We start from the raw sequence: 144,179 nt of genomic DNA on the forward strand, positions 1-144,179 counted from the left end.
TTGAGCAACAAATAAATGAATGAAAAATAAATATTCAGAGAGACATAAGACTCCCAGTTCACTCATTTGCATAATCGTTAACATTGTTCATCTCATGTGTTTTTGATGTACAATATGCAAATTGTGATCTAAAAGATTAAGCACATCCCAGATGCTGAGAAGCTTTGATGATTTTGTTTTTCCTAAAGGATGATGCCTTTTTTTCTTTTATTGTCATATTAATTCCTGGGATAGCTTTTATGTTCGCTTTAACAGAAAAGGATTTAAAAAAACCATTAGAAGGCAGACCGTGTTCTTACGTTCACATTTTTCTTATTTGAGGGATTAATATTCAATTAAATGGACACCGCTTAGGCTTTATTAGAAATCCAGTCGCATTTATCATCATCAATATCATCGTCTCTTCTGAAGATATCTAAGTTAAGGATCGTCTTAACGTCAGACAATTAGCTACAAGTAAATCAATTCCATGTTGAAAGCACAGAAGGTAATAAATAATCTTCGATTTCAGCTTCTCTGTGTCGCGAGCGACGTGTGGAGGTTTGTCTCTCACAAGATGCCACTGGTTGTTTTCTTAAACGGACGTCAGTCATCTCTCGCTGTCTCTTCTGGTTTCCTGCAGCTTCGATGATTAAAACAACTTTGACTCAGATCAAAGAGACAAATGTGAGAACATTTATTTTTCTAAACAACTGTCGTGAATTTTGAACCAACTAAGAAATCCAATAAAAAAAAACTGAATGAAGCAAAATAACTGATTGTTGTAAATTCCTGACAGGAAAGGGCATGAGAAAATGAAAGACACTGTCTTGTAGCCAAGAGTTCTGTTCAAGCACATGTATTTCATGGATAGATACAACTGACTGGTACTCTGGGAAAATTCCTTCGGGGAATTGTGTTTTTAGTCACCACATGGCAGACATGTTGGAATATTTACGACGTGCGGTGAGGTCTATGGTTGGTGAGGCACTGACTCCTTTAGTGTCATATTTACAAGTATATAAACCCACGGGGGGAAACTTATTCAATAGACTACTGGTTATTTCATATTTGAGCACCATGCTTCACAAAGACATACACACGCATGCACACACACACACACACACACGGTCTTACTGATGTCCTCACCCCTATGCCAGTATAGCATAAATCTGTCATCTTTGACAATGTTATATGACTAAGATGGTTTTTAAAAATATGATTTAATTAATGAAGTCTATGTTGAATTGTTGTGATATTTAGTGGGATGTTAGTCTAGATCCTCTAGATCTATGGCAGTCATTGATTGTGGGTGAATATTGATTTATAGCTTCATAAACCTGTCATCTTTGACATACGAGTCATTGCTGAAATGTTTTAATTATCAATTTATTACAAATTCTATAATCAAAATCTTTAACCTGCCATATTTCATTATCTGAGATCTTTCAATTGGCTTAAAAAGTGAATCTAAATTCATTTAAAACAATCAATATACAGTATATCAATCAAAAATTAAAGAACTGATACAGTACATCATTTTAAAAAAAGGATTATCAAACGTGGATTTAAACAGCATAGAATATGACCGTGATACTAAAGGATTACAAGGAAGACGCAGCTGATGCTGATTCAATTAAATGAATTGTGATGGATTGCACATTGAGAGCACATTGAGAGGTGAGGCTCTGCCTCACCTAACTCACCTGACCAAACTTCCCTGACCATTTATTTGAAACAGTTTCCGTTTTTTGTCAAGGTGAACGACCTCCACCACTGCATATGTATTTCTGGAATCCAGGGAGGCCGTGACCTCGAAACAACACGAGGGATACCACAAACATTTGGTTTCGGGTCACATTGACCCAGAAACAAAAGATGGCCTAAACAGGTAGGTGATCTCACCTGCTAGACTCCTAGGCCTGTCGCACCTTAACCCATTGTTCTAGCCGGGGACCACCAGTCACAGATGTTCGGACCCTTAACTATGAACACCCCCTGGTGGCGGGGCAGCGAACATGGTCGTCTCCCAGTCACTCCGCCTTAGGTGTTGCTCGCTCCCCAAAACCTTGTCTGGCCTCCTCAGCCCAAAGCCAGAAGCTCCTTGGTGGCTTTGTGTAACTTAACCTTAACCCCCAGCCCGAGTACTCTAACTAGATAAGTTGTTGAGCCTCCCATAAAGCCCCATGTGCCCACCTCCACTGGAAAGAGTTTCTGTGCATTCCACCACAAGGTCCTGGTATTTTGCCTTCTTTCAATTCCTCATGTTGAGGCTTCAACACAAGAGGTACGTTACAGACGGAGACACATGAGCTCCAGTCGCTACTTTAACTCTATATATAGTCATTTTGTCTATAACTCTAAAAAAGAACAGATTTCTCTGAAAATAATCCAAACCTTCAGACGACCTGAGGGTGACCTCAAACAGGTATTTTTTAACTGATGGCCCCCCCTGGTCGTTTCAACCTAACCGAGTTATAGTTTACAGGTTGTTATGTCTGTCTGGCATGTGCACTTCCGTCTTGACTCACCAGGACTTGTCCGAGATTGACATCTTTATCCTGAAAAACAACAAACTGAAGTTCCTTTTCCTTCAGAATTTAGAATGAGGTGGTAAAACGGACAAGATGGTAACGGGAAATTGCTATTAAAAGTGATTTTAAATCATCATTAAATCATTAAATTAAAAAGTAAAATAGGTAAATATTTAAATAAAGTCAGCCGTACTCTCTAGATAAGAAAAGAATGCGACAATGCAGGAATAAAAATGATTTTATTAACAAGAGCAAACAACTTATAGACAAAGCACGATTTGTATTTAACAGTTAAGTATAAAATTAACAATGTATACTATGTAATGAAAAAAACAATTAGAAACATAAATTAAATTGAAAGGAGTTAAAAGGTGTTAGTCACACACTGTCATGAGGTATGTTGATGTTGCCGACATAATTTGATGTAATGTTAGTCATTCATTGTAAGTGGAAGCAAAGGTTTTCAGGAACAAGCGCAACATCACCCGCGGTTACAAGAGTCGGCCTCGCTTTCCTGGACGTGTCTCGAGAAGCTCTTAATATAAGATGCCGGGACCAGTTAGAAACACTGCTTTCTTCCCACGTCCAACTGTCCTCACAAGAGCATGACGTCTACAGAAGCTGTTCATACAATTATTTTTTGCAACTTTTCTGATGAAGCTTCATGAAACTGTGTCTTTCCTTCAGGTCAGTAGGTGGCGCCGCAGTTTAAAAAGGATCTGAGGTTTAAATATATGTTCAAAGCGGTAGATTACGGAGAAGAGAGAGTGACTATGAAAAGAAGTATAATGCTTCATGAAGCTTCGCTTACACATCACTAGCTAAACCTATTAGCTAGCTACAAGTTTTGGTAGTGTCTCATGTTTTGGTTTGTCTTACAATTACTTAATAATGAAGACAAGACGTAGTATTGGACCAGATATGTGGTACATTTATGTAACAATAACCTGTTATTAAATATCCTAGATCTCCAATTCAAAACATTTTGAAATATCATGGAGGAATAACTTCTTGTCATAGTTACACCGACCAGTGAATCTCAGGGCTGAACATAACCACCGCGCTAATGCCTACGGACGAACGAGAAGAAGAAGATACACCTTTACGACTTTCCTTGCTTGGAAGGACTTCTCTTTGAACAACATCGTAGTTAAATAAGTACTTATCAAAAATGGAATACACAACCTTTAGCGTTAAAAGAAGCCTCCCTCAACTGCGCAACATCAAGCGTTAAAACTACACACTTGTTCTTAATTTATTAAATATTAAGGCTAATTATTTCTAACTTTTAATTGAAAAAACTTTGAATGTTTTATATAAAAGATAAGAATGTATTCATCTAAAAAATACACATTTTCATCGACCAAAATAAGGCTTGATTGCGAGCAGGTCAGACACCATTGGTTTGCTCGAAGGTATTGAAGTGTGTCGTGTTGTACGACGGGAGAAACGGCAGGAATCGAAGCCACCGGAATCTTCTCAAAATCCAGCCGCAGTAGGGAATGTCGTAGCACGACACGTCGCAAGTCTTTCCGCTGGCTTCCTGCGCCTGTTCCTGCCAGTTCTTCAGCCCTCGCTCCTTGTCCGTGCCTTGACGTACAAATCCAGGGTTAGCCGAGAGAACGGAGGGTTTTTGTCGAGTGCGTTTGTTATTACCTGGAATGGTGTTGTCCAGGATGAAGCCGAAGAAGCCTCCGATGAACATGTGCGTGGTGAAGAGCACGACGATGATCTGATCCAGCTCTTTGACCCCTTTGGAGAGAAGGCGTGAGAGTGAATTGAGTGTTCTGTAAACTGAAGTTTATGCTTTCTTGTTGTTTTTTTTCTTTTAGGGGATTCTTTGGAAGATATATTACTCACTAAAGTACATTATAAATCAGTGGTGGGATATGTCATTTCCTCTCTCTTTGCGCTTGATGATCTACTGACTCTTTCAAGAAACATCTAAAGACATTTTTATTTGTTCAGGCTTTTCCTTGATATTCTGGAACTCCTGTTGTGTTATCAGTGTTATCTTGAACTTTAAAGTATATACTTTATTGAATATTGTTTTGTTTGTTTAAGCGCTTTGTGACCCTGGTCTGGAAAAGCGCTATACAAAAAAAAAATGATTCCTTACTCCATATGAAAAAATGAAAAGTATAAAATCAGGCCGAGCTTAATATAAAATTGACATTTAATTGAACCTATTTTTAATTCATCTGATATAAAAGTACCCAGATTTTTTCATTTATTTAATCTTTTATCTTCTTTGAGCGGCAATATATACACAAATGACATAATTGCTGAAAACAAAGACTTGTATAGATTCATATTTAGAGAACAATAATGAATAATTTAAATAAATCATTAATCCAATAAAATGATTAGTTTCTGCCTGATCTTGGATCTGATAAGGGGCCACTAAAAAACAGTTTCCCCCGGCCCACACTTTGCCTAAGTATGATATAAAGACTTGCGTATTTAGGGATTCTTGGGAGGTGAAAATTTAAACAAATAATATTGTTATGTAAGTGATGGTAATAGATAAGATAAGATATCTTCAGAAACAGCAGCAAATCAAAGAGAAAAGTAATACAAATATAAATGTAGCACTGAGCCACCAATACATACCAAAATAATAGAAATAAATGCTATTTGTGAGACACTGCTTGTGAAAGGTTACCTAGTTGTTTTCGATTGGGCGACTAATTAAGCGTATAGAGTCCTGTAAAGTTCACTAGGCCACATTATTGTTGTCCCTTTAATTCCTCTTACCTCTTGAGTCTAATTTTACCGATCAAAGCTGGTCTTTCATTTGGCCCCACCATACTGACGGCTCAGAAGCCAACGCGGCGGCTAATGCCCGGGCGTTTAATGTCGGAGCGAAAAAAACTAAGATTGATTGAGTTGTATCCAATTAAATGCAAAGGGTCACTATAAACACACTTGTACAGAAGGGCCACGAACACACCGGGCTGAGGACGCGGCAGTCAAAAGTTCAAGTCCCCCACTGTGTTGATTCTAAGTCCCATCGGCAGCACATCTAAAGACGTCTGGATGAGCGGCCGCGGGTTTACCGAGACAGGCCTCCTCTTGTGTGGCCTTATCAAGCGAGTGTGCAGCTGAGGTGAAGAAAAAAAACTCAAGTGCTTTATCTGAGATGCGCAGATTACAGCTGATGACATGGTGGGGGAAAAGCCAAGAGGATTGAGAGCTAAGCAGCCTAGAACCAAGAAAACCAGACAAGCCCTCATGCCCACTCTTGAACTTTGGATTAGCACTTTCCTGGGAGACACTTGCATCACATGACTCATGGGATCAGGGTCTACAGAAAGGAGTCGTTTAATCTTCAGGATTTGCTCTTTTGATGCCACTCGGGGGGGCTGTGGCCAATCACTCTGTCAATCAAATAAGCGTTAAATCAGAGTTTCTTTTGTAGACCTTTGCGCTTAACGTCCTCGATAGATTTGGCCTTCCTTCGGAAGGAAGGTCGACCACAACACTAAACAAACTACCTTAATTGTCTCAAGTTCCTCTTTGTGTGTGATTCAATGATTTGTTGTGATTTTTACTCATCATTCATAAACTAAATAAATTGATACGTCATCACTTTGCTCAAATCTTGCCACTGGCACACGATGTAAACCCCTCTTCGTCTGCCTCAGTTAGCTTGACATAAGAAAAAAAAAACACTTTTCACTACAAACTACAGAAAAACGCTTTTCGGTTCGTAACGTTTATGTGTATTTTAAGGGGATTCAATTCACATGTTTCTGAGAATTGATTTGATGAATGTGTCGGCGCCGCTGTATTTTGTATTTATTGAATATAAGTTTTCAAGATGAATATTATAAAGTAAATTCATATTTATTTCCTTCTTTCTGTTTTCATTCAAGGCTTTAAACTCAAATTGTTTTGCCATCTGGACCAGTAGGATTTGAGAGCACCTTGACATCAGGAGCTTATGCTGGCAGATATCTGACTATGTTTTCCAAGGTAATCTGTGTGTGGTGCAGTGAAAACTTGAAAACATCCGGTCAGATGTCCTGAGGACTCGACCTCAACGACATTACCGGTTAACCGGTAGTGGCCTGGGTTCTAGGAGTGTGAAGAAGACCTGACAGAGGTGGATTTACACTCAGAGTTGAGCAAGAATATGGCGTTAAACTGTTGAAACAAGTGACTACAGCCCTGGGTAGTTTAGCTCACTCTGGGAGTTCTTTAAACACTAATCTCTGTGCATCAAGTCCCATCACCTGAACTCTTCTCACCGCCCTTGTTCTCCACCATTGTTTTTCAGGCCCCTCCTGATCTCTGGATCTGGATCTCCTTCAACTTTCCTCGACAGTGCCACCAGATCCAGGATCGACTCCATGGCCCTGTCAAGATTCTGCCCTGCCTTACACCGTTCTTCTCCCCATTTTCTACTATCTCCTTTTTCTAAACCCTCTCTCCCGGCCGGTCACAGCAGAAAGTAAGTAAGTAAGTGATAGTTATTTGTAAAGATCTTTCTAGACCAGGGTCACAAAGCGCTTCAACAATCAAAAGAAATACACGTTTAAAAATACATACAAATTTAAAAACTCCAAAAGGTCAAGACAAGGTAGAGACAAACAAAGCAGAAAATGAGGATAAGGCCTGCACAACAGGTCTTAAGATGTCTTTTGAAGGACTATCACACACATCAAACACAGTCGCCACCGAGTCTACAAGTATTTACCGTTTGCCACTGTCGGTACATGAAAGTAGAAAGTTGCTCAATGATCTCCCTGGAACCTGTTTTTCACTTCTTTTTATAGTGTTATTTCAACTCCCCGAGATTATGATTTGACACTGGAAAATAAATTCAATTCAATGGTTGTATGTGTTTGTGAGCCCAGCTACAAACAGACTACCATCCTGTTCAGGGTGTCCCCCGCCTCTCGCCCGAAGAAACTAGGATAGGCTACAACCCCCCCCCTTCCTACGAGTGTTTGCCACTCTGTGTCAGCAACTTGCATACGATGGCCCTGCTTAGATCTTTTGTTGAAAAGTTGTGTGGTGTCGGGTTTGAAATACACTTCGCTGGCTGTCCGAACACAATAAATCTTTGTTTACTGCTTGAAGTACTTATTGTAGGCGGAGGTTTATATTTCAATCAGCTTGACAGTTTCACAATGTGTGTGAGATTGAGTAGCACACACGAAGAGGATAGCACCAAAAGGCTTTCCCACCTTCAGTCGACGATACCCTGAAGGTGGCTTGACAGTTTATAAATGTGTTCAAGAAGAGCGAGTGCTTGTGGATCTGGTTACCTGTGTCGATGATGCCAGGGTTGGAATGAAACCATGTCGGTAAAACAAGACCGCTGAACGTGGAGAAGCCCAGGATGAGCAGGTTCCGTGAGGAGTTCAGGTCCACGTACTGCACACAGACACAGAGAGATTTAAACCACAAAACCAGTATTCAAGACAATCATTTTACTTTTAATGTTTTTATTCTCGCCACTGTTGCTAATCGTGATTCACCAGGACCTGTCCTTTTTCCCTCTCATTTGTCTTGACAAACTTTGTCATCATTTTACACGTTAAATAAAAATAAATTGAATGTTAGTGTTAACACAGGAACTCGTATTTGAAATTCAACCAACCAACATCAACTTAAAAAGTCCTCCGTAGTAGTACTTTGTACAATTGAATCGCAGTCACATATTTGCTGACCAAAGATTTAGATGATTCATTCAAAGACAGACTCGATATTTAAGACAATTAATATGAAAAAACAAAGCAGTGTTAATATCATGTACAAATTCCATGAGTGTTTTTTTTTTGTATTTCGGAGTTCTCTTAACCATTGTATTGTTTCTGGGTCAAGAAGACCCAAAGGTCCAAATTTATTTTCACATCGACCCTGAGATAACACAAGGTTTAATAAGGTTTATCTGCAAAGAAGCATACAAACAGTGCGTCTGGTGCTATTACATTCATAAGCGCAATTTTTTTTTTTTAAGTCCCAAAATGCTTTGCCTCATACCGTCAGTGATACCTTGAAGGTACTGTAGGTGAGACCCATTGCAACACCAGAGATCAAAGATGTCCAGTCCCTTCGGGGGCCTCACTAGTACTGACAGACCATCCAGAATTTGAAGTGGATTGAGGTCTGGTTGACACAGCGGCTCTGAGATTGCCTTGGGGACTTCTCGCATTAGGAAAACTGTTACGTTCAGCAATAGAATTCAGGTTTTGAGTCAGAGGAAGGAAACAAATTTGCTTAAATAACTCGGCAATGGTAACATGAAGTTAAGCTACTTATCTTCTTCAGCTCCAGGTGGATTTAGTTTGAAAGCACATTATAATTGCAGCCGAGAAAAACCCTCCATCCAATTTACCAGATCATTTCATTTGTGGCTAGTCTTTAAACGTGCGCTTTCCTTAGAGTGAGATAGTATCTGGAATGTGTCACGAGGTTTGGCGCCATAACTATTGACTTACTGCCTAAGACTGTGGCATTTAAGGGACGGCCATAAAAAGTAGCAGGTGCTTTGCCTGGAGTGCTTTCCTACCTGGAGGTTCGATATTCCTACAGCTGCGATCATTCCAAACATCACCAGGAACATGCCACCAATGACCGGGTCCGGAATGGTGATGAAGACGGCTCCGAACTTGCCGAAGATTCCCAGGATGATCATCAGGATTCCCGTTGCTTGGATGACCAGCCGACTACCGACCTGTTAGGAGCGACACTGAGGTCAGTCTAGAGAATAAAGATGGCAGCAACAACTGTGTACAAAATAAAAGATAACATGTGCTCGTCACAGTAAGAGAAAGATTAAAGATGCATTTTATATATTATATGTTATATATATATATATATATTAATCATTTTGAATCTAACAATATATAAATATTGTGACCCTGGTCTCGAAAAGCGCTATATAAATAAATATTACTTACTTACTTACTTACTATATATATATATATATATTTATGTAGATGTTGTGGTCTAGTGAATATATTTAAGTAATAATAAAATAAAAACCATAAGAATAGATAACAATGACATGGAAAATGTGACAGTAAACAACAAAATGCATTTGAAATGTAACAGAAGAACAGTCTTAAGCAGAAATTAAATATATGAGCTCACATCACTCATTTGTGAAGTCATTTAGCAAACTAACAAATCACATGTTGTTCCTCTCAAATCAGAATCTATATGTGTAACCAACTTAAAATGTTAGGGAAACACCTTTATAGTGAACCAGTAAAACGCGTGGTTAAAAAATGGCCTCCCCTTCCCTGGACCATAAAGTCAGGTCAGACGAATAAACCCTGAAGCTTGTTAACCTGAAAACCCTGCCTGTCGAGTTAAAGGTTAAACAAATATCCTGGTTTGACTGGTGTAGTAAACTGTGTCCCTGGAAAGCTTCAAGGATCTACTTAATCAGCAACTACATTTCTATCCACGAAATTGAGTCTCTTTATTTGTCCATAACATTTGAAACGTCTATGCCGAAATAAAAACAAACAATTTAAATCACAATCTTATCTGGACACTCACATCATGGGGGTAGCAAATTGTTCTGGTTGCACATGAACTTTTCAAGAGTTTGATTTATTAGGGGCGCTAAGAAAATATTCTGGGGTCACAGGACGTGCAGTCGGATCTGATTGGAATGTTGATAAAAGTAAAGGTTGTTTAACAACAACAGGAGCCAATAAATCATGTAACATGACCGTCGTATAACTTTGACATACATTTAGATTTTTCATTTTAAACTCATCTCATCTTCTATCCGTCCAGGTTCTTCTACTTTCTTTCGCTTCAACTACATCATCTAGGCGTTCCCAGACCAGCTGACCTGCATGTCCTGGGTCTTCCCTGTGGTCTCCTACCGGTTGGACATGCCCTGAACATCCCGGAGCCACCTCAACTGACTCCTCTCGATGCTGAGAAGCAGTAGCTCTACTCTGAGCCTCTCCCGGATGACCTTGCTTCAAACCATGTGTCTCAAAAGAGAGCCGAGTCACCCTATTTTAGCCGCTATCTTGATCTTTCGGTCACTATCCAACTTTTGGGACCATGGGTGAGGGTAGGTATACACAGAGCTTTGTCTTTTGGCTCAGCTCTCTCGCTGCTTCGTCAACATAACCGCCCCAATCCGCCTGTTGATCTCACGCTCCATTCTTCCCTCACTCATGAACAATACCCCAAGATACCTGAACTCCACTCGAGACAGGATCTTTTCCACCAACCCGTAGACACCATGGACTTTCATTTTTTTTAGTTTTTATTATAATTTTCATGAGAAAACATGTTTATTCGTTCATAGGTTTCACCTTTGAGTCGAGCGTTACCTTAGTGATGCCAAGGGCAGCGATGTTTTGGCTGTAGGACGTCGTACCGTTGCCCGTTCCCCACAGGCCGGCCAAGATACAGCCGATGCCCTCCACGGCGATGCCTCGGTTGATGGCATGAGTCGGCGGCGGAGGAGCGCCAGCGAGACGGGCACAGGCGTAGTAGTCTCCGATGGATTCCATCGTGGACGCCAGCACGCCGGCCATCATGCCCAGCACGGATGACACACTGACCGTGGGTAAACCCCATTGTCCTGTCGTGTAAGTAAGTAAGTAATTAGTATTTATAGAGCGCTTTACCAGACCAGGGTCACAAACGTTTAAACAATCAAAACAATATTCAATAAAGTATATATTTTAAACGTCAACATAACACTGAGAACAACACAGGAGTATATTTTTAGAAATCTTTTTTTTCTTTCATCAATGTATTAATGTTCAGCAGCAAAATTGCCAAATGCATGAATTAAAAAACATGCAACCAATCTGGCAAAAAGTGCACATGCAAAAAATTGTTCGATGAACATCTGGTGCAGGTTCCATTCCGAGAAAATGTGAGGCTTTTATTGTTTTTTGACAATGTTGTTCAATTGTACCAAAGCACATTCCTAGTTGGCGGAATCCAACAAAGGCAACATGCCATGTTCCCTCACATCATCCCTTCATGGTGTTTTAATCACTGCCTGTGTATACTTGAGTGTTGAAAAGTTAGTTACTTGTCGATTCGACAATATCATCAAAGGGAAGTTGAGCAACCTTTGTTTAGATAGTCACCTACCTGTCGGCGTGTTGCTACAACATTCTCCGACACATAGTTATTATGTTTTGAGATAAACAAGTACACACCCACGCACACACAGAACATTAGCGATGGATAACACAGACCTGGGTACGGAATATGGAACCATGGCGAGTTGGAGACGGCGTCCAGGTTAATATCGGTTCTTGCGGAGAAGCCGTACTGGTCGGATTTGGATGGCAGAACATCGAAGACCGTCAGGAGGAAGCAGACCAGCCAGCTCAAGCACATCCCGAAGAGAGCCTAGATGTTTTCGTGAAGGAGATGAACAACAACAAAAAGAACACATTGATTTGTCAACACAAAGCTTTAAATCCAACTTAAAACGGATCTAAATGTGAATGGAAAGGGTTGGTTTCAAAACTTGTTACTGCTGGTCTTTATATGTGTTCATGTTTTAGATTCTACAGTCTTAGTCAATCACCTACAGTTTGTGGTTCTGCCCCCAGTGCCAAATTCTGGAGGCCCTGTAAACTACTATCGAAAACATCTGTAGTAAAAAATTCCCAAATAGTTCAAATAATTATTCTGCTAAAGACCCTAAAGATCGTAATCATTAATCATCAAATCAAATCTTTCTTTGATGATTCCACGGAAAACATTCTCCGCTAAAAAAGTCAATCCATCTATTAACTTTATCTCAACTAAATTCTCTGAAGTCAGAGGTTTGATTGACAGGTAAAGATAACGGAGAATTACTACTTGATGTGGCGGACTGCCAACAGAACGAGATCTCCTACTTTTAAGTTTTGTCGTCCAGAACATTTTATGTGAATTACTTTTATGGCTTGGGTCCAACTCATTGAAGAGCGATGGTAAAGGTTGGGTGCCGTGGAGATTGGGCAAGGCGTGGAACCTAGAGTGGACTTTGGGACATGACGTGCCATCTCAAACTGTCAGAAGAATTCAACATCTATGGAAAGGGTCGGTTGGCCTCCAAGAGATCCTGAACCACCGTTTGACGGCTCATGAGGGTGAAGTGAACCCAAAACCTTGGACGGTGGTGATGAGGCTCTTTTGACCAAAGAGATCTTTGAAAGTGGAAGAGTTCCCGTCCAAGCCCCGATGATATGCCCTATACTTCTCTGTGGTGGTGCCCTTGTAGATGACATCGTGCAACAACTACATTCACTAGAGTTGCTGCTGGCCTGACGGACTGCATTGGTGGTACAAGGGTAGAACTCAACGTGTGTTTCAACTACAGGAGATCAACGCTTCTTAGCCTCTCCGGTAAGGTCTGTTCAGGGAGAACTGTAGAGGAGGATTCGGCCAATACTCCAACCTCAGATCTAGAAGGACAGTGTGGCTTTCATCCCGACAGTGGAAAAGTCAATCTTTATTCACAGCGGGATTTTTAAGGGTCATGGCTCAATCCATGGACTTGAAGAATGTATCCAGGTCGGTAGGATACCTTTGAGTCTCTGGTTGGCCGCTTTATAAATTTGAGTATATTTATTATAAATAAATGTCACCGTATTTTCTCTTCAAGCTCAAAACAACCGGTTTGTTGCTACTTTAAGTACATGTTTTATCTGATTCTGTGGAAATGCAGTACTTACCGAGAACAGTTTGAAGAGCGGGTACTGGAAAATCTTCCACTTCTTATCCTTGTAAGCGATCATTGGAACATCCACTTTGCTGAGATACTGCGAAAACAGCAGGATCAGACAGACCGTGCTGTGGGAAAGCAGAAGACGGTACAAAAAGGTGTCACTCACTTCCATGTGAGACCTGGAGCTCGTCCAACAGTCATTAGTGAAATTGATTTCGAACGAAGCTCACTCTCAGTTATCGCAGAAGAACAAGTTGCAGCGCGTCCACGTCTTCACTCAGACTTCCCGATGCGATATGTGAAGATTACTTTGTAACGAAACCAGAGTGTGTGTGTGAAATATTTATTCACTCTGTGCCAAGAAAATGTTCGACAAAAAACAAAATAAATATTTTGGCCGAACCCACGTGTTTCAAATGGAATTTTGTTGCAGTTTGAAGTCTTAACATTGAGATACATTTGTTTATTTAAGTGTTTGCTTAAATCAACAGATGCTGGTGTCGGTTAAGATGATTGGCATATATAGCTGTTAAAAGAAACCGTTGGTCTCAGTGTACTTAATGCTGTTGGATAAATACACTGGAGGTCTTGTTTGAACTTTTTTTACCATTCCAATGTATGAAGTGAACACATTTGACGCAAGATATCTTTACTTAAATTAGAAGCCTGACTCAAAAACGGCTCAATGAACACTGAATATTTAACAATCTTAAATTGTGTGTATCAATAAGAAAAAAACTTGGTTATGATTAAAGTCATGATTATGAAGGTTCCTTTTTTAGTTTTTGGAAACATTTTTTCTTACATATCTGAATTGTTTTTGTGTAGTTTATTTCATAATAATAATAATATTAGTATGACAGACTAGAAGGTAACGAGGGAGCTGTGACAGATTTTGTTGTCTTTTTGCATCTTCTTTCTTTTAAACTTTGGTTTTTCATTTTTTGGATAAACTTCACAAGGGGTGAGATCAGTCATTTTTCTCCTAAAAGAAGACATATCGTCTAAAGACAATAACTTAATATCCCGCTGAACTGTGCGTTTCTTTATAGGGAAATATAAAGTATTTGCAGATAGTGATGTGTTGACGAAGCTTCATGAAACAGTGTCATTATCTTCAGAGTCCACTAGATGGTAGTGATGTGTTGATGAAGCTTCATGAAACAGTGTCATTATCTTCAGAGTCCACTAGATGGTAGTGATGTGTTGATGAAGCTTCATGAAACAGTGTCATTATCTTCAGAGTCCACTAGATGGTAGTGATGTGTTGACGAAGCTTCATGAAAAAGTGTCATTATCTTCAGAGTCCACTAGATGGTAGTGATGTGTTGATGAAGCTTCATGAAACAGTGTCATTATCTTCAGAGTCCACTAGATGGTAGTGATGTGTTGATGAAGCTTCATGAAACAGTGTCATTATCTTCAGAGTCCACTAGATGGTAGTGATGTGTTGATGAAGCTTCATGAAACAGTGGCATTATCTTCAGAGTCCACTAGATGGTAGTGATGTGTTGATGAAGCTTCATGAAACAGTGTCATTATCTTCAGAGTCCACTAGATGGTAGAAATGTGTTGATGAAGCTTCATGAAACAGTGTCATTATCTTCAGAGTCCCCTAGATGGTAGTGATGTGTGGATGAAGCTTCATGAAACAGTGTCATTATCTTCAGAGTCCACTAGATGGTAGTGATGTGTTGATGAAGCTTCATGAAACAGTGTCATTATCTTCAGAGTCCACTAGATGGTAGTGATGTGTCGATGAAGCTTCTTGAAACAGTGTCATTATCTTCAGAGTCCCCTAGATGGTAGTGATGTGTCGATGAAGCTTCATGAAACAGTGTCATTATCTTCAGAGTCCACTAGATGGTAGTGATGTGTTGATGAAGCTTCATGAAACAGTGTCATTATCTTCAGAGTCCACTAGATGGTAGTGATGTGTTGATGAAGCTTCATGAAACAGTGTCACATTCTTTAGATCAGGTGGTTTCAAAATGATGTGAGGTTTCAATAGAATAGATGTTCAAAGCAAAAGACTAAAGAGCAGAGAGAGACATCTAGTGGACTCTGAAAATAAAGACACAAGTTTCATGAAGCTTCATCAGCTCCACTGGTGGACAATTATCTACAGTGTTACCAAGGTTTTGCATTTTCACCAGTATTAGGTAAAGAAAGATAAAACTTCTGGTCACAAAACTACTGGAACAGGGATGTGATGAATGGATGATGTTTGATAGGAGGCCCTTTTTCCAAAAGTTTAGATATAAAAGTCATAAAATTCCTCAAAGTGTCCGCCCAAATCACATCCTACGATTAGTGTTGTTTATCGACCGCTCCTTCATGACTTTCAAATCCAGTCTGTCCAGTATGAGGTGTTTTATTCAGTATGTCGAGTGGTTTACCACGTTTTGTTTTTTTGCTACATCCAGCACTGAGGTGAATTCCGCCACCTTCTGGAAGGACTGCAATATCGCAAGAAATTAGACATATTTTAAACATAAAAGAAAGCAGATTTGTACGGACCAGTTTCACCGAATCGTCTTTTAACATGATTGTTGTCCATGGTTTAAATCTCACCAATCTTTACTGTCTGTTAAAAGGCCAACGTTCGTATCATCCCATGACTGACATGAAAGAGAATTGGGTCGCAGCAGAGTTCATGCAGCCGGGCGGCGGCTGAAAACAGCCGGGCGCACCGGCGCTAAGGCGGGTGTGATTGATCACCCTTCTGTCTATGGTTGGGATGGCGGGATGCGCTGAACCTTTTAAAACCCGCAAGGATCACTCTGTGTAATGTCTTTAGTCAGTATTATCTGGAGACGGCGGGGGCTAATGACAAGCTCAATTTGATCGAACAGAGCCAGATAAAAGGTCACGGCGGGGGCAGTATTAGCACAGGTTATGGAGTTCATCGGTACGTGTTACCTGGTTTGCATACGGTTGTGTACTGGTATTTTTAAACCTTTGTTGCCAGGAATGGATGGCACTAAATATCACTATTTTTATTTTCAAATTCTTGGTAAAGGAGGTCAGAGGTATGTCTGTGTGAAAGCAAAAACTCTGATTGTATTTACTTAAATTATAAGGTAAATAAAGAGAAATTTAATTTGGTAGAGTTCTCCAGTAGTATTTTCATTCAAAAGCATTTTAAAAGGTTTCGTCATTTACTAGCAGCTGCTGCTGTTACAAACTGTTTCACCAGATCTCAAAGAAAAACTTTGTGAGTGTTTCAGCGCTTGTTTCTCAATGCTTTTAACATGTCAGAAACATTATATCGACAGGAAAAAACTCTTGTTTTTCTTAGAAAGGTCGACAGACGTCAGACGGTAGATCCACTGGGACACGACATGGTCGACTCACGTCAATTAAGAAAACATTAACTCGGGGAAAAAACTGAAACTCAGCGTTCGTTTTAAAGCATCGATCGACTTTGAACATACTTTGTACTCGGACAGATTGTATGGAAGGAAAAAAGAAAATATATCTCGAGAGATTTATTTTTTCTTTTGTAAATAAGACAAAAAACTAAATATTTTTGTTAATATGTTATACATCTTCACACTAATTGCAAAAACAATTTGCTTTTGGTCTGAAAGTTCAAAAGTATTTTTTCTAGTCAGGGTTTCGTGACGCTTCATGAAGCAGTGCTCGTCTTTTTTAGACTCCACTAAATAGTATTCTCTGATCTTTTGCTGTTAAAAAACGCTTCATAAACTTGAATAACTAGTAAATAACAGAACGGAAAAATTGATTTTAACTTAAACCTACTGCATTAAGATGACATTAAAGATTTAAAAACCACAGTAAGAATGTTATATATCCCTTTAACAGACTTGCATGGACTTAAACGGTGCTGGCGTCGTTTTTAGGGGGTTGGCGGGAGATTCCGTAAATTATAAGGAAAATGCTCAAGGCTAAAAAAAGTAGTAGGAATTGCGACTTTGTAAAGGTTGTAACTATTCTATTGAAACCTCACAGCTTTTATTCACCTGAGGGCGCCACTTATTGACTGTATCATGAAGCTTCATTATCTTGTCACTTGTATCCTCATGTGTGTTTAAAGTCATCGGATTCATTCAGATGTGTTGGAGGTAGACCTAAGATCGGTCAGCGATGCTACGCTAGTTAGTTTTCATATACAGTTGATATAAATATAGATTTAACTCACAGGGCCGCGATCCCCCAGTGGCCTCCAGACTTCTTGCCGGCCTCGATGAACAAGGATAAGCCGATCAGGTTGATGGTCGGTGCGATGGCCAGAGGTCCGATGTATCTCAGCACAAATCCCACCAGTCCAGAAAACCCCAGAACAAGCTGGAGCAGCGACGACACCATGATGGCGCCCTGGATCTGAAGGAGAAAAAAACAAATGATTATTATGAATATTTATATTTAGCATCTTAACAAATTCACTCATGTTTAATTCTTTTATTTTCTTTTTTAATAACATTTAGAATAACTGACATTTAAACTCACTTTTTAAATTAAATATTTCTTCAACCTATTGTTTATCTCTTGACTTTCAAAAGTTGTCTTACTCTTGATTTCACTGTTGGTCTAGAATCTTTTTTTGAACGGAACCTTAAAATGAAATATTATTATATTTCATTTTCTACCACTTTATCCCTTGTGGGGGTCGCGGGGAGACTGGAGCTTATCCCAGTTTCATTGGGCGAGGGGCAGGGGACACCCTGGACAGGACGCCAGTCTGTCTCAGGACACACAAAGACAGACAACCATTCACACACACACTCATACCTACGGACAATTTCCCTCAAGTTCTCAATCAACCTCTGTATGTTTTTGGACTGTGGGAGGAAACCGGAGTGTCCGGAGTAAACCTACACAACACGGGGAGAAACATACTAACTACACACCTTCTTGCTGTGAGAGGACCGCGCTAACCGTGCACCCAATATCATAATAATATTTGTTTTTTCCCAAAAAATATATGATTTCGATCAATTCCTCGAGTCACCTTTACGTTCAGTTGTTCCTATTTTTTTTCGTCTTCAAAGTCTTCACTACTTCAGAGTAGGATTCATATATATTAGCATAATACCGCTAATAGCATGAACAATAAGTAAGTAAGTAAGTAATTGTTATTTGTATAGCGCTTTTCCAGACCAGGGTCACAAAGCGCTTAAACAATCAAAACAATATTCAATAGTATATAGAACCTGCAATAGAACCGACTCAAGTCCAGCTTCACAGTTTCATTGACGAACACAAACATTCAAGAGTCATGTCGTCCATTTGTAACGTCTCTCCCAGACCTCCCTGCTCCATGAAAGATCCCACCTGCTCTGCCAGGAGCGATTGTTTTCTCTACACGAAACCTGATTTAAAAGTGGAAAAAAAACTGAAAACCTGTTCAGCACATTTCTCACCGAAACTGCCTTCCTTTATTATGTTAATTCTTTGATCGTCCTCAAATGCAAATAGTGAACTCCGAGGGTTTCGTGAACTTAATTATTCCACGAAGATGTATCGCCGTGAATCCTCAGAAGAAACTCGTTGTGCAAGGGTTTGATATACGACTTTCAATTCTCTCGCAGATTCTTGGCTTCGTCTTCCACGGGCGACACGTGAAGCGATCGCACCTCACTTGTGTTGTACTGTATCGGGTTTTCCTGCCAAACATCCACGCCCGCTTGTATTCCTGCCGCTCGCAGCGAATACCTGGAAATGGCGGATACATTACAACCGGTCTCGGGTCTGATCCAAGATTAACGATGAGAATATTAATATCTAGTGGACTCTGAAGATAATGACACTGTTTCATGAAGCTTCATCAACACATCACTACCATCTAGTGGACTCTGAAGATAATGACACTGTTTCATGAAGCTTCATCAACACATCACTACCATCTAGTGGACTCTGAAGATGATGACACTGTTTCATGAAGCTTCATCAACACATCACTACCATCTAGTGGACTCTGAAGATAATGACACTGTTTCATGAAGCTTCATCAACACATCACTACCATCTAGTGGATTCTGAAGATAATGACACTGTTTCATGAAGCGTCATCAACACATCACTACCATCTAGTGGACTCTGAAGATAATGACACTGTTTCATGAAGCTTCATCGACACATCACTACCATCTAGTGGACTCTGAAGATAATGACACTGTTTCATGAAGCGTCATCAACACATCACTACCATCTAGTGGACTCTGAAGATAATGACACTGTTTCATGAAGCTTCATCAACACATCACTACCATCTAGTGGACTCTGATGATAATGACACTGTTTCATGAAGCTTCATCGACACATCACTACCATCTAGTGGACTCTGATAATAATGACACTGTTTCATGAAGCTTCATCAACACATCACTACCATCTAGTGGACTCTGAAGATGATGACACTGTTTCATAAAGCTTCATCAACACATCACTACCATCTAGTGGACTCTGAAGATAATGACACTGTTTCATGAAGCTTCATCAACACATCACTACCATCTAGTGGACTCTGAAGATAATGACACTGTTTCATGAATCTTCATCAACACATCATTACCATCTAGTGGACTCTGATGATAATGACACTGTTTCATGAAGCTTCATCAACACATCACTAGCATCTAGTGGACTCTGAAGATAATGACACTGTTTCATGAAGCTTCATCAACACATCACTACCATCTAGTGGACTCTGAAGATAATGACACTGTTTCATGAATCTTCATCAACACATCACTACCATCTAGTGGACTCTGAAGATAATGACACTGTTTCATGAAGCTTCATCAACACATCACTACCATCTAGTGGACTCTGAAGATAATGACACTGTTTCATGAATCTTCATCAACACATCACTACCATCTAGTGGACTCTGAAGATAATGACACTGTTTCATGAAGCTTCATCAACACATCACTACCATCTAGTGGACTCTGAAGATAATGACACTGTTTCATGAATCTTCATCAACACATCACTACCATCTAGTGGACTCTGATGATAATGACACTGTTTCATGAAGCTTCATCAACACATCACTACCATCTAGTGGACTTTGAAGATAATGACACTGTTTCATGAAGCTTCATCAACACATCACTACCATCTAGTGGACTCTGAAGATAATGACACTTTTTCATGAAGCTTCATCGACACATCACTACCATCTAGTGGACGCTGAAGATGATGACACTGTTTCATGAAGCTTCATCAACACATCACTACCATCTAGTGGACTCTGAAGATAATGACACTGTTTCATGAAGCTTCATCAACACATCACTACCATCTAGTGGACTCTGAAGATAATGACACTGTTTCATGAAGCTTCATCAACACATCACTACCATCTAGTGGACTCTGAAGATAATGACACTGTTTCATGAAGCTTCATCAACACTTCACTAACTGTAAATATAACTTTATAAGGTTATTTTCATTCTTTTTTTGAATAAACTTATTTAACTTCAAAATAATTGAATTCATATTCCATCTGTTATTTTGACAAAATAAGTGTTTTATACATGTATAATAAAATGTTGGTTTATTAGGTTTATACTCTGCTGATCTTTAATTCCTTTTTCACTAGTGTTGTTTTTCTATCATCTTGTGAAGTTTATATGAAAAAAGTATGAAAATAAAGTTTAAAAAAAGGGGAAAGATAACCCAAAAGTCTGTAACATCAGCTTCTATTCTAGCCATGAGGCTTCATGAAGCTTCAACACTAGCTTTATGTGCGCGATTGCATATAAACCACTGAATCAAGTTTTTGCCTCAATAGCGCAAATATGTCCATTTTCTTCGACCTATTCCAATGAATATTTAAAACTAAATTAGACAATGAAACTTCTTCTTTTAGCCCAGACAATCTTCGGCGTAGTTTTTCGGAATCCGTCGCGTACATGAAACTAAATTACATTTCATTCATCAGACACACTATCAGAACTATCATGCCACGATAGTTATGATAGTCGCTCGTGACGTCAACATTGTCGTCAAAGTTTTCTTTCAACTTATTCCCATCGTTTCGCAGCTTCAAACCGATTCCTACCAAGTTTCGAGGAAATAACTTTCGATTCACGATTATTTCATAAGGAACCTGACTTGACGTTGAAATGCGAGGCTAGTTAGCCACGAAGCTAACATCGTGAAAGTTTCTCAATCTTGGTGATTCTCTGTCGTACGATTTTTTTGAAACATACTACTAAAGATACTAGATCCCTTCATTCATCTTCATTTGTTCATACTTCTCTCATCCGCGGCATCCAGGCGTCGTCGTTGTCCTCCAGGTGCATGAAGCTGCTCTCGTTGTGCAGCTGGACGGGCAGCATCGTGGGGCCCTCAGGGGCCGAGCACTGCCACTTCGGAAGCGCCAGGATCGCTAGCGTCGGCGTGAGGAAGCTGAAGGTCCCGCCCTGGAGGATCGGTAATCTGTGAGACGACAGAGTGGAGGCGTTTGAGAAACGACCGAGGTGAGAGATTTCGGTTCTTCGGGGACAGGCAAAGGTAGTTCAACCGTCAGAAGACGCCGTTTTCGTTGCTCAAGGGTAGAATGACCATCTTATGGTGAGTTAAGATGGTGAGTGACTAACATTTAATCACCTGGATTTAAGTTAACTTTGTTGTAACTTGTGGAATAAAAATACTTTTAAAAAATACGTTTATCTTTCATTAAGGAGTAAAATTCTCACTTTCGCTTTAGTTAAATTGTAAAAAAAAAATCAATAAAGTACTACCTAACTACCTATATACCTATTATTAATAGTGTATTTATCATTATTTGAGTAGAATTTTAAAACTTTTTTTAAAATAAAAAGTTACATTTTACTATCCAGCATTACATGCAAAGCTGGTTGTTTTACGATGATGTGTCGATGAAGCTTCACAAAGCCTTGTTGTCATGTTTGTCCACTAGATGGCACAAGAGCGCCACCAACTGAGCCCTAAAACAAATATGTCAATGCTTGACACATCAATATGTATTTTTTAAAGGATTTTAATGAGATTAATCAACAGTGGATTCAGCGACACAAGCCTTCATGGGGTCCTGTGGTGTGTTTGTGTTGAATTACTTTTTTAATTCGATGTCTAGGTTGACAGAAGTACTTAAACTTGTTGTTTTTTTTCTCAAATAAATTGTTTGGAGGCATGAAAAATGTGTAATGAAAGCAAAGACTGAAAGAACTGACAGATTCCGACCAATTAAATAAATAATAACACAAAAAGACACAAAAAACAATGTGCAAAGTTAAAAAAAATATGAACTTTCAAGGGCCTTCTTTGCTTTTCTGTATTTCTTATAACATCATAACAAATCTCATGTCTGACTTTGACGAAAATTGGTTTATATGATGGTGAAAAATATCTCAAGCCTGTAAAATCTTTCAAAAAAATATACATATATATATATATTTGAAAGTTTCACTCTAAGGGGCCCCATAGATGGTGAAGGGGCCCCGAGGGGTCTTTTAATCCGCAAATACCTTTGGTTGACTCTTCTTGGATAAATGTTTGAAATTCAAAGTAGACAAAGTGTTAAAATCGTTTCTTAAACTAAGAGCGCCACCTACTGAGTATTGAAAAAAATATGTCAAAGCTTCATGAAGCTTCGTCAACACCGTCTTCTATGACTTCTATTCAAACAAAGCTTCTTTCAAAAATGGCTATGGTTGAAATAAAGAATAATCAAAACCATCTTCCAAAGGTGAGCCTGAACCAATTCACTTGGAAGACAAAATGTTCTGATCCTGCTGAAGCTGTTGCTAAACATGCCATCCTGGGGGTAAATATAAATCAAATGACATGTTATTATTCGTCAAGTACGCCCACGAGACGAGTGAGCTCTAAGTTACATCTGTTTTAAAGTTGAAATCACTGTAGGCTTTTGGTGAGATAAGCCTTTCGTTTTTTTTCGAGCCCCTCTGCTGTGAAACCAACGACGGGCTTCGGTCCGGAGGGCAGACAATCTCTGTATGTTTAAAAACAATCTTAAAACCTTTCTTTTGGATGAAGCCTATAATTAGGACTGACTCCAGCTCTGCCTGAATCTGCCCTCTTTGTTTTTCTTAAGCTGCTTTAGGCTTAGATTGCTGGAGGGGTTTTAGACCCCGAGCTTTGATCCAGGACCTCCACCACGACAATGATCCAGACTTCTCTCCAGCACCTCCATGGACTCCTCTCTCCTCTTTTCTCTCACTGTATCCTCCCTCACTCTTCTCTTTATCCATCTGTCTTCCCCCCCATCCTTCCTCCAGCCGGTCACAGCAGGAGGCCGTCAGCAATGAGTCTGGTTCTGCTCCAGGTTTCTTCTAAAAGGAAGTTTTTCCTCACCATCACCACGATGTGTTTTACTCAATATTGAGTTGCTGGATCTGTTTTTCCTTTTCTTCACTTTAGTCTTACTATTGTATCATCTTGTTATTTCTCTTTATTACTCATTGTTCTTGTTATTATTTTATTTTGATTTATTTTTTATGAAAAATTGCTGTATTTTCTGTGGCTATTGGAAAAAAAACAATTTCAATCAATACAGTTTTACCTTACCTTACCTTACTTCAACTGTAAAGTGTATTGACTTTGTTATGATAAGAAACTTGAAATTAAATTGAATTAAATTGAGATGTATACGTAATCTATGGAATCTATATCAATTACTTCTGAGAACATCAATGTATGGGACAACCCAGCAGCTGGAAGGAAAGACTCAAACCATTAAAAAACTCTCAATAAAATGTATTATTGGATGTAAACTGGGAACTTTCATTTCAGTTGCAATTAATGACTCCTTTAAGAAACAACTTAAATCGTTTTTATTTGTTCAAGATTTTCCTGGATTTTCTGGAACTCCTGTTGTGTTATCAGTTTTATCTTGATCTTTAAAGTATATACTTTATTGAATATTGTTTTGATTGTTTAAGCGCTTTGTGACCCTGGTCTGGAAAAGCGCTCTATAAATAAAAATGACTTACTTACTTACTTACTTAATGCATCTGGTTATGTGCGTATAAGGTAACGTCATGAAGTTGTGAAGTTATGAAATTTAATTTTTTTTTTTGAAGACATCGCGAGAAAAGAAAAACTCATTTAAATCTTCCTTCCTGACTCGTCTCAGCTCAGCGATGGTTTCTGCCAGAGGAACTCACGAGGATTCTCAGAGCTGAGCTGGACCTCGGGCAAATTCAGAAGCTCTGCCTGAACACGACGCTCGCAACCGTGAGTGAGTGTCAGCGTCGTGTCTGACGGATCCGACACCGTCTAAGTCGCTAATTTAACTTGTTCGACAGGAAAAGTCAAATATTGCGGCTAAATGTCAAAGAAAAGGGAAAGTTAGGGAAGTCGTCTTTGCTTTGAGAGCTTTGATCCTTCTATACGTGTATGCACGTGTATTCATATACACTGTATGGATTTTATTAGTGTTTTCATGTCATCTTCTGCCAGAATGTGTTGCAATAAATTACAGTGTTTAAGCAACGCAATGTTTTCTCTCCCCAATAAATCATCAGCCACAGGTTTATACAACTATGACTGTTCCATGATTTACTTCCTTATTTCAACTGAAAATGATATGTGTTTTCTTGCTTTTAAACTAAATTAGTCACGGTAGATATACTGTACATCTTTCTAATGACCACAGTAAAGTGTTGGCGACACACCTGGTTAAATCTAAGATTGTGTATTTGTGCGGTTGCGTGAGCAGCAGATCCGTAGAAGAGTATTATTATTAAACAGCCACAAATGGTTTGAATACTGAAGGATTTACGACTTTTCTGTATTTTCCTTAACATCAAAGGACGTGTGATTAGCCTCGTTGGTAACTTTTAAAATACCAGGTTGGTTTCAATGTAAATAAGTTTATTAATGTTAATGTCAATTAAACCCAGATTAATGATAATAAATTATTATTCATTTAAATGTATAGAAGTCATTGCATCAGAGACTCAACCTGTACGACAACCCAAAAAGATTATTTTCAAAAACTGCAACACAAACAATAAGAGTGTACTTTGTACCTCACGTGAAACATTCATATGAACAAAAACACCAATGAAATGCGTCCAGGCTACACTTTTTAAAACTTACGGGTAATCAATCAATTTTTCTACTTTTGATCAGCTATTTATTCGGTGATCCATGTTGTTCTCTACAGTCACGTCAATGTAGTCAAACATGTTTTAGCCAATCAGCGGGTGTCGTCACATGTCAACCAGGAATTCCATTCCTGGTGACGAATAAATTGTTTTTGTGTAGAAATGTTCAAGGGTAAAAAAAGAGACCTCCAATAGTTTAGTAAAATTCATTCATTCATAATAAAACCTTTATAAAGATGTTTGATTTTTTTTAAATAGTATCGCCGACCAAAATGGTATTTACTTACAGTCCTTCTTGCTAGCGTTAGCAAGTGAGACAATCCAATCCCAGCGAATATACCTGTTACAATAGTCTTAGTACTGGTCGTTTAGCACCACATGCTAACGCTAACACCGACGACAATCCCAGTAGACGTGAACCTACACAAGTTGATGAAGCATTGTCTTATTTTCTGGGTCCACTAGATGTCACTCTCTGTGCTTTGATGTTTTACTTTGAACTTCACTTTACTGAGGTCTCAAGTTGAGACATGTTTCATGAAGCTTCACCGCTCTAGGTGTTACCTCGACTCAACCGCTAGGCATTCGATACCGAGCCAGGAAATCAATTGTTTAATTTATGTTCTATTGATTAAAACTGTCTAAATCATGTTTCATTTTGGATTTTCTCCAAAGTCATATAAGCATGTGTCTTTCCACATGTCAAGACGCTAAGTTTACAAAAATAAGTCGAGGAAATAAGTAAATCCAAAGTGTCTATGGGATCATCTCGTTGCAGGTGAGATGTATTTACGTATTTTGAATTTTGTGTCTTATCATTTTTGTTGTTTTTCTCCAAAGGCTGGTCCCTCAAAATATAGCCCACAAAAAAAAGGTATTTGGTAGAAAAAAGGTGGGTGACCCCAGCTTTAGACCACCACTCCAAGAAGGTGTCAAGGAGTAAAACCACCACCAATGGCGTCCTCAACCGAAAGATTGGATAAAACCCCAGCTGACTGGACCTGAAGACACTTGAGGTGAAACTTCTTCCTAGAACTCTACACGGTCCAGTTGACTCGCTTTAGAACCTCTTGGTAGTGATGAAGCTTCATGAAGCACTGACATTAAGTCCACTAGATGGTGATTTCTGCACTATTCTCCTTTGTTTGGAACTGTTCTAATGAAAAACAGCATTTTCTAAACTGATGGCGCCACCTACTGACCTTCGCTCACAGATTGCATCATGGGTCTTTAAATACAATTAAATAAATCTGAAGTCCTCAAATCTTCTCAGATATAGTTAGAAACAATGTTGATATAGGTTCTTCCCAGGCATCGAAGTTCCCTTAAATATATTTTCACTGGTGAACATCTTCTGCAAGAATCGTAATGATGATCAAAGTTTGGGTTGACGTACGAGAAGATAAAATGCAGACTCTTGTGTACGAATGAAGACAGGTGTGATTTGTACCTGGTTCCAACAGCAGTCTGCAGGAGCGTACATATCCCCGACACGAAGAACATGGTGGAGATGAGCTGACTTTTGGCGGCGTTGTTGTTCTCGATACAAAGAGGCTCGGCCAGGATCAGAGGCACCGCGATGATGCCGCCGAACGCGAGGATGTAGTGCTGTTCACAGGAGAGAAGACACTCGTGAAGCATCCATCAAACAGGATTGTGCCGTGGATCACAGTCCAGGTTCTCATAAAAAATATTGTGTATTTCTGTGAATATCTGGAGACTGGTGAATAAATGGAGGCTTGATGGATCTACTGACTCTTTCAAGAAACATCTTTGTTCAGGCTTTTCCTTGATTTTCTGGAACTCCTGTTGTGTTCTCAGTGTTATCTTGACCTTTAAAGTATATACTTTATTGAATATTGTTTTGATTGTTTAAGCGCTTTGTGACCCTGGTCTGGAAAAGCGCTATATAAATATAAATTACTTACTTACTTACTTACATACTGAGTAAGGACTTTTTCCCCAAATTTTGGCAAATTCTGTTAATTAATAAAAACAGAAATGGGGGGAAAGAACACCCCAATAAAAATTGAAATACCTTAAATTTTAATGAAGTTAATACCACAAGTTTAACATAAAGATGATTTCCTAAGTTTTAACCTCAGCCAGTTGTATATTTAAGATTATCATTGCAAACGTATAACAAGATTTGAATGGTTTGGTATGTAAAGTTTCTTAGATACATCCAATTCAAATCAATCATATACTTTTATATTTTCTGAGGGAAAAGTGTGATAAATACGTTCATAATAAATAATAATAATAATAATCCAGCACCTGTCTCATCATCGCAGTGGGTGGTATGTTAATGCATGTGACCTCATACACAAGGCTGTACGCAATAAATAACAAGAGCCACTTCCATTTAAGGACCGTTCCCAGCTCTTGCCAAGCATTTCGGATAGTATATATATTTTTAGGTCAACAGGTCGATGAATCTTCAAAAGGACACGTGAAAGTCTGGCTTCCATCACACGAGGTGAGTTTTATTCAAGCAATGTGTGCCGCGATACTTTCTGTCGCTGCTTCTTTGAAGGTATTTTCGTCTACGTCTGAGCTTTTTAGCTTTTATTTCATCCCGAACAGTAGTGATGTGTTGAGTAGACATTAGAACCCGCTGGATGGAACTCTCCGCTCTGGAATGTATTGCTTTAAACAGACGTTTTTAGTGAAAAACTATCATTATTTTTAAACTTGGGGCGCCCCCTACTGAGCTCTTGAGAATAACACAGCATCATGAAGCTTCATTAACACAACAAACCTACAAATAAAATAAAAAGTTTTAGAGCAAACAGCTTGAATAATAGTGAATGTTTATCTCCAGTCAAATTTGAAAGAAAGAAAGAAAGAAAGAAAGAAAGAAAGAAAGAAAGAAAGAAAGAAAGAAAAAGTATTATTATTATTGTTGTTAACATAAATCTATATATTATTTATATTAATCCATCCATCCATCAATCCAACTATCCATCCATCCATCCATCCATCCATCCATCTAATATAAATATAAATATAAATATAAATATAAATATAAATATAAATATAAATATAAATATAAATATAAATATAAATATAAATATAAATATAAATATAAATATAAATATAAATATAAATATAAATATAAATATTATACTAGTATTATTAGTGTCATTAGTATTATTATTGTTGTTACCATAAATCTATATATCTATATATTATTTAAATGAATCCATCCATCCATCCATCTAATATAAATATAAATATTATTATTAGTATTAATTGTATTATTAGTGTCATTAGTATTATTATTGGTATATTTGTATTGTTATAATTATAAATATTATTATTTTTAATACTGATATTAGTGTTTTTGTACACTTTGAATCGTTCATTTTTATTTAATTATTCTTCATTAATTATTCTTATACAGCACCTTTTAGGTTTTAAATTGAGGAAATTAGCCAGAGTGACAAGAGGGTGAAAGGAAAACGTGTTCAAAAATGCTTCCTTTTGCATCTGAGTAAATAAACTTGATTTACCTGGAAGCCCAGCAGAATGCAGAGGTACCAGGGCGGCTTGTCATTGAGTGCATAAACCAAATCATCTTTTACGTCTGCCCTCTCCTCCAGGGGCTCCGTGGGCTGTTCTCCGGTTTCCTCTGTCAGCGTTGGCTGTTCATCACAGTCCTTGTCCTGAAAAAAAACAGCACATAGCGATGAATCATCGCGAAGGAAGCATCATCGACTTTAAAGAAAGAACAACATTTTGTCGACTCTGATAACACAACAGCCGGCAGACGGACCTGAACACGAACACCAGAGCATAGACGCTGAGAAATTGATGTTCTTTAACTTGAGGAATGAAACTGTTGTTTTCATCTCCCTTCATTTTTAGCGTTTAACAGTTCCGTTGGGAGTTGTTAAATGCCAGGAATAGAGTTATATGCACTTTGGTTTATGGTAGTGTTCTGTCGGTGTAAGTTAAGGGTAGGTCAGGGGCTCGGTGTGACGAACATGCAAATGCACACCTGTCCCATTCTATTAAAACGCCATGGGTCAAATGCCTCCTTTTGAATTGGAGATCAAACTTAAATGTGGGTTTATTTGACGCAAACTTTTCATTTGCACTATTCCGCCTCTTTCGAGACACAACGCTCGGTGTACGGATGGTTCTCTGCAACAGGTAGGATTCGAAACACCTTTGGGCAGGAGATTTCGCAAGATGTTCTGAGATCAGTCAACACATATAAAGTCGAACATGTTATTTAGTGACTGTGATGAGCACAGGAACCAGCAACTAATGCTCATTCCGGTCCAGATCAGAGAGGTTGTTTCTTCCAAACGATGCCTCCTTAAGTTCCACTCTAGTTGGCCAAAAGAGCGGTGAAGATATATTTACCTGGAGCAGCACTTTCCAATACTATGGTACTGATACTTCAGAAAGCTTTGGTACCTCTGAACTGCTTTTTGGCGCATTGGTAAGTAAGTAAGTAAGTAATTTATATTTATAGATCGCTTTTCCAGACCAGGGTCACAAAGCGATTAAACAATCAAAACAATACTCAATTAAATATATACTTAAAAGATCAAGACAACACAGAGAAATAAACAGGAGTTCCAGAAAATCAAGGAAAATCCTGCACAAATAAAAGTGTCTTAAGATGTTTCTTGAAGGAGTCAGTAGATCATCAAACACAGATGTTTCTTGAAGGAGTCAGTAGATCATCAAACACAGATGTTTCTTGAAGGAGTCAGTAGATCATCAAACACAGATGTGTCTTGAAGGAGTCAGTAGATCATCAAACACAGATGTTTCTTGAAGGAGTCAGTAGATCATCAAACACAGATGTTTCTTGAAGGAGTCAGTAGATCATCAAACACAGATGTTTCTTGAAGGAGTCAGTAGATCATCAAACACAGATGTTTCTTGAAGGAGTCAGTAGATCATCAAACACAGATGTTTCTTGAAGGAGTCAGTAGATCATCAAACACAGATGTTTCTTGAAGGAGTCAGTAGATCATCAAACACAGATGTTTCTTGAAGGAGTCAGTAGATCATCAAACACAGATGTTTCTTGAAGGAGTCAGTAGATCATCAAACACAGATGTTTCTTGAAGGAGTCAGTAGATCATCAAACACAGATGTGTCTTGAAGGAGTCAGTAGATCATCAAACACAGATGTTTCTTGAAGGAGTCAGTAGATCATCAAACACAGATGGTTCCAAAGCTTAGGAGCAACAGTCTGGAAGGATTTCTCTCCTCTGGTCCGGAAGTTCAGGAACCATCAGTAGATTCTGATCCACAGACCTCAGAGCCCGAGCTGGGGTGTAAGTCTGGATCAGATCACTGATGGACGGTCTGACCATGAATAGATCTGAAAGTAAGAACCAGAATTTTAAAATGATCCTGAAAGAAACTGGCAGCCAGTGAAGAGTTTGAAGGAGAAATGTGAGTTCTTCTACTAGAGCGGCTCAGAATTCTGGCTGCAGAGTTTAGTATGAACTGCAGGCGAGACACATCCTTCTGGTTTAGACAAGTTGCGAACAAAAATTAAGCAGCAGCCCTCAAACCTTGAGATGGTGGGACATTACCCTCCGTACTAGAGCATGAACTTAATGTTGGGCTGGGTCCAACTATATCTAGTCGGTACTTCTCAGTCTTGCATGGCAACTCAAAACCCTTCTCAGCCAGGGAGGTACAATTCAATTACCTTATAGCCAGTCTTGGTATATGGGGATTAGATTGCCAAACCTTCCGCCCTTGGCTGCAACCCAATCTCCTGTACACCCAACCGTTATAATCCCAGTTGCTGATGGTGGTCAGACATCCAGGCAGAGCCACATCCTTTTCTGAGTCTGAGCCCGACCAGGCTGCAGGGACAGAAGCCAAGTCGCCAGGTGATTGCCTTCTGCCCCCAACTCCCCAACTCAGGGCCTTCAGGTGTCTCCAGAAAAAAAGATTTATTTCTCAGGTCACGAGGTTGAACATTGTTCTGTTTTTGGAACGCACATGTGCAAGCGAGGAAGCACATTCTCACATTCCGATTGCTTCTACTAAATCGAAGAGATGAAAAGATAAGCCCTTCTAACTCTGCCTTACAGTCAACTTCCAGATATCAATCAAATCCTCACATTCAGGTCGAACTTTATAAAAATAATCTAATTTTCCTCTTGGTTCAAGTCATTTTTCAACCTGTCATCCGACTTCACTTCACATCAATCCAAGATCAGCAAACGTTAAGTCTCTTTTGATTTGCCAAGAGTGTGTACTTTGAGTATGTTGATGTCCTAAAGTAACAAAACAAATAAAATAGCAATATCATGGGATGGTATGATGGAAGAATTCCTGAAGTAGGCCTAACACCTCACAACGGAGCTGTAGAGCATTGATCTGGAAGGTTAAGTCCGGCATGTTTTTGGGAACACAGATGTTTGCCCGGAAGATTTTGGTGGTCTTCTAGCATTTAACTTTCCTAGCATGTTAGCCTCAATGACTGTTCTTTGAGGAGCAATACTTGTGCAGGCATCTCTGAGGGCCTGCATGGCACATGTTCCACTTTAAATATAGTCACAAAAATGGCTTCCTGGTGCAAAAACTTGTGTTTTTTAACCAAAGTGAGCCCATGAATAAAATCCTTTTTTGTTGGATTCACGTGACTGGAATCCGATGAGTCGAGCATGAGATCCACAATCAAGTCCTCTAATACTTATCCAGGCGGCACTGGTACCAATTCGTTTTCAGCAGTAGGAAGAAAAATTATTTTAATGTTGTCAAGGGTAGCAGTGAATTACCAAATTTTAGTTCAAACCCCTTTATTAAAAAAAAAAAAAAACCTGTCCACCCAACATTTCTACCGTTTACTGCCGAGTTCAGACGACATTTTTGTGCGATCGGATTCAAAAATAAATGTTTTCCGAGACTTTGGTTGGGGGGTCGAGGCAGTGCATTAGAAAAACAGAAAAATGCAAAGAGGTCAACTCCCTCTTGAGAAGGGCCTCCTGGGAAAGATCAGTTACCTGCTGGTTTTACAAACACATGTGAATTATGTCTTTCTTTATGGTATGGGTTTGAGGAACTGTCAAGGCTGTCGCGTTACAGCTTCAGCAATGAAGTGTTGTCACATTAGCCTAAAATTCAAAGGAGCAGCTTTGGTTGAAAAATGCTCTTTTGTCACTTTAATGAAGGTCAGATTCTGTTGTAATGGAGGAACTCTTTAACACATTAACACCCATGGACGTCCACGGGGTCGTATGCTCCAGGCGAGCAGAAGTCACTTCTCTGCTAACTCACTAAACGTCTAGGAAATCCTCTTGCAAAGAAATAAGACCCTTGACCGATCTCTCCAGAGGATGAGTATTTGAGTATTTGAGGTGAAAGAAGGGATTTGTGGTATGTAGCGAGGTGTCCGCAAGATGATGGATGACCCGTAATGTTTCTACATTGGGAAAAAGTGTTTTTAGACAAATGTATATCACAGTTCAGACAAATCACTGAACTTACTGGAAAGTCAAATAAAGGTAAGATGTATAAACAACTTACTCCTCCTTATATAAATTCCTCCACTGTCTTTTTCATAAATCCCTAGTTCCATCAAACAATGGATAGTTTGCATCCATTCATGGATTCATGCAGTAGGTCTGAGACCACCCAACGTCCTGTAGGGAGCGTGAAACACGGCTGTTTATCAAACTTTATAGGATTATTGCCTGACAGAAGCGTTCCCGTGCTGAGGTTCTCCCATCGTTCTTGAAACAATACTGAAATCGTTTGTCATTGTCGTGATGCCATGAAGTTTATACTTAAAACACATTCTACGCCTTCACAGATGGTCTCAAAATACAAAAGTAAAATATAAAATATTCTGTCTCCTAAAATGTAAAATAGTCCAGTCAAAGCTCTTTTGACCAATCACAGCCTGGTTCAACGTGCAGGTGAATTCTAACCAACGTGTTCTCAGTAAGGTGGTTAGAGGGGGAGATTTAAACGACAATAGATGAATTGAATAGATTGTTGAATTGCTGGGATCTATTTTTCCTTAATCAACTGTAGTCTTATTTCAACTGTATAGTGTCTTGAGATAACTTTGTTATGATAAGACACTTTAAATAAAATTGAATTGAATTGAATTGAATAGATGAGAGTTGTTGCGACTAAAAACTACAAATTTAAAAAGTAGTCTAAAGGGATTAGCTTTATCCAAGGCTACCAAAGGTATACACGATTATATTAAGAAGCATTGTTGTTTTGGAATGTTTTATAGATTCTTTTGATGGGGGGGTATTAAGCAGCGGATAAAATCCTCGACTATGGGCATAAAAAAAGTTACACAAAGGATGAGACATAATAAAACAAGCACAATTAAGTGTGAAGAAAAAAACACAAGGATCGAGGAAATAAAAGGGGTTCAATCTGCCTGAGAACGAAGATGGTCTCTATGTATGACGTTGACACCGAAAAATTGATGTATAAATGTATAAATGTGTGAACCTTTTGCTGGACAATACAAGTAAACAAATCTTCATTTTGTACATATGTTTGTTTGAAGTATTTTTTTTTTCCTCACAGTTTAAACCCAAGAAAGCTTCACTTTTATTTCTAATCTGAAAAATGTGTTGGTCCTTTGAAGAGGACACATGATAAGTGTGTGTCCTTCAGTGCTTATGTTTCCTGGAAGACTTTTTTCTTGCACTGATCAAATAGTTGCTTCTGGTTCCGTGTCAGGCACAGATTTTGACCGAATCTTCCTCTGACGGAATTCTAACAAAAATGATCCGGAAAAATCTTTCGATTATTCCCAAGTTATGATGCATTCCTCGTTGCTCGTGATGATCACAGAACTTTAATCACGCAAAACCGACCCAAAAAAAACATGACATCATTTTAGTGAACTGTGCCTCCATGAAATAACCTCACTTAAGAAGCATCTCAATTCATTGACTGCGCCTCACGCACAGCCCTGAATACTTGCAATGCATAGATATGTTCCTCCATCTAGTGGTTGGACGTTTAAACTGCCGAGGTAAAGAAAAAACACCTGTTGAGTCACACAATTGTGCAAACAAAGAAAACAAGAAGAAAGTAAAATCATATATGTAATGTGTTTTGTCTTGTTTCTTTTCTTTTTCACAATTGTTTGATTTATATATTTAGTATAGGGATAAAAATACATATAGATAGAGATGTTCAGTGTCAAAAGCCATCTTTTTAATGTAACTGCAGATTATCCTTTTAAATAAATAAACTGAAACTGAAACTGAAAACAACTGTCATTGATACTCAGGTTATCAGTGATAATTATGAATCTATCAATTTACTCATCATAGCTTGCACTTACTTCATTCCTCTGCCGAGACTCACGTTTCCTCTCGTCCGAGGAGTCGAATCTCAGAACCTAACCTTCTGGCCGGTCCTCACACCAGGTGGTCTTAGAACAGTTTCCAGAACATGTCCAGGTGACCAGAGGGAGGAAGTTGCCGACTTGTTGCTACAGTCATTGTAGATCACCAGGTCAGGTTTAGGTGGTACTAAATTCTGAGCATCCCACTAAACCCCCGCTTTGCATGAACCGCCCCCCCCCCCACACACACACACACACACACACACACACACAGGATCCGACCCCCTGTGGAGTGTTGTTCTTTCCCATTGTGGGATCTACAACTTTTGTTGTAACCACTGGGTCAGGGTGCCTGAAGACGGCCTTCAAGGTGGTGCTACTTTTGGCCTTCTCTAGTGAGCAATGAACAACACTTCGATGCTGTCTTTTTTTCTTACAAGTCGCTATATTTATGTACACACTCCTCCTGGGATGGTGGGTGGGTCGCGTGGGGGTCCTGTGTTCTGCAAATTCTTGGTCTGTTACTTCAACTTTGTCAGAGCGTATCTTCTGTTTGTGACAGCAAGGTTTGTGTATGGATGCTGTGGGGACGTGGACAACCTCCCAGAGTCAGATCGTCTAGTAGGTCCAGCTGGAAATAAGATAATCCAGACATCCTCACCCTCTGGCATGAACCAGTAGAAGAGCCACTGTAATGGCACTAAAACTTGGGTTACCTGTTACTCTTTGAGGAGGGGCTCTCCTAACACTTGTTGCATTTGGTCGGGGGAATTTAGAAGTGAAGCCCATACTCATGGAACCTGGGTTATACGCAGGTAACCCCTTCCTCATACTTTAATCTATTTGAAAAAACTCATGGCCTGGCGGATTAATCGTGGCCACCAAGTCATGTACCTTGGCCCGCCGGAAGGTTGGCTTAAAATCAAAGCAGTGTTCATGTTGATTTCATGACCTATGAAGTGGTCAGTGTTTAAGTCATGGCAACCTTTGTACAGAGACTTAAAAAGACAGTGTCGCAGTCAGATTTATACTTTCTTTTGAAGACGGTTCGGTACGACATTTAGGTCCGTCCGCGGCATTAACTGCTTAAAGCTTTTGGACCCTTTCATGATTTTATGGTTTATGATTTGACACCCTTGTATTAAACGTTCATTTATTTATTTATTTTTTCGTTAAGCCGATCAAGAAGTACCTCGTAATGGCTCAGTGGCAGAAAACTCAAACAAACGGGTCCTTTTGTGTCTCTAAGCTCTACAAAACCATAATCCCCTGTAAAGAAAATAAATATATTTACACAAACCCCCCCCCAACCTTTTTTGCACTACGGACCAATTAAATGTGGGCGTTAAAATGACAGAATTGTCTTTGGATAACAACTGTAAAATAATATATATCATTTATACAATAGAGTTTGTGTTTCACTAGCTTTCACTAGTTTAAGGGTTAAACTATTTTAGTAAACTTGGCGTGCCAAGACTCTCAGGCTTATGTTACTTCAGAGAAAATATGATCTTTTAAAATAAATAAACACATTTACAAGCAGTAAAACTTAAAAACACAGATATTGTATAAATTATTTTTTCTTTCAGTGCAGCTGGTAACTCCTGCCTCATGGACCGGCTAGGGTTAGGGTTAGGGCAAAAGTTATGGTTAGGGTTTAGGGTTAGGGTTAGGGTTAGGGTTAAGGCCTGATGGACCGGCTAGGGTAAGGGTTAGGGCTAGGGCTAGGGCTAGGGCTAGGGCTAGGGCTAGGGCTAGGGCTAGGGCTAGGGCTAGGGCTAGGGCTAGGGCTAGGGCTAGGGCTAGGGTTAGGGTTTAAGGTTAGGGTTTAAGGTTAGGGTTAGGGCTAGGGTTAGGGTTAAGGCCTCATGGACCGGCTAGGGTAAGGGTTAGGGCTAGGGCTAGGGCTAGGGCTAGGGCTAGGGCTAGGGCTAGGGCTAGGGCTAGGGCTAGGGCTAGGGCTAGGGCTAGGGCTAGGGCTAGGGCTAGGGCTAGGGCTAGGGCTAGGGTTAGTGTTAGGGTTGTTTTTTTTAATAATTCAACACATATCTATAAGATGAAATTACTGAGACACATGTATGTTCACTGAAGTCGTAATTCCAGTGACCCGAACGCTCACGTTGATGACGGCAGAATTATAGCCTCTATTACAGTTGTTTATCCAGCGACAACCAGCCAAGACAACTGCCATTTCCTAGCATAAGATATCTTGCGGTGAATCATGGATAACACTCCAGCAACACTCACATGATCCTCCGGAAAACTCTTAGTAAACCAAAGGTGGCGCCGAACAACCCTCGGGTCGACGAGAGAGTGAAAATGTTGAACCTGAGAGCGAGCGACACGTCGGAGCGTTCGAGACAATGAATGCAGACGCGCCAGAGTGTGGTGGATCAACTCTAAAGCTTGATAATAGCGTTAGCTAGCATGCAGCATCATGTGCTGGGATGCGTGCTTCCCGCGTCACGCCTGTGATGCTAGCAGATTAGAAGGCCGTGAAATGGTCGATTACACACTTCACTTCGCTGGCTGGTCCAGAACCTTCTTCTGTTGTCTTGAGTTTGATCACAAACGAAAATCTCAAGTCATCCTTAAACCCGTGTTTTTTTGGCGTTTTTTTCTCCAGATTATACAAAGGAAGCTACAAAGTTAAACTGTAAGTGGATACGTAACTCTTGGTACTGGTTAACTACCGAGACCAAAACATTAATCTCTAAGGTTCAGTCTGGGTTAATCATCACTAAAAATCTACACTGAGGTCCAAAATAAATATCATTTTAAAGTTGATTTGGTGTCAATTCTTTCGTAGAATTTTTTTATTTTCCTTATAAACACATTTTCTAGAAAATGAAGTGAATCAATTTGATTTTTTTTATTAAACAAGCCTCCCATTAAATTTGATATTAACTTTAAAAGTGGTGCCAAGACACATTTTGAATAAACTTTATTCGTCCTGTTAGTACGTACAACCGAACAACGTCAGTTACAACATATTCAATCTCTGTTTTTAATTCCAATTTATACATTTTTCAACTGATAATATTCCTATTAGTATTTCAACAAGAGCTGATTTCTTTATTTCACCGTAATAAGCAAAAGAGGAGGAAGTGACTTTTATATAAAGCCGGCCTTTGTTAGAGGAAGACACCTGAGAAGTAAAGTGGCCGGAATCACCTGAACTAGAAAGGAGACGAAGATGGTGAAATTCAACCTCTGAGGAGGAAAAGACAATTTAATTCATCTAAAAGTATTTATAATCGCTTGGATTGAAGATGATACAAGTGTCGCATTGAGAGCAAACGAATCAGGAAGATTTGGACTTTAATAAAAACATGCCTTTAAAAGATGGTTTTACGGTGATTAGATTATCATCTTCTTTCCTTCAAAAATAAGTTTGTAGAAGTTGTGAAACAAACTTACGAGAGGCTCACGTGGGAACAGTCGGAAGCTTCAGCTGTGTCCACTTGTTCACCACATGATGCAGAACCTTTTTAAACCTCAGATACCAACGTCTTGAACATTTTCCATCATCTGACTTCTGATCACAGAAGAGTCAAAACTCATTCATGACAAAAAATAAAAGTACATGAAACTCTGATCCTTTCACACAAAAAAGTGACTTTTATTCATACATTTGGACACAAACGTGTCGATCAAACTCACCCCGAAAACAGGATTGTCGGTCCCTTGCTCCTTCATCCCCAGCTCTATCTTCTCCTCCATGGTGAGCTGCATCGTGGGGCAGGTAGAAGCGTCAGGAAACGAGAGCTGTTGAGTTATTTTGTAATCCCCTCACCGCCTCGAACTTACTCTGAAGTGTTGCCGAGCCAACGTGGGGCTGTATTTACTCCGACCCGCGGTCATGTGCCTGCCGACGAGGCGAGGGGAGGCGAGGCACGTTTGTCACATGGAGCCCTTGATTTCGCAATTAACGCACTCGTCGGCGACCAATATTTCACACTGTAGACAATGAGACGATTTATACTGTTGGCGGATCAGCTGCTGCGTTGGCAAACAAATCATGTTTAAGAGTAAAAAAAATAAAGTCAGTTGGTATTGAGGTCATTTATTTATAATTAAGATTCGGTTTAAGACGATAAAATACTGATGTAACGTGATGTTTTCATCACATCTGTTGATGATAATGAATGTATTTTACTCTGTTCGAGTCATATCTTCTTATCGTCCATTCTGAAGAGACAATAGAAACACATAACAAAATGTATCTAAATTTAAATGAATATATTTGAGCCATTGTGGCCTCAGTCTGTTATAGAGAGACCGTGTCATTGGTCGATTAAACTTCTTCAAGCTTTTTATGGGATGCCCAGAACAGGTTTGAGTGTATTTACAAATGCAAATGATTCTGCATTGAAAGACTTTGTGACGGCCCCGGGGCCACATTCAGCCCTTCTATTGTATTTATATGGCCCTCATGATATTATGATCATGTAGAAATTTAAACGAATTCATATTTTCTTTTTGTATTCATTCAACGTATAATCCAACTAAAAAAATAAAAGTTTTAACAGTTTTTTTTCCTTCTTTTTTATTTGACTTTTTGAGTATTTTTTTTTTTTCCCCCGAAATAATTTCGGAAGTATATAAAGAAATGTTTACAAAGAAAACATGCCTCTTAACATATTTGATGTAGTTTGTTTATCCTTTTTTTTAAGGTTTTGTTCTTCTTTCTATTGGCTTGACGGCCCCTCACGGTGTAAAATGTGGCCCCTGAGGTCGAAGGTTGTTGCAGGCAGGGGACACCCTGGAGGGTCAGCTGTGCTTTTCAAAATAAAAACATATTTTTGCATTATTATTGCTATCGTTCATAATAGAACGAGGCAATATTGTTTTTTAAATAACAATGTGTGTTGATATTTATCCTATGATTGTTTAATAAAAAAAATACTTTAATCTTTCAAATAAAGTGAAAATAAAAATACTTTATTATTCCTAAAATCCAAAAGCAAATAAAAGTACATATCAAAACTTCCCTGTTATTACCTTGTCCTCAATTCAACATATTTTTTACTTGGTAAGTAAGTAAGTAAGTATTTGTAAAGATCCTTCTAGACCAGGGTCACAAAGAACTTTAACAATCAAAAACAATACACAGTTAAAATATATACTTTAAAAGATCAACATAAGACAAACACAAGAGTCTCAGAGAATCAAGGAAAAGCTCAAATAAAAGTGTCTTTAGATGTTTCTTGAAGGAGTCAGAAGATCATCAAACACAGATGTTTCTTGAAGGAGTCAGTAGATCATCAAACACAGATGTTTCTTGAAGGAGTCAGTAGATCATCAAACACAGATGTTTCTTGAAGGAGTCAGTAGATCATCAAACACAGATGTTTCTTGAAGGAGTCAGTAGATCATCAAACACAGATGTTTCTTGGAGGAGTCAGTAGATCATCAAACACACAGATGTTTCTTGAAGGAGTCAGTAGATCATCAAACACAGAGATGTTTCTTGAAGGAGTCAGTAGATCATCAAACACAGATGTTTCTTGAAGGAGTCAGTAGATCATCAAACACAGATGTTTCTTGAAGGAGTCAGTAGATCATCAAACACAGATGTTTCTTGAAGGAGTCAGTAGATCATCAAACACAGATGTTTCTTGAAGGAGTCAGTAGATCATCAAACACAGATGTTTCTTGAAGGAGTTAGTAGATCATCAAACACAGATGGTTCTTGAAGGAGTCAGTAGATCATCAAACACAGATGTTTCTTGAAGAAGTCAGTAGATCATCAAACAAAGATGTTTCTTGAAGGAGTCAGTAGATCATCAAACAAAGATGTTTCTTGAAGGAGTCAGTAGATCATCAAACACAGATGTTTCTTGAAGGAGTCAGTAGATCATCAAACACAGATGTTTCTTGAAGGAGTCAGTAGATCATCAAACACAGATGTTTCTTGAAGGAGTTAGTAGATCATCAAACACAGATGGTTCTTGAAGGAGTCAGTAGATCATCAAACACAGATGTTTCTTGAAGGAGTCATTAGATCATCAAACACAGATGTTTCTTGAAGAAGTCAGTAGATCATCAAACACAGATGTTTCTTGAAGGAGTAAGTAGATCATCAAACACAGATGTTTCTTGAAGGAGTCAGTAGATCATCAAACACAGATGTTTCTTGAAGGAGTCAGTAGATCATCAAACACACAGATGTTTCTTGAAGGAGTCAGTAGATTATCAAACACAGATGTTTCTTGAAGGAGTCAGTAGCTCATCAAACACAGATGTTTCTTGAAGGAGTCAGTAGATCATCAAACACAGATGTTTCTTGAAGGAGTCAGTAGCTCATCAAACACAGATGTTTGTTGAAGGAGTCAGTAGATCATCAAACACAGATGTTTCTTGAAGGAGTCAGTAGATCATCAAACACAGATGTTTCTTGAACGAGTCAGTAGATCATCAAACACAGAGATGTTTCTTGAAGGAGTCAGTAGATCATCAAACACAGATGTTTCTTGAAGGAGTCAGTAGATCATCAAACACAGATGTTTCTTGAAGGAGTCAGTAGATCATCAAACACAGATGTTTCTTGAAGGAGTCAGTAGATCATCAAACACAGAGATGTTTCTTGAAGGAGTCAGTAGCTTATCAAACACAGATGTTTCTTGAAGGAGTCAGTAGATCATCAAACACAGATGTTTCTTGAAGGAGTCAGTAGATCATCAAACACAGATGTTTCTTGAAGGAGTCAGTAGATCATCAAACACAGATGTTTCTTGAAGGAGTCAGTAGATCATTAAACACAGAGATGTTTCTTGAAGGAGTCAGTAGATCATCAAACACAGATGTTTCTTGAAGGAGTCAGTAGATCATCAAACACAGATGTTTCTTGAAGGAGGCAGTAGATCATCAAACACAGATGTTTCTTGAAGGAGTCAGTAGATCATCAAACACAGATGGTTCTTGAAGGAGTCAGTAGATCATCAAACACAGATGTTTCTTGAAGGAGTCAGTAGATCATCAAACACAGATGTTTCTTGAAGGAGTCAGTAGATCATCAAACACAGATGTTTCTTGAAGGAGTCAGTAGATCATCAAACACAGATGTTTCTTGAAGGAGTCACTAGATCATCAAACACAGATGTTTCTTGAAGGAGTCAGTAGATCATCAAACACAGATGTTTCTTGAAGGAGTCAGTAGATCATCAAACACAGATGGTTCTTGAAGGAGTCAGTAGATCATCAAACACAGATGTTTCTTGAAGGAGTTAGTAGATCATCAAACACAGATGGTTCTTGAAGGAGTCAGTAGATCATCAAACACAGATTTTTCTTGAAGAAGTCAGTAGATCATCAAACACAGATGTTTCTTGAAGGAGTAAGTAGATCATCAAACACAGATGTTTCTTGAAGGAGTCAGTAGATCATCAAACACAGATGTTTCTTGAAGGAGTCAGTAGATCATCAAACACACAGATGTTTCTTGAAGGAGTCAGTAGATTATCAAACACAGATGTTTCTTGAAGGAGTCAGTAGCTCATCAAACACAGATGTTTCTTGAAGGAGTCAGTAGATCATCAAACACAGATGTTTCTTGAAGGAGTCAGTAGATCATCAAACACAGATGTTTCTTGAAGGAGTCAGTAGATCATCAAACACAGATGTTTCTTGAAGGAGCCAGTAGATCATCAAACACAGAGATGTTTCTTGAAGGAGTCAGTAGATCATCAAACACAGATGTTTCTTGAAGGAGTCAGTAGCTTATCAAACAGATGTTTCTTGAAGGAGTCAGTAGATCATCAAACACAGATGTTTCTTGAAGGAGTCAGTAGATCATCAAACACAGATGTTTCTTGAAGGAGTCAGTAGATCATCAAACACAGATGTTTCTTGAAGGAGTCAGTAGATCATCAAACACAGATGTTTCTTGAAGGAGTCAGTAGATCATCAAACACAGATGGTTCTTGAAGGAGTCAGTAAAACAAACACCATAACATGTTTTTCTTTCTTTTTATTTTACTATAATGTAAGTTTTTTCCTCGGAAGAAAATGAAGTAGATTTCAGACTTTTTAAAGCAGCTCTAAATGCGATTTTTAGTGGAGCGACACCAGTGGACTAAAGTGTTTAGCTCGACGGGAGACTACATTTCCCATGAGCACTCACTAAACTTGGCAAAAGTGTCCATGTCCCAGTTTGTATCAGTTGATGAATGTTGTGTTTACAGACTTTATTGATGAATGAAGGATGAAACTGATGAGGTAATGAATCATTGTAATGAAATATGATATGACGGCTTTGAAAATAACATCACTTTAACTTTGTTTTTGTTTGTAAATAACATAACTTTAACTTTGTTTTTGTTTGTAAATAACATAACTTTAACTTTGTTTTTGTTTGTAAATAACATAACTTTAACTTTGTTTTTGTTTGTAAATAACATCACTTTAACTTTGTTTTTGTTTGTAAATAACATCACTTTAACTTTGTTTTTGTTTGTAAATAACATAACTTTAACTTTGTTTTTGTTTGTAAATAACATAACTTTAATTTTGTTTTTGTTTGTAAATAACATCACTTTAACTTTGTTTTTGTTTGTAAATAACATCACTTTAACTTTGTTTTTGTTTGTAAATAACATAACTTTAACTTTGCTTTTGTTTGTAAATAACATAACTTTGTTTTTGTTTGTAAATAACATCACTTTAACTTTGTTTTTGTTTGTAAATAACATCACTTTAACTTTGTTTTTGTTTGTAAATAACATCACTTTAACTTTGTTTTTGTTTGTTAATAACATAACTTTAACTTTGCTTTTGTTTGTAAATAACATAACTTTGTTTTTGTTTGTAAATAACATAACTTTAACTTTGTTTTTGTTTGTAAATAACATAACTTTAACTTTGTTTTTGTTTGTAAATAACATAACTTTAACTTTGTTTTTGTACAGTAATTCACATCAACCAGTAGATATGTATCATGTTCAAACCATCAAGAACTTTTACAGTGAAAATAAAAATCACACAAAACACCTCAAGTCACAGTATACGAGTCATTCAACTAGTTTTAAGTTGATGTGTCATCACTAGTTATTTTAGTACAAAAATATTAAGGTACACAAAACTACCCAGAGCTGCTTTAACAGGTTATTTATCGTATTTTTGTATTTAAAAAAAAAATCTTACTTATTTAGCTGTATCGTTACACGTTAAGGCAAAATGACATGATTTCTCTCTCCATCATGATGTTCCCTCTAAACGTGTTATTGTCTTAATTACAATAATAACAATAATCATCTCTACCTATTTATCTCTATATATTGATCTATATTAGATCATTTATGTGACCTGGACTCAAACCCTTTAAAACATCTCAGTGTCCTCAGATGCTCCAGATCAGTTGAGTGGTTAACAATATTTTCTCCACTTAACACCCAACAACGCTCCAACATCTTGAAGGTCTCACAGATTCTGTCGGCGCCGGAAAGGTTTGGCCCTCGTCGAGCACGCTCTCCGTCAGGTGGTCTCGGTCGGTGGGAAGTGAGAAGGTTTCACACTCGACGTCTCACCCTCGCGATGGGAAAAAAGGAGAAATCGGAGCGTCACATACTACATGTGATGTGATTCCTCTTTGCAACTAGAACAAGAAATCAATTAGAACAGTGTCATGAGAGCCGACGTGTCGGAAATACTTGAGCAGTCGACGCTTTTCCGAAAGTGGGACAATGTTGATTTAACCGGAACCAATGTGGATCCGTTGTTGAAATAACTTGAGACGAATGTATGAAACACGAGCGTCAACGAGAACATGAAGGATTTATTCAAGATAGTTACAAGTTTTTCTTCTTCTGAGTGAAGACTCCACAGGTCGCCATTGAATCCGGCTTCGGGTCGCGTCAACGTGTCCAGCTGTGGCCGAGAGAAGCGTCTGAAGAGATTTGACATGGACGTCCTGAAGGTGAAAAGAGCGTTTGTGACGTCCGGACAATACGCAGGCGATGAATTCAAAGCGGGAGAAAACACTTTTCCACCGAACCTCCTCACCTCGGTGAGCTGTGACTCGATCCATAAACAATCCAACACATCTGTCACACAGGCCTGCTCTCTGTGCACATAAATAGTCCTTTTGTTACCTTTGAACTCTTTACTGTCCTGGTCCAACGTGTGCGACCGTACAACTCTATATTATTAGTATTTGTTTCAATGAAATGTTGGAGATTCAAGTACTGTATATTATTTAATACTGTACGGTGATACAAATGTTGTCTACTACTCCGATGATTTAGTACTTCCTGTGAAAGTCAAATATAGTTTTGTGTTACTTATTATAAGAATGTGTTGATGTTGCTTTTGTTAAACAAACAAAGGACTTCCTTCTTGAAACAAAGACTCAACGTCTCTGGTTTGACACGGAGGTTAGTGTTGAGTTTAATGCTTGTGTTTGTGTTATAGGTACTGTATATTGTTAGTATTAGTGTTAGTTACTGTATATTGTTAGTGTTAGTGTTAGGTACTGTATATTGTTAGTATTAGTGTTAGGTACTGTATATTGTTAGTATTAGTGTTAGGTACTGTATATTGTTAGTATTAGTGTTAGGTACTGTATAGTGTTAGTATTAGTGTTAGGTACTGTATATTGTTAGTATTAGTGTTAGGTACTGTATATTGTTAGTGTTTGTGTTAGGTACTGTATATTGTTAGTATTAGTGTTAGGTACTGTATATTGTTAGTATTAGTGTTAGGTACTGTATATTGTTAGTGTTTGTGTTAGGTACTGTATATTGTTAGTATTAGTGTTAGGTACTGTATATTGTTAGTATTAGTGTTAGGTACTGTATATTGTTAGTATTAGTGTTAGGTACTGTATATTGTTAGTATTAGTGTTAGGTACTGTATATTGTTAGTATTAGTGTTAGGTACTGTATATTGTTAGTATTAGTGTTAGGTACTGTATATTGTTAGTATTAGTGTTAGGTACTGTATATTGTTAGTATTAGTGTTAGGTACTGTATATTGTTAGTATTAGTGTTAGGTACTGTATATTGTTAGTGTTTGTGTTAGGTACTGTATATTGTTAGTATTAGTGTTAGGTACTGTATATTGTTAGTATTAGTGTTAGGTACTGTATATTGTTAGTATTAGTGTTAGGTACTGTATATTGTTAGTATTAGTGTTAGGTACTGTATATTGTTAGTATTAGTGTTAGGTACTGTATAGTGTTAGCGTTTTTGTTAGTTACTGTGTGTCATGATGCGGAAGGAAAGCCAAGAGCAGAAAGTGTCTGTTTGTCAAACTTGACAGTTTTATTTATAGGAGAAGGCAAAGGGATCGTCAGAAGCAGTCCTGAGCTGTGTCTCAAACCTCATACTTCTCTTAGTATACTAGAAGTTAGTATCATCAGGATAGTGTACGTACTAACTAGTAACTAATCCTCCACAGATAGTATGTCTCAAACATACTTCTCTTAGTATACTAGAAGTTAGTATCATCAGGATAGTGTACGTACTAACTAGTAACTAATCCTCCACAGATAGTATGTCTCAAACATACTTCTCTTAGTATACTAGAAGTTAGTATCATCAGGATAGTGTACGTACTAACTAGTAACTAATCCTCCACAGATAGTATGTCTCAAACCTCATACTTCTCTTAGTATACTAGAAGTTAGTATCATCAGGATAGTGTACGTACTAACTAGTAACTAATCCTCCACAGATAGTATGTCTCAAACATACTTCTCTTAGTATACTAGAAGTTAGTATCATCAGGATAGTGTACGTACTAACTAGTAACTAATCCTCCACAGATAGTATGTCTCAAACCTCATACTTCTCTTAGTATACTAGAAGTTAGTATCATCAGGATAGTGTACGTACTAACTAGTAACTAATCCTCCACAGATAGTATGTCTCAAACCTCATACTTCTCTTAGTATACTAGAAGTTAGTATCATCAGGATAGTGTACGTACTAACTAGTAACTAATCCTCCACAGATAGTATGTCTCAAACATACTTCTCTTAGTATACTAGAAGTTAGTATCATCAGGATAGTGTACGTACTAACTAGTAACTAATCCTCCACAGATAGTATGTCTCAAACATACTTCTCTTAGTATACTAGAAGTTAGTATCATCAGGATAGTGTACGTACTAACTAGTAACTAATCCTCCACAGATAGTATGTCTCAAACCTCATACTTCTCTTAGTATACTAGAAGTTAGTATCATCAGGATAGTGTACGTACTAACTAGTAACTAATCCTCCACAGATAGTATGTCTCAAACATACTTCTCTTAGTATACTAGAAGTTAGTATCATCAGGATAGTGTACGTACTAACTAGTAACTAATCCTCCACAGATAGTATGTCTCAAACCTCATACTTCTCTTAGTATACTAGAAGTTAGTATCATCAGGATAGTGTACGTACTAACTAGTAACTAATCCTCCACAGATAGTATGTCTCAAACCTCATACTTCTCTTAGTATACTAGAAGTTAGTATCATCAGGATAGTGTACGTACTAACTAGTAACTAATACTCCACAGATAGTATGTCTCAAACCTCATACTTCTCTTAGTATACTAGAAGTTAGTATCATCAGGATAGTGTACGTACTAACTAGTAACTAATCCTCCACAGATAGTATGTCTCAAACCTCATACTTCTCTTAGTATACTAGAAGTTAGTATCATCAGGATAGTGTACGTACTAACTAGTCACTAATCCTCCACAGATAGTATGTCTCAAACCTCATACTTCTCTTAGTATACTAGAAGTTAGTATCATCAGGATAGTGTACGTACTAACTAGTAACTAATCCTCCACAGATAGTATGTCTCAAATCACATACTTCTCTTAGTATACTAGAAGTTAGTATCATCAGGATAGTGTACGTACTAACTAGGAACTAATCCTCCACAGATAGTATGTCTCAAATTACATACTTCTCTTAGTATACTAGAAGTTAGTATCATCAGGATAGTGTACGTACTAACTAGTAACTAATTCTCCACAGATAGTATGTCTCAAACCTCATACTTCTCTTAGTATACTAGAAGTTAGTATCATCAGGATAGTGTACGTACTAACTAGTAACTAATTCTCCACAGATAGTATGTCTCAAACATACTTCTTTTAGTATACTAGAAGTTAGTATCATCAGGATAGTGTACGTACTAACTAGTAACTAATTCTCCACAGATAGTATGTCTCAAATTACATACTTCTCTTAGTATACTAGAAGTTAGTATCATCAGGATAGTGTACGTACTAACTAGGAACTAATTCTCCACAGATAGTATGTCTCAAACCTCATACTTCTCTTAGTATACTAGAAGTTAGTATCATCAGGATAGTGTACGTACTAACTAGTAACTAATTCTCCACAGATAGTATGTCTCAAACATACTTCTCTTAGTATACTAGAAGTTAGTATCATCAGGATAGTGTACGTACTAACTAGTAACTAATTCTCCACAGATAGTATGTCTCAAACCTCATACTTCTCTTAGTATACTAGAAGTTAGTATCATCAGGATAGTGTACGTACTAACTAGTAACTAATTCTCCACAGATAGTATGTCTCAAACATACTTCTCTTAGTATACTAGAAGTTAGTATCATCAGGATAGTGTACGTACTAACTAGTAACTAATTCTCCACAGATAGTATGTCTCAAATTACATACTTTTCTTAGTATACTAGAAGTTAGTATCATCAGGATAGTGTACGTACTAACTAGGAACTAATTCTCCACAGATAGTATGTCTCAAACCTCATACTTCTCTTAGTATACTAGAAGTTAGTATCATCAGGATAGTGTACGTACTAACTAGTAACTAATTCTCCACAGATAGTATGTCTCAAACATACTTCTCTTAGTATACTAGAAGTTAGTATCATCAGGATAGTGTACGTACTAACTAGGAACTAATTCTCCACAGATAGTATGTCTCAAACATACTTCTCTTAGTATACTAGAAGTTAGTATCATCAGGATAGTGTACGTACTAACTAGTAACTAATTCTCCACAGATAGTATGTCTCAAATTACATACTTCTCTTAGTATACTAGAAGTTAGTATGCATCAGGATAGTGTACGTACTAACTAGGAACTAATTCTCCACAGATAGTATGTCTCAAACATACTTCTCTTAGTATACTAGAAGTTAGTATCATCAGGATAGTGTACGTACTAACTAGTAACTAATTCTCCACAGATAGTATGTCTCAAAACTCATACTTCTCTTAGTATACTAGAAGTTAGTATCATCAGGATAGTGTACGTACTAACTAGTAACTAATTCTCCACAGATAGTATGTCTCAAACATACTTCTCTTAGTATACTAGAAGTTAGTATCATCAGGATAGTGTACGTACTAACTAGTAACTAATTCTCCACAGATAGTATGTCTCAAATTACATACTTCTCTTAGTATACTAGAAGTTAGTATGCATCAGGATAGTGTACGTACTAACTAGGAACTAATTCTCCACAGATAGTATGTCTCAAATTACATACTTCTCTTAGTATACTAGAAGTTAGTATCATCAGGATAGTGTACGTACTAACTAGGAACTAATTCTCCACAGATAGTATGTCTCAAATTACATACTTCTCTTAGTATACTAGAAGTTAGTATGCATCAGGATAGTGTACGTACTAACTAGTAACTAATTCTCCACAGATAGTATGTCTCAAATTACATACTTCTCTTAGTATACTAGAAGTTAGTATGCATCAGGATAGTGTACGTACTAACTAGGAACTAATTCTCCACAGATAGTATGTCTCAAATTACATACTTCTCTTAGTATACTAGAAGTTAGTATCATCAGGATAGTGTACGTACTAACTAGGAACTAATTCTCCACAGATAGTATGTCTCAAATTACATACTTCTCTTAGTATACTAGAAGTTAGTATGCATCAGGATAGTGTACGTACTAACTAGGAACTAATTCTCCACAGATAGTATGTCTCAAATTACATACTTCTCTTAGTATACTAGAAGTTAGTATCATCAGGATAGTGTACGTACTAACTAGTAACTAATCCTCAACAGATAGTATGTCTCAAACCTCATACTTCTCTTAGTATACTAGAAGTTAGTATCATCAGGATAGTGTACGTACTAACTAGTAACTAATCCTCCACAGATAGTATGTCTCAAACCTCATACTTCTCTTATATTGTATATCTGTATATTGTTAGTGTTTGTGTTAGGTACTGTATATTGTTAGTGTTAGTGTTAGGTACTGTATATTGTTAGTGTTTGTGTTAAGTACTGTATATTGTTAGTGTTTGTGTTAGGTACTGTATATTGTTTGTGTTAGTGTTAGGTACTGTATATTGTTAGTGTTAGGTACTGTATATTGTTAGTGTTAGTGTTAGGTACTGTATGTTGTTAGTGTTAGTGTTAGGTACTGTATATTGTTAGTGTTAGGGTTAGGTACTGTATATTGTTAGTGTTTGTGTTAAGTACTGTATATTGTTAGTGTGTGTGTTAGGTACTGTATATTGTTAGTGTTTGTGTTAGGTACTGTATATTGTTAGTGTTTGTGTTAAGTACTGTATATTGTTAGTGTTTGTGTTAGGTACTGTATATTGTTTGTGTTAGTGTTAGGTACTGTATATTGTTAGTGTTAGTGTTAGGTACTGTATATTGTTAGTGTTAGGGTTAGGTACTGTATATTGTTAGTGTTTGTGTTAAGTACTGTATATTGTTAGTGTTAGTGTTAGGTACTGTATATTGTTAGTGTTAGGGTTAGGTACTGTATATTGTTAGTGTTTGTGTTAAGTACTGTATATTGTTAGTGTTTGTGTTAGGTACTGTATATTGTTAGTGTTAGTGTTAGGTACTGTATATTGTTAGTGTTAGTGTTAGGTACTGTATATTGTTAGTGTAAGGGTTAGGTACTGTATATTGTCAGTGTTTGTGTTAGGTACTGTATATTGTTAGTGTTAGTGTTAGGTACTGTATATTGTTAGTGTTTGTGTTAGGTACTGTATATTGTTTGTGTTAGTGTTAGGTACTGTATATTGTTAGTGTTAGTGTTAGGTACTGTATGTTGTTAGTGTTAGTGTTAGGTACTGTATATTGTTAGTGTTAGGGTTAGGTACTGTATATTGTTAGTGTTTGTGTTAAGTACTGTATATTGTTAGTGTTTGTGTTAGGTACTGTATATTGTTAGTGTTAGTGTTAGTGTTAGGTACTGTATATTGTTAGTGTTAGTGTTAGTGTTAGGTACTGTATATTGTTAGTGTAAGGGTTAGGTACTGTATATTGTTAGTGTTAGTGTTAGGTACTGTATATTGTTAGTGTTTGTGTTAGGTACTGTATATTGTTAGTGTTAGGTACTGTATATTGTTAGTGTTAGTGTTAGGTACTGTATATTGTTAGTGTAAGGGTTAGGTACTGTATATTGTCAGTGTTTGTGTTAGGTACTGTATATTGTTAGTGTTAGTGTTAGGTACTGTATATTGTTAGTGTTTGTGTTAGGTACTGTATATTGTTTGTGTTAGTGTTAGGTACTGTATATTGTTAGTGTTAGTGTTAGGTACTGTATATTGTTAGTGTTTGTGTTAGGTACTGTATATTGTTAGTGTTAGTGTTAGGTACTGTATATTGTTAGTGTTAGTGTTAGGTACTGTATGTTGTTAGTGTTAGTGTTAGGTACTGTATATTGTTAGTGTTAGGGTTAGGTACTGTATATTGTTAGTGTTTGTGTTAAGTACTGTATATTGTTAGTGTTTGTGTTAGGTACTGTATATTGTTAGTGTTAGTGTCAGGTACTGTATATTGTTAGTGTTAGTGTTAGTGTTAGGTACTGTATATTGTTAGTGTAAGGGTTAGGTACTGTATATTGTTAGTGTTAGTGTTAGGTACTGTATATTGTTAGTGTTTGTGTTAGGTACTGTATATTGTTAGTGTTAGTGTTAGGTACTGTATATTGTTAGTGTTTGTGTTAGGTACTGTATATTGTTAGTGTTAGTGTTAGGTACTGTATATTGCTAGTGTTTGTGTTAGGTACTGTATATTGTTAGTGTTAGTGTTAGGTACTGTATATTGTTAGTGTTAGTGTTAGGTACTGTATATTGTTAGTGTTTGTGTTAGGTACTGTATATTGTTAGTGCTTGTGTTAGGTACTGTATGTTGTTAGTGTTTGTGTTAAAGTAAGGTTTGTGTCAGTTTTATTGTTGATTGTTATAGTAAGGATAAGGTTTAATGTTAGTATGTGTGTTAGATTTACCATTATACTTAGGGTTAGGATTACTGTAAGGGATAGCGCTACATTTAATGTTAGGGTCAGGTTTAATGTCAGGGTTAAGTTTAATATTAGGGTAAGTGTTAAGTTTAATATAAGGGTTAAGTTTAATATTAGGGTAAGTGTTAAGTTTAAAATGAAAACAAGTGTTTAGTTTAATATTAGGGTTAAGGTTTATATTAGGGTAAGGGTTATGTTTAATATTAGGATTAGGGTTTTCTTTTAGCGTAAGGGGTTAATTAAATATTATGCTTAGTGCTAAATTTAGGGTACGGGTTAAGTTCAATATTAGGGTTAGTGTTAAATTAAATGTAAAAGTAAGGGTTAAGTTTAATATTAGGGTTAGTGTTAAATTTAATGTAAAAGTAAGGGTTACGTTTAATATTAGGGTAAGTGTTAAATTTAATGTAAAAGTAAGGATTAAGTTTAATATGAGGGTAAGTGTTAAATTTAATGTAAAAGTAAGGATTAAGTTTAATATGAGGGTAAGAAAAACAAGGTTCCACACAGAACTTTATTGTTTACTTAGAGTAGACTAGACTAGAATTTAAAATACACAACATTTAAAAACAAAAGTCACATAAATAAGGGAAACCATTTATAATTCCTAAAAACACTGAACATGTTTCTTTTTGCTCCGTGTAGCAGTTCTCAGTGTTGGGGTCGAAGATAGAAGAGCTTTTATTTTGAAGTCCCGTAAGAGTCGTCCCTCGGTGTGACGTCACCGTCTGACCCTCGGTTAGTTTTCACTTCAAAGTTTGGGTCGGATGTCCTTCGATGCTCTCGTGAAGAAGGAGGACGACGAGGTCGGCGTGTCCCCGGGGCCGCAGGGGCCCCCGGGTCTCATGCAGCAGAGTTTCATGCATTTGAAGCATTTCACGCTCGTGCAGCACCTGCTGTGTCTCGTGCACAGAAGAACCTGCTGAGGTCAACATGCACTGAAGCTTCACCAGGCTTCGTGACTCACAACCAAAAGCCACGTCCAGTGTCCATCAGAGGCGACGAGGTGGAGATAGTTGACAACTTCTGTGGAGGATCATTGAACATCTGAAGGAAGCTCCTCTGATGTTCTACCATCTGTGGTGTGTTGAGGTCAGAACGTGTCCAAGTGTCAACAGGTTGATCATCTGTGGTTGAAGCTGGACTCACTGGTGACATCACTGGACAAACGAGTGTCCATCATGATGATGACATCATCATGATGGACACTGTCATCAGTGAACAGATGCAGCACGAATGCTCCTCCCATGATGCAACACTAATAGACTCAGGGACTCGTTCATTCCTGGTTTCATGAAGCTTCATCACTAGTTCAAAGTAATGATGGATTGATGAAGCTTCATTTTAAGGGTGCAACTGACTGGGCTTCAGAAGAACATGAAACTGCTTCACGAAGCTTCATCAATCCATCACTAGTTTAACTTTTCTTTACCTCGGCAACAATAAAAGCGAACAATGACGGAGCAGCCGTTGCAGAATGACGTCCTTCAAGTTGAAGACACGAGACCACATGTCCCGGGCCTGAGGTCGATAAAATAGAAAAAATGTCCGTTTCAATCGATCCAGCCGACGACGCGAGATCTTGTCCGCGGTAACGACTGGAACGTCATACGGGTCTTGGCATCAATGGGCCGTGAACCCATGTGACGACGGAGCTGCTGATCCCAGTCGTGACGTTTCATTATCGTAAACCGCGATGCAGCGACAATGGATTGGATTCGTCGCGATGGCCTTCAATGGTCCGAGGAATCATCTGAGGAGGAATCGATCTGACTCGATCTATTTAAAACGGGTCATGTTACTGTTCGTCCGTGTTGGTGTTGAATCTCAAACCACGACTTGATGCCAACGTTTGCTCTAGTTTATCGTACAAAGTAAAGTGTTTGACTTTGATTTCTAGGTTTGAATAGAAAACAATAGAAAAACGCTATACTTTAAAGGTCAAGATAAAACTGATGAATTAGGGTACGTGTTAAGTTTAATATTAGGGCTAGTGTTAAATTTAATGTAAGAGTAAGGGTTATGTTTAATATTAGGGTTAGTGTTAAATTTAATGTAAGAGTAAGGGTTAAGTTTAATATTAGGGTTAGTGTTAAATTTAACGTAAGAGTAAGGGTTATCTTTAATATTAGGGTTAGTGTTAAATTTAATGTAAGAGTAAGGGTTATGTTTAATATTAGGGTTAGTGTTAGATGTGTTACGCTTGTTTTAAAAATAGTTAATTTTAAAGTAGATCCTGAAAGAAACTGGCAGCCAGTGAAGAGTTTGAAGGATCGGACAAATGTGAGTTCTTCTACTAGAGCGGCTCAGAATTCTGTCTGGTTTAAACTAACAATGTAAATAATAAACAATGAATCCACAGATTAAATCTTTTAAAAAATACAAATATTACTCACTTATACACATGTACATGTAGGCTGTGCAGCTCTGGTCCTATCAGGGTCAATATTTAATGAACCACAACAACAACTAAAGGTTAGTGTTATTTTCCTGTTTATAACTGGTGAAGGTTTGCTAATAAAAAAAACAGTGACATTAATAAACTTTACTAAATTGACAATAAATCAATATTTCTACGGTTAAAATACATGAAACGTTGTTTATTAATACATCAAAACCTGCCAAACATGATAATAAAGTCGGATCTTTGTCAACTATTAGTGTTTATTTTATATCAACTAAAACATGTTGTGATATATTGTATACATTAATGCAATGTAATAAATTGACAATAAATTAATATTTCTACGGTAAAAATACATGAAACGTTGTTTATTTATACGTCAAAACCTGCTGAACATGATAATAAAGTCAAATCTTTGTCAACTATTAGTGTTTATTTTATATCAACTAAAACATGTTGTAATATATTGTATACATTAATGCAATGTAATAAATTGACAATAAATTAATATTTCTACGGTAAAAATACATGAAACGTTGTTTATTTATACGTCAAAACCTGCTGAACATGATAATAAAGTCAGATCTTTGTCAACTATTAGTGTTTATTTTATATCAACTAAAAGATATTGTGATATATTGTATACATGAATGCACTCTGATAAATTGACAATAAATTCATGTTCTACAGTAAAAAAAAAAAAAGAATTCTTGCTGAGTATTAATTAAATTAGTAACATTAGTAGGTACATTAATATTAATACACAATATAACATAATTTTGAGTAATGATATAAGTAATGTTTGTAGAAAACTTCAAACTTAAAATAAATTTTAATGGATTAAAGTTCAAGGACTGAACAGCACGATGGGCCACGATGTTTACAGTGGATGAAGTGAGGGGCGTCACAACAATAAAGAAACCCCAAGTTTGAAGTCAAGCTCCAAATGTTAAAATTAAATAATGTAGCTTTTATTTATCCAAAAAATTCCGATTCACAAAAATGAGGAAAAACCTTCTACTAACATCGAGAGACTAGTGATGAATATTGAACAAAGTTTTTGGTTTTTACATCATCTTTGACTTTTCTCGAGGGCCACAAAACACAATCAATTGGCAACTGTCATTAAATCAACCATGTCAGAGGAATTGAACAGCTGTCAATCTAGATGTGGCCCCGGGGGGGGGGGGGGGTATTGTCCCTTTGATTCTATTCATGTGGAAACTAACCATTGTGTTTGGTATATATATATCTACGATTAAAAACTCTAACTATCAAGGTGGAGTTTTTTTCTTTAAATACTTTTGTCATCCTTTTTTTGTTATTTCTGTGAGTATTTATTAACCCTAAAAAATAATGAAGTAAGAATAGAAAAAATATCCGGTTGCTTTATACCAGAATAAAAAAAAAGTTATTAAAAAAGAAAATACAATGAAATCATAATTTTAGCATATTTATCTTGGGTTTATTATTTTTATTTTATATTTTTAACCCATTTTTCTTTTCTTGACGGGCCCTCACAGCAACCACTGCAAAAACAACATGTCATTGAATTGAATTGGCTTCGAAATTTTAATATTGAATTTAAAATGTTTCATTTTTTTTTAAATATTGAATTTAAAATGCTACGAAATAAAAAATAAAAATTAAATAATTAAAATTAAAATATAACAAATATTGAATAATTGAAATTATTTCAACCTTTTAATATTTGAAAAAATAAATTCAAACATTCAATATTCTGATGGCACTGATGTGCATCATATTGAATATAATATAATAAATACTGTGTAAATATACATTTTCTGAGTGACTATTAATTATTGATCTGTTATTGATTGTTAAAGGAAGACGTTCTCTCCTCTCTCTCCATCTGTTAAACTTCATGATGCCATTGTATGTCCTGCTGTAAAATTCTCAAAGGTCAAAGGTCAAAAGTATTGTCGACGGCAGACGGTTTCAAATCCACAGATTTCACACGTCTGATCCTCTTCTGGTCTGATCCTCTGAACTCTGAGTCTCTGAACCCTGATCCTCTGAACTCTGAGTCTCTTCTGGCTCCACAGCGGCTGGAATCCCAGGCATAACCTTCTGAGCAGCTTCACTAATTCAAATGTAGATTTTGTTCAATTGATTTCATGCTTTTTGTTTGTTTGTTTATTTTGTTGAGTCCATTTTTATTTCCAAGGCTGAGGAAGGAAATAATCAGCTCCGTTTACTATAAATTATATGTTGTATTTGTTAGTGATATTTGTTGTTAAGTACAATATATTTGATTTGCCTCGACTTTTAGTTTTTCTATTTGGCGAAAGTTAGTCACAGGCGCTGGTCAGTTATAAACCAGGGGCCACTAAGAGGGGCCAGATGTGCGTGAGAATCTATGTTTTGTTTTGTTTTTTTTGGTTGAATTTTTGTGTTTTTTTTCAACCAGCAGAAATGTAAAAAAAAAAGAAAAAGATATGGAAAATATGATGTGAAAGTTATACTTGATCAGTCCCGTCACGTCCACTAGATGGCGGTGTAAGAAACTGATGAGTTAAAACGTGTATCATAATCTGAAAGTATCACGCTTGGTTTATTTTCTTACAAATATTAGTATTAAAATGTATATATATAAAAAAAAATCTGATTTCATCAAATAAAAACAAATCGACTGGGCATGTTGACAAATGAAGGATATATTATATTTGTTTATATTTCTCTGTGTTTATTTTTAATACATATAAATAAATAAAAAATACAGCGATGTTATGTTACATTTTTCACACGATAGGAAATGTAATTGTGTTATTTTTATTTAATAGTGCAATAGTTAAGTAATCAATATTCTATCATGACAATTCTATACGGGTTTTTTTTTTAAACGAATGAAAAAAGCAAAAGTAATTCAATGTAAGAAAATAACACGATGATGTAAATGTTTACTGTCTTCCCTCCTCAAAATATAATGTGTACATATCAATGACACACATCAATCAATCAATCAGATCAAATGAGCCAATATCAGAACCGCTTCAGAACCTGCCCCAACTTCCTGTGGCCCCTCTGGTGATCTATCTATCTATCTATCTATCTATCTATCTATCTATCTCTCTCTCTCTAATATTTTGTAACGTGATAACGTAATTTTTCACGTGGTCATTTGTCGCTTGGTTTTCTCAATGATACAAAACATTATGGCATTATTTATTTTACATGCTATTCAAAAAAGAAAATACAATATATTTGCCACATATTCTTTAAAAAACCTAAAGTAAATTAAAGACAAACATACTTGTATAGAAAATAAAACCAAACAGCAAAAACATTGAAAAGAAAAGGAAAATATATCAAATGGGCAGGAAACTATGGTTTATTCAGTGAGACTTTGTTCTTCTATTTAACAATTAAGTTGTTTTTATTGTTTTTTAAACGTGAATTGAAATGATTAAAAGCAATGAAAAAAATGAAAAACGATATTTTGCAAAGATCGTTTGGTTTATGAAATAACTACTGGAAATAATTACAAAAAACATCAACGGATTAACATTAAAAACTCGCTAAACATGTTCCGTAGTTTAAGTATAAAAAAAGAGTTTTTAAACAATAAATAATATAATAATAATACAGTCCGTGTGTGAGTTTTATTATATTTACATCATAACAAAGGGGCTCCTCTCGCACATGCGCAGAGGTGATCCTGCGCGCCCTTACGCCTATTGATGCGTCGTCCCCGGATTCGATGAAAAGGACCAATCAGAGACGAGCGCGTGTACGTGGCGGCGACGTAAAGCTATTTCTTAAAATAAATCTCGATATATTTCTGTCAGATGAACAAGCTTTGCTTTGAATAATCCGGGGAAATATATAATAAATAAAGTTTATTTTAAAATAAATACAGGTTAATATGCGTCTGTACTACAGCAAATAACTTTTATAAAGTGTGTGTTTTACATCGGGTTTTTTCATCATATTGGCGTCAAACAAAAATAAGTGAAGATGTGATACTTAAACAAAAAAGTAATAAAAACTAATCATTGTAATAAATAAAAAAATAAGTTAAACAGTAGTGAGATAAATGTTAATCGGATATTTTAGTGATGAAAAGTAAAAAGCAACGGTGTTTTCTGACAGAAATATTATACGTCGAACTCTTCTCCTGAGCGCTCTGAACCAAGCGGTGATTTCCGTCTCCTCCCCGGAACCGGAAACCAGGAGCGCTTCCTATAAAGCTTCGGCTCCTTCTCGATCCTCCTTCGGTTTCTCTCGGTGATTTTCGTTGATGGTCAGGCTGTGCGAAAAAAGGATGAAATTCCTAGTGGCCGTGACGGTGATCGTGGGATCCCTGGTGTTCCTCGCCTTCCCCAATGGCTCCTCCGCGGACGAGAAGAAGAAGGGACCCCGGGTGTCCGAGAAGGTAAGCGAACCGTCCGGGGCTCGAGCACCGAGGAGGAGGAGGAGGAGAAAGAAAAAAAAAATCTGCGCCCATTTAAAGCCACGTCACACTATCCGCATCCCGGTGTCCCCGGACCGTTAGCATGCTAGTGCTAACAGGCTAATGCCTTCTTTACAGTGATTCAAGATGATAACCTAACGATGACTGCTGCGGTCGTGTCCCACGATTATCGATCGAGATCGATTTTTTTTTTTTTTACTGTCGCTGCATCGGTTTGAGTGTCGAGAAGGTTGTCCACGTCCACAGTGGAGCTCGACTGACTGGGATCTTAAAGTACTTTAGTTTGATGTAGATCTTCAGGCCTTAAGAGTCTTTTTTGACGCGTTTAACACCGAACCGTCTGTGACTCGATACTTATTTTGTTTTCATTGAAAGTAACAAAAGGTATTAAAAAATGTAATTCATCCAAAATCATATCTTTGCTTAATTCAAATTCCAGGTTCTATAACCAATAACTTTTTGGTTGTTTTTTTTAAATGTCGCGATACTTTAATCTTCATCAAAGTTCATCTCTTTGTTACCCTTTTTTGTTTTGGTTAGAAATAAAAATGCATATTTAAGCTTAAGTTGAAGCAAAATATGACTTTGAATACTAATATTGCAATACATCAATTTATATATAGAGATATAGAGATAGATAGATAGATATTGGCAGTGATCTCTCGATACAATTAAAGCTGCTGGTGTCCACTGTATCCTCTCGTCCTCAGTCATCACCAGGACTTCATTTATCCCTCTGGCTGCAGAGGATTTTAAGTCTGCTGCCATCTAATGGCAGGATGTTTAATTGCAACATTAAAATGAAAAAATGCTGTGAATATTTGCATAAAAATTGTGAATAACTATTTTTACATTATATTCTATGCAATATGTCGAACACAAAAAGAACTATGATTAAAAAAATGAGAGCAGAAAATGGTTTCAGTGCTGTTTAATATCAACACAGTATTATGCGATATATTTTCATACTCCGTATCGTATCTTGAAGTTCTTTAAATTTTGTTTCCAACAGTATTCAAAGAATAATAAATATTTAATGAATTTTAACTCTATACATGTTATATTTCCTGTTTGATTTGTCCCAGTCTGTGGCCCCTAATGTTACTTTCAAAAACCCTTTTATATTTTCAATAACTTTCACCCAAAAGTGAATAGATATTTATGTGCAAACAGTGTAGTAGTCGTCGGTGAGGACTGTAGTATTGTTGATGAAATCAAACTTCAACAGTAACCCTCTCCTCCTCTGCTCCAGGTCTACTTCGACATACGAGTAGGAGACGAAGACATCGGGAGGATCGTCATCGGGTTATTCGGGAAAACGGTCCCGAAAACCGTCGCCAACTTCGTTGCCCTGTCGACCGGCGAGGTGAGCGTGAACCTGCCTGATGTTTCCCTTTAATGATGGTCGGCCTGAGCGTCTTCTTCCTTCTGTGGCTGCAGAAAGGCTTCGGCTACAAAGGAAGTAAGTTCCACCGAGTCATCAAGGACTTCATGATCCAGGGCGGGGACTTCACGAAGGGAGATGGAACCGGAGGTGAGTGGTTTAAATAATGAGTAAATGTTAGTTCAGTTAAATGAAACTAAGACCTGGTCTTGTTCCAGGTAAGAGCATCTACGGCGACCGCTTCCCCGACGAGAACTTCAAGCTGAAGCATCATGGTCCAGGCTGGCTGAGCATGGCCAACGCTGGCAAAGACACCAACGGATCCCAGTTCTTCATCACCACCGTCATCACCTCGTGGCTGGACAACAAGCACGTCGTCTTCGGGAAGGTCCTGGAGGGAATGGTGAGTTTCAACGTCTCCAGAACATCTGTGCTGGTGAAGAGCCATGACGGTGTTTTTTAGTGCCCAGTAGGTGGTGCTCTCGGCTTAAAAATAATGGGAGGTTTCGGTAGAATAGGTGTTTAAAGCAGAGAGTGACGTCTAGTTACTCTGAAGCTTCGTGAAGCCTCATCAACCATCACTACTTCAGTAGAGATTCATCTTAAGACGGTCAAAGATGATTTACTTGGTTTGTTTTGTGAAGAAGTCCTGAAACTATATAGATGTGTATCATGATACAAGAGCAACAATACGATATATGGTGATACTGTAGTAACAGGTACTCGACAATACTACACATGTCTACTTGACTCTGGTGTTGTAATGTTGTAGTTACAAGTATATGTGTAGTATTGTCCAGTACTTGACTCTGGTGTTGTGATAGTGTAGTAACAAGTATATATGTGTAGTATTGTCCAGTACTTGACTCTGGTGTTGTGATAGTGTAGTAACAAGTATATATGTGTAGTATTGTCCAGTACTTGACTCTGGTGTTGTGATAGTGTAGTAACGAGTATATATGTGTAGTATTGTCCAGTACTTGACTCTGTTGTTGTAATAGTGTAGTAACAAGTATATATGTGTAGTATTGTCCAGTACTTGACTCTGGTGTTGTGATAGTGTAGTAACGAGTATATATATGTAGTATTGTCCAGTACTTGACTCTGGTGTTGTGATAGTGTAGTATCAAGTATACATGTGTAGTATTGTCCAGTACTTGACTCTGGTGTTGTGATAGTGTAGTAACAAGTATATATGTGTAGTATTGTCCAGTACTTGACTCTGGTGTTGTAATGTTGTAGTTACAAGTATATGTGTAGTATTGTCCAGTACTTGACTCTGGTGTTGTGATAGTGTAGTAACAAGTATATATGTGTAGTATTGTCCAGTACTTGACTCTGGTGTTGTAGTATTTACAGACCACATGACTCTTGATTAAGTTGTAACTGCTTTCATTTGTTTTCAAACCAAAATATGTCCAAACATCAGCTTTAAAAGCTGCTGGAGTCACTGTATCCTCTCGTCCTCAGTCATCCCCCGGTTGACACTGGACTTGCAGGACATTATTGTTCCTTTATCTGCGGCGGATGTAATGACTGCTTCCATCTAGTGGCCTGAAGTTTAATTGTAACACACAAATTAACAAACGCTGTGATTATTTTAATTGTAATTTAAAAAGATTTTATTTTACACCCACTGTACTTTAAACGTTAAAAAGAAAAAAACAATATGGTTTGAAAGCAAAAGATTCACTGTTGAATATCAGTACAATATCGTGAGAAAATATCTCGTCACTGGACATGTGTCAAAAACACAAGAACTGCAATATTTTGTCCGTGTGGGCAGGTCCGATTACAGAAGTGTGTTTGTTCTGCCGTTAAAAACCTGTTTCCTTCATCCGCAGGACATCGTGAGGAAGATCGAGAGCACGAAGACGGACGGACACGACAAGCCTCTGAAGGACGTCACCATCTTCGACTGCGGCACCATCGAGGTGGAGAAACCGTTCGCCATCGCCAAAGAGTGAACCAGACTGAAGGCCACATGTTCCACTGAGAGCCTCGTGGGGGCGCTAATGGCTGCTGTTTTCAAGCTCATCACCAGAATTCTAAAACCACACTCTGGGTCCAATTCACTGTCAGAAAATAAAGCATCAAATTCCCTTTTTTAAAAAAACTAACACTGAGATCAACAAAATAAAGATTTCACCTTTTTGATAGTAAGTCTTTCATTCTTTTCTTTTCTTGTGCACATTTACTACAGGCACGAGCGAGGACGACTTAAGAAGGTTGACATGTCTGAGTTTTTCTTTTTGTTCTTAAAGTTAAATGTTTCAAGAACTGAGCTGTGTCTCAAATCACATACTTCTCTTAGTATACTAGAAGTTAGTATCATCAGGATAGTGTACGTACTAACATGTAACTAATCCTCCAGATAGTATGTCTCAAACCACATACTTCTCTTAGTATACTAGAAGTTAGTATCATCAGGATAGTGTACGTACTAACTAGTAACTAATCCTCCACAGATAGTATGTCTCAAATCACATACTTCTCTTAGTATACTAGAAGTTAGTATCATCAGGATAGTGTACGTACTAACTAGTAACTAATCCTCCAGATAGTATGTCTCAAACCACATACTTTTCTTAGTATACTAGAAGTTAGTATCATCAGGATAGTGTACGTACTAACTAGTAACTAGTCCTCCACAGATAGTATGTCTCAAACCACATACTTCTCTTAGTATACTAGAAGTTAGTATCATCAGGATAGTGTACATACTAACTAGTAACTAATCCTCCACAGATAGTATGTCTCAAACCACATACTTCTCTTAGTATACTAGAAGTTAGTATCATCAGGATAGTGTACGTACTAACTAGTAACTAATCCTCCACAGATAGTATGTCTCAAATCACATACTTCTCTTAGTATACTAGAAGTTAGTATCATCAGGATAGTGTACATACTAACTAGTAACTAATCCTCCACAGATAGTATGTCTCAAACCACATACTTCTCTTAGTATACTAGAAGTTAGTATCATCAGGATAGTGTACGTACTAACTAGTAACTAATCCTCCACAGATAGTATGTCTCAAATCACATACTTCTCTTAGTATACTAGAAGTTAGTATCATCAGGATAGTGTACATACTAACTAGTAACTAATCCTCCACAGATAGTATGTCTCAAACCACATACTTCTCTTAGTATACTAGAAGTTAGTATCATCAGGATAGTGTACGTACTAACTAGTAACTAATCCTCCACAGATAGTATGTCTCAAATCAAACTCTGCTGCTACACAATAACAGGAAATGACAGCTTCTATTTAAGGATGATTTCAACCAGCTGTAGGAACACTATCGCCACCTGCTGGCAGCATGTTTGGTTTCAAGAAATATGAGAAATATTGATATATTTAAGCTGGTATCGGCAGAGAAAACATCATCGTCCTGCTGCTGAAAATACTCCTGTAAGTATATATGATGTATCGTCACTAAGATGGAGTCGTTTAGTGTAGAAAGTGTCCATCGATCCATACTCAGTTGTGTTTTAGTGTGTATGGAGCACTACATTTACATACTAGGAATTGAGACGCACTTATACATTGAACATACTAAGTTTAAGTACACAAGTATGTGATTTGAGACACAGCTCTGGTTGTCAAAAGGACCAAATGGTTAACTTTTCATCTTGGCCACTATTTTCAAAAGATTAAAAAAAACATCTTTGAATTCTATGTCTATTCTAAGTCTTTAGTTAAACAATTTCCAACATTCTACCAGATATTCAGAATATTTACTTTGACCAGCAAACAAAAAAAAACCTTCATGTGAATCCTTAGTCTTTTCTAAATTTAAATTAATGAAATTGAAATTACTATACTCAATTTTTTTTTTTTAAGTAATTTATATTTATATAGCGCTTTTCTAGACCAGGGTCACAAAGAACTTAAACAATCAGTACTCAATAGAATATATTATATATATATATATATATATATATTTTTTTGAATTACAAATTCCCAAAACAATGTCATATTTAGAGCTCAGTAGGGGGCGCCCTCAGTTTATAAATGATGTGAGGTTTCACTAGAGCAGAGAGTGACATCTAGTGGACTCTGAAAAGAAGGACGAGGCTTCATGAAGCTTCATGGACACGTCAGTAGTGACGACTACACTAGTTGTCGTAGGAAAACCTCATTGGCTGGTTTAATGGAAGCTGGTGCAGATTGAACAGTCGGGGGCCCAGGATTGACCCCTGAGGAATTCCACAGGTCTTAGCCGTTTGGTCCAGGAAACAGTCACAGAAAGTGAATCCTATTTTAAATAGAAAACTTTAACCAGCTCAGAGGTAAAGAAGTACCTTTTCAAGAAAATGTTATCAAGTACTTGAAAAAATAACTTTACTTGTGAAGGTCAATCATCGGCTTCTGGGGAAATTCCTGAAAACAGGTCTCAGAGAGTTTCACCTGAAGGATCTACTTCCAGTATCAGTCCTTCAACTCCTGAGCATCTCATAGTGAGACAAGATGAGACAGTGATGTTCCTGAGGTGCTCCATCAATCCAGGTCTTTTTCTTTTTATTATGTGTACATTTTCTGTTTAGTGTCACTCTTTTAAAATATACTTTACAGAATATATTGGTGAGTTTTGCTCAAACAAATACTATATATTCCCACTAGTGATTTTCATAGAAACTTGGCTTTAGACCTTCTGGACATGTTTAAATTCAAATAGAAAATCAACTGTTCACCTTTTAATGGACTGTGATTCGCATTCCTTCCACTAGAGTGCGATGTTTACCTGAACAGAGACAGTTTAATCTCCTCCAGTCTCATTTATGTCGTCCTGTCAGTCAAGAGTAGACAGAGAGTGGAAACAGGGCCGGGTCTAGGCAGGGACAAGAGGGGGCCTGGCCCCCTCAAATAAATGTTGTGCCCCCTCAAACTTACATGTAAGTAAGTAAGTAACAGCACAATGCCCCCTCAAGATTTGTGGGTGCCCCCTCATACATGCCTGTCTAGACCCGGCCCTGAGTGGAAACATTAGATACAATTATAAGATGCATAACCTCAAACGATAACTTATTTGTTGTTCGTTTCTTTAAAAAATATGTTTTCGTGTGATTTATGACCTTTGTTTGTGTCTTCAGGGGTAATATTTGTGGCGTGAGAAGAGCTGATGACAGCTGCAGCAATAAGTCATATATTTGACTCGAGGGGTCTCTTGCTCAACTGGCCCCGGGGCCCACAAGGGATTCTAGTCCAGACTTGAGGAGGATTTTTCATTGTGAATTTAGATTCAATTATTTTGTTATTCTTCTCAGAAATCTGTTCTTATCTTTATAATCAAAGCTATTTGAATGTTGAGCTGAATTTAGTTTAACATCTTTCTTGGAATGAGACAAAGAAATATTAGTATTAAAGCAGCTCTGGGTAGTTTTCCTTAATATATATAATCCTTAAAACTAGTTGAATGACTCATATACTGTGACTTGAGGTTTTTTTGTGTGATTTTTAGTTAAAGTTAAAGTTATGTTATTTACAAACAAAAACAAAGTTAAAGTGATGTTATTTACAAACAAAAACAAAGTTAAAGTTATGTTATTTACAAACAAAAACAAAGTTAAAGTTATGTTATTTACAAACAAAAACAAAGTTAAAGTGATGTTGTTTACAAACAAAAACAAAGTTAAAGTGATGTTATTTACAAACAAAAACAAAGTTAAAGTGATGTTATTTACAAACAAAAACAAAGTTAAAGTGATGTTATTTACAAACAAAAACAAAGTTAAAGTGATGTTATTTACAAACAAAAACAAAGTTAAAGTTATGTTATTTACAAACAAAAACAAAGTTAAAGTGATGTTATTTACAAACAAAAACAAAGTTAAAGTGATGTTGTTTACAAACAAAAACAAAGTTAAAGTGATGTTATTTACAAACAAAAACAAAGTTAAAGTGATGTTATTTACAAACAAAACAAAGTTAAAGTGATGTTATTTACAAACAAAAACAAAGTTAAAGTGATGTTGTTTACTAACAAAAACAAAGTTAAAGTGATGTTATTTACAAACAAAAACAAAGTTAAAGTGATGTTATTTACAAACAAAAACAAAGTTAAAGTGATGTTATTTACAAACAAAAACAAAGATAAAGTTATGTTATTTACAAACAAAAACAAAGTTAAAGTTATGTTATTTACAAACAAAAACAAAGTTAAAGTGATGTTATTTACAAACAAAAACAAAGTTAAAGTGATGTTATTTACAAACAAAAACAAAGTTAAAGTTATGTTATTTACAAACAAAAACAAAGTTAAAGTTATGTTATTTACAAACAAAAACAAAGTTAAAGTTATGTTATTTACAAACAAAAACAAAGTTAAAGTTATGTTATTTACAAACAAAAACAAAGTTAAAGTTATGTTATTTACAAACAAAAACAAAGTTAAAGTTATGTTATTTACAAACAAAAACAAAGTTAAAGTGATGTTGTTTACAAACAAAAACAAAGTTAAAGTGATGTTATTTACAAACAAAAACAAAGTTAAAGTGATGTTATTTACAAACAAAAACAAAGTTAAAGTGATGTTATTTACAAACAAAAACAAAGTTAAAGTGATGTTATTTACAAACAAAAACAAAGTTAAAGTTATGTTATTTACAAACAAAAACAAAGTTAAAGTTATGTTATTTACAAACAAAAACAAAGTTAAAGTGATGTTGTTTACAAACAAAAACAAAGTTAAAGTGATGTTGTTTACTAACAAAAACAAAGTTAAAGTTATGTTATTTACAAACAAAAACAAAGTTAAAGTGATGTTATTTACAAACAAAACAAAGTTAAAGTGATGTTATTTACAAACAAAAACAAAGTTAAAGTGATGTTGTTTACTAACAAAAACAAAGTTAAAGTGATGTTATTTACAAACAAAAACAAAGTTAAAGTGATGTTATTTACAAACAAAAACAAAGTTAAAGTGATGTTATTTACAAACAAAAACAAAGATAAAGTTATGTTATTTACAAACAAAAACAAAGTTAAAGTTATGTTATTTACAAACAAAAACAAAGTTAAAGTGATGTTATTTACAAACAAAAACAAAGTTAAAGTGATGTTATTTACAAACAAAAACAAAGTTAAAGTTATGTTATTTACAAACAAAAACAAAGTTAAAGTTATGTTATTTACAAACAAAAACAAAGTTAAAGTTATGTTATTTACAAACAAAAACAAAGTTAAAGTTATGTTATTTACAAACAAAAACAAAGTTAAAGTTATGTTATTTACAAACAAAAACAAAGTTAAAGTTATGTTATTTACAAACAAAAACAAAGTTAAAGTGATGTTGTTTACAAACAAAAACAAAGTTAAAGTGATGTTATTTACAAACAAAAACAAAGTTAAAGTGATGTTATTTACAAACAAAAACAAAGTTAAAGTGATGTTATTTACAAACAAAAACAAAGTTAAAGTGATGTTATTTACAAACAAAAACAAAGTTAAAGTTATGTTATTTACAAACAAAAACAAAGTTAAAGTTATGTTATTTACAAACAAAAACAAAGTTAAAGTGATGTTGTTTACAAACAAAAACAAAGTTAAAGTGATGTTATTTACAAACAAAAACAAAGTTAAAGTGATGTTATTTACAAACAAAACAAAGTTAAAGTGATGTTATTTACAAACAAAAACAAAGTTAAAGTGATGTTGTTTACTAACAAAAACAAAGTTAAAGTGATGTTATTTACAAACAAAAACAAAGTTAAAGTGATGTTATTTACAAACAAAAACAAAGTTAAAGTGATGTTATTTACAAACAAAAACAAATATAAAGTTATGTTATTTACAAACAAAAACAAAGTTAAAGTGATGTTATTTACAAACAAAAACAAAGTTAAAGTGATGTTATTTACAAACAAAAACAAAGATAAAGTTATGTTATTTACAAACAAAAACAAAGTTAAAGTGATGTTATTTACAAACAAAAACAAAGTTAAAGTGATGTTATTTACAAACAAAAACAAAGTTAAAGTTATGTTATTTACAAACAAAAACAAAGTTAAAGTTATGTTATTTACAAACAAAAACAAAGTTAAAGTGATGTTGTTTACAAACAAAAACAAAGTTAAAGTGATGTTATTTACAAACAAAAACAAAGTTAAAGTGATGTTATTTACAAACAAAACAAAGTTAAAGTGATGTTATTTACAAACAAAAACAAAGTTAAAGTGATGTTGTTTACTAACAAAAACAAAGTTAAAGTGATGTTATTTACAAACAAAAACAAAGTTAAAGTGATGTTATTTACTAACAAAAACAAAGTTAAAGTGATGTTATTTACAAACAAAAACAAAGATAAAGTTATGTTATTTACAAACAAAAACAAAGTTAAAGTGATGTTATTTACAAACAAAAACAAAGTTAAAGTGATGTTATTTACAAACAAAAACAAAGATAAAGTTATGTTATTTACAAACAAAAACAAAGTTAAAGTTATGTTATTTACAAACAAAAACAAAGTTAAAGTGATGTTATTTACAAACAAAAACAAAGTTAAAGTTATGTTATTTACAAACAAAAACAAAGTTAAAGTGATGTTATTTACAAACAAAAACAAAGATAAAGTTATGTTATTTACAAACAAAAACAAAGTTAAAGTGATGTTATTTACAAACAAAAACAAAGTTAAAGTGATGTTATTTACAAACAAAAACAAAGATAAAGTTATGTTATTTACAAACAAAAACAAAGTTAAAGTGATGTTATTTACAAACAAAAACAAAGTTAAAGTTATGTTATTTACAAACAAAAACAAAGTTAAAGTGATGTTATTTACAAACAAAAACAAAGTTAAAGTTATGTTATTTACAAACAAAAACAAAGTTAAAGTGATGTTATTTTCAAACAAAAACAAAGTTAAAGTTATGTTATTTACAAACAAAAACAAAGTTAAAGTGATGTTATTTACAAACAAAAACAAAGTTAAAGTTATGTTATTTACAAACAAAAACAAAGTTAAAGTTATGTTATTTACAAACAAAAACAAAGTTAAAGTTATGTTATTTACAAACAAAAACAAAGTTAAAGTGATGTTGTTTACAAACAAAAACAAAGTTAAAGTGATGTTATTTACAAACAAAAACAAAGTTAAAGTGATGTTATTTACAAACAAAAACAAAGTTAAAGTGATGTTATTTACAAACAAAAACAAAGTTAAAGTGATGTTATTTACAAACAAAAACAAAGTTAAAGTGATGTTATTTACAAACAAAAACAAAGTTAAAGTTATGTTATTTACAAACAAAAACAAAGTTAAAGTGATGTTGTTTACAAACAAAAACAAAGTTAAAGTGATGTTATTTACAAACAAAAACAAAGTTAAAGTGATGTTATTTACAAACAAAACAAAGTTAAAGTGATGTTATTTACAAACAAAAACAAAGTTAAAGTGATGTTGTTTACTAACAAAAACAAAGTTAAAGTGATGTTATTTACAAACAAAAACAAAGTTAAAGTGATGTTATTTACAAACAAAAACAAAGTTAAAGTGATGTTATTTACAAACAAAAACAAAGATAAAGTTATGTTATTTACAAACAAAAACAAAGTTAAAGTGATGTTATTTACAAACAAAAACAAAGATAAAGTTATGTTATTTACAAACAAAAACAAAGTTAAAGTGATGTTATTTACAAACAAAAACAAAGTTAAAGTGATGTTATTTACAAACAAAAACAAAGTTAAAGTTATGTTATTTACAAACAAAAACAAAGTTAAAGTTATGTTATTTACAAACAAAAACAAAGATAAAGTTATGTTATTTACAAACAAAAACAAAGTTAAAGTTATGTTATTTACAAACAAAAACAAAGTTAAAGTTATGTTATTTACAAACAAAAACAAAGTTAAAGTGATGTTATTTACAAACAAAAACAAAGTTAAAGTGATGTTATTTACAAACAAAAACAAAGTTAAAGTTATGTTATTTACAAACAAAAACAAAGTTAAAGTTATGTTATTTACAAACAAAAACAAAGATAAAGTTATGTTATTTACAAACAAAAACAAAGTTAAAGTTATGTTATTTACAAACAAAAACAAAGTTAAAGTGATGTTGTTTACAAACAAAAACAAAGTTAAAGTGATGTTATTTACAAACAAAAACAAAGTTAAAGTGATGTTATTTACAAACAAAACAAAGTTAAAGTGATGTTATTTACAAACAAAAACAAAGTTAAAGTGATGTTGTTTACTAACAAAAACAAAGTTAAAGTGATGTTATTTACAAACAAAAACAAAGTTAAAGTGATGTTATTTACAAACAAAAACAAAGTTAAAGTGATGTTATTTACAAACAAAAACAAAGATAAAGTTATGTTATTTACAAACAAAAACAAAGTTAAAGTGATGTTATTTACAAACAAAAACAAAGATAAAGTTATGTTATTTACAAACAAAAACAAAGTTAAAGTGATGTTATTTACAAACAAAAACAAAGTTAAAGTGATGTTATTTACAAACAAAAACAAAGTTAAAGTTATGTTATTTACAAACAAAAACAAAGTTAAAGTTATGTTATTTACAAACAAAAACAAAGATAAAGTTATGTTATTTACAAACAAAAACAAAGTTAAAGTTATGTTATTTACAAACAAAAACAAAGTTAAAGTTATGTTATTTACAAACAAAAACAAAGTTAAAGGGATGTTATTTACAAACAAAAACAAAGTTAAAGTGATGTTATTTACAAACAAAACAAAGTTAAAGTTATGTTATTTACAAACAAAAACAAAGTTAAAGTGATGTTATTTACAAACAAAAACAAAGTTAAAGTGATGTTATTTACAAACAAAAACAAAGATAAAGGTATGTTATTTACAAACAAAAACAAAGTTAAAGTGATGTTATTTACAAACAAAAACAAAGTTAAAGTGATGTTATTTACAAACAAAAACAAAGATAAAGTTATGTTATTTACAAACAAAAACAAAGTTAAAGTGATGTTATTTACAAACAAAAACAAAGTTAAAGTGATGTTATTTACAAACAAAAACAAAGTTAAAGTTATGTTATTTACAAACAAAAACAAAGTTAAAGGGATGTTATTTACAAACAAAAACAAAGTTAAAGTGATGTTATTTACAAACAAAAACAAAGTTAAAGTGATGTTATTTACAAACAAAAACAAAGATAAAGTTATGTTATTTACAAACAAAAACAAAGTTAAAGTGATGTTATTTACAAACAAAAACAAAGTTAAAGTGATGTTATTTACAAACAAAAACAAAGTTAAAGTTATGTTATTTACAAACAAAAACAAAGTTAAAGGGATGTTATTTACAAACAAAAACAAAGTTAAAGTTATGTTATTTACAAACAAAAACAAAGTTAAAGTGATGTTATTTACAAACAAAAACAAAGTTAAAGTTATGTTATTTACAAACAAAAACAAAGATAAAGTTATGTTATTTACAAACAAAAACAAAGTTAAAGTGATGTTATTTACAAACAAAAACAAAGTTAAAGTTATGTTATTTACAAACAAAAACAAAGTTAAAGTGATGTTATTTACAAACAAAAACAAAGTTAAAGTGATGTTATTTACAAACAAAAACAAAGTTAAAGTGATGTTATTTACAAACAAAAACAAAGTTAAAGTTATGTTATTTTCAAAGCCGTCATATCATATTTCATTACAATGATTCATTACCTCATCAGTTTCATCCTTCATTCATCAATGAAGTCTGGAAACACAACATTCATCAACTGATACAAACCGGGACATGGAAACTTTTGCCAAGTTTAGTGAGTGCTCATGGGAAATGTAGTCTCCCGTCGGGCTAAACACTACTACTTTAGTCCACTGGTGTCGCTCCACTAAAAATCGTATATTTTTGGCTATTTTTTGTCTTTGCACAAAAAAGTAAATAAGTAATTTATATTTGTAGAGCGCTTTTCTAGACCAGGGTCACAAAGCGCTTAAACAATCAAAACAATAATCAATAAAATATATACTTAAAAAGATCAAGATACATAAGACAAACACAAGAGTCGCAGAAAATCAAGGAAAAGCTCAAAAAAAAGTGTCTTGAGATGTTTCTTGAAGGAGTCAGTAGATCATCAAACACAGATGTTTCTTGAAGGAGTCAGTAGATCATCAAACACACATGTTTCTTGAAGGAGTCAGTAGATCATCAAACACACATGTTTCTTGAAGGAGTCAGTAGATCATCAAACACAGATGTTTCTTGAAGGAGTCAGTAGATCATCAAACACAGATGTTTCTTGAAGGAGTCAGTAGATCATCAAACACAGATGTTTCTTGAAGGAGTCAGTAGATCATCAAACACACATGTTTCTTGAAGGAGTCAGTAGATCATCAAACACACATGTTTCTTGAAGGAGTCAGTAGATCATCAAACACAGATGTTTCTTGAAGGAGTCAGTAGATCATCAAACACAGATGTTTCTTGAAGGAGTCAGTAGATCATCAAACACACATGTTTCTTGAAGGAGTCAGTAGATCATCAAACACAGATGTTTCTTGAAGGAGTCAGTAGATCATCAAACACAGATGTTTCTTGAAGGAGTCAGTAGATCATCAAACAGATGTTTCTTGAAGGAGTCAGTAGATCATCAAACACAGAGATGTTTCTTGAAGGAGTCAGTAGATCATCAAACACAGATGTTTCTTGAAGGAGTCAGTAGATCATCAAACACAGATGTTTCTTGAAGGAGTCAGTAGATCATCAAACACAGATGTTTCTTGAAGGAGTCAGTAGATCATCAAACACAGAGATGGTTCCAAAGCTTAGGAGCAACAGACAGGAAGGATTTCTCTCCTCTGGTCCAGAAGTTCAGGAACCATCAGTAGATTCTGATCCACAGACCTCAGAGCCCGAGCTGGGGTGTAAGTCTGGATCAGATCACTGATGGAAGGTCTGACCATGAATAGATCTGAAAGTAAGAACCAGAATTTTAAAATGATCCTGAAAGAAACTGGCAGCCAGTGAAGAGTTTGAAGGAGAAATGTGAGTTCTTCTACTAGAGCGGCTCAGAATTTGTGTTGCAGAGTTTAGTATGAACTGCAGGCGAGACACATCCTTCTTGTCAAGGCATGAAATGAAAAAGGCCATTAAAATAAAAATCAGTTTTCAACCAGACACAGAGCAGTTAATAGTGTATATTTATAGATAACATAAGATGTGAAAAACGTTTGGAACCCATTCTCTACATCCTGAAAAGGGAAAGTCATTCAAAAGAAATCCAACAACCTTCACACACTCACATCCTCAATTATTTAAACTATAAAGAATCTATTGATGTTTCCAAGTCTGAGACAACAGTTTAATTCATTTGATTTTTAACTTATTTTTCCTCTTTTTGTTTCGTTCGTGTCCAGATACACACTTTATTTTGTCTCTGTGTGTTTGTGTCCTTGTGTAGCGCGTTCAGTGCAGCAGCAAAGTTCATGTCAAACGAACAACGAAGGCAACTTCCTGCGATTGTCAGATCTTCCTGACAGTCACGTAGACGGACTCGAACGAAACCGGGAATATTCCGTGGGACCTCCGAGCGTCTGGCGTTCACAGCGACATCACACACTGTAGCGGCACCTTCGTCTGTCCTGTGATGAAAAAGTATAAACAACTGTTAAGAATCATGATTACAGTTCCTGTTTTTCCCTTTAAAAAATAATAATACATTCATTAAAATTCTTTAATTAAAAATATTTTAAAGTTTAATTATAATTATTTAGAAAAATCATAATCATGATTATACAAATATAATTTTAACTTAAATTAATTATATATATTTCCTTTTTTTTTTCTTTTCTAGACCTTGAAATTAAAATTCTTTCATTTCAAATATTTTAAATTTGACTTTAATTATAATTATATAGAAAATTCCTAATCATGATTATACGAATATAATTTTAACCTAAATTAATTATGTATATTTCCTTATTTTTTAATTTTCTCCAGACCTTGAAATTAAAATTCTTTAATTTAAAAATATTTTAAACTTTAATTATAATTATTTAGAAAATTCATAATCATGATTATACAAATATCATTTTAAACTAAATTAATTATGTATATTTCCTTCTTTTTTTTTCCAGACCTTGAAATTAAAATTCTTTAATTTAAAATATTTTAAACTTTAATTATAGTTATTTAGAAAATTCATAATCATGAATATACGAATATAATTAATTTAAAAATATTTTAAACTTTAATTATAATTATTTAGAAAATTCATAATCATGAATATACGAATATAATTGTAACCTTAATTAATTATATATATTTTCTTATGTATTTATTTTTTCCAGACCTTGAAATAAATTTCTTTAATTTAAAATATTTTAAACTTTAATTATAAATATTTCGAGAATTCATAATCATGATTATACGAATCTAATTTTAACTTAAATTAATTTTATATATTGCCTTGTTTATTTATTTTTATCCAGACCTTGAAATTAAAATGCTTTAATTTATAATATTTAAAACTTTAATAATAATAATTTAGAAAATTCATAATCACGATTATACGAATATATATTTTAACTTAAATTAATTATATATATTTCCTTAGTTCTTTTTTCCAGACCTTGAAATTAAAATTCTTTAATTTAAAATATTTTAAACTTTAATTATAATTATTTAGAAAATCCATAATCATGATTATACGAATATAATTAATTTAAAATATTTTCTTATTTATTTATTTTCCCAGACCTTCACTTTAACTGAAAACAATAAATGTAACATTTTTAATTTCATTGACTTTTCACAAATCATTTCCAGTCAGAAGAAAAAAAAAAAAAAAACTCACTTCCTGTCATTCTTGTTTTGCCAAAATTCATTCAGGCATCCAGTGAGTAACCAGGAGGGAAATATGGGAAGAATGCCCTGGAGTCGGCACAACAGCAGCCTCGGGTAAACCCTCTGTTGTTCGGGCGGACCGTGTTTGTGGCGATCGGGATTGTGGCGTGAAACACTGTTATTCTTCACCGACGGGCTCGGCCGGGAAGGCCGGGGACGAGCCGGACATATCTGACATACTTCCTGCACCGGAGCTTTGTCCACAGATTAACTGGAGGGAACCTCGTATCCCAACATGTTCCATCGCACGCGTGGAGTCCAAAAACTCGGACTTTCTGCCCGTCACGGAGGCTATTCTTAATCCTTCCTGGTCCACGTCTGACAGGTTCAGCTAAGATTGTCGGGAATTCTTCTTTAATATTCCTTACGTTAAGAAGAGAAACGACCTTCCTCCAGCATCTCTTCACCTCCTCTGAGCTGGTTGAAGTTTTCTATTTTAAAATAAGATTCATTTTCTGAATGTTTCCTGGACCAAACGGCTAAGACCTGTGGAATTCCTCAGGGGTCAATCCTGGGCCCCCGACTGTTCAATCTGCTTCCATTAAACCAGCTAATGAGGTTTCCTCTCGGAAACCATGTGTAGTCGTCGCTACTGACGATGAAGCTTCATGAAGCCTCATCCTTGTTTTCAGAGTCCACTAGATGTCACTCTCTGCTCTATAACTCTATAACTATCACTTTGAACAGCTGCTCTATTGAAAACTTATTTTAAACCAAGGGCGCCACCTACTGAGCTCTGAAAATATGACACTGTTTCGTGAAGCTTCATCAACACATCACTTTGTGACACTGTGAAGATACAGCTCATCATTATAAAACATTAGTAATAAATAATAATATTTTAGCAACAAGCAAGTTGCTTTAGATAAAGACAAAGGAATGAATGAGTCCCTGAGTCTATTAGTGTTGCATCTGTTGCATGATACACTTACAAATGGCTCAGTAGATTAAAAACAGCACAATAGTATCAACAATAAGATAATAGACATGATTAATTCAGTGTATTAAAAAATGGCATATAAATTAATAAAAGTACTCTGTTTAGTGAAATACATAGACATTTTTCTGTTATATTATAATGCATATAATATTAGATAATTATGTTATATTACAATCTATGTTCATATTATATTAAACAATTTTTAACCTATTAATATTTACATTTATACAATCACCCTATGCTGTGTTTTTTTAAAGGGTTGCCAAGACATTTCGTTGCCAGTTTTCACTGCTGTGTTCTTCTGTGCAAAGACAATAAAGTCTAAAGTCAAATAAAGGGCAAAACTTTAACAGAACTTTACTTTGATCTTTCATTTTCAACTTTTATTTTCAACTCTATTTACATCTTGTCGGTTCAACTGATCAACATGTTTGATGGCCGTGAAAATTTGGATGAAAACTGTTACATTTTTGGTTGACTGCAATTTAAAAAGTTGAAATTTTGGTTGAAAATGTTCAAACTGTACAATTGTGTACTGTACAAAAGTGCACAAAAGTTTACAAAAGTTTACAAAAGTGTACAAAAGTTTACAAAAGTTTACAAAAGTGTACAAAAGTGCACAAAAGTGTACAACTGTTATAAAATACTTGTAAAAGAAACAAAATCCCGTGGATATTCCGGAAGGTTCCTCCAGGATCAAGTAGGTTTGAAGTCTGGCTCAGACTGGCAGGAACAAGCCGGAGGTGGAAACAGTTTTCCTGCCGCCGCTGTGGTCCTGCACGTACGTCCATGTTACATAAAGTCAGTCCACGTTAGCACCCCTCACCCGTGAACCCTCTCTGAGACCGGCAGGAGGTTTTAACTTTCCGTCCTCGCTGGTGTGTGTGAGCGTCTGAATTATGTAGGGTTCGGGTTATTTCTGGCAGCAGGAGCTTGAAATGCTGCCGACGAATCAATATTTCACGTCATTACTTCTCAGGAACGTCATCAAGTCAAGGACATACCAGGAGAACACACACGTCAGCTGGTTAACACACACTTGTTAGCAGTTTAACACACACTTGTTAGCAGAACCACCATCTTTATTTAGGCTGGTTTTGATGGTAAAGTCCACTGTATTATTTTCATAGAAGACAAATCAACAACGGAATCCTTAACTCGGTTTAATTCACCCTTAACGGTTTGTGTTAGGGTTAAGGTTAGGTTTAGGTTAAGGTTTGGGTTAGGTTAGCAGGGGGTTAGGGTTAGGCTGGTTTAAGGTCTATGTTAGGTTAAGGTTTTAGTTAGGTTATGTTGGGTTAGGGTTAAGTTAGTTCAGGGTGGTGTTAGGTTAGGATTAAGTGATTTTAGGTAAAAATTAATGTTAGGTTTGTGGTTAGGTTTGGCTAGTTGAAGTGTTGGGTGAGTTTATGTTGGCATAGGTGAATTTAGGTTAGATAAGTTATGCTAAATTAGGTTTTGTTAGGTTGAGTAAGGTTGGGTTGGGTTAGATTGGTTTATTTTGGGTTAGGTTAGGTTGGATTTAGTTGGGTTAAGTTGGGTTAGGTTGGTTTAGGTAAGGTGGGATGAGGTTAAATCGGGTTGGGTTCGGTTAGGTCTGGTTAGATTGGGTTAGGTTAGGTTAGGTAAGGTAAGGTAAGGTTGGGTTGGATTGGGTCAGGTTGGTTTAGGTTAGGTTAGGTAAGGTTAGGTAAGGTTGGATTGGGTCGGGTGAGGTTAGGTTAGATTAGGTTAGTTAGGTTAGGTTAGGAAAGGTTAGGAAAGGTAAGGTAAGGTAAATTAAGATTACGTTGGGTTGGGTTAGGTTAGGTTAGGTTGTGTTGGGTTAGGTTAAGTTGGGTTAGGTTAGGTTTAGGTTTAAACCATCTTCTTTACAGTGAATTTGAACTTCTAACTCTCACACATCATGTGTTTGGTCCCAGTGGAATATTAACAACAAAATGCAGCTGATCTTTGTTTAACGCCCTGAAGTGAAACAATGAACAACAGTTCAGTGATGATGGTTGTTGTGTGCAGGAGAACGTTGACTCCTTTGTGCTCAAGCACTACAGTGTTCAATGGATCTTCTTCACTCAAACACTACAGGAGAGTAACAATGGAAGCCATTAGATCAAATGTCTTCAGCAGATTGTATCACGTCTTCGCGTGCAAACCTTCAACATGTACTTTTGCACCAGAACTGACACTCGAGCACTTCTTTCTCCTTTTTCTTTGTAGCTAAAGCTATTCAGAAGATGATATAATCAAAACATAACCCACTTCTGCTGCATCAAACTTGTTTTCAGCAGAAGATTAAGATTCAATTATGACCTGAGCTTCTTGAAGATGGTTTTAACAAAGTTGACAAGTTGTTGACATGAAACTTCATGTTCAGTGGATCTTCATTAAGTGATCATGAGGTTGTTGTGAACTTTTTATTCTCAGGTCACAGGCGGATGATATATGACCCGGATGAAGGCGTCCTGGGGTGTATTGGGTTCTTTAAGCTCCACTGGAAACTGTGAACCTGCTGCTGACGAGGTTCAGTTTGTTCATTTGTAGTCAAACTGCACAAGAGTTTGACTTTAGTCAGAATCAGAAACTTGTATTGCCAGAGTTGAAAACACAATGAATCAGTTAAATCTCTTCACTCCACGGAACTGCTTCTCATTCCATTGATCTTCTTGAAATATTTACTTTTATTTTCAAGCTGTAAAATAACAAGTTTAACCTTTCAGACATTAAATTAAAATATTGTACATTCAAACCGAAATAAATGGAGAACCTAAATTCAACTAATGTGTTGATCAAAGTGTGTGTTAAATAGATGTGTGTGTTGTTGTGATGTGTGACTGTATTGTATCATCAGTGTGTGTTGTTGTGACGTGTGACTCTATTGTATCATCAGTGTGTGTTGTTGTGATGTGTGACTCTATTGTATCAGCAGTGTGTTGTGATGTGTGACTCTATTGTATCATCAGTGTGTGTGTTGTTGTGATGTGTGACTCTATTGTATCATCAGTGTGTGTGTTGTTGTGATGTGTGACTCTATTGTATCATCAGTGTGTGTGTTGTTGTGATGTGTGACTGTATTGTATCATCAGTGTGTGTTGTTGTGATGTGTGACTATTGTATCATCAGTGTGTGTTGTTGTGATGTCTGACTCTATTGTATCATCAGTGTGTGTGTTGTTGTGATGTGTGACTATTGTATCATCAGTGTGTGTGTGTTGTTGTTATGTGTGACTCTATTGTATCATCAGTGAGTGTGTGTTGTTGTGATGTGTGACTCTATTGTATCATCAGTGTGTGTGTTGTTGTGATGTGTGACTCTATTGTATCATCAGTGTGTGTGTGTTGTTGTGATGTGTGACTCTATTGTATCATCAGTGTGTGTGTTGTTGTGATGTGTGACTCTATTGTATCATCAGTGTGTGTGTGTTGTTGTGATGTGTGACTATTGTATCATCAGTGTGTGTGTGTGTTGTTGTGATGTGTGACTCTATTATATCATCAGTGTGTGTTGTTGTGATGTGTGACTCTATTGTATCAGCAGTGTGTGTATTGTTGTGATGTGTGACTCTATTGTATCAGCAGTGTGTGTATTGTTGTGATGGTGTGACTCTATTGTATCATCAGTGTGTGTGTGTGTGTTGTTGTGATGTGTGACTCTATTATATCATCAGTGTGTGTTGTTGTGATGTGTGACTCTATTGTATCAGCAGTGTGTGTGTGTTGTTGTGATGTGTGACTCTATTGTATCATCAATGTGTGTGTGTGTTGTTGTGATGTGTGACTCTATTGTATCATCAGTGTGTGTGTGTTGTTGTGATGTGTGACTCTATTGTATCATCAGTGTGTTCTTCCGGCGACTGTACAGGTCAATAGTTCCGGGAGAAAAGGTCCCGATCTGTAGAAACTTCGCTATATTTAAGGCAAATTTCCCGCCCAGGGGGTCGTCCTTTCCGGCCAAATGGTTCTTTCAAGTTCCCTGTGTCCTGATCCCCGTAGAGAGACATCCTAATCTGTTTTCTTGTAATCTAATCATTCAAATGTTCTCGGGTGGGGGTTTCCATCTTTTAGCCCCCCTTTCCCGGGTGTGTCTTGCTTCGTTCTTTGATCTACGATTTAAGGTGTGATTTGCAGATAAACAGATGATTTTAATTAAAGGTGTCGTATCTGTAATTCTGATCCGAGCTTTTCTTGAAACAGTGAATCAGTCTGGAGTGGAATGTTGATTGTGAATGTGTAGTCAAACGTTTAAGCTCTTAGATCAAGAGTAATTTATACTTTATATTTTGAATATCTTTTAGCATTAATTTAAATATGGTGTATAAGTATAATGTATAATAATTGTAATCTAACACTAAATAATTCTTTAAATAAAACCAATTTTATCAACAAAAAGATTAAACGTCACTTTCTATTAAGATATTTCTCAAGGTTGACGAGGTCAACGCGTCACAGATTTCCTCGTCACATTGACTCGTATAGTTCTTACTATGAATAAAATATCAGCGTCTGTCGGGGCCTTATGTCCCCTGGTGGCTCCGGGGCCAACATTAACACTGAAATATGCAGAGATCACACTCCTGGGCTCCATATCTTGTTACTAATCTTCTTGGCACAAGAGCTCGTTTCCATCCCGTCTTGCATAACCGGGTCTATGTTTGGTAACGCTCTTGAAGACTGGACCGCAAAGTTTGTTTTAGGAGAAGTTTTTGACCTTTTTCATCATCTAAACAGTCTGTTGAAGTCCAGTGTCTCGAGTCACGTACGTCTCTTAGTGTATGTTTCCATGTTTTTGGCCTCGTTTTAGCTCGAAGGAGCTTTAGCGTCATTTTTCAGAACCTGTTGCGATCGAACTAAAAATGACTAAATTACATGCATTTTTCATTTAAAATATTTTTCACTGTTTTGTATCCTATATATATATATAAAAATAAAACACCAGAGCTGTGTATCAAACCACATACTTCTCTTAGTACACTAGAAGTTAGTATCATCAGGATAGTGTACGTACTAACTAGTAACTAATCCTCCACAGATAGTATGTCTCAAATCAAACTCTGCTGCTACACACTAACAGGAAATGACGCGACAGCTTCTTCTTCTACTACTATTTAAAGATGATTTCAACCAGCTGTAGGAACACTAGCGACACCTGCTGGCAGCACGTTTGGTTTCAAGAAATATGAGAAATATTGACGAAATATTTACGCTGGTATCAGCAGAGAAGACGTGTCGTCCTCCTACTGCTGCTGAAAACTGTTACTGTAAGTATATATATATATATATATATATATATATATATATATATAAAAACGTAACTTCTGTTTACAACGTCACTAAGATGGAGTCGTTTAGTGTAGAAAGTGTCCATGGATCCATACTCAGTTTTGTGTGTGTTTTAGTAACAATTTAGTGTGTATGGAGCACTGAATTGAGACGCACTTATGCACTAGAAATACTAAGTTTAAGTACACAAGTAAGTGATTATAGAGGATCAGGTGATGAGTCCTGCTGCTCCCATCATGGTGTTCAGTGACGGTGAGCCACAGAAATCATTCAAGATTTTATGCAATAAACTGATAAAATGTAAAAGTTTGTGTTCAATTGAATGTAGTTGTTGTGTTTGATTTTATGAGGTTAGTTGAAGTGATCAAAAATGTATTATTATGTATACACTCCACTAACTTAATACAATTGTTTGTAAAAACTACCCATAATAGATTCAATGAAACACATTTTTTTCAAACTGTTCTTTTTCAACGTATGATGCCGACGGCAGCTTCAACTAACCTTACGTTGGTCATTACTACTTATACTACTACTTATACTACTACTAATTATAATTATACTACTACTTATACTACTACTTATACTAATTATAATTATACTACTACTTATACTACTACTTATACTAATTATAATTATACTACTATTTATACTAATTATAATTATACTACTACTTATTATACTTATACTTATTATACTTATACTTATACTTATTATACTTATACTTATTATACTACTACTTATTATACTACTACTTATTATACTACTACTTATTATACTTATACTACTACTTATTATACTTATACTACTACTTATTATACTTATACTACTACTTAGAATACTTATACTACTACTTAGAATACTTATACTACTTTTACTTATACTACTTTTACTTATACTACTTATACTTGTACTACTTATACTTGTACTACTTATACTTATACTACTTTTACTTATACTACTTTTACTTATACTGCTTATACTTATACTACTTTTACTTATACTACTTTTACTTATACTACTTTTACTTATAATTATACTACTTATACTTATACTACTATTAATACTAATTATACTACTACTTATACAAATTATACTTATACTACTACTTATACTTATTATATTACTACTGTGACGGAGTGCCTCCGTCTACAGGAAGCGGAGAGCTTCAATGATACACATACACACACATACACGCCACCCTCTGTCCCTCCTTATTCATGGTAACCAAACTCACTAAGTTCATCTTTCCCTCCACAGTTAGCATAGCCAGCTAGGGGTGCACACCTGGACTGGTTAGTGTTCATGCAAACATTCACACACACACCTGGACTGGTTAGTGTTCATGCAAACATTCACACACACACTTGGACTGGTTAGTGTTCATGCAAACATTCACACACACACCTGGACTGGTTAGTGTTCATGCAAACATTCACACACACACCTGGACTGGTTAGTGTTCATGCAAACATTCACACACACACCTGGACTGGTTAGTGTTCATGCAAACATTCACACACACACCTGGACTGGTTATTGTTCATGCAAACATTCACACACACACCTGGACTGGTTAGTGTTCATGCAAACATTCACACACACACCTGGACTGGTTAGTGTTCATGCAAACATTCACACACACACCTGGACTGGTTAGTGTTCATGCAAACATTCACACACACACCTGGACTGGTTAGTGTTCATGCAAACATTCACACACACACCTGGACTGGTTAGTGTTCATGCAAACATTCACACACACACCTGGACTGGTTAGTGTTCATGCAAACATTCACACGCACACCTGGACTGGTTAGTGTTCATGCAAACATTCACACACACACCTGGACTGGTTAGTGTTCATGCAAACATTCACACACACACCTGGACTGGTTAGTGTTCATGCAAACATTCACACACACACCTGGACTGGTTAGTGTTCATGCAAACATTCACACACACACCTGGACTGGTTAGTGTTCATGCAAACATTCACACACACACCTGGACTGGTTAGTGTTCATGCAAACATTCACACACACACCTGGACTGGTTAGTGTTCATGCAAACATTCACACACACACCTGGACTGGTTAGTGTTCATGCAAACATTCACACACACACCTGGACTGGTGAGTGTTCATGCAAACATTCACACACACACCTGGACTGGTTAGTGTTCATGCAAACATTCACACACACACCTGGACTGGTTAGTGTTCATGCAAACATTCACACACACACCTGGACTGGTTAGTGTTCATGCAAACATTCACACACACACCTGGACTGGTTAGTGTTCATGCAAACATTCACACACACACCTGGACTGGTTAGTGTTCATGCAAACATTCACACACACACCTGGACTGGTTAGTGTTCATGCAAACATTCACAACACACCTGGACTGGTTAGTGTTCATGCAAACATTCACACACACACCTGGACTGGTTAGTGTTCATGCAAACATTCACACACACACCTGGACTGGTTAGTGTTCATGCAAACATTCACACACACACCTGGACTGGTTAGTGTTCATGCAAACATTCACACACACACCTGGACTGGTTAGTGTTCATGCACACATTCACACACACACCTGGACTGGTTAGTGTTCATGCAAACATTCACACACACACCTGGACTGGTTAGTGTTCATGCAAACATTCACACACACACCTGGACTGGTTAGTGTTCATGCAAACATTCACACACACACCTGGACTGGTTAGTGTTCATGCAAACATTCACACACACACACCTGGACTGGTTAGTGTTCATGCAAACATTCACACACACACACCTGGACTGATTAGTGTTCATGCAAACATTCACACACACACACCTGGACTGGTTAGTGTTCATGCAAACATTCACACACACACACCTGGACTGGTTAGTGTTCATGCAAACATTCACACACACGCCTGGACTGGTTAGTGTTCATGCAAACATTCACACACACGCCTGGACTGGTTAGTGTTCATGCAAACATTCACACACACGCCTGGACTGGTTAGTGTTCATGCAAACATTCACACACACGCCTGGACTGGTTAGTGTTCATGCAAACATTCACACACACGCCTGGACTGGTTAGTGTTCATGCAAACATTCACACACACGCCTGGACTGGTTAGTGTTCATGCAAACATTCACACACACGCCTGGACTGGTTAGTGTTCATGCAAACATTCACACACACGCCTGGACTGGTTAGTGTTCATGCAAACATTCACACACACGCCTGGACTGGTTAGTGTTCATGCAAACATTCACACACACGCCTGGACTGGTTAGTGTTCATGCAAACATTCACACACACGCCTGGACTGGTGAGTGTTCATGCAAACATTCACACACACGCCTGGACTGGTGAGTGTTCATGCAAACATTCACACACACGCCTGGACTGGTTAGTGTTCATGCAAACATTCACACACACGCCTGGACTGGTTAGTGTTCATGCAAACATTCACACACACGCCTGGACTGGTTAGTGTTTATGCAAACATTCACACACACGCCTGGACTGGTTAGTGTTCATGCAAACATTCACACACACGCCTGGACTGGTTAGTGTTCATGCAAACATTCACACACACGCCTGGACTGGTTAGTGTTCATGCAAACATTCACACACACGCCTGGACTGGTTAGTGTTCATGCAAACATTCACACACACACCTGGACTGGTTAGTGTTCATGCAAACATTCACACACACACCTGGACTGGTTAGTGTTCATGCAAACATTCACACACACACCTGGACTGGTTAGTGTTCATGCAAACATTCACACACACACCTGGACTGGTTAGTGTTCATGCAAACATTCACACACACACCTGGACTGGTTAGTGTTCATGCAAACATTCACACACACACCTGGACTGGTTAGTGTTCATGCAAACATTCACACACACACCTGGACTGGTTAGTGTTCATGCAAACATTCACACACACACAGAGAGCTTACCTGACGCCACAGAAGTCACAACTGGCGAGACAGGGCGGAGCTAATCAGGGGCTTAAGTGGAAACCTGTGCTGTGTCTCAAATCGCATACTAATCTTAGTATGCTAGAAGTTAGTATGCATCAGTTTAGTATGCATACTAACTAGTACGCAAATTCTCCGCAGATAGTATGTCTCAAATCAAACCCTGAAGCTACACACTAACCGGAAATCACATGACAGCTTCTTCTTCTACTTCTATTTAACGATGTTTCAAGCAGCTGTTTGAACGCTATCGCCGACACCTGCTGGCAGCACGTATTGCAACTTTGGAAAAAGAAATAAAGAAAAAATATGAGAATCTAAATAATCGTGAGATATTTAAGCTGGTATCAGCAGCGAAGGCGTGTTTATCCTCCTACTGCTGCTGAAAATACACATTTAAGTATATGCATATATATGCATTTATATATGACGTAACTTCCGTTTAAAACGTCACTAAAATGGCGGCTGTTTAGTGTGGTTAGTGTCCATCGAACCATGCTAGTTTTGTGGGCGTGTTAGTATGCCAATTTAGTATGCATGGCGCACTAAATTTCGCATACTAAGAATTGAGACACACTAACGTACTAAAAATACTAACTTTTAGTACGCTAGTGTGCGATTTGAGACACAGCACTGGTCGTGGGTTTGAGGTCATGTGACCAGGCGTCATATTGTTTATTTATCGCTGTATTTTGACGGGTAAATGATTTCATAATTGGTTTTGGAACATGTTTTTATTTAGTTTATGAATGATAATTAATCATCATGAAAGCCCAATGTTACCATTTATTGTTAAATCATTTATGATTGGGGGATTATTTCAAGCCCCTGGGAGGCTTCACAGCTGAAGGCAGCAGGTCGGCTGCAGAAGAGTCACTCTTTCTCCTGATCTAAACCACTTTTAATGAGGAGAACGTTACAAACCTGTTGTGAACCCTGGCTACGGAAGAACTGGGATCAGGTTATTTTTTTTTTGTTCTGTCTTATTGTATTTGGATTTTCTTTGGTTTCCTCTCACTATATATATATATATATATACAGTATATCGAGCACCATTGGACTGGAAAAATAAATGCACAGTTGACTTGCCATATGTGAGATTTGTGATCGTTTTTCGAACGGGACGAGCCACGCCACAACTACTTATACTACTTCTACTTCTACTACTACTACTTCTACTACTACTACAACTTATACTTGACCTTTAAAGTATATACTTCTGATGGATCAATAAAGTTTTACCAATATTGAATATTGTTTTGATTGTTTAAGCGCTACTTATACTTCCACTACTACTACTACGTTGGTAGTAAGGAATTAACTTAAAATGCCATGAATGTATATTTTTGCTATGAAAACACGTCTCTCGTCCAAAGTTTTTCATCATGATTTCACCTCTTTTTTTTTTCTCTCCAAACTTTTAACTTTGCTTTCAAAATCCTCGGATCATTCTTCACGACCACCATGACTGGACTGTATACTATTGATATGATACTTACTCTTATTAGATTAACAGTCACTTATTGAACCGTTATCAACTGAACAACCCTGTCATCACAGGTTAGTAAAAGGAAATAAAGAAATAATTTGAGATTAACTTTCATGAAAACACGTTTTTCTCGACAGACCCCTTGGTAGATGAAAATACCACGAGAGAAGTAATTCATTATTAACAATATTGTCTCTTTTAAAGTAAAAACAAACACAAATCTTCAAGTTTTAATTACAATTATTATTTTAAAGCTGTTTTATACTTTCAGACATGAAATTTAAAGATCATTCATCCTCATTACTTGAAAATAATTCTCTGTAACTGAGATTATGTTCCCTATTCTAAAAGTAGCAGCATGTTCACACTTTAATCATCAAAGTATTTTAGAACCAATAACGACAACATTTGTACTACATAAGATTCTTTTATTACTGGTGGAATCTATGTACACAAATAAAAAAGAATTAAGAGCTGATGTTTGGACATATTTTGTTTTGAAAACGAATGAAAGCAGTTACGACTGAGGACAAGAGGATACAGTAAGTCCAGGAGCTTTTACAGCTGATGTTTGGACATATTTTGGTTTGAAAAACAAATTAAATCAGTAACAACTTCGTCAAGAGTCATGTGGTCTGTAAATACTACAACACCAGAGTCAAGTACTGGACAATACTACAAATATATCCCCGTTACTACAGTATCAAAATATATTGTATCGTCGCCCCTATATCTTGATATGTAGCGTATCACCAGATTCGCAATTCAATAGAATTTGTTTAATCACAAGTATTTTAGAACCAATAACGACAACATTTGTACTACATGAGATTATTTTATTACTGGTGGAATCTATCTACACAAATCAAAAAGAATTAAGAGCATCCTAATAACCCAAAATGCAGTCCTTACAACAAAGAAGATGTTCGATGTTCGAAGTCTTTACACAAAAAAATCCTTAGCTTCGAAAATAATACTCCAAATGTATTTATATTTAATAATGAATTATCTTGTAATATTTATAAATATTACCACGTTAATAAATGTTTAATAAAATATATATGTTTTTTATTATTATTTAACTCTAATCCAACTAACTAACTAATCCAGACTTTTCAGTTTCCGCTCCGAGTTGGTGCGCTACCCATGATGCACCGCGCTGCTATATAAACCCCACACTGAGGGAGAGCTCGCGAGTCTGTCCGGAGTCTCAGCCCGGGGACGAGCTTTATGTCCGCGCGTGACCGCGTCAGTGAACGGGAATAGAACCCGCTGTTCAGTTCGTTTTTAGTTCATTTTTAGTTCATTTTAGTTCCGTTTCGTTCAGTTACATCTTTCTCCCTATAGTTGACGTGAAACTTCGCTTCTTCGGTTCGTTTAAAAGTGACTCTGAGGAGGTTTTTCTGCAGAAAATCTTCAAGGTTTCCTGGAAGCGGTGATGTTGAACTCTGAGGAAAGGTAGGAAGAAGTTTTTAAACATAAATACTTTGTCACTTTTAAAAGAAATACCTTCATTACTCACTCTTTTAATGTGTTTTATCTTATGTAAGAAGTCTTTCTATTATTAACAGAACATTCAAAACATGGTTTCTCGAGTGTAAATATTGATTATTTTTGTTTTTTTTCCCCTGGAAAACGTATATAAATATACGTAAAGTGTTTAAAGAATCTGATAAATATGTTGTATCTTATTGACTTGAGTGCAGTTTTACCCAGAACATTTATTTTACATCAAGAATTAAAGTGTTTGTTTTTTTTGCGTGTATTCGAACAGTACTTGTATAAGTAGATTAAGTTGTAGGATAAGTATAAGTAGTATAAGTAGAATAAGTATAATTAGTAGTAGTAGTATAATTATAATTATAATTAGTATAAGAATAAGTAGTAGTATAATTATAATTAGTATAAGTATAATTAGTATAAGTAGTAGTATAAGTATATCTTTTTTTTAATTTTTTTTTTTTTACTTGAGCGCCTAACTTTAAAGTTTAGAAATATTAAAGGTCCATAAGGATGGAATGCGTGTATTAGAACAGTATGTGATGTAAATATATATATATTTAAAAAATGTTCCCAGTGTCACTAATTATTAAAGTGCTAATAACAATTCAGAAACTTGAGATTTTTGCTAATATATCAATTTTAACACCTTTTCTTTTCAAATTGGATTAAGTTTATTGAATATTGTTTTGATTGTTTAAGCGCTTTGTGACCCTGGTCTGGAAAAGCACTATATAAATACAAATTACTTACTTACTTACTTGTTTTTTTCACACTCTAAACTAGACTGATCGAATTTTCATTCAAATGTGATTAAGTTAATATTATATTTATTATTATCAGGAAATACTTGGATGATATATATTTTTTCTTTTACACTTTAAACTGAAAAGATGGAACTTTCGTTCACTTCTGAACTGAGGATCCAACAATTGTGTCGTAGAATCTTTGACTCGTTCTCGTGAGATGTTTCGTTGACCCTCGTCTTCCCACGACCCCCTTGCTGTCGTGACCCCTGACCTCTCCGGCATCCTTCCAATAAGAAGTGATTTTGAAATGGTTGTTTTGACATCCATGACGACAACACAGAACACAAACACTGGCGTGTGAACACAGGATGATTTGACTTTAAAACCCGAGGCCTCAGATACTAGAACTGGAATCTACTTGCAGTGCCCCGAGATATTGTTGTTTCCGTTTTGTTGGCGTGTGTCACTTTGTGCGTGTATTTACTTGCTTTTGTATGACTCTCTGAACACAGATTGTGTTTTTTCATGTTGGTGTTTTTCCTCGTGCACCTTTAGCAGTTTGTTGTGGAATTGCCTAATATTAATACTATTACTATATTATTTGTAACTACTTGGGGTGTAATAAAATATCAATACAATGATGTATCACAAAACACTTTTTCATTATTGTCCTGCAAGTCCGGGGGGATGACTGAGGATGAGAGGATACAGTCGACTCCAGCAGCTTTTAAAGATGTTTGGACATATTTTGGTTTGAAAACAAAAATGAAAGCCGTTACTACTGAGGACGAGAGGATACGGTCACCTTCAGCAGCTTTTAAAGCTGATGTTTGGACATATTTTGGTTTGAAAAAAAATGAAAGAAGTTACGACTGAGGATGAGAGGATACAGTGAGTCCAGCAGCTTTTAAAACTGATGTCTGGACATATTTTGTTTTGAAAACAAATGAAAGCAGTTACGACTGAGGACGAGAGGATACATTCGACTCCAGCAGCTTTCAAAGCTGATGTTTGGACATATTTTGTTTTGAACACAAATGAAAGCAGTCAAGAGTCATGTGGTCTGTAAATACTACAACACCAGAGTCAAGTACTGGACAATACTACACATATATACTTGTTACTACACTATCACAACACCAGAGTCAAGTACTGGACAATACTACACATGTATCCTTTATACTACGCTATCACAACACCAGAGTCAAGTACTCGACTATACTACACATATATACTTGTTATTACACTATCAAAACACCAGAGCCAAGTACTGGACAATACTACACATATCCTTGTTACTACAGTATCACAACACCAGAGTCAAGTACTGGACAATACTACACATATATACTTGTTACTACACTATCACAGCACCAGAGTCAAGTACTGGACAATACTACACATATATACTTGTTACTACGCTATCACAACACCAGAGTCAAGTACTCGACAATACTACACATATATACTTGTTATTACACTATCAAAACACCAGAGCCAAGTACTGGACAATACTACACATATATACTTGTTACTACGCTATCACAACACCAGAGTCAAGTACGCGACAATACTACACATATATACTTGTTATGACACTATCAAAACACCAGAGCCAAGTACTGGACAATACTACACATATATACTTGTTACTACACTATCAAAACACCAGAGTCAAGTACTGGACAATACTACACACATCCTTGTTACTACACTATCACAAGACCAGATTCAAGTACTGGACAATACTACAAATATATCCCTGTTACTACAGTATCACAATATATTGTATCATCGCCCCTGTATTGTGATACGTAGCGTATATCACCATATTCGCAATTCAATAGAATTTAATAGACTATAAAATATATTAGCTGAAGCATTTCCATCATTGTTGTTTATTGTAGTTTGGTGCAAAAAAAATGAAACAACAAAAGCAGATGTTTCCCTTATCTGTGTTAATACTTATTTATTTTTTAATTTTCCATTAAACGGTTGGTTATTTCTTCCAGGAAAGGCTCTTTGGAAGTTAGTTGCTACAAGTTCTCCTCGTGATAATAGCCGGACGAGCTTGTGCAAGTACGAGTCCTGGCAAATATTAGTCTGGACTTGTTGTGGTTCCGTCAGCAGAAGGCATCAACTGACCTATATGTGGCTGCTTACGTAAGGTCCTGCTGCTTCTCATAACAGCCTCGCTGACTAGAAAGAAGTGAAGCCAAAAACGACGAGTTCACTCGCACTCTTACCTAACCTCCAGTGTCTGACTGTAACCACTGACAGATGGTGTCGGCAGCTGTGAGCCTTTCCACCCCGTTAATAAAAACAACTCAATATATTGCTGAATAAATGCACATCCATAGAAGTCACAGTCATGAACCCTGGAGGTCACATCACACGGTAATCAGGTCAACACCACGTGCTCCGCTTGTTGTGATAAGAGAACTGGAAAAATGCAATATGACCATTAAAATCAGGAAAAAATCATGTGTAAAATGTATTTGTCTTGTACCTAAAGATACCTTTATAGTAAGTAAGTAATTTGTATTTATAAAGCGCTTTTCCTGACCAGGGTCACAAAGTGCTTAAATAATCAAAACGATATTCAATAAAGTATAATGTCACATATAATAAAAGGATTAAAAAAAAAAAGTATAACAATTTAAAAACTATTATATCTATACAATGTGATTAGAGCTGCATGATATTGGAAATATTTGCGATATTCGATATTGGTGTCTTGGATTGCGATATCGATATTAATGCGATATTTTTTCCGTAAAATGTAGTCGAGCGCAGGAGCGAGTACTGTAGTGGAGGTCCGGGGGTTTAGAGAAGGAAAACGATTCGATATTTTCCTTTCGTTTATTGCAACACTTCTGTGTCGACATGATGGTAGAAAAATATCTCTTCTAACGCTCAGTCTCGCAGGATTTGCATCGGTTTCCCGCCAAACTACGGACATCAGAGAGGAGCCGCCGGCGCGTCGTGATATCACCAAATCAATAATAAATCCACCTCCTTGTACACGCACACATAACACTTTATAAATGACGCTAACAACTTAGCTCGTTAGCATACGGTGAAGACGCACACATAACACTTTATAAATGACGCTAAAAACTTAGCTCGTTAGCATACGGTGAAGACGCACACATAACACTTTATAAATGACGCTAACAACTTAGCTCGTTAGCATACGGTGAAGACGCACACATAACACTTTATAAATGACGCTAACAACTTAGCTCGTTAGCATACGGTGAAGACGGACAGGTTTACACTTTTCTTACAATATGTTCCTTTAACAAAGGAGGTTGAAAGAGACGAGTGACTGGATCACTAGTGTTTGACTAGATCATAAGTTAGTATTACTTCCGTGGATATACAGAACAAGAGCTGTCGCCATAGCAACTGAGCCTAGCAAGCTGCGCCGCACAGTTCACAGACAGACGGAGACGTAAACAACAACGAGACATAGAAGTACAAATTGACAACTTTACAGAACGTGACACTGATTGGCCAAAGTGTGCATTTAAGAAATTATTGATTTATACAATAAAAAATGTATAAATTGGATCAGATCACTGATGGAAGGTCTGACCATGAATAGATCTGAAAGTAAGAACCAGAATTTTAAAATGATCCTGAAAGAAACTGGCAACCAGTGAAGAGTTTGAAGGAGAAATGTGAGTTCTTCTACTAGAGCAGCCAGTGAAGAGTTTGAAGGAGAAATGTGAGTTCTTCTACTAGAGCGGCTCAGAATTCTGGCTGCAGAGTTTTGTATGAACTGCAGGCGAAACACATCCTTCTTGTTTAGACATGAAAACAAACTGTTGCAAAATACTTATTATTAGAATAATTAGTGCAAATTCTTTCAAATCGAATACACATCATATGGTACGATAAGATAAAATGTACTTTGATTGTTTGGTTTGAATCGTGCATTTGTCCTGACGTCAAGACTATCAGATCAAAGAGTTTATTTTTATGAAATGGTTGCTTGTCTATCAACCCTCAACAGTTCCAGACCTGTCAGAGGAACACACAGTACAGACAAACACACTTGTCATAACACCTCCACACCCAATTTAAAAAAAAAAAGAAAAAGAAATCAACCAGACATGACACCTGCTCAAATATTCTCCACACCTTCTTGTGGCGCTTCAGGTTCTGAACAATGACTTTTCCCGACACTTTAAAGTCAGCTTTTCTTTTTTTCTGAGTCTGAGCTCCTGCCCTTAAGGCTAATCCGTGACCTGGTCCGGGCCGCTTGAGTGTCGACGACAGACGAGAGGGTCTTCTTTCAAAACAAGCTGCCGGTTCGTTCAAGGACGTCCTGTCCTGGAGGACGAGTGGAGAGAGAGAGACGGACTCGCTCGTAGGAGGAAACCTGGTCTTGGATGAAGACCAACGTGATTTGTCTTATTTCGTGAAGGTTTCTAAATATTGATGCAGTCACTCTCCGATAACTAGTGACCTTTCTGTGTGGGTTTACTCCGGACACTCCGGTTTCCTCCCACAGTCCAGAAACATACAGAGGTTGATTGAGAACTTGGGAGAAATTGTCTGTAGGTATGAGTGTGTGTGTGAATGGTTGTCCGTCTTTGTGTGTCCTGTGACGGACTGGCCTCCTGTCCAGGGTGTCCCCTGCCTCTTGCCTGATTTAAAAACTGGGATAGGCTACTGCCCCCCCTCCTTAGGTGTAACATGGGATAGAAAATGAACAAATGAATGAATGTGTTTATCTTGAGAAGGAATATAAAATAATGAACTTAATACCCCTTTTATGTATATATTTTTTACTTTTATAATTATTCTTTGATTGTTTGTTAGTTTCTCTGACAATAATGTGCATTTATTTTATTTTAAGTTTATTTAGTTTTTACCTGAAGTGTCTGGAAATGGTTGAATATTCAAACAAACCTACAAATACTACAGTGAAATTAAATGTAAAACTGCTTCACAGCAAGAAGGTTGTTGATTCGCTTCCAGGTCGAGCCAACTTGTGACCTTTCTGTGTAGTTAGTATGTTCTCCCCGTGTTGTGTGGGTTTACTCCGGACACTCCGGTTTCCTCCCACAGTCCAAAAACATACAGAGGTTGATTGAGAACTTGCGGAAATTGTCCGTGGGTATGAGTGTGTGTGTGAATGGTTGTCTGTCTTTGTGTGTCCTGAGACAGACTGTCCAGGGTGTCCCCTGCCTCTCGCCCTATGAAACTGGGATAGACTCCAGTCTCCACACGACCCTGGTAAAGGATAAAACGGTAGAAAATGAATGAAAATGTTAAAGCAGCAATATTTTTTTTCTCCAATTTTGTTTTGAATTGTCGAAAAAGAACCATTTTCTGTTTTTGTAAAATAACATGCGTTCCTGATATAAAACCTATAATATTTGCTTGTTTTTATGGCTCAAACAGATTTCTCGGTGAGTTTTCATTCGGGTCCTCAAGTCTTAAGAAGTGTGTTTAAACTCTAAAGGTCGGCGACCCCTGCACCGTGGGATCTAAACGGTTAAAGGGGGTCTCCATCCATCTGGACGATATCGTCGTATGAAGTCGCGTCGGCGTCGCCTCGGCGCTACAGTTTGGATGCGAGCGAGACCTCGCCGTGGATCGGGTCACGATGTGCTTTGGCAGACGCTCTCGTCACTGACCCGACGCAGGCCAACGCTTCTCCGGCTGAGAATGTCGTCTTGCGAGAGTAACCGGAGATGTTTTCTCAGCTGACCGGGCGCTCTATTTACAGGAGGTGTTTACAGGTCACGCGCTTGTTTACAAGTGTCCTCCAGATAACGAGGGGTACAGGGGGGGGGGGGTGGCCCCTCGACACAAAAAAATCGTCCGGATCGGATTTTTGAATCGAGAAAATGTGTCGGGCGAAGAAGGTGGAAGTGGAAGATATTCGGCGTCACCTGACACGACAGCTGAAAGTAGGCCAGCGACGGGCGTACATGCAGCAGACGGACCTGCTGGACCGGATCCGTGGGGCGTCTCTCTAGCGCTTGTTTGTGAAACGACAAACTGGAAGCACCAGGAGCCAGAGAGACAACTGACATTAGTGACGGTGAATGATTGCAGGTTTTTTAGGTTCAAAAGCTCATGATGTACAGTTGACACTGTATGTATTACCTTAAAGAATGTGTATCTTTGTGTAGTATTGCAGGCTTTTCCCTGATTCTATGAGACTCCTGTGTTTGTCTCGGTGTTGTCTTGACCTTTTAAGTATTTATTTTATCGGGTATTGTTTTAATTGTTTAAGCAAAATGTTACCCTGGTATAGAAAAGCTCTCTACAAATATTACCTACGTACTTATATTCTTGAAGTACCCTCTCAGTTTTTCTCACAGCAGTCGACAGATACTTGTGGTTACTTTACTTTGACTTTGTTTTAATTCTTCTCATGTTGGCCCTCCTGGAGATTCCATCATGTTACTAGAAAAGCTCTCTATAAATATAAATTACTTACAACCCACATTTCCAGACCATCTGAATTGGAGCCTCGTCGTCTACATTTAAGAATAAAAACTTTGTATAACTATATAAGCCGCATCCTTTAATAGGTCGCATTTTACAGAAAGATGGTTGATAGTTGGGTGAATATTGGCAATAATCTGGCAATATGATACAATATATTTCACTCTATAGTTATACTGTAGTAACAAGTATTTGTAGTATTGTCCAGTACTTGACTCTGGTGTTGTAATAGTGTAGTAACAAGGATATATGTGTAGTATTGTCCAGTACTTGACTCTGGTGTTGTAATAGTGTAGTAACAAGTATATATGTGTAGTATTGTGGAGTACTTGACTCTGGTGTTGTGATAGTGTAGTAACAAGTATATATGTGTAGTATTGTGGAGTACTTGACTCTGGTGTTGTGATAGTGTAGTAACAAGGATATATGTGTAGTATTGTCCAGTACTTGACTCTGGTGTTGTGATAGTGTAGTAACAAGAATATATGTGTAGTATTGTCCAGTACTTGACTCTGGTGTTGTGATAGTGTAGTAACAAGTATACATGTGTAGTATTGTGGAGTACTTGACTCTGGTGTTGTGATAGTGTAGTAACAAGTATACATGTGTAGTATTGTGGAGTACTTGACTCTGGTGTTATGATAGTGTAGTAACAAGTATATATGTGTAGTATTGTCCAGTACTTGACTCTGATGTTGTGATAGTGTAGTAACAAGAATAAATGTGTAGTATTGTCCAGTACTTGACTCTGATGTTGTGATAGTGTAGTAACAAGTATATATGTGTAGTATTGTCCAGTACTTGACTCTGGTGTTGTGATAGTGTAGTAACAAGTATATATGTGTAGTATTGTCCAGTACTTGACTCTGGTGTTGTAGTATTTACAGACCACATGACTCTTGACGAAGTCGTAACTGCTTTCATTTGTTTTCAAATCAAAAAATGTCCAAACATCAGCTGCTGAAGTCACTGTATCCTCTCGTCCTCAGTCACCGATGTGATCTCGTGGGATTTCTTTGTTCTTGTAGCTGCAGAGAATGAAATATAAACCAGTAATTAAACAACTGTTATAAAACGAGATATGGTTTGACGGCTAAAAAAAAAAAGAATTCAAAAGATAAAAAAAAAAGGTTTAGTATCGTTAAAAAGGTCCAGCGATATATCGATGAATGTAGTATCTCACACTACTAGTCCAGACAGTAATTAATAATTAATTTATTGACTACAAGACGTCAGTAAAATGGCTTCATTAACAATTAATAAATAATAAGAGACGACCAGAACCTCCCTTCCGTCGAGTGAAGAATAAATGTTGTCTTTAAACATAGTGTCGTCATCCATCGTGACGCCAAATATCGTATCTTATCATCTGTTACTTTCTTTTGAAATGATTCCATAAATCAATCATTTCTCCGTGTCTTGAGATTCTTCTTCATTGAGTTGATGTTTCACTCGAGTCTCTTTCGATTGTTGTGAGTCGACACTCAAGTGCTGTCTTGTGTTTCCTTGTTTTGCTGCTGCAGCTCCTGGTTAACTGGGTCCCTGGTGAGCAGCTCCACCCCTCATGCTCCGGGGCCTCTGTGGTGCTCCTGATGCCCCTCACCCACAGCTGAAGATCCCGTGTGGGCGAGGGACGGTTAGGGATCACTCTCTCGGGGTGCTGGTGCATCAGGTGAGCACACACACATGAACATAGACACACACACACACACACACACACACACACACACACACACATGAACATAGACACACACACACACACACACACATGAACATAGACACACACACACACACACACACACACATACATGAACATAGACACACACACACACACACACACACACACATGAACATAGACACACACATGAACATAGACACACACATGAACATAGACACACACACACACACACACACACACACACACATGAACATAGACACACACACACACACACACACACACACACACACACACACACATGAACATAGACACACACATGAACATAGACACACACATGAACATTGACACGCACATGAACATAGACACACACATGAACATAGACACACACATGAACATAGACACGCACATGAACATAGACACACACATGAACATAGACACACACATGAACATAGACACACACACACACACATGAACATAGACACACACATGAACATGGACACACACATGAACATAGACACACACACACACACACACACACACACACACACACACACACACACATGAACATAGACACACACATGAACATAGACACACACATGAACATAGACACACACACACACACATAGACACACACACACATGAACATAGAGGCACACACACACATGAACATAGACGCACACACACATGAACATAGACGCACACACATGAACATAGACGCACACACACATGAACATAGACGCACACACACATGAACATAGACACACACACACATGAACATAGACGCATACACACATGAACATAGACACACACACACACATGAACGTAGACACACACATGAACATAGACGCACACACACATGAACATAGACACACACACACACACACACACATGAACATAGACACACACATGAACATACACACACACACACATGAACATAGACACACACATGAACATAGACACACACACACATGAACATAGACACACACATGATACATGAACATAGACACACACATGAACATAGACACACACACACACACACACACACACACACACACACACATGAACATAGACACACGCACACACACACACACAAACACACACACACACACATGAACATGAACATAGACACACACATGAACATAGACACACACATGAACATAGACACTCACACATGAACATAGACACACACACACACACGAACATAGACACACACACGAACATAGACACACACATGAACATAGACGCACACATGAACATAGACGCACACATGAACATAGACGCACACATGAACATAGACGCACACATGAACATAGACGCACATGCAGCCCACAGACACACACACACACACACAAACAGCCCACAGACACTAAACACACAACTAAAAGTATTAACACACACACATGAACATAGACACACATGCAGCCCACAGACACACACACACACAAACGCAAAACTACAAGTATGAACACACGCATGCACATAGACACACACGCATGAACATAGACACACATGCAGCCCACAGACACAAACACACAACTAAAAGTATTAACACACATACATGCACATAGACACACATGCAGGATACGTATGCCCACAAATACACAGACAGTCTGACACACACAAATACATACATACACACACCCACAAATACAAAATACAAATACACGTATAAACACAAATGTACACACAGACACACGTACACAAAGACGCATGTATGCACACAATTATACTTGCACACTGAGATGCACACCCACACAAAGACACAGGTACATATACACATCCATTGCACACACAGAGACACACACACGGATGCACATACAAACAGTAACACAGACACATTCACACAGATACACAAACTCGTACACACATAGACACAGACACAGGGACACACACACACTTATACACACAAATACACTTTATAACCTGTACACACACAGACACGTGTACACAAAGAAACACAAACACACACAGACACACAAACGGAGACACACAAATATTAGTGATGTATAAATCAATCACACGAGTGTCTCTGCTCAGAGTCTAATCTCTTCATGAGGACGTTGATCAGATTACAGTTTGGGATCAGTTCTGATGTCATGTTCAGGTCATGTGACTCCTGTGACCTCTTTCATATGTGACCCACTGTGATAATATCACCATAACTGCAATACTTTATGTATTTATACATTGTTCTCTTTCTCTCTTTCTCTTGTTTTCTCTCTCTTTCTCCTTCTCTTTCTCTTTTTTCTCTCTTTTTTGTCTTTCTTTCTATTTTGCTTTCTCTTTTTTTCTCTTTCTATTTCTCTTTCTCTTTTTCTCTCTCTCTCTTTCACTCTCTTTCTCCTTTTCTCTCTCTCTCTTTCCCTCTCTCTTTTGCTTTCCCTTTCTCTCTCTTTTTCTCTCTCTCTTTTTCTTTCTTTGCTCTCTTTTTTCTCTCTTTCTTTTCTTCTCTCTTCTCTTTCTTTTTTCTCTTTTTTTCTCTCTCTCTCTTTCTCTTATTTATCTTCTCTTTCTTTCTCCTCTTTCTCTATTTTTCTCTTTCTTTCTCTCTCTCTGTCTTTCTCTCTCTTTTTTTCTCTCTCTCTCTTTATTTATATATATAAACATAAACATAAACAATATATGTGTCTGAAGGGGAAAAAAAGGACTAATAAAAAGTTTTTTATTTTTTATTTTATTATTAAATAAAACGTTGTACAATATTCACTTGAATAAACACTACAACTGTACACGTTAAATTCCTTGAACATTAGTACAAGAATGATATAAATATTCTGTGCTTCAGGTCAATCCGGACACATAATGTTAAATAACATGAAATCATAATAAAAATGGATACATTACTCAAATCTTTTATGTAAATTGAGAAAATACTAAGTACGTTTTTATGTAAACTTCGGCACATTTTACATAATTTTACAACAATTAATGGTGAACTCGTCTTCTTCATTCGCCACTACTTTACCCTTGTTGACTGGTTTAGCGCCCCCACAAACGGGACAGGAGAGTTGAGGTACTGACGAGTGTAAATCTGTCAATTGTGTTGTATCAAAATAGCAATAAATTACATCATTTTAAACTTTTTTAAACCTGAATGACGCGACACAACATTGTCAACATGCAGGATCCAGTCGTCCTCACACACGTTCTGCTTGGTTTCAGGACGACAAGTTGACGGTGACACAGGCGGCTCCGGAGAACGGAGACTCGTCGCTGCTTCGTTTCCACTACCAGCTGAGCGAGCGCCGCTCGGCCTCCTGGGACACGACTCTGTCGGACGACCGGCTCTTCTTGAAGATCCCTGCGGGGCCCCTGATGGAGGGCAGCAAGGAGGGGTCAGTGAGGACCATTATCATGTTTATTATGTTTTATTAACATTATTGTTGTTACTGTCAGGACCTTGATAATGTTTTGCTACAAACTATTTTTTAAAATACAAATTTTCTGCTTTTTGATCCAATTAATTATTATTGACCATAGTGTTTATTTTATGTAATACAATTAAAACAATCTAAACCTTATTTAAAAGTGTCCATCCCTCCATTTACTCTGAGAATAAGCGATTACATTTTAGCCATTATTTATTTTGATGAAATTTTGAAATAATTTTGTTTTTAAGATGAAAAGTCCATAAAAAACATGAATTTGTGTTTATTTTATTGGGCACATATTTTTTCCTTTATCAGAATTACATATGAGATTGTACCTTGATCACACCTTGTTTTTATTGTTATTCTTTAATATTTTCAAATGATTTTAATAAAATGTACATTATTTATTATCAACTTAAATTGGTTGTAGCTTGTATTTAGTAACCGAAGTATTACATGAACATGACGGAGTCAATGTATTATTATTATCATTATTATTATTGTTATTAGATTAAACCTTAGTTTCAATCTACGGATTATACAGTATACACAATTAAATATTGCAATATTTTCATGATACTTTATTGAAACAGCATTGAATCCATTAAAAAAAAGGGAATCACAATTTTCATTGATTGTGTTTCTTTCATGGTTTATATTTTAATAAAATGAAATCAATTATTCCTAATTGACATGCAAATATTCACGCCTTTAATTAATTTTTGTGTCACAATTAAGCTTCCTTTCACTGAATGGCAGCTTGAGAAACGATGAAATCCTCGGTTCGACTGAGGACGAGAGGATACAGTCAAGTCTAGCAGCTTTTAAAGCTGATGTTTGGACATATTTTGGTTTGAAAACAAATGAGAGCAGTTACTACTGAGAACGAGAGGATACAGTCGAGTCCAGCATATTTTTAAAGCTGATGTTTGGACATATTTTGGTTTGAAAAGAAATGAGATGGATGGATGGATGGATGGATGGATGGATGGATAACGACTTGGTCAAGAGTCAATACTACTAAGAGACGATTAAATATTGCAGTATATCTGGTTGTTGTTGCACCTGTGTCGTGATGCGTTGCCTAATTCTTGACTGTACACACCCCAACTACTTGTTTATCTAGACTGATCAAAGTAAATGTGTTAACACACCCAAGTTCTTGATCACTTATCTTCCTTTCATAAGAATTCAAGTGATAAAACAATGATGTTCTATTACATTTATGTCTCTCTTCCCTCCTTTTCTCTGCTCCTCAGACTCACCGCTCTGCTGGAGTTTTCCGAAGAAAAGCTGAAAGTGGGTTTTGTCTTCCTGTGGTTTCATAAAAAGAGAGAAGATCGATGTAAGTCGGTTTTTTCTCTTTAAAATCTATCCTCGTGTACAAACCTCAACAGAAACTTTGTGCAGCTCTCCTGGGAAAACATATGACCAGAGATGTGTCGATGAAGCTTCATGAAACAGTGTCATTATCTTCAGAGTCCACTAGATGGTAGTGATGTGTTGATGAAGCTTCATGAAACAGTGTCATTATCTTCAGAGTCCACTAGATGGTAGTGATGTGTTGATGAAGCTTCATGAAACGGTGTCATTATCTTCAGAGTCCACTAGATGGTAGTGATGTGTTGATGAAGCTTCATGAAACGGTGTCATTATCTTCAGAGTCCACTAGATGGTAGTGATGTGTTGATGAAGCTTCGTGAAACAGTGTCATTATCTTCAGAGTCCACTAGATGGTAGTGATGTGTTGATGAAGCTTCATGAAACGGTGTCATTATCTTCAGAGTCCACTAGATGGTAGTGATGTGTTGATGAAGCTTCATGAAACAGTGTCATTATCTTCAGAGTCCACTAGATGGTAGTGATGTGTTGATGAAGCTTCGTGAAACAGTGTCATTATCTTCAGTGTCCACTAGATGGTAGTGATGTGTTGATGAAGCTTCGTGAAACAGTGTCATTATCTTCAGAGTCCACTAGATGGTAGTGATGTGTTGATGAACCTTCATGAAGCAGTGTCATGTTGTTCAGAGTCCACTAGATGGTAGTGATGTGTTGATGAAGCTTCATGAAACACTGTCATTATTATCAGAGTCCACTAGATGGTAGTGATGTGTTGATGAAGCTTCATGAAACACTGTCATTATTATCAGAGTCCACTAGATGGTAGTGATGTGTTGATGAAGCTTCATGAAACAGTGTCATTATTTTCAGAGGCCACTAGATGGTAGTGATGTGTTGATGAAGCTTCATGAAACAGTGTCATTATCTTCAGAGTCCACTAGATGGTAGTGATGTGTCGATGAAGCTTCACAAAACACTGTCAGGTTCATTTAAAGCTCAGTAGGTGGCGCCCTCACGTTTTAACGTGGAGTTAATAGATGTTCAATGCTTTTGATTATAGAGGAGAGATAGTGACATCTAGTGGATTCTGTGAAGAAGCTTCATGAGGTTTCGTCGACACATCACTTCACATCGACCTCTGGTTTTATTGTGCGTCCACTGATGGGCTTCTTCTCCTCAGTGTCCATCATCAAGACCTTCCACTACATGGGCTTCGAGATGGTGAAGCCTGGACACCCGCTGGTACCGGACCGCTCCGATCTGGCCTTCATGGTTTACTCTCTGGACAACAGCAGCTCCGACGAGGGTTGACCTTCGTCTCCGGATCTCCAGCCCTGGACGACGGATGAGAGTGATTTCAGGATTCACTCTTCAAGGATGAAGATCGTAGACTTTCCTCTCCTGACATTTTTCCCAAGACGTTTTAAAAAAGACTTAAATGTTCCTTTGATTTGTACTGTAGACAGAGAAGCTCCTGGATCCGTGTCGTCCATCAATCAAAGATGATTGACACGTGATGGACCTGCTGGACTTTGGATTTGATTGATTGATTCCATCGTGGCTTTCATTGGATTATTTTTAAACACTTCGGAGGTAGTTTTTGTTTCTTTATTGTTCAATCGTTTAAACACTTGCTTTATAAAAGATATTATTTATCTATAACAAGTTGTTCCACTCGAAGAAAAGTTGCTTCCAGAAAAAAATAACATTATTTATTCATTAAAAAGAGAGTTTCTATGAAAAAAAACACAACATGAAAATAATCTTTTCAATTAAAGAAAAAAAATTGAAGTTGCTTAAAAAGCAAACATTTAAAACTTTTTTCACTTCAACCAAAGATGTACTTCAATTAAAAAAAAGCTCTGTTGCACTATCAAGACACAAAATATGATTTAAATCAACATTTTTAAGTGTTTGAACCCTTTAACCAAATGTTTTATTTAAAGTTTTTACTAAAGCATATTTTTATATACATATTCTATTTTGATAGCACTTTCTTTTGATTGTCAATATATTTAGTTTTAATTAAAGCAGATATTTTCTGATTGAATAATGAAGAAACGAGGATCCTCCTCCATAGCAAGCGATCCATGTTTGTCTGATTTGAGTCGGGCCTCTGGTGCTATGAAGCTGGTGTCACCGTTATTGTAGATAAAAACACATCTTTTTGGATGTGAAAAGAGGAACTTTTTCAAGAGAATATTCATTATTTCAGCTCGATCACCAAAGGGTTTCTTCAGCTGAAGAGACGACCACACCCTTGTCACTCTGGACCTGATCTTAATCCAAGCTATGAGGTGTTAGTTTTTCAATTGTAATATTAAAGATCTATTTTTCTGTAAATATATTTCTTCAATGTGTACATAATTGTTACGGATGAAACCTCACGCCCCCAGAAACTGAAAACTCTTTAGGTGCCAGAACATAAGAATATATATATATTTTTAACAATGGTGTTTATTTGTTTTTATGTTGTATATTGTTTGATTTGGATGACATTAAAAATTGGTGCGTGATAACCAGTTGAAAGTCAAATGTTTTTTTTGCATTTTCTGAATGTTTTTTTTTTTTCTTTTATGGATCACTGGGCGTCACCTCACTACGATACTAGTCATATATCAGGAGAAAAGTTCTTGGAAATCAATCAGCCTTCTTATCTACTCAAAACTGGATCTAATGTGGCAATATGATATGAAATGTTACTGTAGTAACAAGTATATATGTGTAGTATTGTCCAGTACTTGACTCTGGTGTTGTGATAGTGTAGTAACAAGTATATATGTGTAGTACTGTCGAGTACTTGACTCTGGTGTTGTGATAGTGTAGTAACACGTATATATGTGTAGTATTGTCCAGTACTTGACTCTGGTGTTGTGATAGTGTAGTAACAAGTATATATGTGTAGTATTGTCCAGTACTTGACTCTGGTGTTGTGATAGTGTAGTAACAAGTATATATGTGTAGTACTGTCGAGTACTTGACTCTGGTGTTGTGATAGTGTAGTAACAAGTATATATGTGTAGTATTGTCCAGTACTTGACTCTGGTTTTGTGATAGTGTAGTAACAAGTATATATGTGTAGTATTGTCCAGTACTTGACTCTGGTGTTGTGATAGTGTGGTAACAAGTATATATGTGTAGTATTGTCCAGTACTTGACTCTGGTGTTGTGATAGTGTAGTAACAAGTATATATGTGTAGTATTGTCCAGTACTTTACTCTGGTGTTGTGATAGTGTAGTAACAAGTATATATGTGTAGTATTGTCCAGTACTTGACTCTGGTGTTGTGATAGTGTAGTAACAAGTATATATGTGGACTATTGTCCAGTACTTGACTCTGGTGTTGTGATAGTGTAGTAACAAGTATATATGTGTAGTATTGTCGAGTACTTAATTCTGGTGTTGTGATAGTGTAGTAACAAGTATATATGTGTAGTATTGTCCAGTACTTGACTCTGGTGTTGTGATAGTGTAGTAACAAGTATATATGTGGAGTATTGTCCAGTACCTTACTCTGGTGTTGTGATAGTGTAGTAACAAGTATATATGTGTAGTATTGTCCAGTACTTGACTCTGGTGTTGTAGTATTTACAGACCACATGACTCTTGATGAAGTCATAACTGCTTTCATTAGTTTTTAAACCAAATATGTCCAAACATCAGCTTTAAAGGCTGCTGGAGTCAATGCATCCTCTCGTACTCAGTCATCGCCTGGATCACACAGGATTTCATTGTTACTTTAGCTGCGAGGATGTACTGACTGCTGCCATCTAGTGTCTGGAAATGTAATTGCAACATCAAAGTATGTCAACTGTAACTAAAGAATTATAAGCCATTATAGAACTAGGACAAAGTAAAATATTATTTCAAAGCCAAAACAATAATAAAGAAAACATACAGTGCTTTTGAATATTGATAGAGAAAAATGTGATATGACTGTATCCATTTTTATTTTATTTTTTTCTCATGACGGTACACATTAATCCTGATATGTAAATAATAATTATGACCCTGTGCTTTCTGCACAAGCTCTTTTTTACCATATATATATATATATGAAAAAACATTAAGCTAGCTCACAAAATAGAACTAACTGGAGCAAAAACATCATTAAATTGGAATAAAAGAGTTCATCACTAACTTCTAACACATGTATCTCTTGGTTCTAGTGCAGATCTTGAATTCCTCCATCGCACTGAAAGATTTTATTTATTAAACCTGTTGGATGTTTTGTTAAAATGCAAAGTAGGTTCATGTTGATGTGATGACGTATGAAGATGCCAGGATTTAAGATAAGATGATTTATAGATACTTCCAATAAGAGTTAAAGTGATGTTGAAGGAATTTGATGGGATGGAAATATTTGATCCTCTTGTTGGGATTATTTTCATAGTAATCTGTTCCTTTTTTAGAGTTTGTTTGTGTTTGTGTGAATGGCTGTCAAAGCGCTTTGTGACCCTGGTCTAGAAAGGCGCTATATAAATAGACATTATTATTATTATTATTATTATTATTTTAGTGAAGCCACACACTCTACCTGTACATGTCAGTAAATAACGTTTATGAGTCAATGTTTGTCATTTTGGAGGAAGCCAAACTGAGCTACATTAAAATAAACAAACATTTTTGTGTATAACTCTAAAAAGCATAGGATTACTCTGAAAATAATCTAGTAGAAAATGGGAGAAGTTTAAATATTTGGGTGAAACTATCACTTTAATATGATAGAAGAAAGTAAGAAAAAATATACAAAATATTAAATCAATAATTAAACTTTTGTCATGTCAGTTTTTAAATCCCCACTGAAGACATTTCTTCTTCTTTTTCTTTTCAAATGAAAGCTTCTTCTTCTCTTATATTTAACGTGTTTGTTTCTGGCTCCCCCCACTGTCAGAACGGTGTAACTGCATCATCATAAAATAAATAAAAAACGTCTCAATCCGGGTTTTCGTTTTCAATAACAATCACATTACTAATACTTCTACTATACTACAGTACTTTTTTCTTAATTCTATTAATAATAGTATATAATAAACGACCCCCCCTCCCTCCTCCTCCTCTCCTCCCCCTCCTAGCGGTTCGCGTGCACGCGCAATGCGGGTTCACGCCAGCGAGAGCGACAAGACGACGTGTCCGTGGAAACGCTCGTGTGTTGGATGGAACAACTGGTTCCGACCGGCGGGACCGCATCGGTCAGTGGCACCAGCAGGACCTCCAGACCCGGGACCAGTGTTTTCTCTCCGCGTTCACGGCGTTGTTGTGGTTTTTCTGCGCGTTTGTCTTCCTCCCTCGCGCGTGCGCGGCTCTGATGGAAGGAGGTTCGATGACGGAACACAAACGTGGAGGTAAGACCTGGATCTGAACGTAAGACTGGATCTGAGCGAACACGTCGAGGCTCCGTCAGTCAACATCCGTGAACAGACCATCATGGTCAACATGGACAACATGGTCAAACATCTCCTCCTTCATCCTCCAATGTCATGCTTCCGTGTTACGTAATGCGCGGATGTTGTGGGCGAAACATCTGCCTGTTGTGTTGGAGTGATGGAGGCTTGATCTATGTCTGTGTCTGTGTCTGTAGTGTTGGATCCTTGTGTCTGTAGTGTTGGATCCTTGTGTCTGTAGTGTTGGATCCTCTGTCTTTAGTGTTGGATCATCTGTCTGTAGTGTTGGATCCTTGTGTCTGTAGTGTTGGATCATCTGTCTGTGGTGTTGGATCCTTGTGTCTGTAGTGTTGGATCATCTGTCTGTGGTGTTAGATCCTTGTGTCTGTAGTGTTGGATCCTCTGTCTTTAGTGTTGGATCATCTGTCTGTAGTGTTGGATCCTTGTGTCTGTAGTGTTGGATCCTTGTGTCTGTAGTGTTGGATCCTCTGTCTTTAGTGTTGGATCATCTGTCTGTAGTGTTGGATCCTTGTGTCTGTAGTGTTGGATCCTTGTGTCTGTAGTGTTGGATCCTCTGTCTTTAGTGTTGGATCATCTGTCTGTAGTGTTGGATCCTTGTGTCTGTAGTGTTGGATCCTTGTGTCTGTAGTGTTAGATCCTTGTGTCTGTAGTGTTGGATCATCTGTCTTTAGTGTTGGATCATCTGTCTGTAGTGTTGGATCCTTGTGTCTGTAGTGTTGGATCCTTGTGTCTGTAGTGTTGGATCATCTGTCTTTAGTGTTGGATCATCTGTCTGTAGTGTTGGATCATCTGTCTTTAGTGTTGGATCATCTGTCTGTAGTGTTGGATCCTTGTGTCTGTAGTGTTGGATCCTTGTGTCTGTAGTGTTGGATCCTCTGTCTTTAGTGTTGGATCATCTGTCTGTAGTGTTGGATCCTTGTGTCTGTAGTGTTGGATCCTCTGTCTTTAGTGTTGGATCATCTGTCTGTAGTGTTGGATCCTTGTGTCTGTAGTGTTGGATCCTTGTGTCTGTAGTGTTAGATCCTTGTGTCTGTAGTGTTGGATCCTTGTGTCTGTAGTGTTAGATCCTTGTGTCTGTAGTGTTGGATCCTCTGTCTGTAGTGTTGGATCATCTGTCTTTAGTGTTGGATCATCTGTCTGTAGTGTTGGATACTAGTGTCTGTGGTGTTGGATCCTTGTGTCTGTGGTGTTGGATCCTTGTGTCTGTAGTGTTGGATCATCTGTCTTTAGTGTTGGATCATCTGTCTGTGGTGTTGGATCCTTGTATCTGTAGTGTTGGATCCTTGTGTCTGTAGTGTTGGATCCTCTGTCTGTAGTGTTGGATCATCTATCTTTAGTGTTGGATCATCTGTCTGTAGTGTTGGATACTAGTGTCTGTGGTGTTGGATCCTTGTGTCTTTGGTGTTGGATCCTTGTGTCTGTGGTGTTGGATCCTTGTGTCTGTAGTGTTAGATCATTGTGTCTGTAGTGTTGGATCATCTGTCTTTAGTGTTGGATCATCTGTCTTTAGTGTTGGATCATCTGTCTGTAGTGTTGGATCCTTGTGTCTGTAGTGTTGGATCCTCTGTCTGTAGTGTTAGATCATCTGTCTTTAGTGTTGGATCATCTGTCTGTAGTGTTGGATCCTTGTGTCTGTAGTGTTGGATCATCTGTCTTTAGTTTTGGATCATCTGTCTTTAGTGTTGGATCATCTGTCTGTAGTGTTGGATCCTTGTGTCTGTAGTGTTGGATCCTCTGTCTGTAGTGTTGGATCATCTGTCTTTAGTGTTGGATCATCTGTCTGTAGTGTTGGATACTAGTGTCTGTGGTGTTGGATCCTTGTGTCTGTGGTGATGGATCCTTGTGTCTTTGGTGTTGGATCCTTGTGTCTGTAGTGTTAGATCCTTGTGTCTGTAGTGTTGGATCATCTGTCTTTAGTGTTGGATCATCTGTCTGTAGTGTTGGATACTAGTGTCTGTGGTGTTGGATCCTTGTGTCTGTGGTGATGGATCCTTGTGTCTGTAGTGTTGGATCCTCTGTCTTTAGTGTTGGATCATCTGTCTGTAGTGTTGGATCCTTGTGTCTGTAGTGTTGGATCCTTGTGTCTGTAGTGTTGGATCCTCTGTCTTTAGTGTTGGATCATCTGTCTGTAGTGTTGGATCCTTGTGTCTGTAGTGTTGGATCCTTGTGTCTGTAGTGTTGGATCCTCTGTCTTTAGTGTTGGATCATCTGTCTGTAGTGTTGGATCATCTGTCTGTAGTGTTGGATCATCTGTCTTTAGTGTTGGATCATCTGTCTGTAGTGTTGGATCCTTGTGTCTGTAGTGTTGGATCCTTGTGTCTGTAGTGTTGGATCCTCTGTCTTTAGTGTTGGATCATCTGTCTGTAGTGTTGGATCCTTGTGTCTGTAGTGTTGGATCCTCTGTCTTTAGTGTTGGATCATCTGTCTGTAGTGTTGGATCCTTGTGTCTGTAGTGTTGGATCCTTGTGTCTGTAGTGTTAGATCCTTGTGTCTGTAGTGTTGGATCCTTGTGTCTGTAGTGTTAGATCCTTGTGTCTGTAGTGTTGGATCCTCTGTCTGTAGTGTTGGATCATCTGTCTTTAGTGTTGGATCATCTGTCTGTAGTGTTGGATACTAGTGTCTGTGGTGTTGGATCCTTGTGTCTGTGGTGTTGGATCCTTGTGTCTGTAGTGTTGGATCATCTGTCTTTAGTGTTGGATCATCTGTCTGTGGTGTTGGATCCTTGTATCTGTAGTGTTGGATCCTTGTGTCTGTAGTGTTGGATCCTCTGTCTGTAGTGTTGGATCATCTGTCTTTAGTGTTGGATCATCTGTCTGTAGTGTTGGATACTAGTGTCTGTGGTGTTGGATCCTTGTGTCTTTGGTGTTGGATCCTTGTGTCTGTGGTGTTGGATCCTTGTGTCTGTAGTGTTAGATCATTGTGTCTGTAGTGTTGGATCATCTGTCTTTAGTGTTGGATCATCTGTCTTTAGTGTTGGATCATCTGTCTGTAGTGTTGGATCCTTGTGTCTGTAGTGTTGGATCCTCTGTCTGTAGTGTTAGATCATCTGTCTTTAGTGTTGGATCATCTGTCTGTAGTGTTGGATCCTTGTGTCTGTAGTGTTGGATCATCTGTCTTTAGTTTTGGATCATCTGTCTTTAGTGTTGGATCATCTGTCTGTAGTGTTGGATCCTTGTGTCTGTAGTGTTGGATCCTTGTGTCTGTAGTGTTGGATCCTCTGTCTGTAGTGTTGGATCATCTGTCTTTAGTGTTGGATCATCTGTCTGTAGTGTTGGATACTAGTGTCTGTGGTGTTGGATCCTTGTGTCTGTGGTGATGGATCCTTGTGTCTTTGGTGTTGGATCCTTGTGTCTGTAGTGTTAGATCCTTGTGTCTGTAGTGTTGGATCATCTGTCTTTAGTGTTGGATCATCTGTCTGTAGTGTTGGATACTAGTGTCTGTGGTGTTGGATCCTTGTGTCTGTGGTGATGGATCCTTGTGTCTTTGGTGTTGGATCCTTGTGTCTGTAGTGTTAGATCCTTGTGTCTGTAGTGTTGGATCATCTGTCTTTAGTGTTGGATCATCTGTCTGTAGTGTTGGATACTAGTGTCTGTGGTGTTGGATCCTTGTGTCTGTGGTGTTGGATCCTTGTGTCTGTAGTGTTAGATCCTTGTGTCTGTAGTGTTGGCTCATCTGTCTTTAGTGTTGGATCATCTGTCTGTGGTGTTGGATCCTTGTGTCTGTGGTGTTGGATCCTTGTGTCTGTAGTGTTGGATCCTTGTGTCTGTAGTGTTGGATCCTCTGTCTGTAGTGTTTGATCCTTGTGTCTGTAGTGTTGGATCACCTTCTGTCTGTAGTGTTAGATCATTGTGTCTGTAGTGTTAGATCCTTGTGTCTGTAGTGTTAGATCATCTTCTGTCTGTAGTGTTAGATCCTTGTGTCTGTAGTGTTGGATCATCTTCTGTCTGTAGTGTTAGATCCTTGTGTATGTAGTGTTAGATCATCTTCTGTTTGTAGTGTTGGATCATCTGTCTGTAGTATTAGATCCTTGTGTCTGCAGTGTTAGATCCTTGTGTCTGTAGTGTGGATCTTCTGTCTGTAGTGTTGGATCTTCTGCCTGTAGTATTAGATCCTTGTGTCTGCAGTGTTAGATCCTTGTGTCTGTAGTGTGGATCTTCTGTCTGTAGTGTTGGATCTTCTGCCTGTTGCGTTGGATCTTCTGTCTGTAGTGTTGGATCTTCTGTCTGTAGTGTTGGATCCTTGTGTCTGTAGTGTTGGATCCTTGTGTCTGTAGTGTTGGATCCTCTGTCTGTAGTGTTGGATCCTTGTATCTGTAGTGTTGGATCCTTGTGTCTGTAGTGTTGGATAATCTGTCTGTAGTGTTGGATCCTTGTGTCTGTAGTGTTGGATCATCTGTCTTTAGTGTTGGATCATCTGTCTGTAGGGTTGGATCATCTGTCTGTAGGGTTGGATCCTTGTGTCTGTAGTGTTGGATCTTCTGTCTGTAGTGTTGGATCCTCGTGTCTGTAGTGTTGGATCATCTGTCTGTAGGGTTGGATCCTTGTGTCTGTAGTGTTGGATCTTCTGTCTGTAGTGTTGGATCATCTGTCTGTAGTGTTGGATCCTTGTGTCTGTAGTGTTGGATCCTTGTGTCTGTAGTGTTGGATCCTTGTGTCTGTAGTGTTGGATCTTCTGTCTGTAGTGTTGGATCTTCTGTCTGTGGTGTTGGATCACCTGAGTGTTGTGTTGGATCATCAGCTGTCTGTAGTGTTGGATCATCTGTCTGTAGTGTTGGATCCTCTGTCTGTAGTGTTGGATCATCTGTCTGTATTGTTGGATCATCTGATTGTTGGAACATCTGTCTGTAGTGTTGGATCCCTGTGTCTGTAGTGTTGGATCATCTGTCTGTAGTGTTGGATCATATGTCTGTAGTGTTGGATCATCTGAGTATAGTGTTGGATCATCATCTGTCTGTAGTGTTGGATCATCTGTCTGTAGTGTTGGATCATCATCTGTCTGTTGTGTTGGATCATCTGTCTGAAGTGTTGGATCCTTTGTCTGTAGTGTTGGATCATCTGTCTGTAGTGTTGGATCATCTCTCTGAAGTGTTGGATCCTTTGTCTGTAGTGTTGGATCGTCTGAGTGTAGTGTTGGATCATCATCTGTCTGTAGTGTTGGAACCTTTGTCTGTAGTGTTGGATCATCATCTGTCTGTAGTGTTGGATCATCATCTGTCTGTAGTGTTGGATCATCTGAGTCTAGTGTTGGATCATCATCTGTCTGTAGTGTTGGATCCTTTGTCTGTGGTGTTGGATCATCTGTCTGTAGTGTTGGATCCTCTGTCTGTAGTGTTGGATCATCTGAGTGTTTTGTTGGATCATCATCTGTCTGTAGTGTTGGATCCTCTGTCTGTAGTGTTGGATCCTTTGCCTGTAGTGTTGGATCCTCTGTCTGTAGTGTTGGATCATCATCTGTCTGTAGTGTTGGATCCTCTGTCTGTAGTGTTGGATCCTTTGCCTGTAGTGTTGGATCATCATCTGTCTGTAGTGTTGGATCCTTTGTCTGTAGTGTTGGATCATATGTCTGTAGTGTTGGATCATATGTCTGTAGTGTTGGATCCTCTGTCTGTAGTGTTGGATCCTTTGTCTGTAGTGTTGGATCCTTTGTCTGTAGTGTTGGATCATATGTCTGTAGTGTTGGATCCTTTGTCTGTAGTGTTGGATCATATGTCTGTAGTGTTGGATCCTCTGTCTGTAGTGTTGGATCCTTTGTCTGTAGTGTTGGATCCTTTGTCTGTAGTGTTGGATCATATGTCTGTAGCTTAGAATCCTCTGTCTGTAGTGTTGGATCATCTGTCTGTAGTGTTGGATCCTCTGTCTGTAGTGTTGGATCCTCTGTCTGTAGTGTTGGATCATCTGTCTGTAGTGTTGGATCATCTGTCTGTAGTGTTGGATCCTCTGTCTGTAGTGTTGGATCCTCTGTCTGTAGTGTTGTATCCTCTGTCTGTAGTGTTGGATCATCTGTCTGTAGTGTTGGATCCCTGTGTCTGTAGTGTTGTATCCTCTGTCTGTAGTGTGTATATATATATATATATATATATATATATATATTTCGTTTTTTAAGAGACAGGAAATACTCACAAAATACATAACAAAAAAACTAAAAGTCTGCTTATGTTAAAAGTTAAAGTAAAAAATAAGATAAAATAAAAATAAAATCTATAAAGTTTGTTATCATATTTTTAAAATGTATCAAACAAGTTACAACTGAAGTATTTCAGCAACAATATATGTTTTAAAAGCAAACATCCCAGTAAACGACGGTTCCTTCGTTTGTTTTGCCATCAATATATTCATGAGCGAAGAAAAGCTTCATCACGATGAGCTTCTTTCTCTCCACGGACCAGAGCTGTGGTCGTTTAATTCATGCTCGTGTCGTAAACTCTCTTGTATCCCCAGAGAGATGACATCAACCGACGGTCACGTGTGCAAGTGTCTGAACATGCAACACAGCGGCGTGACAAGCTGCCTCATGTATGTTTCATGTATGCTGACGGTGGTCGTCTCAGATGTAGCAGCTCTAGAAGCTGTAGAAGCTGTAGAAGCTCTAGAAGCTGTAGAAGCTGTAGAAGCTCTAGAAGCTGTAGCAGCTGTAGAAGCTGTAGAAGCTGTAGAAGCTGTAGAAGCTGTAGAAGCTGTAGAAGCTCTAGAAGCTGTAGAAGCTCTAGAAGCTGTAGAAGCTGTAGAAGCTGTAGAAGCTCTAGAAGCTCTAGAAGCACTAGAAGCTGTAGAAGCTCTAGAAGCTCTAGAAGCTCTAGAAGCTGTAGAAGCTCTAGAAGCTCTAGAAGCTGTAGAAGCTCTAGAAGCTCTAGAAGCTGTAGAAGCTGTAGAAGCTCTAGAAGCTGTAGAAGCTCTAGAAGCTCTAGAAGCTGTAGAAGCTCTAGAAGCTGTAGAAGCTCTAGAAGCTGTAGAAGCTGTAGAAGCTGTAGAAGCTCTAGAAGCTGTAGAAGCTGTAGAAGCTCTAGAAGCTGTAGAAGCTGTAGAAGCTCTAGAAGCTCTCGTCACCACGAGCAGCAGAAATCTCAGCGGCTTCACGCACATGTTGTGATGCAGGACCTGGCAGAGGCAGCCGAGTGGAAGGACTTCATAGTGAGAAGAAGAAGCAGCTCTGAGGACAGAGATGGTTTCTGAGGGAGACGTTTACATCATGACCTGAGACTAGATCGCAAAGATGTGGAGTCATGACGAACATTTTGACGAGGGCCGCACGATATATCGGAGAAATATACCGTATTTTCCGGACTATAAGTGGCAGTTTTTTTCATATATTGTCCGGGGGTGCGAGCGACTTATGTGTGAAATTATTAACACATTATTATCGGTATATCATTTCACATGTTATTTTCACACTAAACCACCAGAGGGCGCTCTAGGCCTGTGTTGATCATTTCCACGTAGAAGAGGAAGCATCTTCTACCTCCGGAGTTAGTTAGTTGTTTAAAAGTGACACGAGGATGAAGAGTTATTTGGAGTTACACGGATGGTTTGGTAAACTTGTTAGTTATTTATGCTATAGTTCTCTGAATAACTCTTCATATGTTATGTTAACATACCAGGTTCTCACTTCATGTAACGTAACGTACAATTATTCTGTTGTTGCCTCTAGTTTTATTTTAAATTGTCTTTCAAGATCACATGTCTGTTCTTGGTGTTGATTTTATCAAATAAATTTCCCCCAAAAATGCGACTTATACTCCAGTGCGACTTATATATGTTTTTACTTCTTTATTATGCATTTTATGTCTGGAGCGACTTGTGCTCCGGAGACACTTATAGTCCGGAAAATACGGTAGATATCGCAATATTGTCACGTGCGATACGCATATGGAAAACGTGATAATTTATAATTTTTTATTGTATAAATCAATCATTTCTTAAATGTGCACTTCGACCAATCAGTGTCAAGTTCTGTAAAGTTGTCAATTCGTACTTCTATGTCTTGTTGTTGTTTACGTCTCCGTCCGTCTCTGAACTGTGCGGCGCAGCTTGTTAGGCTCGGTTGCTATGGCGACGCGTCTTGACTCAGTTTATACACGGAAGTAATACTAACTTGTGATCTAGTCAAACACTAGTGATCCAGTCACTCGTCTCTTTCAACCTCCTTTGTTAAAGCAACATATTGTAAGAACTTTTCATCTCGTCTCAGTTGTTTTCTTATAAGATCGTGAACTTCCAAACAAACCTGTCCGTCTTCACCGTATGCTAACGAGCTAAGTTGTTAGCGTCATTTATAAAGTGTTATGTGTGCGTGTACAAGGAGGTGGATTTATTATTGATTTGCTGATATCACGACGCGCCGGCGGCTCCTCTCTGATGTCGCTCAGTTTGGCGGGAAACTGATGCAAGTCCCGCGAGACTGAGCGTTAGAAGTGAGATTTTTCTACCATCATGTCGACACCGAAATGCGGAAATAAACGAAAAGGAAATATCTCATAGTTTTCCTTCTTTAAACCCCCGGACCTCCACTACAGTACTCGTATTGATTCTAAATTTTTAGGTTAAAGAAAAAAACATCGCATTAATATCGACTATATCACACTTATTTCCAATATCGTGCAGTCCTAGTACAGTACTACAGTACTCGCTCCTGCGCTTGACTCCAGGTGTACATTTTGAGCTGAAGGAAAAAATATCGCAATTCAAGACGCCAATATCGCACTTATTTAAAATATCGTGGAGCCCTAACTTTGACGATAGTTTTGCAGCTACGTTAGTGTCGTTCCTAAAATCCTAAAACTTAACACATTATTAACATTGTGAGTAATCATAAAGAAGAAGAAGCAGGATTGCAACACTTTATCAAGAAGTAAAACTATCTTGTCTCACAACGGTTGTTTTTGAAGTGGAAGGTTTTCAAGAGTATCATTTGTGTGAAACTGTGAAATGTTAGTGAGAGTCCAGGAAAGTTTTTATAAAGAAAAGTGAGAAGTGTTTATGCTATGTAATGTACTATGGTAACTACTTGTCGAAACCCAAAGGATAGTTTCTACTTCTGCAAAAACTAAAACAATAACACACATAGCAAGAACTGAAAATCAATGCAACAGAAGTGAAATCATACATATTTCTGTGCGGCTCAGGCAGCATGAAGTAATGAAGTTAGGATTTAAATCAACTTGTACTGCTTGTTACAGTGATCCCTGTTTCAGCATTTTTTTCTCTTCCATTCCAGCTGCGATGGCCTGATCGTGTCCTCTGGGTCCCGAAGGTAGAGCGCTCATGGGACCTCCTGTGCCACCATGAGTTTACACGATGGCTACACCGGCTGTAACCCGCGGCGGCGCCTGGAGGACCAGGATTTCCACCTGCGGGTTTACCCGGGCGCCCTGGCCGAGGGCACCATCTACTGCCCGGTCAGCGCCCGCAAGAACACCAGCGCCGCCGAGGCCATCGAGTTCCTCATCCAGCAGCTGCAGCTGGAGCGTACCAAGTGCTACGTGTTGGCGGAGGTGAAGGAGTTCGGCGGCGAGGAATGGATCCTGAACCCGGGCGACTGCCCCGTGCAGAGGATGATGCTGTGGCCTAGGAGCGCCCTGGATAACCGTGGCAGCGGCGAAGACTACCGCTTCCTGCTGCGAGAAAAGAACCTGGACGGCTCCATCTACTATGGAGGGAGTCTGCAGATGTGGCTCCAAGTGACCGAGGAGCGTCAGCGCCTGGTGGAACGAGGTTTCCTCCCCCAGCCGGCGGGCAGCAACCCCCCTACTGACCTGTGCGCTCTCCCGGAGCTGACGGAGTTCGCCTTGCTGGACAGCCTTCGCGCACGCTTCCGGCAAGAAAAGATCTACACCTACGTCGGAAGCATCCTCATCGTGATCAACCCCTTCCAGTTCCTGCCGGTCTACAATCCCAAATATGTGAAACTGTACGACAACCACACGCTGGGGAAGCTGGAGCCGCATATTTACGCCGTGGCCGACGTGGCCTACCATGCGATGCTGCAGCGGAGGAAGAACCAGTGCATCGTCATTTCCGGCGAAAGCGGATCTGGGAAAACGCAGAGCACAAACTTCCTCATTCATCACCTGACGGCGCTCAGCCAAAAGGGATTTGCCAGTGGAGTCGAGCAGATCATCCTCGGGGCGGGACCAGTGCTGGAGGTAAGTGGCCGGGTGTGAGAAAAGCTTCTCTCTATAGGTCAGGGGTCGGGAACCTTTTTGACTCAGAGAGCCATGAAAGCAAAATATTTGGAAATTTATTTCAGTGAGAGCCATATAAATAATATTCAGATGTAAGAATCTGTGCTTGACACGAATTCAAGCCCTTTTCCTTTGTTCATCAAAATCAACAAAGAATTCAGACGGGTTCATCCCTTTCCATGCCTCCATTTCAATATGTCCATCATATTTAAATGAAGCACAAGACTAACATTTCTCCATTTCTGTGATCATGAAAAAACAAAAACAAATGAAAACATGAATTCAAACTAACAGTTTATATTTGTTAATTTTAAACATGTCTGATATGAATCACACAAGTGGATTCATTAAATTTCAGATGAAGTTTAACGAGAATAAAACTGTTCATCAGTAACTTCACATCATCATCGCTTTTTCTGATCGTCTCTGACGTCATTAGAATGTGTCTCACCTGCACCTGTTTAACGTGTTTGTGTTTCTGCGTATTCTTATTACATTCGTGAGATAAAGGTCATTTACAAATAGTCATCATGTGATGGTGTATTAATGCAAGTGTGTTTTAAGGACTCGATCACAAAAGGAAAACCAGCATTTGTTGCTTTCATTGAAACCTGCAGCTTAACTTTGATGGACCTGACGTCATGTTTCTGTGACTCTAGAGAAGAACCTGAAGCGATCAAACGCGCATTATTTTGTTCGATATATTATTTTAAAAAAACAAGCTTATAATTCTATATCGTTTTTCTGAATTGCGTAAAATGACTGTCGCACGTTTTGCTCTTTTTATTCTCGATTCATATGATCTTTTCCGTGCGTTCAGTGGAAGAGGCGGGAGCTCTGATTGGCTGCTGTGCATGTCAATCAAATTTTCACCCAATCGGCACAATAACCATTTGATTGACATGCACAGCAGCCAATCAGAGCTCTCTTTACTATTTTCTTATATCATATTTTATTAAATCACGCGATCTACTCGCAACGGTCGATCGCGATCGACGTATTGTCCACCCCTGAAACAAGTGATAATATTTTATGTTTTATCTGAAAAGCTGCGAGCCAGATGCAATCATCAAAAGAGCCACACCTGGCTCGCGAGCCATAGGTTCCCGACCCCTGCTATAGGGTATATACGCCGGCGGGTTCAAATCTCGGCCTGCCAAATCACTTATGTGGTCTGCAAGGGTTTTAAACAACTATTGAATTCTAGTTTCACGCTACGCTAGACCGTCTACGAGGAGGACTGGGTATCAATTTTCCTATATCGGTACTTATGCCATTACTTTTGTACAAGTTCCTGATTAGTTCTTTTTCTTTATACCAATTTCAAAAGATCACATCTAACAAAAAGAAAATGAGATTATACACATTGAAAAATATTTATTTTAGATTTTCAACTTTGGTACATTTAAGCTGTTTTCTTACAGAATAAATCAATAATGGACAATCTCCAGTGTAAAGGAACACTTGCTAGCGACTGACAAATTCATCCGATGTTCTCTGCCTTTGATACTAACAAGTGTAACTTTGACACAAATAACACAAGTATGGCATTGATTAAATGACTCATTGAGCCAGATGCATGTTTTAAAACAGTGTTTTTTGTTGTTTTTTATTGATTGGTGCACTTTACTTTTTAACCATTGATTTCCTGAACATTACTGTTCACATCGGAGTGGATAAAATAACCAGAAATCATCTTATTTTAGTGACCTAGATTTGCGTAAAACGGCGCATTTGCTTTTCCTGCGAGTCGTTAAATCAATTTTCTTAGTCCTAATCTCACGAGAATTATTCAACACGATAATTTTCAATACACTTGCATAACAATTTTAGGGCAAACTGAATTTTAGTGATATATTGTGATTTTTTTTTTCCCACTTTTGTTTGGTTGGATTAAAAGACCTAAAAGCTAAAATATTTCCAAACCTTAGCTTTAAAAGATGGAGTCGACTGTATCCTCTTGTCCTCAGTCATTGCCGGAATCTAGCAGGATTTCATTGTTCCCTTTAGCTGCAGAAGACTTAATGACTACTGCCATCTTGAGGCTGGAAGTTAAATTGCAACACAAAAATGATTGTGAATATTTGCATGTTAGTCGTTGAGTTTGGGCCATATTTTGCCAGAGATTAACACCTATCCCATTAAGTCTCCATATGAAGGATTAAAGCGCCCGTTGTTTTAATCCATCAATCCCTGATTTACTGTCCAGGAAAAATCACAACAAATGAAATACATCATTATTTGTAGTCTCTCTCTCTTTATGACGGAAAACGACGCTTCAAATTAATTTTCGAGACGAAATATTTAGGTCATATTTTCCTGAGCCCTAGTAGAGATTATTCACCTCAAGCCTGACGTATCAAAGCCTCTCAGCTAAACTTGCTTTTAATCTAACGAATGCATACGTTCGGATGGTAACGAATAAATAAGAAAAGTAACTGATCCATCTTTTTTTTCACTTTTTTCTCCATGTGTTGTGTCGACAGCAGCAGATTCTCTTGTGACTGTTTTGTTAGCATTGATGAGATTTGGAGCATTTCAAATTTTGACCTACTTCAGTGTGAATGCGAGATAAAACGAGAGAGAGGGGGAGAGAGAGAGAGAGAGAGAGAGAGAGAGAGAGAGAGAGAAGATGAGGGAGAAAATTGGATTTTCTCTCTTTTTCCTTCGTACAAGACGAGCCTGCTTTGAGCCTCGCGATCATCAAACCTGATCAACCCGTCGATGCTCGAGCATCGATGAAGATTTTAAATTCCGTGTCATTGTCGTCCTACACGGACCCGCAGAGAAGATCCTCTTCTCGACCGCCCACCACGGCCCACCACGGCCCACCACGGCCCACCACGGCTCACCACCACAGGCTCGGTGGGGGGAGGGATGACGGGAAGAGAAGGGAATTATATCAAAGGAAGAGGAACCACGAGGATGAAGAGGAGCTTTTTGCTCGAGAACCTGCCGTCGCTTTGGAGCGTTTGATGTTTGTGTCTCTCGTCTCTCGCACTCGCGCGTCCGACGTCTTCACGAACTCCAGGGTCGATTTATACGTAAATAAGTGGAGAATCAAGTGAAAACATGAGATAAAATATGAAGAAATATAAACAATGACAAAAACCTGTGCTGTGACTCAAATCGCATACTTCTTAGTATACTAGAAGTTAGTATCATCAGGATAGTGTACGTACTAACTAGTAACTAATCCTCCACAGATAGTATGTCTCAAATCACATACTTCTCTTAGTATACTAGAAGTTAGTATCATCAGGATAGTGTACGTACTAACTAGTAACTAATCCTCCACAGATAGTATGTCTCAAATCAAACTCTGCTGCTACACACTAACAGGAAATGACGCGACAGCTTCTTCTTCTACTACTATTTAACGATGATTTCAACCAGCTGTAAGAACACTATCGCCACCTGCTGGCAGCACGTTTAGCAAGTTTGGAAAAAATGTGATAATCAAAATATTCGCAAGATATTTACGCTGGTATCAGCAGCGAAGACGTGTCATCCTTCTACTGCTGCTGAAAATACACCTGTAAGTATATGAATATATATGGATATATATATATGACGTAACTTCCGTTTAAAACGTCATTAAGATGGCGGCCGTTTAGGTTAGTGTCCATCGATCCATACTCAGTTTTGTGGGCGTTATAGTTTCAATTTAGTGTGTATGGAGCACTACATTTACATACTAAGAATTGAGATGCACTTAAATAAATAATGCACTAAAAATACTAACTTTGAGTACACAAGTATGCGATTTGAGACACAGCACTGGGTTCATCTGATGGTTCAAACACATATGGATCTATTTTCACTTTCAAATGCATATTATTTAACTAAAAAAAGCCGGAACTACAAAAGTACTATGAGTACTTTGTACAAGGATTTTTACAAGATACAAAACTGTCAAATAAATGTGCTAAATACCTTTAATATTTAAGCTATAGACCTCTATTCATTAATTCATTTTCTACCACTTTATCTCTTGTGGGGGTCACAGGGAGACTGGAGTCTATCCCAGTTCCTTAGGGCGAGAGGCAGGGGACACCCTGGACAGGACGCCAGTCTGTCTCAGGACACACAAAGACAGACAACCATTCACACACACACTCATACCTACGACAATTTCCCCTCAAGTTCTCAATCAACCTCTGTATGTTTTTGGACTGTGGGAGGAAACCGGAGTGTCCGGAGTAAACCCACACAACACGAGGAGAACAAACAAACTACACACAGAAAGGTCACGAGTTGGCTCGACCTGGAAGCGAAAACTAGCATATTTACGCTAATAATAAGTTAGCGCACAACCGTTTTCGGCTATAGTTGGAAAAACGACGCCTTAGTCCAGAATTTCTTGGAGGTACTTTTGAGCCCAAGAAGATCTCTGTAGGACCCACGAACTAAGTTGCCCTTCATAGATATATATTTACGATACTACAGAAGTATAAGAACAAAAGAAAATCTCCTAAAATACGCACTTTTACTTCTGTACGGATCGTTCCAACTCGTACTCTGTGATGGTGATGTTGAGGACCTTCTCTCAACCTGTCTTCGTTCCTTCCACAGGCTTTCGGAAACGCCAAGACGGCTCACAACAACAACTCCAGTCGCTTCGGGAAATTTATCCAGGTCAACTACCAGGAGAGCGGAACTGTTCGAGGGTGAGACGCAAACATGCATGAATGGATGCAAATGGATGAGCGTCGCTGTCGTGTCGTTAGAGATTAACGAGAAAACCCAGGAGAGGAAGACGATGCAGCAGAACGTGGTTAAAGATGCACAAATACTATCATTAGTCGTCACGAAATATACAATCAACTAATACCGTTAACGTCCTGCTTCTCAGGGCTGATACCACTGATATGTTCACGTTCTTATATTTAATATTATCGTGATATAAGTGATAAAAAAAATGACATTTTAGTGACTCTGGTCCAAAACTAGGACTGAACGATATTGGAAATAAGTGCGATATTCGATATTAATGCGATGTTTCTTTCTTTAACCTAAAAATGTAGAATCAATGTGAGTACTGTAGTGGAGGTCCGGGGGTTTAAAGAAGGAAAACGATGATATTTCCGTTTCGTTTATTTCCGCGCTTCGGTGTCGACATGATCGTAGAAAAATATCACTTCTAACACTCAGTCTCGCGGGACTTGCATCAGTTTATCAGTGAAACTGAGCGACATCAGAGAGGAGCCGCCGGCGCGTCGCGATATCAGCAAATCAATAATAAATCCTTGTACACGCACACATAACACTTTATAAATGACGCTAACAACTTAGCTCGTTAGCATACGGTGAAGACGGACAGGTTTGTTTGGAAGTTCACGATCTTATAAGAAAACAACTGAGACGAGATGAAAAGTTCTTACTATATGTTGCTTTAACAAAGGAGGTTGAAAGAGACGAGTGACTGGATCACTAGTGTTTGACTAGATCAGAAGTTAGTATTACTTCACTGGATCACTAGTGTTTGACTAGATCATAAGTTAGTATTACTTCACTGGATCACTAGTGTTTGACTAGATCATAAGTTAGTATTACTTCACTGGATCACTAGTGTTTGACTAGATCATAAGTTAGTATTACTTCACTGGATCACTAGTGTTTGACTAGATCATAAGTTAGTATTACTTCCATGGAGATACTGAGTCAAGACGCGTCGTCATAGCAACTGAGCCTAACAAGCTGCGCCACACAGTTCACAGACAGACGGAGACGTAAACAACAACGAGACATAAAAGTACAAATTGACAACTTTACAGAACGTGACACTGATTGGTCGAAGTGCGGATTTAAGAAATGATTGATTTATACAATAAAAAAATGATACATTTTCACACATGTTTTCCATATGCATATCGCACGTGACAATATCGCTATATCTATATTTCTTTCAATACATTGTGCAGCCTTATCTCAAACGAAATGTTTTGTGTCTTCAAATTTATTTAGTGCCCTTAGACATATATATTTGGTCATTTTTTGTTTATACCAGTAACAGGTTTATAACTATATCAAAGAGCGTACGCTGAACCAGCGACAGTTTGGACATTTAAAATATCCAAAGGCGGCAACAGAGTCCTATCTAAGTATCCATGTCTAAATATCAACTATTCCAAATAATTACACAAACAAGAAAGTCCAAAATAAAGTGGTGGCCAAATATCCAATATCCGGCAGGAAGAGATAGAAAAGATATTTGATATTGTATTCGTGAACACCAGTCGTGGATGTGTATTTCAGGGCCTATGTGGAGAAGTATCTGCTGGAGAAGTCTCGTCTGGTCTACCAGGAGCACAATGAGAGGTGAGGACGCTCGTGAACTGCCAGTAAATAAGTACATGTACATGTACATGTACATGTACTTATTTACTGGTTAGAATCCTGCTATCATTACTTCGTTCAAAGATCCTCGTGGAGAACGATTCTAAAAGAAAACATATTTCTGACGTCATGTCTTTTTCTCGCACGATCGATTCTTTTCTTCCACTTTCGCTGCAGCCTCTGGGTCTCAGTGATATCAAGTGTCTTTCTGGGATAGATTAGTCATGTCTGCTCCCAGATGACCTTGACCTCCGCAGCCATTAACTTCCAGGAATGGAGGATAAATAACAGAAAAAAAGAAAAAAGCACATACACACACACTTACACACACACACACTTACACACATGCACACTTACACACATGCACAAACACACACACACTTACACACATGCACACTTACACACATGCACACACATCCACACACATGCACAAACACACACACATGCACACTTACACACACTTACACACATGCACAAACACACACACACTGATGCCTGCACACATGCACACAAGCAGACACATGCACATACGCACACACACGCACGCACAAACACACATACATATACTCTCAAACACATACATGGATACCCGCATACAGGCACACACACACATACAAACATGCACACAAACGCACACATACATACACTCACACACAAATACACTGACGCACATACACACACACACAAATATGCACACAAACACACACATACATATACACTCACACACAAATACACTAATGCACATACACACACACACACACACACATACAAGCATGCACACAAAGACGTACACACACACACACACACACACATACAAGCATGCACACAAACACACATACATACACACACTAACACCCGCACACAAGCGCACACTCACGCACATACAAGCATGCACAAAAATACACACATACATATACACTTACATACACAAACTGATACCCACACACACGCTGACACACTCACGCACATACATACATGCATACGAACACACACATACATACACTCGCACACAAATTCACTGATACCCGCAGACATGCACACAAGCACACACACTCACATACGCACACACACGATGACGCACACAAACATGCATGAATACACTTTTAAGCTAACGACAACAATGCTTCGTGAAGCTTCATCACTGTTGTGTAACCTTGTGTGATGATGATGATGATGATGATGATGTTCTGAGATCATCAGTGTCTTCAGGAACAGGAGCTTTGATGTTTGTTTGTATAAAATAGCATTTAATGTTATGATGAGAAACATCAGTGGTTTGATGTTAGTTTATATAAAACAACATTTAATGTTATGATGAGGATCATCAGTGGTTCTCATGGTTTAATAATAACAAGAAATAATAATAATGTAATGTTTCCAGTGTGACTTTATAGAATACGACACTCATGCTGTAAATACATATGAATGTTATTATTCTACACTAAATATGTTTTTCTCTGTCGCTACAGAAACTACCACGTGTTCTACTACCTGCTGGCAGGAGCGAGTGAGGAAGAGAGAGAATCGTTTCACCTGCTCAGACCTCAGGAATATCACTTCCTGCACCAGGTGTGTGACAGGTGTTGTTGCCCCACCTAGTGGACGGAACGATGTATTACTATCGGCCTTGTAAAGAAATACCATGTGATTCCTGAACGAACTATTTTCAGACTATAAGACGCATTAAGAGTCGTAATAGTACATCGCACATGGAGTAATACTACGAAGCCTTTCATATTAATTATAAACTATTAACTCTAAAGCTGTGGAGTAATACTAGGAAGCCTCGCTGGGAAATACTATTAAACCTTGTTGAGTAATACTAGGAACCATCGTGGAGAAATACTATTAAACCTTGTGAAGTAATACTAGGAAGCCTTGTGGATAAATACTAATAAACCTTGTGGAGTAATACTACAAAGCCTCCCAGAGAAATACTATTAAACCTTGTGGAGTAGTACTAGGGAGCCTCATGGATAAATACTATTAAACCTTGTGGAATAATACTAGGAAGCCTCGTGGAGAAATACTATTAAACCTTGTGGAGTAATACTATGAAGCCTCTTGGAGAAATACTACTAAACCTTATGAAGTAATACTAAGAAGCCTCGCTGGGAAATACTATTAAACCTTGTGGAGTAGTACTAGGGAGCCTTGTGGATAAATAATATTAAACCTTGTGAAGTAATACTAGGAACCCTCGTGGAGAAATACTATTAAACCTTGTGAAGTAATACTAGGAAGCCTCGTGGAGAAATACTATTAAACCTTGTGAAGTAATACTAGGAAGCCTCGTGGATAAATACTATTAAACCTTGTGGAGTAATACTACAAAGCCTCCCAGAGAAATACTATTAAACCTTGTGGAGTAGTACTAGGAAGCCTCGTGGAGAAATACTATTAAACCTTGTGGAGTAATACTATGAAGCCTTGTGGAGTAATACTAGGAAGCCTCGTGGGGAAATACTATTAAACCTTGTGGAGTAATACTATGAAGCCTCTTGGAGAAATACTACTAAACCTTATGAAGTAATACTATGAAGCCTCGCTCATTTGCCATTTTATCCTAATGTCTCTTATTTTATAATATTTATTGTATTATATTTTGTTATTTCTTTTATTTCATTTTTAGATTATTCTGTAGCGACACCACAACAAATCCTATGTTGTGTTGACAACGCTGGCAATGAATGTTTTCTGATCGATGAGGCTTCATGAAACGGTGCCACATTTCCTAGAGCTCAGTAGGTGGCGCCAAATATTCGACATTTGTCAATAGAATATCTTGGAGTAGATGTTTCATGAAGCTTCACATCACAGTTGCAGTTTTCTTCATAGTTTGTCCGGGGGTACGACTTATACTCTGGAGCGACTTATGTGTGAAATTATTACCACATTATTAGCGGTATATCATTTCACATGTTATTTTCACACTAAACCACCAGAGGGCGCTCTAGGCCTGTGTTGATCATTTCCACGTAGAAGAGGAAGCATCTTCTACCTCCGGAGTTAGTTAGTTGTTTAAAAGTGACACGAGGATGAAGAGTTATTTGGAGTTACACGGATGGTTTGGTAAACTTGTTAGTTATTTATGCTATAGTTCTCTGAATAACTCTTCATATGTTATGTTAACATACCAGGTTCTCACTTCATGTAACGTAACGTACAATTATTCTGTTGTTGCCTCTAGTTTTATTTTAAATTGTCTTTCAAGATCACATGTCTGTTCTTGGTGTTGATTTTATCAAATAAATTTCCCCCAAAAATGCGACTTATACTCCAGTGCGACTTATATATGTTTTTACTTCTTTATTATGCATTTTATGGCGACTTGTGCTCCGGAGACACTTATAGTCCGGAGCCACTTATATATAACATTAATGCTAACCTTTGTTAGCCACAGTTCATGGTTGAAAACAATGATAAATATTACGTCATATATAATATTTCAGGATATTTATACCTGTTGACGAACATCAGCTGCTAACGTGTTCTTCTGGCAGGACTGCTTCACGGTGGAGGGAGAAGACCTGAAGCACGACTTCGAGCGTCTGCAGCTGGCGATGGAGATGGTGGGCTTCCTGCCCAGCACCAGGAAACAGTGAGAAGCTCCGGCTGATGCGAACAAACATCATCATCAACACGTCTTTATCTTCGCAGGATCTTCTCGCTGCTGTCGGCCATCCTTCATCTGGGAAACATCCGCTACAAGAAGAAGACGTACAGAGACGACTCCATCGACATCTGCAACCCGGAGATCCTGCCCATCGTGTCGGAGCTGCTGGAGGTGAAGAGACTGTAGAGAAGATCACACTTATAGACGCAGTCGTGACTCAAAGAGGATTCTGTTGTGTTGTTCTTGACGTGTTTGGTCCTTGTCAAGGTCAAAGAGGAGATGCTGCTGGAAGCTCTGACCACCAGGAAGACGGTGACGGTGGGCGAGCGCCTCGTGGTTCCGTACAAACTTGCTGAGGTGAGAATTGAATAAAGAAAACAAACGTTAACTTTACACTAGACTTGAAGTTGTTATTTATTCATGAGCTCTTGGTTTTTTCAAGTCATTTTATAAATGTTTTTTTATCCATTTTTACTATGTTGCCTTCTTTGTTTCGTCACTTGGTATTTTAGAAAATAAATATATATATTTTTTCCCAATGTCTCTAAATATATTTTTAATTTGGGACTATTTACTTTTGAACTTTCTCTCGTTGTATTTAAATAACATCCTTATTATTATTCCTTACTGTTTCTTTTTTTTTTTTAAATTTTTTGAGAACATTTTTATTTAACTTTATTAATCGTTTTCTTCTTGTACATTTTTATTTCTGAAATGTTTTCACTTTGTTTATCTTTTTTAATTGTTTTTTATTTTGGTAGTTTTTACTGTGTTTTTTTGCAAAAAGTCTTTCTGACATTTTAAGATTAGTATAATTTAAATTCTTCACTTGTTTTTTCAATGATTTTGACACTTTCCTCACTTTGTTACTTTTTAAAATATATATTTTTTGACAGTTTCCTCACTTTGTTATTTATTATTATTTAATTATTTATATATATATATATATATATATATATATATATATATATATATATATATATATATCCATACAATTTCCTCACTTTGTAACATTTTTAAATTATTATTAAATATTTTTATTTTGGTATATTTTCCTTAGAATCTTTTTTATTTTGGTAGTTTCTTTACCTTGTTCCTTTTATAAATAATGGTATTTTTTTAAAATATATATATATATCCTCCCTTAGTTTTTTAATTTTGCTACTTTTTCATTTTTATTGTTTGAATTTAGTAAATTATTTCACTTATTATTATTTTTTTAATGAATATGTCATTGTCCTGTGTGTGTATTCTAGGCGGGCACAGTGAGGGACTCCATGGCTAAGTCCTTATACAGTGCTCTGTTTGACTGGATAGTTTTCAGGACCAACCACGCTCTGCTCAACAACAAGGACCTCGAGGAGAATCCTAAGGTGAGAACGTTTGGATCAAATGTTTATGTTGACAGTGATAGTAAAGATGCGTGTAAAATATGAGTCATTTTCAACTATAATCAAACAATTTTTTAACTATAATCAAACAAATTTCAACTATAATCAAACAATTTTAACTATAATCAAACAATTATCAACTATAATCAAACAATTTTCAACTATAATCAAACAATTTTAACTATAATCAAACAATTATCAACTATAATCAAACAAATTTCAACTATAATCAAACAATTATCAACTATAATCAAACAATTTTAACTATAATCAAACAATTTTAACTATAATCAAACAATTTTAACTATAATCAAACAATTTTCAACTGTAATCAAACAATTTTCAACTATAATCAAACAATTTTAACTATAATCAAACAATTTTCAACTATAATCAAACAATTTTCAACTATAATCAAACTATTTTCAACTATAATCAAACCATTTTCAACTATAATCAACAATTTTCAACTATAATCAAACAATTTTCAACTATAATCAAACCATTTTCAACTATAATCAACAATTTTCAACTATAATCAAACTATTTTCAACTATAATCAAACAATTTTAACTAGAATCAAACAATTTTCAACTAGAATCAAACTATTTTCAACTGTAATCAAACAATTTTAACTATAATCAAACTATTTTCAACTATAATCAAACAATTTTCAACTATAATCAACAATTTTAAACTATAATCAAACTATTTTCAACTATAATCAAACAATTTTAACTAGAATCAAACAATTTTCAACTATAATCAAACAATTTTCAACTATAATCAACAATTTTCAACTATAATCAAACAATTTTCAACTAGAATCAAACTATTTTCAACTAGAATCAAACAATTTAAACTATTATCAACAATTTTCAACTATAATCAAACAATTTTCAACTATAATCAACAATTTTCAACTATAATCAAACAATTTTCAACTATAATCAACAATTTTCAACTATAATCAAACAATTTTCAACTATAATCAAACAATTTTCAACTATAATCAAACAATTTTCAACTATAATCAAACAATTTTCAACTATAATCAAACAATTTTCAACTATAATCAAACAATTTTCAACTATAATCCAACAATTTTAACTATAATCAAACAATTTTCAACTATAATCAAACAATTTCAACTATAATCAAACAATTTTAACTATAATCAAACAATTTTAACTATAATCAACAATTTTCAACTATAATCAAACAATTTTCAACTATAATCAAACAATTTTCAAATATAATCAAACAATTTTCAACTATAATCAAACAATTTTAACTGTAATCAAACAATTTCAACTGTAATCAAACAATTTTAACTATAATCAAACAATTTCAACTATAATCAATCTCTGTCTGATCTGGTCATTGACGTCTTGCTCGTCCAGATCCTCTCCATCGGGGTCCTGGACATCTTTGGCTTCGAGGATTACGAAAACAACAGCTTCGAACAGTTTTGCATCAACTTTGCGAACGAGCGTCTGCAGCATTACTTCAACCAGCACATCTTCAAGCTGGAGCAGGTGATGCTTCTGAGCATGTCTTTGGATGAAGGTCCACTGATGGTTCCTCACCATCGTGGACCCATCATGGATCCTGTGTTGAAGTCTTGGCTCCCCTGACAGGAGGACTACAGAGCTGAAGGCATCAACTGGCACCACATCGACTACACTGACAACGGCTGCTGCATCAACCTCATCAGCAAGAAACCTGCAGCACTGTTCCACCTGCTGGACGAGGAGTGCAAGTGAGTTTATACACAACCTTATATCACTGTTGGAGTTTAGATTATAGTTTGTTGGATTATAGTTGAAAATGGTTTGATTTTAGTTGAAAATTGTTTGATTACAGTTGAAAATTGTTTGATTACAGTTGAATATTGTTTGATTATAGTTGAAAATGGTTTGATTCTAGTTGAAAATTGTTTGATTAAAGTTGAAAATTGTTTGATTATAGTTGAAAATTGTTGATTACAGTTGAAAATTGTTTGATTACAGTTGAAAATTGTTTGATTATAGTTGAAAATTGTTTGATTATAGTTGAAATTGTTTGATTATAGTTGAAAATTGTTTGATTATAGTTGAAAATTGTTTGATTCTAGTTGAAAATTGTTTGATTCTAGTTGAAAATTGTTTGATTCTAGTTGAAAATTGTTTGATTCTAGTTGAAAATTGTTTGATTCTAGTTGAAATTGTTTGATTACAGTTGAAAATTGTTTGATTACAGTTGAATATTGTTTGATTATAGTTGAAAATGGTTTGATTCTAGTTGAAAATTGTTTGATTAAAGTTGAAAATTGTTTGATTATAGTTGAAAATTGTTTGATTATAGTTGAAAATTGTTTGATTATAGTTGAAAATTGTTTGATTATAGTTGAAAATTGTTTGATTATAATTGTTTGATTATAGTTGAAAATTGTTTGATTCTAGTTTAAAATTGAAAATTGTTTGATTCTAGTTTAAAATTGAAAATTGTTTGATTCTAGTTTAAAATTGAAAATTGTTTGATTATAGTTGAAAATTGTTTGATTATAGTTGAAAATTGTTTGATTATAGTTGAAAATTGTTTGATTATAGTTGAAAATTGTTTGATTATAGTTGAAAATTGTTTGATTAAAGTTGAAAATTGTTTGATTATAGTTGAAAATTGTTTGATTATAGTTGAAATTGTTTGATTATAGTTGAAAATTGTTTGATTAAAGTTGAAAATTGTTTGATTATAGTTGAATATTGTTTGATTATAGTTGAAATTGTTTGATTATAGTTGAAAATTGTTTGATTATAGTTGAAATTGTTTGATTATAGTTGAAAATTGTTTGATTATAGTGGAAAATTGTTGGATTATAGTTGAAAATTGTTTGATTCTAGTTGAAAATTGTTTGATTCTAGTTGAAAATTGTTTGATTCTAGTTGAAAATTGTTTGATTATAGTTGAAAATTGTTTGATTCTAGTTGAAAATTGTTTGATTATAGTTGAAAATTGTTTGATTCTAGTTGAAAATTGTTTGATTATAGTTGGAAATTGTTTGATTATAGTTGGAAATTGTTTGATTATAGTTGAAAATTGTTTGATTATAGTTAAAATTGTTTGATTCTAGTTGAAAATTGTTTGATTATAGTTGAAAATTGTTTGATTATAGTTGAAAATTGTTTGATTAAAGTTGAAAATTGTTGGATTATAGTTGAAAATTGTTTGATTCTAGTTGAAAATTGTTGGATTATAGTTGAAAATTGTTTGATTCTAGTTGAAAATTGTTTGATTATAGTTGAAAATTGTTTGATTATAATTGAAATTGTTTGATTACAGTTGAAATTGTTTGATTATAGTTGAAAATTGTTTGATTATAGTTTAAAATTGTTTGATTATAGTTGAGAATTGTTTGATTATAGTTGAAAATTGTTTGATTCTAGTTGAAAATTGTTTGATTACAGTTGAAAATTGTTTGATTACAGTTGAAAATTGTTTGATTACAGTTGAAAATTGTTTGATTATAGTTGAAAATTGTTTGATTATAGTTGAAATTGTTTGATTACAGTTGAAAATTGTTTGATTACAGTTGAAAATTGTTTGATTATAGTTGAAAATTGTTTGATTATAGTTGAAATTGTTTGATTATAGTTGAAAATTGTTTGATTATAGTTGAAAATTGTTTGATTCTAGTTGAAAATTGTTTGATTCTAGTTGAAATTGTTTGATTACAGTTGAAAATTGTTTGATTACAGTTGAAAATTGTTTGATTATAGTTGAAAATTGTTTGATTCTAGTTGAAAATTGTTTGATTCTAGTTGAAAATTGTTTGATTATAGTTGAAATTGTTTGATTATAGTTGAAAATTGTTTGATTCTAGTTGAAAATTGTTTGATTCTAGTTGAAATTGTTTGATTACAGTTGAAAATTGTTTGATTACAGTTGAAAATTGTTTGATTACAGTTGAAAATTGTTTGATTACAGTTGAAAATTGTTTGATTATAGTTGAAAATTGTTTGATTATAGTTGAAATTGTTTGATTACAGTTGAAAATTGTTTGATTACAGTTGAAAATTGTTTGATTGTAGTTGAAAATTGTTTGATTATAGTTGAAATTGTTTGATTATAGTTGAAAATTGTTTGATTATAGTTGAAAATTGTTTGATTATAGTTGAAAATTGTTTGATTCTAGTTGAAAATTGTTTGATTCTAGTTGAAAATTGTTTGATTCTAGTTGAAATTGTTTGATTCTAGTTGAAAATTGTTTGATTCTAGTTGAAAATTGTTTGATTACAGTTGAAAATTGTTTGATTATAGTGGAAAATTGTTTGATTCTAGTTGAAAATTGTTTGATTATAGTTGAAAATTGTTTGATTCTAGTTGAAAATTGTTTGATTATAGTTGAAAATTGTTTGATTATAGTTGAAAATTGTTTGATTACAGTTGAAAATTGTTTGATTATAGTTGAAAATGATTTGATGACAGTTGAAAATTGTTAAAGTCTAATTGATTGTCGTTGGAATCCTACAATTGAATGTATAGAACTTACAAAACAAACGTGTATAAAGATTGAAATGAATAAACGTATAAATGACATTCAGAAGAAAAAATCAAACGTGCAGTTTTGCTTAATGTTGATTTAATTTTGAACAGTTATACTTGAGGTCTCACACATGTCTTGTGCGTGTCAAGCTTCCCTCAGGCCTCCAATCAGACGTTGCTGGACAAGTGGAAGCGTCAGCACGAAGGAAACAACTACATCGAGTTCCCTGCCGTCATGGAGCCGGCGTTCATCATCCAACACTACGCTGGGAAGGTCAAGTACAGGATCAAGGTGAGAAGGTTTAGATGGTGACCTCAGGATCACCTCATCATGTTGAAGATGGTTTCACGCTGGACTGTCTGTGCTCCAGGACTTCAGAGAGAAGAACACGGACCACATGCGGCCGGACATCGTGGCCTTGCTCAAGAGCAGCAAGAACGCCTTCATCTGCAGCCTGATGGGAATCGATCCCGTGGCCACTTTCCGTTGGGCCATGTTGAGGGCCTACTTCAGGGCCCTGGTGGCCTTCAAGGAGGCCGGCTGCAGACACAGGAAGACTGGTGAGGAAACACCTTCAGGAGGGTCTTTTGAAATGTTCCTCCTTTCTGGACTATAAGGAGTTGAAGCAAGACTTCGGAGTACAAGTCGCTCCAGCCATAAAATACATAATAAAGAAGAACAAACATATATAAGTCGCACTGGAGTATAAGTCGCATTTTTGGGGGAAATTTATTTGATAAAATCCAACACCAAGAACAGACATGTGATCTTGAAAGACAAGTTAAAATAAAACTAGAGGCAACAACAGAATAATGTTACGTTACATGAAGTGAGAACCTGGTATGTTAACATAACATATGAAGAGTTATTCAGAGAACTATAGCATAAATAACTAACAAGTTTACCAAACCATCCGTGTAACTCCAAATAACTCTTCATCCTCGTGTCACTTTTAAACAACTAACTAACTCCGGAGGTAGAAGATGCTTCCTCTTCTACGTGGAAATGATCTACACAGACCTAGAGCGCCCTCTGGTGGTTTAGTGTGAAAATAACATGTGAAATGATATACCGATAATAATGTGCTAATAATTTCACACATAAGTCGCTCCAGAGTATAATCTCACCCCCGGACAAACTATGAGGAAAACTGCGATTTATAGTCTGGAAAATACGGTAGTTAAATGTTGTATTTATGATACTTATTTTCAAAAGTATACATCATTCATTTTTCGTACTTTCACTCAGACATGAAAGTTTCAGTTTATTTTGCACAAATGTTTTGTTCGTCCAAATATTGAACATGTTTTAACAAAAATGTGTCTTTTAAATTTGGAATTGAAAATTCTACCGAGTACCAGATATTTATTTATAGTATCGAATGAAACATTTTGAGTTTTCTGACGACTCATGATTCAGAGAAGATACTCCAGAAGCCATGATGTGTTCTTGAAGCTTCATGAAGCTTCACCACTAGAGGGCAAAATCTAACCGCATCGATGACACTGTATCACGAAGCTTCAGCAACACTTGATAACATGTAGAACACAGTGGCCCATAGGGGGCGCCGCCCTCCCACTGATTGGGCTGTTTTTTTTTAACTTTATTTATAGTTTTATCTTTTATTTATTTTAGTTTTAAATTAACATAGTTTTAATCATCAACATTGATCATTTTGTATATTTTTAGAACTCTTTACATTGTTGTTAATATTAGTTTATTTGTGTGTGTTTGTGATAATTTGGTAGAAAGTTTCTCTATTGTTCTGACGCATACGACAGGTTGGTTTTTAGTTTTTTAATAATGTACTTTATTCTGTATGATGTATTTAAAGAGTAAAATTTAAATATGTTTTCATTTGTAATGAAACAAGGAGCAGAATAAACATTATTATCCATCATTAACTTAAAGTAATTAGATGAAATGTGCTTCACAAATAACCTTTACTTACTATTAATGTGTTGATTATTACATGTAATATATAGGATAAAATGTACTGGAAAAGCCTAAAATATTTTTCACCAGCCGTCACTGGTAGAACATTTAAAAGGTTTAAGGATGTGAGAAAAGTTGAAAATATTTGATCAGATTTCTTTAAGATGGTTGATGGTAGTGACGTGTCTTCTTTTCAGAGACCACTAGATGTCACTCTCTGCTCTATAATCTATTGTTCTGAAAACGGTAATGAAGCCTCGGGTGATCTCTTTTACGGATGGCGCCGCCTACTGATCAAATATGACAGTGTTTCATGAAGCTTCATTGTATCATCACATGAATGGCTGACATCTGACTGGCGACTGTATCTGGTTGTTTCCACAGGCAGTGACGACGCTGTACTCGGCGCTGTGGTCAGAACTGTCGACAACTTCAGTTTCCTTCATCATCCTGTTCACCAGAGAAGCCTTGAGATCCTTCAAAGATGCAAAGATGAGAAATACAGTAAGTGACGCGAGTTCGACTTCTTTCATTTCACTCAGTTTTACCTCCTTTGCTTTCTGCGCATCGCTGTCAATCAACAGAACAAACTTTAAACACATCTTAAACCATCTTTTATCAACAGAATGTAAAAACACAAAACTTTTGAAAGTTTAAAAATAAAAGTTTTCAAATAGGGCTGCACGATATTGGAATTATGTTCGTCTTGAAATGTTCGATCTCGATATTAATGTTATATTTTTTCCTTTCACCTAAAAATGAAGCCGCACGCACGAGCGAGTACTGTAGTGGAGGTCCAGGGTGTATAGAAGGAAAACAATGAGATATTTCCCTTTCGTTTATTTCCGCGCTTCGGTGTCGACATGATGGTAGAAAAATATCTCTTCTAACGCTCAGTCTCGCGGGACTTGCATCGGTTTCCCGCTAAAACTGAGCGACATCAGAGAGGAGCCGCCGGCGCGTCGTGATATCACCAAATCAATAATAAATCCTTGTACACGCACACATAACACTTTATAAATGACGCTAACAACTTAGCTCGTTAGCATACGGTGAAGACGCACACATAACACTTTATAAATGACGCTAACAACTTAGCTCGTTAGCATACGGTGAAGACGCACACATAACACTTTATAAATGACGCTAACAACTTATCTCGTTAGCATACGGTGAAGACGCACACATAACACTTTATAAATGACGCTAACAACTTAGCTCGTTAGCATACGGTGAAGACGGACAGGTTTGTTTGGAAGTTCACGATCTTATAAGAAAACAACTGAGACGAGATGAAAAGTTCTTACAATATGTTGCTTTAACAAAGGAGGTTGAAAGAGACGAGTGACTGGATCACTAGTGTTTGACTAGATCATAAGTTATTATTACTTCACTGGATCACTAGTGTTTGACTAGATCATAAGTTAGTATTACTTCACTGGATCACTAGTGTTTGACTAGATCAGAAGTTAGTATTACTTCACTGGATAACTAGTGTTTGACTAGATCAGAAGTTAGTATTACTTCACTGGATCACTAGTGTTTGACTAGATCATAAGTTAGTATTACTTCACTGGATCACTAGTGTTTGACTAGATCATAAGTTAGTATTACTTCACTGGATCACTAGTGTTTGACTAGATCATAAGTTAGTATTACTTCACTGGATCACTAGTGTTTGACTAGATCATAAGTTAGTATTACTTCACTGGATCACTAGTGTTTGACTAGATCATAAGTTAGTATTACTTCACTGGATCACTAGTGTTTGACTAGATCAGAAGTTAGTATTACTTCACTGGATCACTAGTGTTTGACTAGATCATAAGTTAGTATTACTTCACTGGATCACTAGTGTTTGACTAGATCAGAAGTTAGTATTACTTCACTGGATCACTAGTGTTTGACTATATCATAAGTTAGTATTACTTCACTGGATCACTAGTGTTTGACTAGATCATAAGTTAGTATTACTTCACTGGATCACTAGTGTTTGACTAGATCATAAGTTAGTATTACTTCACTGGATCACTAGTGTTTGACTAGATCATAAGTTAGTATTACTTCACTGGATCACTAGTGTTTGACTATATCATAAGTTAGTATTACTTCACTGGATCACTAGTGTTTGACTAGATCATAAGTTAGTATTACTTCACTGGATCACTAGTGTTTGACTAGATCATAAGTTAGTATTACTTCACTGGATCACTAGTGTTTGACTAGATCATAAGTTAGTATTACTTCACTGGATCACTAGTGTTTGACTAGATCATAAGTTAGTATTACTGCACTGGATATACTGAGCTAAGTCAGCGCCGGCAAGACGCGTCGCCATAGCAACCGAGCCTAACAAGCCGCACAGTTCACAGACAGACTGAGACGTAAACAACAACGAGACATAGAAGTACAAATTGACAACTTTACAGAACGTGCACATTTAAGAAATGCTTGATTTTTACAATAAAAAAAGGTTAAATTATTGCACATGTACATGCACTTACTAGTGATGTAAGAAAACATTGATACAACGATACGTTGCGATATTTTATTCCTGTTACTGTATCAATATTCAATAGAACTGAATTGATATTTAAAAATATGTATATTGGTTTTCTTTTACCATTGAAATAACATTTTATTTTCATGTTAAGTTATTTTATGATTTATATATCAATAGTGTGTGTATAAAAGACAATCATTCAATGTTTTAGTTTACTATCAACACTCAAATATTCATTGGATTTGTTCATTTGTTTGTCACAGTTAAACCTCCGGTCACTAGTCGACACGTCGCAAGTATATGGTTCGTCACACATGTGTCACCAGATTCTCAGCCAGATACCCAGCCCTACTATTGACTTTTTGTTTTTAATATTTGTCTCCTCGAAGATATATTATTATATTATAATGCAGTTTAAGATGACTCGACATAATCTCAAAGTCCAAATCTTGCTTCAACAAAATACATCCATCAGTCGTCGATCATTTGGCGCCCCCTAGAGGAAGTCAAGGATAAAAACGAGACACTTTCTTCACAAGCATCCCCTTTATCTTCTCCTCTGTTCGATTGATTTAATGAATATCGATGTTTTTTTTCATTTCTATTCTCCTGCAGGTATTTCCCGAAAGAGTCCTCGCACACCACTGACAGACCTTCACGGCGCCAACACTCTGAACGAGAAAGCCAGCTGGTGAGTCTCGGCGATAAATGTTGGGATATTAAAATAAAGTGTGTTACGGGGTCTTTTTAAAGTCTTAAATACATTCAATTCAATTCAATTAATGAATTAAAAATTCAGGCCTTAATTCTTATGAAACTGTCTTGAGTAAACATTTTAAAAAAAGTCTGACAAATTTGATGATAACTTTAAGTAAGTAAGTAATTTCTATTTATAGCGCTTTTCCAGACCAGGGTCACAAAGCGCTTAAACAATCAAAACAATATTCAATAAAGTATATACTTTAAAGATCAATATAAAACTGATAACACAACAGGAGTTCCAGAAAATCAAGGAAAAGATTGAACAAATAAAAACGTCTTAAGATGTTTCTTGAAAGAGTCAGTAGACATTATAAGAAACATTTGAATATAATATTGTTGATTTTTTTTTGTTGATTGTTAATCTTCAGTTTAATTTTAATGGTATTTTTGACTCGCATCCTGTCGTAGGAAGTTACGTGTGAGTTATTGTCACCGACTTGAATCTGTTCAATTCTTGTCTTTTTTCCCTCAGGAATGGCTACGGCGTGGGTCGTCACGAACACATGTCCAGGTCGGGGCGTCTGATGTCTTCGGGGCGACCGTCTCTGGAGGAGGACGGCATCTTCCTGAACTCGTCCAACAGCAAGATCTTAGAGAGAGCTCAGGGAATCCTACTGTGAGTGATGCCAACACCTGCTAACACTAGGCTCCTGCCAGCCTGAAAAAGTGTCAAAGTTCAACTTAAAAATGAAAGAATTTGGCCTTATTTGACATCAAAATGTCTTAAATGACATTCTCCAGTCTAAAAGGGAATTGTTTGTTTATCCAACATTGTTTCACAGCTGAATATATTGATATGTTGAGGTACATTATATTTTGTGCAAAATCTTTTGCTAAATCAGCACGATGAAGGTCAAACAAAGTTTTTTAGTCGACTAACAAAGTCATGTTTTTTAATTTAAAATAGAAAAAATGTCCATTTGATGTATTGGGTTATTTATTTTATTATTATACATTTTGGTTGAATGTCCAGTTGTTCTAAAATTAAATTAAAATAACTTTAAAATAGCCTTAAGCTGTAAGAACCCCTGATAAATTCCAGAGTAAATTAAGTGTATTTTGTTTTTAATGGAATATTTTTTTTAATAAAAACTTCCTTTATAAACAGTAATTTAAACATTCAAATATTTATTATATTTATAAATCTTATTTCTGTAGTGATATTTGTGATTCAGATGTGATATAGATAAAAATGTTATAACAAAAAACACAAAAGCGTCAAATACTTACGTTTTTTTTAAATATTTTTGTACTGACTCACTTGGTAGAACTGCTTTAGGCCTGCAGGTCGGAGACGGCAGTTGCATTTGATTGCTTTTACTTCTGTCATGCTGCAAGTACTGAGAGCATGTTTTGAAGTTTCCAGGAAGATAATAAAATATAATAACGATAATAAAACATGTGAACTATTGAATCTCAAAGCTTGTTCAAACACAATCGTTGTCTGACTTTAAACCTTTATATTTGTCACTCCAGGAGAAATAAACTCTGCAAAAACAAGCCGAACCTCCCGAAGGTAAGATCCTTGTGATCGAGTCTCTCGACAGAGTCGACGTCAACTCTGATGTGTTGCAGCATTTGCTGGATGTGAAGTCGCTGAGGTACCTGAGCAGCGTGACGCTTCACGACCGCATCACCAAGTCTCTTCTTCACCTGCACAAGAAGAAGAAGCCGCCGAGCATCAGTGCTCAGTTCCAGGTCAGTGACCAGATGAATGTACTTGAAGGTGCTTCTGTACGATTCTCTGTCGGAACTATGTGTATAAGTAAACTTACTAAACTACTTACTTGAAGTATACTTACTTACTTACTTACTTACTTACTGTAAACAGGAAGGATGTGTCTCGCCTGCAGTTCATACAAAACTCTGGAGCCAGAATTCTGAGCCGCTCTAGTAGAAGAACTCACATTTCTCCTTCAAACTCTTCACTGGCTGGTCCTGAAAAAAATTGGCAATTTTAAAATTATGGTTTATACTTTACAAAACTATTCATGGTCAGACCTTCCATCAGAAGATTCTGATCCAGCGGATCCTGTGGATCAGAATCTACTGATGGTTCCTGAACTTCCGGACCAGAGGAGAGAAATCCTTCCAGACTGTTGCTCCTAAGCTTTGGAACCATCTCTGTGTTTGATGATCTACTGACTCCTTCAAGAAACATCTGTGTTTGATGATCTACTGACTCCTTCAAGAAACATCTGTGTTTGATGATCTTCTGACTCCTTCAAGAAACATCTGTGTTTGATGATCTTCTGACTCCTTCAAGAACCATCTCTGTGTTTGATGATCTACTGACTTCTTCAAGAAACATCTGTGTTTGATGATCTACTGACTCCTTCAAGAAACACCTGTGTTTGATGATCTACTGACTCCTTCAAGAAACATCTGTGTTTGATGATCTACTGACTCCTTCAAGAAACATCTGAGTTTGATGATCTACTGACTCCTTCAAGAAACATCTGTGTTTGATGATCTACTGACTCCTTCAAGAAACATCTGTGTTTGATGATCTACTGACTCCTTCAAGAAACATCTGTGTTTGATGATCTACTGACTCCTTCAAGAAACATCTCTGTGTTTGATGATCTACTGACTCCTTCAAGAAACATCTGTGTTTGATGATCTACTGACTCCTTCAAGAAACATCTGTGTTTGATGATCTACTGACTCCTTCAAGAAACATCTGTGTTTGATGATCTACTGACTCCTTCAAGAAACATCTGTGTTTGATGATCTACTGACTCCTTCAAGAAACATCTGTGTTTGATGATCTACTGACTCCTTCAAGAAACATCTGTGTTTGATGATCTACTGACTCCTTCAAGAAACATCTGTGTTTGATGATCTACTGACTCCTTCAAGAAACATCTGTGTTTGATGATCTACTGACTCCTTCAAGAAACATCTGTGTTTGATGATCTACTGACTCCTTCAAGAAACATGTGTGTTTGATGATCTACTGACTCCTTCAAGAAACATCTGTGTTTGATGATCTACTGACTCCTTCAAGAAACATCTCAAGACACTTTTATTATAGAGCTTTTCCTTGATTTTCTGAGACTCCTATGTATGTCTTATGCTTCTTGATCTTTAAAAGTATATATTTTCAACTGGTCTGGAAAGATCTTCACTAATAACCTTTGACCTTCATGTGTGCAGGCATCGCTCACGAAGCTGATGGAGACTCTGGAACAGTCCGAGCCATATTTCGTCAAGTGTATTCGTTCCAACGCAGAAAAGGTACATTTCTTCCATTTATGATCGACAGATATTTTTACTTCACTTGTTTCTTTTCCCTCCGTCTCTCGGCTCAGCTCCCGATGAGATTCGACGACACTCTGGTCCTCAGACAGCTGCGCTACACCGGCATGTTGGAAACTGTCAGGATTAGACAGTCGGGATACAGCGTCAAATACACCTTTCAGGTACTGGTTCTGGACATTGAGTTTCAGCAGAAATTAATGTCATGTTACTTCGCACAGCAGCCTTGAATTTGCCCCCCTTCTGCCCCCTTCCCCTTGACTTGATTGAGTCCCGTACCCCCGCCCTCAAAACCTTTGCTGTCAGAAGTATACCTGATTATTTTCAAGACATTTTGTCTTTGTTAAAAAACAGACTTATTTGAATCTTCATGGGGGTCTTCTGCCCCCTTTAGACCCCTTGAGAATCAACAAAAAATAAACCTTTACCAGCACTCACTTGGTATGAAATACACATAGTTTCAATTTTCTTATAAATTGCCTTTTTCAAATATTCATGGGGGTCTTCTTCTTCCCTTGTGACCCCCTTTCCATTGATCTGATCAGGGGTGTCTACCTCGTAATACCCTTTTAGCGCCCTGTGACCCCGGTCCGTGAAAGTCTCTTTACAATTAAACTTACCTGCTTTCTAACTTACTGAGGATCAGTAGAATACGTCTTAATTTTCCAACAAACAATTTTGTCTTGATAAAAATTGGATCAATTTGAAAATATCGTCGATGGCTTCCGCCCCCTCTTTTGCGCCCCCTTTCAATTTTTGAAAAAAATGGTTGGAAATTCATGAAATCTACCTTACCCAGTATGTAATACACATGGTTTAAATTCATTCATAATTGGACATATTCACTTTTCATGGGGGTCTTGAGCCCCCCTTGTGCCCCCTTGACTCCTCCCTAAAACCTTAACTAAGGGGTCAGTAGTCTACATGATCCCTTTTGTCTTTATAAAAATTGCATTGATAGAATTTTTATGGGGGTCATCTGCCTCCTTTAAACCCATTTACCTAGTATGTCATTTATATTTAATAAATAGTGGACGTACAGTATTTTAATTTGTATTCTTCCCCCTTTGTTCCCCCCGATCTAGCCCCCTCACAATATGGTTTAAATGTCATCATTAATGGACTTTTTTTTACGTTTATTCTTTGCCCACCTTTTGCCCCCTTTTCTTAATTTCTGAAAGACATTTTGACTTCATAAAAAACTTGACGTATATGGAATTTCATGGGGGTCTTCTTCCCCCTTTCCGCCCCCTTTCAATTTTTGAAAAAAAGGGTCTGAAATTCATGAAATCTACCTTACCCAGTATGTAATACACATGGTTTAAATTCATTCATAATTGGACATATTCACTTTTCATGGGGGTCTTGAGCCCCCCTTGACTCCTCCCTAAAACCTTAACTAAGGGGTCAGTAGTCTACATGATCATTTTTGTCTTTATAAAAGTTGCATTGATAGAATTTTTATGGGGGTCATCTGCCCCCTTTAAACCCATTTACCTAGTATGTCATTTATATTTAATAAATAGTGGACGTACAGTATTTTAATTTGTATTCTTCCCCCTTTGTTCCCCCCGATCTAGCCCCCTCACAATATGGTTTAAATGTCATCATTAATGGACTTTTTTTTACGTTTATTCTTTGCCCACCTTTTGCCCCCTTTTCTTAATTTTTGAAAGACATTTTGACTTCATAAAAAAACTTGACGTTTATGGAATTTCATGGGGGTCTTCTTCCCCCTTTCAATTTTTGAAAAAAAGGGTCTGAAATTCATGAAATCTACCTTACCCAGTATGTAATACACATGGTTTAAATTCATTCATAATTGGACATATTCACTTTTCATGGGGGTCTTGAGCCCCCCTTGTGCCCCCTTGACTCCTCCCTAAAACCTTAACTAAGAGGTCAGTAGTCTACATGATCATTTTTGTCTTTATAAAAATTGCATTGATAGAATTTTTATGGGGGTCATCTGCCCCCTTTAAACCCATTTACCTAGTATGTCATTTATATTTAATAAATAATGGACGTACAGTATTTTAATTTGTATTCTTCCCCCTTTGTTCCCCCCGATCTAGCCCCCTCACAATATGGTTTAAATGTCATCATTAATGGACTTTTTTACATTTATTCTTTGCCCACCTTTTGCCCCCTTTTCTTAATTTCTGAAAGACATTTTGACTTCATAAAAAACTTGACGTATATGGAATTTCATGGGGGTCTTCTTCCCCCTTTCCGCCCCCTTTCAATTTTTGAAAAAAAGGGTCTGAAATTCATGAAATCTACCTTACCCAGTATGTAATACACATGGTTTAAATTCATTCATAATTGGACATATTCACTTTTCATGGGGGTCTTGAGCCCCCCTTGTGCCCCCTTGACTCCTCCCTAAAACCTTAACTAAGGGGTCAGTAGTCTACATGATCCCTTTTGTCTTTATAAAAATTGCATTGATAGAATTTTTATGGGGGTCATCTGCCCCCTTTAAACCCATTTACCTAGTATGTCATTTATATTTAATAAATAGTGGACGTACAGTATTTTAATTTGTATTCTTCCCCCTTTGTTCCCCCCGA

The 144,179-nt window shown here is 36.8% G+C and overlaps 4 protein-coding genes across 4 annotated transcripts in view; 3 read left to right on the forward strand and 1 right to left on the reverse strand.

Annotated features, from left to right (window-relative positions):
- Positions 1 to 2,759: 2,759 nt before the first annotated feature.
- LOC148074397 (solute carrier family 23 member 1) lies at positions 2,760 to 38,336 on the reverse strand. The gene is made up of 12 exons (XM_087798202.1): positions 38,230 to 38,336; positions 28,769 to 28,921; positions 26,704 to 26,861; positions 21,414 to 21,597; positions 17,348 to 17,529; positions 13,190 to 13,307; positions 11,717 to 11,873; positions 10,832 to 11,085; positions 9,037 to 9,201; positions 7,790 to 7,898; positions 4,170 to 4,265; positions 2,760 to 4,103 (listed from the first exon to the last, which is right to left on the reverse strand). Exons 1-12 carry the CDS (start codon positions 38,299 to 38,301, stop codon positions 3,904 to 3,906), a joined length of 1,848 nt encoding a protein of 615 aa, XP_087654328.1. The 5' UTR covers positions 38,302 to 38,336; the 3' UTR covers positions 2,760 to 3,903.
- Positions 38,337 to 58,392: 20,056 nt separating this feature from the next.
- ppib (peptidylprolyl isomerase B (cyclophilin B)) lies at positions 58,393 to 62,180 on the forward strand. Its single transcript, XM_087798204.1, has 5 exons — positions 58,393 to 58,598; positions 59,890 to 60,003; positions 60,078 to 60,171; positions 60,240 to 60,424; positions 61,866 to 62,180. Exons 1-5 carry the CDS (start codon positions 58,464 to 58,466, stop codon positions 61,986 to 61,988), a joined length of 651 nt encoding a protein of 216 aa, XP_087654330.1. The 5' UTR covers positions 58,393 to 58,463; the 3' UTR covers positions 61,989 to 62,180.
- Positions 62,181 to 87,787: 25,607 nt separating this feature from the next.
- oaz2a (ornithine decarboxylase antizyme 2a) lies at positions 87,788 to 104,214 on the forward strand. The gene is made up of 5 exons (XM_087797945.1): positions 87,788 to 88,037; positions 96,826 to 96,974; positions 100,143 to 100,315; positions 101,611 to 101,696; positions 102,873 to 104,214. Exons 2-5 carry the CDS (start codon positions 96,867 to 96,869, stop codon positions 103,001 to 103,003), a joined length of 498 nt encoding a protein of 165 aa, XP_087654071.1. The 5' UTR covers positions 87,788 to 88,037; positions 96,826 to 96,866; the 3' UTR covers positions 103,004 to 104,214.
- A 2,619-nt stretch (positions 104,215 to 106,833) lies between these two features.
- LOC148074400 (unconventional myosin-IXAa-like) overlaps positions 106,834 to 144,179 on the forward strand; it is a 59,766-nt gene continuing 22,420 nt past the window's right edge. The window contains exons 1-20 of the mRNA XM_087796614.1: positions 106,834 to 107,037; positions 116,308 to 117,235; positions 121,850 to 121,944; positions 123,533 to 123,595; positions 125,083 to 125,182; positions 127,117 to 127,214; positions 127,274 to 127,400; positions 127,497 to 127,586; positions 128,486 to 128,602; positions 130,024 to 130,158; positions 130,261 to 130,382; positions 133,295 to 133,436; positions 133,516 to 133,705; positions 135,465 to 135,584; positions 138,199 to 138,274; positions 138,818 to 138,961; positions 139,822 to 139,861; positions 139,921 to 140,043; positions 141,505 to 141,585; positions 141,660 to 141,770. Coding sequence (XP_087652740.1) covers positions 116,375 to 117,235; positions 121,850 to 121,944; positions 123,533 to 123,595; positions 125,083 to 125,182; positions 127,117 to 127,214; positions 127,274 to 127,400; positions 127,497 to 127,586; positions 128,486 to 128,602; positions 130,024 to 130,158; positions 130,261 to 130,382; positions 133,295 to 133,436; positions 133,516 to 133,705; positions 135,465 to 135,584; positions 138,199 to 138,274; positions 138,818 to 138,961; positions 139,822 to 139,861; positions 139,921 to 140,043; positions 141,505 to 141,585; positions 141,660 to 141,770 — 2,835 coding nt within the window. The 5' untranslated portion in view covers positions 106,834 to 107,037; positions 116,308 to 116,374. The remainder of the gene's footprint in view (positions 107,038 to 116,307; positions 117,236 to 121,849; positions 121,945 to 123,532; positions 123,596 to 125,082; positions 125,183 to 127,116; positions 127,215 to 127,273; positions 127,401 to 127,496; positions 127,587 to 128,485; positions 128,603 to 130,023; positions 130,159 to 130,260; positions 130,383 to 133,294; positions 133,437 to 133,515; positions 133,706 to 135,464; positions 135,585 to 138,198; positions 138,275 to 138,817; positions 138,962 to 139,821; positions 139,862 to 139,920; positions 140,044 to 141,504; positions 141,586 to 141,659; positions 141,771 to 144,179) is intronic.

Source organism: Callionymus lyra, chromosome 8 (genome assembly GCF_982586985.1).
Source record: "Callionymus lyra chromosome 8, fCalLyr1.hap1.1, whole genome shotgun sequence".
Classification (NCBI taxonomy): domain Eukaryota; kingdom Metazoa; phylum Chordata; class Actinopteri; order Syngnathiformes; family Callionymidae; genus Callionymus; species Callionymus lyra.

Bases quoted from the DNA above. Each gene is read 5' to 3' on its own strand.
- LOC148074397 (XM_087798202.1), bottom strand. From the start codon at position 38,301: ATGCAGCTCACCATGGAGGAGAAGATAGAGCTGGGGATGAAGGAGCAA. The intron at 28,922-38,229 runs GTGAGTTTGATC...GTTTTTTTTCAG, and splicing joins CCGACAATCCTGTTTTCGGG to GACAAGGACTGTGATGAACA. The intron at 7,899-9,036 runs GTAGGAAAGCAC...GTCTGTGTGCAG, and splicing joins TAGGAATATCGAACCTCCAG to TACGTGGACCTGAACTCCTC.
- ppib (XM_087798204.1), top strand. From the start codon at position 58,464: ATGGTCAGGCTGTGCGAAAAAAGGATGAAATTCCTAGTGGCCGTGACG. The intron at 58,599-59,889 runs GTAAGCGAACCG...CCTCTGCTCCAG, and splicing joins GACCCCGGGTGTCCGAGAAG to GTCTACTTCGACATACGAGT. The intron at 60,425-61,865 runs GTGAGTTTCAAC...CTTCATCCGCAG, and splicing joins GGAAGGTCCTGGAGGGAATG to GACATCGTGAGGAAGATCGA.
- oaz2a (XM_087797945.1), top strand. From the start codon at position 96,867: ATGCTCCGGGGCCTCTGTGGTGCTCCTGATGCCCCTCACCCACAGCTG. The intron at 100,316-101,610 runs GTCAGTGAGGAC...TCTGCTCCTCAG, and splicing joins ATGGAGGGCAGCAAGGAGGG to ACTCACCGCTCTGCTGGAGT. The intron at 101,697-102,872 runs GTAAGTCGGTTT...TCTTCTCCTCAG, and splicing joins TAAAAAGAGAGAAGATCGAT to TGTCCATCATCAAGACCTTC.